We start from the raw sequence: 144,179 nt of genomic DNA, 5'->3' as shown, positions 1-144,179 counted from the left end.
AGTGCCACAGAGTATAAAGAAAGCAGGAAAACACCATGAAATGTTATTACAAAGTGGAGATCTAGACCCCATACAAATCTGCACAGCTATGTGTGATAGCAACTGAGATGGAGACATTTGGAGTAGGCCAAATGGGCCTGATGAGGCAGTAAGTGACTCAAGTTGCACCAAGGGAGGTTTAGATTGCATATTAGGAAAAAATTCTTCACTGAAAGAGTGGTCAAACATTGGAACAGGTTGCCCAGGGATGTGGTGGAATCATCATCCCTTGAAGTGTTCAAAAAACATGTAGATGTGGTACTTAGAGGCATGGTTTAGTGGCAGATTTGGCAGTCCTGTGTTAATAGTTGGACTTGATATCACAGGTCTTTCCCAACCTAAATGATTCTATGTACCAGCACACCCCCTGATTAAGCAAGAAATCACTACTGAGGACTCCCTTAGATACGCGCCATAGAGACAAGATACCACTAAATTTCATTATTTTAATACAGATGATCTGCAAAAAATTCAGATAATTTGTCAAGCTGGGGAATCAATAGTTAAATGGTTGTACCAACTTTGGTGTGATAGGACAGGAAGAGTGTCCATTTGCGAGAGAGGCGGAAGACTTATACCTAGGTCCTGGAATTTGTCTCACCCTCCAAGAAGGTTCTGCTCATACCTAATGGACTCTACCTATTAGAAGGGCAAGAGAAGTCCATTATCAAGACTGGAGCGATGAATCCATATTCTTTTGGCAGGGCACAGATGAATCGCATAGAGCGTTGTAACATGTAGCTGTTGTAATATTGCATTGAGCTGAATGAACCTAGTCCTCAGGATGCTCCTGATACATTCCCTGATTTGAGATCTGTTAGGAAGAGGGTCATAGGGACAGGAATATTAGGTATTATGCAGTTATATCAGGGGATATCTGTGGAAATCCCCTTTCTGCAAGTGCTCTGACAGACTGTTTTGCAAATGTAAGAACTAAACCCTGACAATTAAGATCCTGGTTGGCATCAGGGCTTAATCGTCTTGGCCTGACGCGGAAGTTGAACAAGTGCTCCATGAGACCAATGGACTAATCCAATCAAACGAGACTGTTGGTGGATTTACCAACCAAACCAAGAGTGAGCGAGCCATGCAAAATGACTGGTGGCATGCCTGTCTAGATCAATGGTACACTCACAGGTTACTTCAGGTTTATAAACAGTAGGATGAGAGGAAAAGACCTCAGGTTGCACCAGGGGAGGTTTAGATTGGGTATTAGGAAAAATTGCTTCACCAAAAGGGTTGTCATGCACTGGAACAGGCTGTCCAGGGAAGTGATTGAGTCACCATCCCTGGAAGTATTGAAAAGATGGGTAGATGTGGAATTTAGGGACATGGTTTAGTGGTGGACTTGGTAGTGTTAGGTTAACGGTTGGGCTCAATGATCTTAAGGGTCTTTTCCAACCTAAATGATTCCGTGACATGAATACAAGTACAGAGAGTCTTCAGGTCAAATTCTGGTTTTAATTTCATCTGTGTAAAACTGTTACTCACAAGCTTTGCCTGCAAGCTAACTGAATCAGAAGGTCATGTTTGGCCTGTGGGAACGGGAATTTACAGCCATGATCATTCCCCTGGAAGATCACTGTGAAGCCTGCTACAAGTTCTGCTGGTGCTTTTGCAGTCCCCAAGGGACTGCATTTTTTCTGGAGATTGATAGAGAATTGGCCTCTATCACCACTTTAATGAGCAGTCCTTTCCCATATGTAGTGACTCTCAGAACAGCTAGAACATAAATTCTGTTTGTTAACCACACACAAAAAAATTAAATAGCTTTATGAATTAACACAGCAAAAAGAATCTGTCATACCACTTCTATTCTGCACTTTCTCAGAATAGTGTTGCCCTTTACAAAGGGGGAAGGTCGGGGCAAAATACAAGGTACAGATCAGGTTTGCAAGTTGTCACAATTATCTGGAATTGTTCAAAGATGAGGTTTTCTTTCAGGCGCCTCTAGATAAGGAATTATCTTGTTTACTTTCATCACGCCAGATGTCACCAAAGTAATTTTGATGTTCAGTGGCTAACATGAAAGATTTATGGTGTAAAGCTGTGCCAACAAAACATTTGAAGAGCACAAGGGCTGCTTCAAAAATAGACACAGATCAATAGCAGCAGAGTTCATTAAGACAACAATTTCTTTATTATGTTAGGGAAAGGCATGATCGTTTCATTAGTGATGAAAGGAAGACTCCCTAAGAGTTTAAAGCTCAGTGTATTAATGTTTATATTACTTGTAAGGAATTGATATTTAGGCCTTTTTCTTGGCTTTATCCTAGTTGCTAGGTAACAGAGATGCCTGTGACATGCTAATCTTTCAGGATCGAGATGTAAGAAAATTATATCCAACAAAGATATGTGTGAATGATTGCTCTTTTTTCAACCCCACTCTAGGGAAAAAAGGGAGATGGGAGAATACACTTTTAACAGTCCTTGGAAGAACTTTGTCGAGGTTATAGAGAACTCCACCTGCTCTCCTCCGATGAAGTTTTACCATCACATGACTGGAATTATAAAGTTCTTTTCTCACATTCCCTGAAAGCAACTGAAACCAGCACAAAGGCAAATGACCACCCTGTTTGCTCCTCTGCAGTGGGCACTGGGCTCCTGGTATCCTGCCATTCTCCCTATTGCATTTCCAACTTGGAGCACCTTTTCCTGCCTGCCCACGGTGGTTCCAGCAGGCTCAGTCCCTCCACCCCCTTGACCATGGAGCAGAAAGGAGCACCAAGGTCAGGCAGCATCGCTGCAGTTTTGCTCCCTGGTACTTGGCTGCCAGAGTTCAGCTTTGAGAATTATAGGTGAGGCAGGCTGCAGTGGGTTTTTCTTTTCCCCCCATGCTCCAGTGGGCTGTCAGTCACCCGTCAAAGCAGACAAAACAGTGGCAGAAGCAGGTTTTAATGTCATCAAGCACAAGTCATTAGCCTTAACTAGACAAGAGGAACAGCCTTCAGGGATCCATTGTTATCTCTAAAGGAAACAGAGGAAATGAAAATGTGACATGTCTCTGTGGGGTCTGTAGAGCTTCATTTCTTTTAGCGCCTTAGGAAAGGCAAACAAAGATGGATTTCAGCTTTTAGTGCTTTCCTACTAAGATTAATGGTTTGTAGCGCTCATAACAACTATATTATTCTTGTAACAATAAGAATTATCATCTAATGGTTTTCGCATTGTGCTCCCCTTGTGCTCACAGCTTTGGTGTATCTGTCACACACCTGCTTGGTTGGAACAAGGATAATGAATATTTACTTCACAAATTCCAACTTTCTGCTGCCAAAGAGAAAATGCCTTTCTCAGGTAAACAGATCAGCACAGTATTTTGAGGGTTAGATCCTCTTTTGTTAATTGCTGGGGCCTGATTCTGCCCCTTGTTCAAGTTGTTTACAAAGATTTCCACAAAGAAAGGCTGATTTCAGTGGACACCACTTAACCGGCAAAGAGACATCAACAAAGGCACCAGACTAAGGCTGTTTCTGAACAGTTTCTTGAAAATACTGAAATGTGAACTCCGTTGTGTCCTTGTAATTGGTTACAGAAGCCATGTGTATCATTTTGTTCCACAGACATAGCAGTGTAACTCTAAGAATTACACTGCAGTTACAAAGATTCTTCTAATTCACATAAAAATAATTTGATCATTGTTTTTTAGAACATACTGCATGTGAGGATTCATGCCCATTGGCGAGTAAACAAAAGAAATGGGGCAAGGGGTACTGAAGCCAGATCTTTTATATTTGTATTTTTATAAGAGCTGCAGAGAACCTTAGCTAAATACCTAGAGGATGTAACTCATAAAGTGCCAAGGCACATTAAGTCGGGTATTGCAATGCCTGTGTCTGGTTCCTGGAGGGAAATCCCAAACCCTGAGTTAGGCATTTACCTCTCCTAAACAGCTGACATTCATTAAGATGAACCCCAGCTCTGATGCGGCAGTGACATAAATACAACCAATTAGAAATTGCACAGACATGTGTCTCAACTCACTCCCTTTTCAGAAGTTGAGTTCCCACTTCAGAGCTAACAGCAAACACCTCCAGCCCCTTGGGATCTGGAGCCCACATCTTTTCTCCTACAGTTCTCTTTTAAAGAGCTGTGGAAAAAATTACTCTTTTTGATTGTCTCCCTGCAGGAGTGTAAGATGAAGATCCCTCATCCCACAGGCTCTTGCCTAGGAAGTGGGCAGCTGGGACACAGACTCTACTACTCTGCCATGGCCAAAACCTCACCACTCGGCTTCTTTTTCCCCTCTATACCTCCAAAAAGTTCATTTAAAACACAGAAACAGCTGTGCTACTTTTGCTTTCAGGGAGACACAGACAGGGCATTGCTGGGGCCATATGTCCAAGGCTGGATGGCCCAGGTGCCTGGAGAAGACAGTGGGTATAGGGCTACTCCTGCCAAGGCTGCTGGAGACAGCCCTGTGGGGACCAAAGGACCTTTGAAGTCACAAAATCAGGGCTTTGCCCTGTAATGTTAAGTGTTAATCCAGGTCACTTGACCTCCTGACAGCAGGATGGCAATCTGAGCTTTTAATTAACATCTTACTACACTGTAACCTGTCAAAGGATAATCACTGGATTTGGCTCTTTGTTTTGCATCTAATAGGTACTACTAGCAGGTTTGGGAGGATTTATTTGTGTTGTCATAAAACCTAAGGAGTGCAAGAAATTAGGAATACATTTTATTGCTTCCAGATTGGGCTAAAAATACACAAAATCTTCCCAGTTTATAAAAAATTATTGCAGGTTCTTCATTTCTTCCTACCTTAACATAAAAGGAAACTCACTATAAAATCTGTTATGCACATAATTTTATACTGCATCATTAGAAAAGACAGAGCAGATTCTGCTCTGTTTGAATTATACTATATTTTTATGCACATATGCACATACTGTCCAAGCAGATCGATGAATAAATATTCACAGAGTGAATCACACATGTACAAGCTACTACTTTTTTCTAGTCATAAATATATCTCTTTTCTTGGATTCTTATTTTCTTTTATATAAAGCTAGTCCCCAAAAATACACAAATTTTCTTTAGGTAATCAGAATGGCATAGAGTAAAATCGTGAATGATTTAACTGCATAGAGCCATTCAGTCTGATTCTCCATTGTACACTGCAAACGATGGAAATGAAGGTGAATGAAATCATAGCCTGAGTTCTTCACGCTTGGCTTGCAGAAAATGCATGTTCAAAGTGAATAGTCAAAGACATTGGGCTTTCGGCAGAATAAGGAACTGGAAAGGATTTTGCCCGTTATGCCCATTATGATATTGATAAACAAATACAATTTCCATGTCTGCAGCTGCTGATTGGACAAAAGCTGCAATGAACAATAAAGATGTCATTTTGCATTATCTGGACCTGCAAGAAATTGCCCATTTAAGGGTCTGGGGTTTTTTTAAGTATAGAGTAGGAGAAGGAATACTCCTGTAACATGTTTCAAGAAATGACGTGATGCACTACATTTCTCCTGTTTCAATGATGATTTCCCATTTAGATCTACAATATGAGCAATACAGCCACTGTAATCCTTTAAATTTATAAATATGTACACTTAGCTATGTATCTGCCTAGTTATACAAATATGTTTGTCTATCTATCTATCAGGCAGATAGCCACAGCTTTTACAGGATGGCATGCACACATGTCTCTCACCAGGCAGGCCTGAACCACACACATCTTCTCAAACATTCAGAATAAACATCAGAAACCTTGTAGCCAGGAATCTGTGGGAATACTCATCATTTCAAGCTTACTATATCACCAAATCACTTTCCATTTTAAATTATTTTTATCACACAATATTTGCCACTTTCTAACAATAGATGTAATATGGTGGCTTTACTGTTATTAATAATTGTTCATACTGTCTGGTATGTATATGCAAATACACACAGTGATGCTAACCACAAATTGGCTTGCTTACATCTTACCTTCATCTTGCAGGAGACTGGACACTTTTTACCCTGATGAAGCTGTTATATAATTCTGTATTTCTCACAGATTTGTAGGAGTCCAGTAGTACCAGCTGATGGCATCATTCTAAGTAGTTCCTTCACTTCCATTCACAGTAGTTACTATCAAAAATGCAGTGATCCACCTTCTTTTTGCAATAATTAGGAAATTTTCTGCACTCTTTTTCCTGGGTCTGGATCTTGTTTTCCAGTTTTGCATTTTCATCAGCATTTTATATTTGTCCTCATTTTTCCTCCAGGCCAAAGAAAACAGTGATGAACTGGCTTTAAGTTTTGCTCTTAAAATCTTACATGTCCTTTTCCTGGGCCTAAGAGGGTCCTAGTGTAGTTAAGGCTGTCATAGAGGAGTTACAGTGGGGACCTGAGGGAAATAGTGTCATTTTTAGAAGGCAGTGGTTTTTGAAGCAGTGCAGCAGTTGGTTGGTGAATATCATGCTGACTGACATGCAGAGTGATGTTCATCACAGAGGGGCTCCCTTAGGCAGTTAGTTCCTGCATTGTAGATTGCTATGTAGATCATAGCAGGCATGGTAGGTGCTACACTCTAATTGCTGCTAATAATTTACCATTACCTGAAAGGACTAGATTCTTTCCTGAATTAATCAGGAAAGGCTTTTGTTTTGACTCGAAATGCTTTCATGCAACCATAAGCCACCTTCTTCATGACCTTGAAACAGCCTCTATCATACAGACTTTTCAGAAGATGAGGTCATTCACAATGTACTGTCAAAGGCACCAAGCCAGTCCTGAGTGGCCAGCTGCATGTCAAACATGAGCTGCACAGTGACTTGATTGTAACCTAGATTATGTTAATCATCATGGAGGTTCTTTGTTGATTACCACTGAAGAAACCTCAGTCACCTACTGCACCACACTCAGTTAAGCTGCTCTGTCAGCTCTCAGGTTGTCAGTTCAAATGGGAAAGGAAGGAGGGCAAAGGCAGTTAAACTTCATTCATGTAGCTGCAGCCAGAAGGACCAAAACCATTTTCATTTTACAGGCATCACTTGTAAGAGCCTGCCTCCTTGCCCCTTTGGTCTCAGAAGACAGGGCTGGAGTGGAGAGACATCAGGTGACTGTGTACTGTTACACCAAGGGCTCAGGGGAAATACACAATTGCTATGCAACATCCTCACGCCACCCCACCCCAAAAAAAACCTCCCCCAAAAGACCTTTGCAAGCACAGAACTTAGAGCTGCAATAGACACCATCACAAGGAAAACCACACCCACCATTCACTGCCACTGAATCAAAGCCAGGTCTATGCCTGCCAGACCTCATCTTTACAGATCTTCTTTCTCTTTGTACAACGCTTCTGTCCATTGTGTCCCTTCTCTGTACCTCCCTACTGTCTCCTTTTCCCAGTCTGGTTCTTGAAGGTTTTCCACCAATCTCTCAATTTCAACTTCATTGCAATTTTCTCTAATACTTCAGTTCCTTTCTTGGGTCACCTGATAATAGCAAACACAGAGGCACCAGACTTGTGAATCATTGTGGAGACGTGCAGAGTGCTATATACCTGCTCTGCTAATCTAGTTCTTTCTAAAAGCAGGCCGAGATAGTGATACTAATAAGCATTCAAACATCTGAATCATTTGAAGATTAGAAGCTCTACATAATTCAGTGTTCAGCTCTGAAGAAAGACAAAGGGAATTGCAGGGTTATGTCCTGACATGCAGATTCACATCCACACATCACACATTTCATTGGTCTAATTTCAGATTGAAGAGATTAAAAGGGCAGTCTTTAGCCTGAGACGTGCAAAATTGGCCTCCATTTCTAGTATCTGCAAAAGGTATTGCAAAAATGAGTAAGTGTAACTGGGATGGAGGAGATTTTCCTCTAAGAGAATATGCTTGTGTTGTTTTTCTATGATTAATGACGAATCCGTCAACTTGACTCCTTAAGCACCCAGTAATAACAAGTCAGCATTCATATGTGATACTGGACAAAATAAAATTCAGTAAGGAATCAGAGGGTTTTTCATGCTTCTAAGAGGAAACATTATTTTAAACATTCTGGAAAGTACATTTACCTTTTCCTTTTCATTTTCTTTGACTGATTTTGAGGCTTTCATTCCCTTAATGATGACCAGAGGCAAAAGCAGATGACAGAAGATTCTTCTGTCAGGCAGAGCAGGTTCTGCTGATTACAGAAGAGAGACTCAATTAAAGCCCGTCACTAGAATGGTGTGGTTATTTGTCACACAGGAGAGATTCCTTGACACAGAAATATTTGTACAGTCCATTGGTGGAAGGAAGTACAGGCACAAACACCCAGCTCTGCATCTGGAGGTGGTTTTCACAGCAAAGTGTTGATGTCAATTCAATGTGAAATTTGAATGCACCAATCAATGAAGTAACAAATTTAAGTCGGACTATTGTTCCCAGTGCAGAGAAATTTCTGGCTTGAAGGAACATATATATTATAAACCCAAGATAATATGATCCTGGAATTATTTTTATAACATGCCTGTGGATAAGTCAGGTTATCATTTTCTGATGAAGAATGAGATAGTTCCCACCATCTGAAATGTGCATTTTTAAATTTATTCTTGAAACTAAAAAATCCTGCAACTAGTTTTAACTCTTCTTTGGATTTAAAAAATTTATTCCCAGTAATGTATTTGACACCGGTTTTGAAAAGCCAGTTCGGAACCTGGAATAGTCAAAAGTTTCTGCCTTTGGAGCAGTGGAATACTACATTTATAAGAATTCATATGAAGCCTGTGTAATACATTGTTCTAGTTACCATGACTACCTCTAATAAATGTTTGTATACTTCAGCAGCGTCTACATCCAGTTAAAAACCCTTTATCGCCGTTCACTTCCTGCTGCATTTGGCACAATAAACTGAAGCCAGGAACAATTATGATTTTAAAGGAAACAGATATCGCATGTTCACACTTTCAGACCTGTTTTTTCAAAATCCCAGGTGGTTAGAGTAGCACATACACAATTAGAGCATGCACAGTGATTTCAGTCATTTATGGAGCAGCCAGTAGGAGAGCTGATGCCTGATTTGTGCATACACACACATGCTCAGGCGAGCTTTAGTACCTGGCTCAGTAGTGTTAATTGTGTTAAAGTACAGAATCCTATGCAAGCTGGAGCACAAAAGTTTTTATAAGTCCCACTTCATGTCTAATTATGTTGGCTGAAAATATCACAGGCAATCGTTACAAGTTGAGATTGGACTTTAGGAAAACCTTCTTCACAAGAAGGGCAGAGCAGCACTGGAACAAGGTTGCCCAGAGGAACATGGCTTTACAAAGTCACAGCTAACATGATCTAGTGGTGGCAACACACAACCATTTTGTATGGGAGGCAGTACACATTGACCACCAAAGTCTCTCCCAAGCAACATTTTAACGACTTCTGTCTATTTTTTTAAACTTGAGACCATATTATATGAACTGGATGCTGTGAGTTTAATATTCCCATACATTCACATAGCTGTATGCATGCACATATACTTACACATACAGAAATTGCAAGTAGATATACAACTAGTACTGTTAAGAACATGAAAAATGCGTGCATTTTCATTCATACATCTGCAGACCAGTAGGTTCCAAAACAGGACTTCTAAATATCTGCTTGACATATGTGTGTGTATCATTTTTGCTCAGATTGTGGTTGTGGCCTCCACTGGGGTTTGCAAGATGGTTCAGGAAAGGGAGGGTTGCAAAACGTAGAGTGCAGCTATCAGCAGCAGCTCAGGTCCTTCAGGGTGGAGGTATGAGCGTAACCAGCTAGCTGCTGCAGACATTTTTACTGGTTCTTAATCTCCTGCCCAGGCAGAACTGAACATCTGCTGGCTTAGGAGATGGCCCAAAGATAAGATAAAATTGTGTCACATTTGCTAGGGGTTTGAAAGGTACTGATGTTATCTGCCTCTTGCAGTGCAAAACTTCTGAGTTTTAAGGTTAGATGCATTGAATAGGTTTATTAGCACTGGACTCCAAGCCTCCATAAGGGTAGGCTGGTTTTGACAACTAGACCAGGCTGTGTGTAAGGCGTGTCCAAAGACGAGCAGCAATTTTGAGCAATCTCAATAAATCTTTGGGTATCTGGAATGCAATGAGAAGGGGAGTACACCTCTGTGGAACAAGACCAATATTCCATTAAGTGAATTTTGCTGTGCTGGACTGATGCTAATTCACAGTGCACATTTTGATGGGAAGAAGCTATTATTTTAATTGAAGAGTTGGTTTTGTTCTAAGTCTCTCAGGCACTGCAATGTCACTTGCAGAAAAATTACTTTTGGGCCACAACTCCTTGTTCTTTTGTCAAAAGCAAATACTTCTAGAAGTTTAAAGTCTACTTTAAGGAGTAAATGGAACAGGCATTTTGCCTCATTTCAGAAATATTTACTAGTCTCAAAAGACACTTAAATTGGAGATTTAATCACCTGTGTATAAAATTTACAGAAAAAGAAACAAATCCTGCAGATCTGATATGTTTAACACACTACCCACAAGACTGGTGGCCAATGTGTCTCTTTAAGGATCTGTTTTACGGCTTTGTTATGTAGAAATCTTCCAGCAGCCAAGTAAGCAGCAGTGGCAATCCAGCATAAAAATTGTTCAAACACTGTCTAGCTTTTACTCTTATGACTGAACTGCAGCACTGGTTAGAAATAGACTGTTAATATACCTGTAAAATTCAAAATTTACTTAATATTAGTGTCATTGTTCTAAATAACATTTGCTTCCATCTCTAAATTCTTCCTCACAAATCCTTCTGTTTCCTGTCCTCTATTCTCAGCCAATACACCCCTTGCAGAAGTGAACTTGGACTCTCTGGCGCACAGCAAATCACACACCTTTTCATTCACCTCTCACTGATCCCTGATATTCTGGCTTGGTGCAGTTCTTCCTCTTTCCCAGACCTCAGTTTTCCAATGCATTCCACCTACCTCAGCTGGTTTTTGGCAGAAGGGGAACAGTGGGAACTGGCAGCTGGCAGGCAGTAGCTCCCAGCAGATGGACAGTGCAGGAAAGGAAGGAAATTCTGCAGCAAATGGTGCAGATGGAGCCTGACCCTATTGTGTTCACTTGGCCCTGCCATTCAATGAACAAATCCTTTCCTTAGCCGTGAGTAGCTCTTTCTGTGGCTGCTGCAAACCCAAGGCTAGTCAACAAACTCATTACACAACTGGACAGTAAGAATTTTCTTTCTTAAGTGTCAGACTTGCCACAGGTTTAGTCTGTCATGAGGAACAATAGTTTCTGCACATATGAAGGAGTAACCCTTAGAAACAGTAAAATAATGGGAATTGTTAAGAGGTACTTTAACAATTTAGGTAGGAGGCATTCCAGATGAAAATGCCTAAACACCTTTTTTTTTTTTTTTTTTTTTTTTTATAAACACAGCTATCTTATTGCCACAGTTTCCTAGCAAGCAAGACACACAAGCATATATTACACGTAATATGCAACAAGCTGTGCTAGCAAGCAAAAAAACAAATCAAAAAGTCTAAAGTCTATCTTCAAAATACATCAGAAGAGAGCTTTTGTATTAAATTGTAGTGTTACAGCCTCATAAAATTCCCTCTAAGACAATTTATTAAATGCTGTTTTCTATTTAGCCTTAACCTACAACTTCCTGTTTACTTGGAATTTGTCCTATATTAATTTTTTTCAGTCTTGTGTTTCTTTTCTTTTCTTTTCCTTTTTTTTTACCAAACTATTTCAATGATTTGTAAAAGCTGATATGGAAGTTCATTCCAAGAAAGAAGTTAATAAAGGCAGCAGATCTTGATTCCTTACAGAATTAGAAAACTGTGTCTATGGAAACAAAAAAAGAAATAAAAACCTGAGATTCCCCTTTTCTTCTCTGCTGTATGGAGTGATGAGAAATAATCAGTATGGTGATATCTGAGGACAAATATTTTGTTGTAGCAACTCCCAAGACATGAAGTGCCAGGAAAGCAGCGTCAAACAAGCTCCAAATGATGACACATACTAAAAGGTAACACCTGCCATTACCCCAACTAGTGTGTCTTGGCATGCAGCTTTATGACAAGTATCCCTAACCTATCAGTCTGTAGGTTTGTGCTGGTTTTGTAGTTGTTGGTCCTGCGTAAAAACAGCAACTAGTGTTGGTACCAGCTCATAGAAATACATAACTATAACTCTTTTGACCATGACTTAATGCATTGCCGTAAGTTAAATGTTGCTAATGTCCCAAACATGGTTTGGGAGATTATCTCCCTCACACAGCTACTTACATTTTATTTGTTATTGTAATCTAGAGAGTTACAGAACATTTTGTGGTATGTCAGCAAGCTTGATCTGGGGTGGTGCTTTTCTTCAACTGTGTGTTTTGTCTTCCCAGATTTTTTTCATTTTCTGTTGAGGGCTGTGTACACATAGTAGTTCTCTTTCTCCAGAGAACGCTATATTTATAGTACATATTTTTTAAATCTTTGTTTAAAGAAACACCATCTTAACAAGATAACTCCCCTCTCTTATTTCCCTCTGACATGACTCCCAACAGTCTTCTAACATCTTCCTTACTCTTCATTTAGAAACACTGGCCTTCCATCCTCTTACTTTTCCCAGAGAATACAAACTTTCTTTCTCTACCTTTTTTTAATAGGTTATTTCTTCTGTATCGCTTTCAGAGCAGTCTAGTGAATCTACTGAATTGCCACAGATATAAGTTAACCACCTCTACTTTAATAACTTATGGTAGCCCTTTCACTTTAAATCTATGAAGGTTTATATCCATTGGGTAAATATGGAGGAACGATTCAGCAAATATAGTCACAGTTATGAAACATGAGTCACACTGAGGTAAAATACACACACCCCACATACATACATACACATGCATGCTGGTCACTAACAGAGCAGTTTGATTTAATTTTAGTGACCGAAAGGTAAGTCTCGTCACTTACTCCAGGTAGGGTTTTGCCCTCAAAACTTTCAGTTCTTCCAAATTGGGACTGCAGGGGCAAAAGGCCCAGCCTCTATTTTGACCAGTAGCAACAGACTAAATGCTCAGACTCCACAAGACTACTGCACAGCTACAGTTCTTCTCTTTACTTTTCCAGTCAGTCAATCCAGTCCAGCCATTCCTTTCTTCAACTGTCTTGGTAACTCCCATAACAGCAACCCCGCTTGTTTAAAATGCAGAGCCCATTTATCCAGCTCTACTCCCTGACTGCCACATTGGTAGTGATCTATCAATCAGAGCCTGACTCTGTCTCAGAATAATCTGGATAACTAGATGAAGTACAAATCCAGCAAATGGTCAGCACTAGAACATCAGCAAGATCCCTGATTTAAAAATCAGCCTTTTCTTACTCATCTGCCCAGCTGACTAGAACTGAGCGGGAGATACTGAGAAATAGCAAAAGTGATGGTAATTTTCCATTAAATTATGCTGGGTAGCTTGAGCTAACTTAGTTGGAAAAATGCCCTGTTACTTCGTCCTAGTCTGAAAAATTCCCTAAAGCTGAGTCTAGAATTGGCACGGCTTCAAAACTGTCTTCTAAGTGCACCAAAAAAAACCTGTCTACCCCACGGTAGTGATTAATTTCCTTTGCAAAGACTTCAACATACATCTTCTCCTGAAAGAAACAAATGAGACAGACACATATGCTGTAGCAAGAGCATATCTGGCTAAAAATGCTCCATAATCATACCTTTTTTCAGCTTTTAGCTACTTCATTTTTTACATCTTTGGAATATTTTCTACAGGAAGGCTGATATCTATCTAATGAGATTATCCAAACACTTCTTCACACTATTTGAAAGTATTTAATGTCTAACCTCAGAGGGTCATTGACTTCATTGCAGTGTCAGAGATATACAGAGTGGGTGCTTAACAACAGATCTCCCAATCTGGAAGCAGCATTATGCTGTTATGCTACTGTGATGCTCCCTTTGGGCTAATTAGCCCTGATACAGGGGCACAACGTTGTGCTAACAGCTGTGCTGCTGTCAGGATCCCATGATAACTCACATGCAGAGCTAGCTCATGTACCTGTGTTGTCTAGACAAATCTGTGATGTAATTTTTTTACTTGCGCTCCACAGAAAACTTTTTAGAAGTCCAGGATTATGAAGTCCTTGGCTTCCCTTTAAAATTCTTTCTGGCAATCTCCAATTACTCATGCATGACTTCATATTTAATAGCTATAATTAAGTTAGAATTTATCCAGTGCTTTAACTGCAATCTACATGAACAGCTTTGCTTTACCTAGATATGATAGTTACTCAAGTCAATAGTTTCCTGGCTGTTCCATAGAAGTGACTCACATGGTAAGAGCAATGTTAATTTCTGGAGAGTACTGAAACATCCCTCTTCCCAAAGGATGGTTGAAGTATTTGAACTCGTTTCTTTGCTGTGGGACAACAAGAAGTCTTCATGGCACAGGAGTTTTATTATTTCTCCTAGTTTCTTCTCTTTTCAACTTGCTTCTGGTAACATCACAATTTCTTTGAGTAATTCCACTTTCTATAGAGGAAAAAAACTTTCCTATATCTACTCCTTTACCTTATATGGCAAAAATTACTGTAATGTTTTAGCAATGTCTTTACAAACAAATTGTCACCTTTTGGAAGTCTGATAGCCTATTTCAGATGTTTCCTGATTTTCCTATAATAAAAATGACTGATGTGTTATTGATTTCTGTGCAGTCTTGCTTTCTGTTAGTACCACCTGTTTTTACAGCTATGCCACCATGTCACTGCTAAAGTGACACTCTGCTTAGGCTGACAGGAGAAGCTGGAAGTAAAGACTGGTCCTGCCTCAAGAAGTGCAAACAGACCACAGACATGGGGTACCAAAGGCCAAACACACTACAGACTTGACTGCGACTACTCAGGAAAGTCCACTCAAAGCATACCCAATACCTTAACACATAGATCGTGCTTTTGTTGTGCTATTGCTTTTCTTCCCATCGTTCTATCTTTAAGGTAATTCCACACAAGTTCCAATGTTTCCTTTTATCCTTCGACATTTGGGCCCTGAATTGTGATTACAACAATCTGAAAACCAGCTTTCAAATCTATCATTATTAATAATTGCAAAGGTAGCACACTCATAGAACATGGCGTAAAAACAAGAAAATATGAGTATTCTTGGGCTTTATTCTTGCTTCTTTTTTTTTCTTTTTTTTTTTCCCTTTTAAAATATTTATTTAATCTTGCTAGTTTTTTAAAATTCATCTCAAATTACTCATCCATTTCTCCCCTGGCTGCTGGAAATGTATCCTCTCCTAATTTTTTTCCCTTCCTGGTCAGTTTGGCTGCTTTTAGAATTCTGTTTCATTTTTGTTTTCCCACCCTTGAACAAAATAGTTAACACTATGAAGTTGGAGATTTTCTTAGGTGTAATTATCCACTGCAATCTCGGTTTACTGGGATACTCTTGATTAGGGTCCACATTTTAACTTTCCTGCTGACATCCCTAATTTCTCTTTATTTATCTAACTAGATAATTCAGCAACAATTCATCATGACATGAGTTCAAATGGCACTTATTTCCTAGTTTGTCATAAGTTACTTCTTTATTTTGAGACTGTACCTTTCACTTTTCAATCTATCATTTTTCTACATTTTCTTTGCTAGTTATAAAACTATTATCTGGTAGAAGTTGTTTCTTTAGCATACAAGGAGAAGAACATTAAAGTATGTGAACTGATGCACTTTCATTGATCAAAAGTCTATGCAGCCCTATCTACCAATCTTGATAAAGGCCAGCAAAAGTTGGTTAAGTAATAGCAGAAGCATATGAAATTAATTCAGTGATCTTTCACCGAGGTATCCAACCTGCTTTTGACAGTCAGCTTACAGACTTCCTGAGCTAGAGGTTCCATCCAAAATAGCTGGCAAGGGCTGCTCTTGTAATAATTTGTCTGATCCATTTTTGAACACATGCAAACTTTTGGCTTCCAGAATATCCTGTGGCAATAAGTTCCACTACGTATGTATGTGTTGTGTAAAAACAATTCCTTTTCTGTGTGTGTTTCAAACCCAGTCACTTAATTGGGTATGCTCTTGTTTCCAAAGCGTTACAAATAGAGAATTACGGATCCAAATTTTAATTCTTTTCACCACATATGATATTTGAACTTCTTCCATAGGCCCCAGCTCCTTTATAAACACAAATCCTCAAGTATTTAATCTTTCTGTATCTGAAAGGAGATGAATAATCATTTCCAAAAGGCATCCAGGAACACCTCAAGCAGACCCACAGATCTGGGGACCAGTGCTCAAGTTCCAAGCAGAGCCTCTCAGTTGTAAGACAGGTAGAGGTGCTCTGCATCATTTACCAGCCATTTGCGTGGCTCAGTTTTGGACTTACTACAGTGTCTTTAAAGTCTGAAAAGTGTGGGGTTGCTTTGCAGCTTACCCTGTTAGAAACAGCTTACAGCTGTAAGCTGTGCACCAGAGTCATTTAGCAAAAATTTGTAAAGGGAGAGCACAGCACAGCACGGCAAGATCCTTCAGATCTAGCCCATCTGGAACTGAACTGAGCTTTTGGGACATGCAGGTAAGCAGCCAGGCAAGCACCTACTTAGTACTCAGCCATCTCTCTGTTACCACATTGCTTAAGAAAAATGTGTAATTACTCCAGCAAGCAGTTCTACATGATATGTAGGCAGACTGTCTGTGCTACACTTTAACAGCCTCTAGCTATAAATAACATTATTAGGAAAGCACATTGCCTTAGATGGAGAGAAGAGAGATAATCACCTTTCTGACTGTCTAGAAACATATTTAGATTTCATGCTTAAAGATTAAAAATAGACTCAACAAATGCATTCAGTTTTAGACATTGGGTTAAGCTTCTTACCCAAATGATACAATTGACACAGTAATGCCAACAGTTTATTAAAAGCCTTAAAACTCATTAAAATGCTGGTCAAAAATCTGAAACCCTAAAAGGCTTTTTAATTAAAAGGTGAAAATTAAGGCCACAACAGATTCATTCCAGGAGGTAAAACACAGGTGGCTGCCACAGTTACTCCCCAGCTGTGTACACATACCACCCTCCCAATGGACACCACTGCCCTAAACCTGGGACAGCTAAACTACCACAGGTTTCAGCCTGAGTTTCCATCCAGTATTAGGACTGGTTTATATAAAATGTCAGCCTGCAAATTCTGGCTGATTTTAAGGCAGACATTCTGTATGACTCCCTGCCATGTCAGGGATATTATGGGCTAAATCTATGTCCCTGCTGTCTCTGTCCCAGGGTCAAATTGTGGGGGCTACTTGGTGTGTCCTGAACTGTTCTTTTTCTGGAGCAAAATAGAAAAGCAGTGGCTGCAGCCTACCGCTCACATCTTTTTTGCTCTTCTACCTTCATTTCTTCTTTCTTTACATGGTGGAAGGAAAGGCCCTGCTTCTGGTTTTGTGCCACTGTGCCCTTTCCCCCCATTCAAGCACCATTGGCCCATGGAAATGCTGGCCTGCTGAAAAGGCCAAGTATCCCACCTGGCAGAGCCTAACCTGGAAAACCTGAAAGCTGTTTGCTCAATGAGCGTCTCTCCAGGAAGCATGTGACTCCCTATGGGTGGGCACTTTAACATAATTTGTGACACAAGAAAGTTGATATAGCTTTGTGGTAAACTAAAAGAGCAAGTTTTCACTGAAGCCAGATTAACCCAACCATCTTGCCCTCTTGCAGTGCGTGGACGTTTGTGCCACAGCTTTCATGAACATTGTTAGGATGCACAGAAAGATCTGCACCCGGTCTCTGGGGTGTACAGCATTGGGACCATTACAGCCTTTTATGTTGTTTCTTTCTGTTTGGTCCATTGAAGATCCAAGCAGTCCCACAAACAGCAGCATTGCTTCAAAGCAGGCCAGCCTCACCCACAGCCAGTGGTAACCAGCAGCGTGTGGTCAAGTGGAATTTTGCCAAGTGGATATGCATAGCTCTGTGAAAAAAATTAGGTGGCTAGGCTTATTGAACTAGTGAACTACCTATCAAACTAGGCCAGCTAGATTGGACTTCCACTTTCTGTTTGTAGAGATGCAAAATAACTACATGCATACACTGAACCACAATGCCTTAACAAACAACAAGCAGAGGATGTCACTGGCCTGAAGCCCATACAGGATATTCATTCACACAGGATACCTGCTGTGAACACTCCTTGCTATGAATTTTCTTTTGGTTGTTTTCTTGACACAAGGGCAACCCCACACCCAGGCACTCCCCGTATGTTCTCAGCAAAGTTGTAAAACAAGCTTTCTGAGTCAGGAGTTACACATTTCGGGTAAATACACCTGATAATGACCCACAACCTCCCCAGTCGCAGGTGTGGGACTTCATTGGCATGCGTGGTCTGGTGTAAGTGCCAAATAATCCATACGAGGTCTCCCATGTGGGATAAATTATTTTTATAGTTTATGAAGAGTATAAAAGGCTAAAAAAATCTGTATTTTTGTCTTCATCATTTGGTTCATCTGAAATCAAATATTTGCACCTTTTGTTTGATTATCACATACTTGCCTCTGCTCATCATCTGCTCATCTAGCCAGAATGACTAGTCCTTAACATTCATGCCTTTCCAAACTTCATAGTAGCTGGCTTATTATCATTGTTCATCTCTATTTCTTGAGAAGGAGAGAAGTACCACAAATAGAGATGCGTCTAAACATAGAAACACTGAAGACATAGAAAACACCTTTATGTTAATGATTATAACACACATATACAATATTAACTGAGTAGCTGAGAACACAAGTAACATACAAGTTAAAAACAAACAGCTTCATTACAAGCCAGGCAGTAAACAGACAGCTGGCTTCTAAAAGATATACTACTTCCTGCTGCTTTCCACATACATCATGTTTATTTGAAATTTCAGTGGGCTTATGCAAACTGGACAGCTCTACAGAATTCTCATTAGGTCATTTAACTTTCTGGTGAATGAGTGGTACAAATTCCTCTTTGAGACAAAACCCAGAAGTAAACATGTTGCAGACTCTTGCCGTAGAGATTTGGCTTCTTAATTTGACCCGTAGCAGCTAGAGGTCCTGGTGTGATGGTGAGGAAAGAATCATCACCCTTGCTTCCACACAACATTCAGCCAGTGGATAATAGTTGATATATGCATTTTTTGCTTGTTTGATTCTCAAAACATCCACTTTGCAATTGCTAAACAGGAAAATTAGAAACTTCATAATAAGGTGTTTCTTTAGTTAAATCAATGTCTTCCTAGACAGCTGTTACCACACACTTTGATCAAACGCAGTGCCTCTAAAGCTAGATGAATTACAGAGTCTTTTTGCATGATCATCTTTATAGAATTTTTTAAATGTTAGTTTTAGTCCCTATTCATTCCAATGAATATTCCTGATCTAATCTCCTTTCGCACTAGTGGCATGACCCAGCTCTTGGCAAAATAGATGGGAACCTTTCCATTAATTTCAGTGGGCACTAAAGTGATCCCTGAAGATCAATTAGCAGATCATTGTTTAGTTATGTGCAAAGCTCTGCTAGGAATGGATTTTACACCTATTTTGTAAAGGAGCCATCCAGAAACTGGAAGTTTGTTTCCTGTAATTCATGGCCCCATTGGGTAATGCAGTAGAATACATTATGAGTGCTAATGTGAGCACCAGTATCTAGACAAATATTTTGTTTATTCACTGCCATCAGGGTTCTTGAAAAGAACATCCCATAAATTCTTAATGTTAAGTACCTAAAATAAGCATCACTGAGACACACTGAGTCAGAGCAGAAAACGAATAAGGTATCATATTCTGAGATCTTTTTAGTAGTGTTTAATTATTACACCTGAAAAGAGTACTGTTCTTCTTTTTGAAAGAAGTGTTTTTATAAAGGTGACATTTACATAGATCATAAAATAAAGTCTCCCAATTAGAGTACATGTGGGAAAGCCAATGCAGGAAAAAGATTGCCTCACTGTTTTGTACTGCCTCCCAGCTTAGAGACTTAAAAAGAGATTCCAATTTCCAGATAATCCACCTTTGTCCAGAACCAAATGCCAACACTTCTTGTGTTTTTTGTTAAATCAGTAATAGTATCTAAATAGCATTTTGAAGAAATATGAGTTAGAGATGTGGAAAAAATGAAAAAAATATCACAAAAAGTGCAATATGTGTTTACCATGCCAGATATCCAGATATCTTTCATGATAACTGTCTTTCAGGACAAATGGAAGGTTGGTAAATCATTTGAGAAGTGTCACTGGGAAATTGTTAATTCAACAAAGAGACAATGGGTAGTGTTGAAAGGGGAACTTCTGGTTAGAGGAAGACTAGCAAAGGGATTTCTAAAAGATCAGTCAGGGCCCATCTTTTTCAGTACTGTCATAAGAGAATTTGGCACAGAAATAGAAATGAGAGAAAGAAAGCTGGTGACAATTCTTACCTGAAAGTATTTATCATCACAGTGAGGGAGCAGGCTTTTTTAAAGGAAGAACCGGAGAACTTTGAGGTCTAAAGTAATAGAAATGGCATAAAATGCAACATTATAATTGCAAAGTCTTCCAATTACTAATAAAATTTTTTTGCTACAACACGCTACTTTGAAATAAATGAGAGGGAGAAATAACTGAGAGCATCAGTTACTCACAGGATGATTATATTCCATCAGTGTGATCTGACTGTGAAGCAGGCAAGTGCAATCCCCATAAATCCCTTTTCCAGGAGAGGTAAGAAACTATTAGCATCATTGTACCTGTGGAACCTCCTCTTATATATTCTGATTGCTTGTGTTCAAGAAAGATGAATGCAAGCTAAAAGAAATATGGTGAACAAAATAATGATGAGCAACTGAAAACACTTAACTTGTCTAGCAAAACAAGAACTGTGAGGTGGTATGTTTGCTGCACCTCAGGGGTAAAACAGAGGAGAGAGGAAAAAATAGTAGTGCTAGAGGACAATGTCAGGATAAGGCCAAGTATAAATGGTCCATGGGTGAACATAGCCTAGAATATACGAAAAGTTTTCTAACCATCAAAACATCATATGACCTGGAACAGTTTTCCTCCTGCAGGTGTGGGGCCATACTTTTGCAGTGGAGCTTCATGAATTTGTAAAGAGGAGAAAGAAAAAAGAGACAAAGATTTGCACGTCCATGCTGAAGTTTTATATACATTGATTTCAGTCTTCGCTTCTCTTAAAACCTCCTGGAGTGTTTTTGATGAGTAGATAGGTGAATCTGCGTCATTCAGGGGTTCAGCTGTAGGTTTGCCACCAGCCCTTGAGGCTGATGACTGGTTGCAGCAAGTTCAACAGATTAGCAATCGGACTGTGATCCAGAGGTGGGATGGATGTAATCTTTGCCAGAATATTTTTCCTTGCTGTGGCACCACACAGTATGAAGTGCATTGAAGAGAAGGAACAAATTCTTTTATCATTCCCTTCCCCTTTGCCCCATATTTACCTTCACAGATGTAGCCCATTACATTGACTGAAGTGTAAGTATTCCCAAAGGAGAGAAGCAGGGTAATTTGTGTTCCTGACTTATTCCTGCTAACAGTTGAACCTAGGATTATTTTCTGTGGACATTAAAAAAGCTTTCCACAGGTAGAAGCTACAGTGGTAACAGCATTTCTTCGATAAATACTTCTTGGTATTGCCAAGATTTCTCTTCAGATCTATAGCTCTGCTAGGCATCTGTGTGGCTGAATTGTAACAGCAAGAACTGTCATAGGTTGTTGGAAGGATTCATATACCAGCAGAAATGTCTGTATGTTTACTTCGATTAGCAGTCTTCCCTTTTGCCAAAGGAATGTCATGTGCTAACTTTCACAGTGTTGTGTGAAGCACTGTTACTTTTGTTTTACACATGGGAACCTGAGAGGCTATATATGACTTACTGAAAAAGAATTATAGAAATACTGTGAAGAGATCACAAGCAAGTTCTCCCAAAGCATTCCAGCCATTTGAATAACCCTTCTCTTTCATCCTAGAAAACTTCAGCTGAGGTTACCAAGGGTTCCTGCATGTGAAAGGCCAATGGGATTCATGCCTGGAATAGAAAGTACACAGTGAAGCCACATATATTTCTAGTCTGTGCAGCTGAAATGACAAACAAAAAGCCATCAGTACTTCCTACGACATAGAAGAGTTGTGGCTACAGAAGGACTTTTGGCACTCAAGCCCGTTAATTTTGGCTCTCTGAATAAAGGGTTGTGCTGTCCTGCAAAAAAAAGGCATTCTGTTTCTGTTGTAAAAGGGGCCATGTAAGAAAGGAGACAGGCAAATACACAAGAGAGCTTAAAGAAGGAAACCTCTGACGCACTATGTGTTTCAGATCTTTATCATTGATTTAACTTGTCCGTGGCAAGGAGCTGTTGTTTATAGACCTCATGTTCTTCTCTGATGAGTGATTTGGGCTGTGTTGATTTATAAAGTGAATGGTCTGACTATGGTTTTGAGTTTTCTGCTTTGCCTGCTTGCCCTGCAGAAGCCACCATGAAGTTTCTCTAGTGAGATATTCTCTGTGGCTTCTCAAATGTTGTCTTATGTCCTCTGTTCAGGCTTAAGCACTTATCAGAAATATGGGATAAAGTATTTCACATTGCTTTACTTTTATAGACATAAGTCTGTCAGACACCTGAACATCCAGTACCAGCTGTTAGAGTTACATACCCAGGTAATCTAAACAGCCTATTTACTGAGGCAGTCACTTAGAGTTACTCAATAAGAAACACCAAGATTCCGGTTGTGTTTGAAATCACTTTTTCATTGAGAGTTAAGGTCTCTGAGAGGCATTTGCAAGGAAAAGTCTTGCAATATCCTTGATGTCCAAACCCCCAGACTCTCACCTCTGGACAGGGCAAATCTGTGCTTTTTCCTTACATGGTATCCCTAGAGAAGGAGCCAGCCTTTTCTACTATGGCCTAGTGGTTGCAGTGTCTTTCTTTTCCTGCAGAGGATTATAGCCATATCTCCCCTGTAAAGTGGGATTACATGGATAGGCAGGTTATTGATTGGCCTGGAATGGAGGAGACTCTCCCTCTGCTAAAGTACAAAGCAAAGAGGTAAATATTGGTGAGAAAGAGAAGGAATGACTCCATGGTCCTAGTAGTCAGCCTGTCCCTTACAAGAGAGCTCTGCAAAGTGACTGCCACTAAGGCACTGCAGTTGTGGCCTCTTGCTGAACAGTGGCATCACCGTCAAAATAGATGGGTCTTTCTGCAAGTTGGGTTTGAAATCTTTCATGCTGAGAAGGGCTCCAGATCTTCTGGAGAAGAAATATAAGCCATTACAGAAAAGCTGGACTCCTAAATCTCTAACTTCCCAAAAGAAAGTGGCCAGCACTGCTTTTCTGGGAAGCTTTATGCTACCAGACTATATTAAGGATGCTCTGTACATGAGGTCTCACAAGAAACTTAAATGGCGGAACAGCTACTGCTGGTCTCAGCTGAGACCTGCATGTCCATTTGCTCAAAACAGATCTCTGTAACAAAGCACAGATGTATAACTCTAAGCATCAGAAAAAAAATTCAGGTTAAAGAGGTAAGCATATACTGAGATTAGCACCTTTTTCTACCAACAGGGTTTTCTAACATGATTTTCAGTTTAGGTTCCTCAGAAACATTTTGATCCTACTTCAGGATTAAAACCCTCTGTGGTATAAAGCCCTTTGTCCAGTCACATGCATTAGCTGTAAAGTCCAATATTAAAAATAAGCATGAATTATCAGTTTTGTCCACACAAAAATACTCCTCAAAAGTGCAAATACAAAAGGTCTCTGGAGGCTGTTACTTTGGGTAAGCATTGGCTCAGATTTTGGACCCTGCTGACTTCAGAGGCATGTGACTAAGAACAGATCTTCACCGTGTGCATCTAAATGGCTTTGGTTTATATGCATTATCATTTGTTAACTCACCTTAAGTACTGAGGTGTAAGTGAAGTTAAAGTGGTAAATAATGTGTAACACTGCATTGTTACATACCTAAAAAGCCTCTTGGCTTGTCTGAACTGTGCCTGTTGATATTGGCGATTCTGTGGTGTCAGTGTCTCCCAGACACTGCAGTGACATTCCTTGTGAATACACCAACCTGGACAGAAGACATAAAGAAACCACATTTAGAAGAACTTCTTCTTCACCCTGGTCACGCTATGTTTTGAGAAAAACTGGCAGAAACCAGCTTTGAGGAACAGCTTTGCCTTGCTTGGCAGCTGCGTTCTCTGTGTCGGCTGCCGGCAGAGCTCCAAGGTGATCTCACCATCACCTTCTCTTTAGCCTCATTTCCTGAGGAACTTGAGCTTCTTTCTCTATTCATGCTGTCTTTCCATTTGTATTTCAGTTTGTCATTTGCCTCCTACCCTGCTAGCTTTTAAATCTGACAGCTGCTGACAATCACGTCAGACAAGAACAGAATTTCCGATGGGAGATGAGTTCCTACAAGCCTTGTGAAAATCAACAGGTGGGTAGAGGAAAGCAACTAATGCAAATTAGAGAAAAGAAAAACAGAGAAAAGTTTCAATATGAGCTCCACAAGACCTTCTGGATGGACAATCACCATGCATGTGTCTGCTTTCTGAGCAGCATGCATATGGGCCACAGCATCTGCAGTACTCGTGCTACCTCAGCCTGTAGTTACAGGACATGGGGGTAAAATGAGGTGAAGAAAAAATAGGGAAATAGAGGAAACAGGAGTAAATTAGGATTAATGTGAGGATGTGTAGCAGACATGAGGGGACTAGGGAAGTCTTACAGACTTTTGAGAGAAACTGTGATTATCATGGGAAGGTCAGATGAAAATCCATAGGAAGTTGGGCTTCCTTGTTCTGCTTCACATGAGACAGGATATGTGACATATTTAGAACTGAACCAGCTCAAAGTATAGTGGAAAAAATGCAGACCTTCAGAGTAGAGCCAAGCTACAATTTCATTAGATACTGTCTTCATTCCAGATTAGGCCAGATTTGACAACAGATGTAGCTGCGCCTATGCAGTAACCGTATTCAGAGCGAAAAGGGACTTGCAGCTAAGCTTTCAATAAAGGCCCTTGCTAAGTAGCTCCATTGCTGAAAACTGAGTATCTGAGTTTAAACTAAGGAAACATTGGCTGCATCAAGTACTGAATGTGGGTTATTTTGAAGCATAAACTATACCCTTGCCATGGATGAAACAGGCCCCCATCAAAGATCAACAGACGTCTCCACTGTCAAATACTTCAGCTCCCTGTTTGCTGCCAGCATCTGATCCTCTCATCATTCATGCTGCATATATGCTCGCTCACTCCCAGGCTCCCTTCTGAAGTGAAATGACTAGTTTCCTTGGAGAGGAAGCCTGGATACAGTTGACAAAATAGTTTGCTCCAGGCTCGGCTCCAGACAGACAAAATGGACTTGGACTGTAGCAAGTTTAACTCCCTCAGCCTGTGATAGTTGTCTGATGTCATTCCAATAGGTCTTGTGTCCTCAAATCACCTACGTGCTGTCATGGCACACCACAAGCAGGCAATACATACTTTGAATTAGTAAATCATAAATATTTAATAATAATTTCTCAGGGCCATATGGGGCCAAAGAAGACCTGTGTCAAAGACCATCCAAAATCCAGCCATGCTGCCTAAAAAAGAGTAGTTACTCCTGAGCAACGTGGACGGGAGTCATCTTGCACCACTTGGCCTGGGGTCAGAGACTACCCTTTGAGCAGCTGCCCTGGTAGTGCAAATACGGCTCCAGAGAAGCCAGAGCAGACAGCAGAGATCCCAACAGAAGGACTTTGCTTCCAGGCTTACAGCTGGAATTTGAACTATTCACACCGATAGGTGCCACCCCTCTCCATCAGCTTTTACTTGGGAGACTTGGGCAGCCGCACCAGCCCTTCTCCTCAGAGGCTGGGTAAAATATTCCCTCAAAATAGATAAAGAGGTAATAATTTTATTTTCCTAGTTGCTTAAGGAGAGTGTTAGAAGAGTTAATCCGGGATCAAAGGTCTTTGTTAGCACAGAGTCTTTTGAATCCCATGTGTGCTAGACACAAAAATAACACAGAAAGTGTACAGATCTGAAAATGACAGCCAGGATGGAAACCAAATCAGCCACTACCTTCTAATGTCATTTAATGTCTTTTGAATGTTTGGGTCAAGTTTGATTTTGGTGGTTTATGTAATTTGTTGTAGATTTAGCCAGCTGCTGAATCCTTTCAAGTAAAACTTTCCAAAAGGGCCTTAAACTCCAGCGACAAGTATAGTTATTTGTATGTCAACTGCTGCTTCTATTTATAGGATGATAAAAATATCCCCCAATCAGTAACTCTCTAAGAGACAAGTATTTCATAAAAATAGATTACAAAAAAAAAAAAAAAAAAAACCAAACCAAAACACACACACACACAAAAAAACAACAAAGAAGCAGGCATGTTTTAGGTTAACAGAAACATTGACATTCCAAACTCCCCTCGTAACCCTTATATTTAAGATATCAGTAAATTGAGGTAGCAAAACCACTCAGACACAAACACACCAACTTCACATAGGAAAAGGAATATTAATATATCCTATGGTGAATGAACACAAAAATAAGTGGAAGTTTTTAATGACTCACATAAAATTAAATTAACCATTTTCTGTGATACCCAGTAGAGCTCACATGAAGGCATTTACCAGAGGTGTATGTGCTTTTAAAGGGTGTTGATTTAGGGCCTGATTTGTTTGAAGATTGACTTGAAAGAATTTCAAAGGATGTAGCTTAATTAAAAATATTCCAAACTTTGCATACCTTGCAAAACCTTTTGACCTTTCATGACATTTAATGCTTGAAGGTGAGGAGCTGACTGACTGCTTCTCACTTCACCAAAGGCACTTCTGATCCTTCCCCCCATGCAACAACAGTCATTAATTGTTGATAGGTGCTCATTACACCAACCTAAAACGGGTGTCTAGAGAAGTAGCAGGTTAGTATGTTGCAGGCATCTACTGCACTGGGGGTACTTTTTCCAGCTGTGCATCAGACGTGGCTCATCCTTTCAAAGATCCCAAGGACAGAGCATGCACGCAAAGGTCTGCCTGTTGCAGCCATTGCAAAGCCTGGCATTCCCACCGATGGAGGAATCAAATGGAGCTATCCATTAACAGGCCAGCGAGGCGTCATTAGAGGGACTCCTCCGACCCCTGCTGCCTCCCATGATGGATGGCCTGCTGTCACCCCCTCTAAGAGGGCCTCTCACCACGCAGGCTGTTTGCATTCAGTCAACACTTTGCTTTTATAGGCCTGCGGAGCCAAAGATTGCCAGACTTTTGAACCCCAGGCTAACTTCTGTCTGGCTGCAGCCTCATTTTCTGGAGCCAAAATCTTTTTTAACAACTACACAATAACAAGTAATTAGGGTAAAGTCTGCTAATCTTCTCCTTTGGGCCTGGAGGTTGTGTATCCAGAATCCGTTGGGGTGAAGGTAGAATTACTGCCATCAAAGCCTGAGGTTACTTTGTAAAAGGGGTTGAACTCTAGGTCAAGGAAATGTTAACTGGACAAAGAGAGATTGGGGCAGATAGCGTTAAAATTAAAACTGAGATAATGCAGAATTGACTGCTTTTCCTCTGGAAACTAGCTGAATGCAAGACATGAAGGGAAAGCTACAGCATTTCTTTTGAAAATAAAAGCACAGCAATAAAGGATCTATTGACTTACTTTCATTTGGGAATTTATTTTTAGTCTCTTTATTCCATAAGACAAAGCAAAATATCTTTCTTTTTTTTTCTTTTTTTTCTTTTTTTTTTTATGTCACCTTATATTTGGGCCACACTGTTTCCTAAAGCTGTTCATTGTACTAAATTAAATAAGCTATTTCTTAAACTCCTTCTCCCTCTCTCTCCCCTAAAAGCCCTAGCACAAAATTCATTAGAAATGGAGAGGTTTCTGCTCTTAAGAGTCCTGAGGACAAATGGGACTTTCTGGGTGGCCAGAAGGATAAACAAGCCCAGACTCACACATACGTGGAGGAAACGCGCTCCAGAAGAGAGCAGTTTTTGTGCAGTGTCCTGCACATAGCACAAGGCTGGGTTTTGTGACTCCACTGCTTGTACATAGCATAGGTCGAGGAGAGATTCCAGTTTTTCAAGGGATTAGAGCCCAACCACTGAAAATCTTTAAACTTTCAAAATAAGATGACAGATTTTGCCTGGAAATCCGTCACAGAGCAGGGAAGCCCTCATTCCACAGAATGGAGTCACTCCAAAATTAAATCCGCTTGCTGCCATCAAGGATAACAAATATGCTGCTACCCCCTTGCTGGTATCAAAGCTGACAGCTCCAACAGGATCGGCGGCACTTTGTTCTCCCCCGTTGCTGTGAGCAGGCCTTTGCCTGCTGCTGCCAGTGAATTTTGAGTCCCTATATGGGAGTGGAAGAGGGGAAATGTTGAGGCCAGCTATTTCCCATGCCAGGTCCTGCTGGGCTCTGTCACGGCACCCTGGCCACCTCTCTTGCTTTTGGAAAATGGGTGGAAATGCTTCAGCTGACACAGGCAAGGGGTATCTTTGGAAATCCTCAGTATGTGATGGCAATTAGCACAGCAGTGGAACTACCTCAGAGTTCAATTCTCAGGGCAAAGATGCATTTAATGGTGCTGCAATTGCCAGCTGGATTAAGCCAAGCACAGGAAAGCAGATACAGCTTTCCGCTTCCAAGTTGAGCTACCAGAATGATCCTCTTGTGGGTCCTCTGCAAAGCTGAAGGCTCCCAGAGTAGCTGGCACAGCTACCCTGTGCCACATCTACATTGTGTGCCACAGCTACATCGTGGCAGGAAAAGTGTTTTGCACAAGACCAATGGTAGCAAAAACAACTCTCAGCTCTGTGATGGGACACATGAGTCCACAGGGAAAGATGTATCCAGCCTCACATCTTCCTCCCAAGGAGGTGGCATCCTAGAGCTCTCCCCTGGGCAGTGGACAGAAGGACACTTTCCAGTCTTTCCAGTAAAAAAGGCAATAGCCAGTCTTCTTTCTTTCCCTGTCATTTTGTTGGCTTTTCCCAAGGGTTTTAGGAACCCCAGGCTGGTATTACCTTCATGAAAATGTAAATTTTCTCCATACATGAGCTAAATGAAACAGGTTTCATCAATAACAGCTTTCTTTTGTGATGGGTACGTTTTGCATATATTTTCTTTTAATTATATGAGAGTAAAAAAAATTAGTGGTGATGACTAATCATGGACACAAAGCACTTTTTTTTTTTTTCTTTTGAAGCGTTCTTCTGACATGGAGATAGAAAATGACAAGTGCATTTTTATGTTAATTATGGCCATGTGAATTACCCCAGATAGATGGCACAGCAATGCTAAAATGCACTGAAGTGGAGAGTGCCTTTTTTTCTGAAACCTAGCACAGGAGCAGTGTCCATGTTACCACAGACATTGTGATGTTTCTTTAAGATTCAGGTAAGAAGTAACTGCTCTCTGCTGCACTAGCAGCAACACCAAAACTAGTTAACTTTTGCCTGGTTTAAATGCCTCACAAATCAAATTAAACAGTATAACCGTGAAGCAATTCTGTATTTGTGTGAATATAACAAATTGGTCTTTAGTCAGACACCTTTCAGACTGAAATGCAAACCTGTCTCCTAATTCAAATGCCTCTGTCCATACGCTTTTCTGTGTTAACTATGTAAAATGGCATTTTGCAGCTACCAGTGAAAACTGCCCATCAAAATACTACACAATACTTCTTCAATTAGGACAGCTTTTAGTTTTAGAATACGATTTATAAGCACATTGTGGCTGTTACACAAAGTTCAGTTATAAATGGGAAGAAAAAGTAGACAGAAATTGATGCTGCAGAAAAAAAAACTAGCCTTCTTCTGTGAGGAACCTGTAGTTTCACACGTGGGTGTTACCCTGTTGTGCAGCTAGCAACCCAGTTTGGGGGTGTTGCAGGCTTGTTTCCTTTAGGAAAGAAATCAAGCGTATGGGTCCGGCGTGCCTTCTGGTAGCATCCCATTTTAATTCTTCTTTTTTTTTTCTATGAACCCAACAGAAGCAGACATAAGAAAGCACTTCCCTTGGCCAGAAGCCCTCCAGTTTGTCTTTCTAATTAATTCCATGCCCAGACACTGGGGCCATAGTTAGATTTTATAGCTAAACCAATCTCAGCTCAAGCTAACGTCAAAAGGTTCAGTTCTATCTGTCCCTCTATTGCCACTAATTGCATCCTCCTATTCCTGACATTGCACTGTCTGTTGTTTTTCTGACCTCATGGTGTGCTACATCAGGGCTGGATCACCAGAAAAAAATATTGGTAAGTTTTGCAGTGTTTTGCAGACAGGCAAGTGCTTATAACAGTAAAGGAAGAAACAAAAGGACACAACTGAAAACTGAGAAGGAGAAAGGGAATAGACTGCCTTTTCAGAGGCATCTGATCATCTGATTGCCTGGTCTAGCATCAGACTGTACCCTGCACCCTGACTGTCTGCTCCATCTCAGTGTGATGACCATGACTCTTTCCCTTATAATCTGGTGACTTTTTTCTTTTCTGTATAAACAACATCTTGCCCATCATATTCTTGTTCTTGCAGGCACAGACCAAGTATTTTAGTACTGCTCAACTTTGTCATCCGCTCCTTGCCTTGGGCTGTAACCCGTGTCTGCTTCCTACCATCGTTGTATAAAAGAGCATTTATTAAACTCTCTGGTACTGAGTCCAAAAGAAGCAAACCCACTGTCTTTAGCCAGGACTGTGATTACCAACAGATCAGACCTGCCTGACAAAAATTCTGACTTCCAGGCAGACAACCAAAAGACAAAAACAGCTAGAAACTTCTACAGGGAATGAATCAATCCTCATCATCACCATAGGTAGAAGGCGCAAGGAACAGAATCATCTGACATTCACTTTGGAACAATACAAGTTCCTTTCTGTGTTTCTTGAGTAACAGTAACTCACATTTACAAGAATACATTAGAAAATATATTTTTTCCTTTTTTTGCCCTAAGTAATGGCACTCACACGCACAGCTCCTGGGCCTGATTCATCACTGTATTACTTCAGCTTTATTTCAGAGACTCCATTTATAGTGCTGCAACAAGATGAACCATGAGTCCTGTTTGTGATGCTCTCAAAAGCAAAAGGGCAGGATGGACTTTTAAGTGGCTTGTCACTTAGGACTGAGTTGCTTAAGTTCCCTGTTTGATGCTCTTCTGTGGAACCAGCTCCCCAGGATGTGAGGGCTCTACACTTCCCAAACAAACTGCTTCTTCCTCCCTTATGCTCAGCAGCCAAAACACAACGGCATTTAGCTCGTTAGTTAATTCAAAAAATGCTAGTAACGTGAGAAATTGCCCTGCCCAAGAATTCTCAGATTCTTCAATCATTAGTCGATATTATCAATTATTATGTAGCCTGCAGCATGCCAAAAGGATGCCATAGTGTCTGATTTTGCCAATAGTTAAGCATGTGAATAACTTTACTGGCAGGAACAAGTTCATTGAACTCTGCAATAAGACTCAGCAATCCAAGGCTGTAGATAAGAATTATCATTCTGGAACATAGCAACAGGAACGTTATTTAAATCAAGCTACACACTGTAGCTGGCTGTGCAGGACTCAGGAAAAAGGGCAATTTTCTTTTGACCTCACATGATTATTGTATTTATTATTTATATCACAATAATGTCTGATAGCTTTAACTAGCTCTCATTAGCCAAGGTACTGTATAAACATACCAGGTGAATAAATCCATGCCAAAGGAAACTTACATATACTTTGAAGCATAAAAAGTGAGAACCCTGTTAATTTTATTCCACCATAATCAACAGGGTCATTTAAAACCTAATACTGTAATAACAAACTGAGGGCTTGAGTGTGATCTCTGCTACTCTTGTGTAAAGCCATAGGAATGCCATTCATTTAGACCTCAACAGAGAGGTTGAAATACGTATCGCTGGCAGGAAGTAAAAACACTATATTATTAAGGTGGCAATGATGTCAAGCACTTTGAAGCTTACAGAAGAACTTCTGCATCTAGCTGCCATCTGAGACACCTCAAAACATACAAAGTTTAACTTTTAACCAGAAACAGCTACATTTTCTCATCTCTCACCTTTCCAGCAACATCATCAAGGTACCCTGCTTTCTGTCAGCTGACGTGCATTTTCTCCTCTGCCTAACACCAAAGCTGTTTGTATATGACTGATCTCATCCATATTTTGCCCAGGGAAAACAGGGATGTAAAGAGCATTTATACTGCATAGTGCAGAGACACTTGAGACAAGTGCAATCAGTACTGCTCAGGTATAGAAAACAGTATAGCCATGCAATCAAACTTACCAATTTTGTGGCAGACTTACTGCATGATCTTCTACCGCACTGACACAACATCACACGTGTCCCCCCCGCCTCCCAGCACACTGTGCCATCACTGCTCACCGGGGCTGGCAGCTCAATGCCAGCAGCCGGCTCAGCTAAATTTTAACACTGCTAACTTATAAAGACAGTTCAAGATGCAGTTGCTTGGCATGTGCAAATCACCATCTTACAACTGCTCAAATCTTGGGCAAATGGAGCTTTTCAGGGAAGCAATGCCAAGCACATATCCAACACACCCTGCCAGATTCTGTGTCCCTTGCTCCAGGCACAGAGCACTGAAGATGTTTGAGGAAACAGTAACAGATTTTGTTACACAGACAAAAACCAAGGCATTTTCTTCAGAAAAAAGGGCCAAGTCTTTTAGGATGACATTTTCAGAGGGATATTCATTTCTTTTCATCTTTGTAGATCAGCCTGAGGCATTTATATTCAAGTCCAAACAAAGTCTAGCAAAGCTGTAAACATCTAAAAAATCCTCTAAGAGGAAGCATTGGTCTACCTTAATAATAGGTATTGTCTACTGTCTGCTTTGACGGTAATTTGCAAATATAAAAAAGCTTCTGTTCACATACAGTAGCCTGCAAAATTTCACTTACAACAAAAAAAACTGGGTGAGGGATTGTAAAAGTGTGTGTGAAAGACTAATTTGTTGTTCCTGTTTGTATTCCCAGAAATCAAACACATTTTGTCTTTATTTATAACAAAAACATCCTGCACAGAATCAAAGCATTACTCAGTTCCTAATGCTTAAATTCATTATCAGCTCAGTGCTGGGCTTCAGCATGGGCTGAATTTCAGCCAAGATGAGAGGTGTTGTACCACATTTCTTCACAGAGAGCAGGGTTGGCCTAGAACCCCTCAAACAAATGAATGTGGTAGAAATACGGACAGAGAAAGTGCAATTTTGATCACTGATAGCCCAGGAAATCCTAATCAGTCGAGCAATAGGTGAAGTCTCACTGATCCTGAATATTGTTTTTATATGTTAGTAGGTCCCTAGGACACTAAAATTATAATTTTTTAAGGTGAGACATTTTGACTTTCTAGCTCTTCATCTCTTTCAGAATCCTATAATGTATGCAGGGAAAAAAGGATCTACAAAAATTACTAATGTCCCTAATGGTCTCTACATAGAGGCAGATGATGTCTTCAAGGGGCTCAAGACTGTTACGACCACCAGTCTGTGGCAGAGTCTCCACTGGTAGTCTCTACCACTATGCTGATTTACATCATTTGAGTGTCCAGCCTACTAACTGAACAGCTAATGTGTTTTCACAGATACTAAAAACTAGTGCTTCCAGTCTGTTTTTGTAAGGACATAATTTCATAGCAAAGGGAAAGACCTCCATCTTTAAACTATAAAGAACTTTTGCCCCGAGTAAACCAAGTGTCAGCAACCAATGTTTTTCAGATGGCTTCACTTGCAAATGGGAATTTATTTCCTACAGAGTTGAGGTCAGCAAGAAAAAAAGATGAAGACAGAGACTTCCGCAATGCCACAAAACATGGCTTTAACAGAAAAACAGAGAAGTTCATTAAAATAAAAATCTTGGAGTTAAGCAAGAACATCACCCGTTTAGGAAGGTGGAAGATCTTGGTAGCAGGACCTTCCAAAACACTTGTGCCTTTGGCAAAATGACCGCAGTGCTTCACCATAGCCTTCACTACTCCCATGTAGTATCATTTTATGTCACTGGTATCTGCAGTGCTAGAACAGCCTAGGGATGGGAGAGCACCAGCATTTCTGCACGCTTCCTGCATCCTGGGGATTGCAGCTGTGAAGCAGAGCAGGGTGCACTTTCTATTGCATCTCTCAAATATAGTCTTGAATGCAACTTCTGTCATTAAGAAATATTTCCTAAACAGACTCCATACCCCCACTTTCCATCTGATAATCATCTCCTTGTGTTTGTGGTAAGTCAACATCCTTCATCTTTGCCTTATGAGGAAAAGCTATGGCTGTGAGCACTCAAAAATTCCCTCAGCGCTTGCAGATGCCTATGATAACAAACAACAGAAAGCATCTAACACGCTTTTTTCCTTTCCTTACAGAGACAAGCACTTCACTCAAAAGAGAGCGGGTCCCATACCAGCTTTCTGCCTGTGCTATTTACCAAGTTATAGCACATGCTTAGCTCTCAAATTTGGCAATGAAGAAAGGAGACACATGATGCAGCAGTATCCATTTCTGGCTGTTGGGGGCGGGGGGCAGGGGGCGGGGGGAAGGGCAGAGTTCATATACCCCAATGTCACCACACACCATGAGAAAACACTAGTGGGTAGCCTTTATTTCCCTTCAGCTATGAGGTGTTTGGAGCAAACTCAGCCACCTTGAATGCAGCATCTTGCTGGAGTCCCAGGAGTCACTCACATGCGCTGCTGTGTGATGGAGGGGTCTGGCCCCATACTTGTGTACCTGGGGTAACTGAGCAATGCTGAGCATGCACACACGATGTCTAGGGGGCCCACTGAACTGAGCTTAGCAATTTGTTCCACGATCTTCACTCAGGCAAAGCTTCTAGTGATTTATAGCGGTGTGGAGAGGGGGCCTAAGCTGTTGCCTTGTTTGAATGCTCACATGCAATTGTTTTTCCTGGAGCTCTGAATGAAGTGTCATCATGCTTTTCAACAGGGAAAGATTTTTGGATAAGCTTTTCAGAGAAGCTGAAGAAATGTTCTCCAGACATACGACTGTTAAGCCTTGCTTCAGTTTTTCTAGCAGAGCCACCTTTGGCAGCCACGTTTTTGGTCTCTCCCTGCTTTCCACACCAATCCCCACTCCTCAGAGGGGAGTCAGTGCCCCGTGATGCTGGGTGGGCCCGAGGAAAGGCTCCTTCCTCACGCCCGCCTTCCCTGTTAGCAGCAGCAGAGTGCTGGGTGCTATATACAGAGGACCCTGGGAAGCCATGTGGAGCCAAATCTACACAGCAACAGGGAATGGAGATGGGAAATAAAGCCATCTGCTACAAGTGGCAAGAGGACAGCAGTAGTATTTACTTACTTCTTGCTCATATACACCTTTCCTACAGCTCACGTACAACTGACCAAGTCCATGAGACTCATCCTGTTTTCCACTGTGAAAACAAAGAGAAGCAGGGAGGCTTAAGGCTGGGAGAAAATGGAGCTGATTTAGGAAACATGAGACAAACAGCAAGAGGGTAACAGGGGGAAAAGAGAGGGTAAGAAAATGAAAGAGAAGTAAGGAAGGACCATGGAGCTTAAGTAAAGATCTGTGGAACTACAGAAGGCACAGTGGGAAGAGCAGCATTAAAAAGGGTCAAGAAACAGGACAGGGAAAGAGAAAACAATGGCTACAACAACCACAAAAACCAGAAGGAGCTGGAAGACATTTTGAAGGTGGTCATAGAGTGGTTTGAAAGGGTGTGAGTGGGAAAGAGGAAATGCAAGAAGGGGAACAGCACAATGAACTACACGTTATTGCGCAGAAAATGGAAAGCAAAGTGCTAATGTGCACCCAAACACTGAGGGGAACCTTGGCCTTACCAGAGCAAAGGGGACATGGGTGTCCTGGGACACAATTACACCCTTTGTGTTAAAGGCACAGATGGGTCACATGAGAAAGCTCTGATCACTCCTGAGGGTACAGTTTTCCTTGCTAGTATCTCCATAGCTTCTGAAGGAATTCAGTGCCTCACACTCCTACGTTATAATATGAAGCAGGTTCTGAACTTTTTAGCTGCAAAGGGGCGATATTCCCCACCGCACCCCCCTTTCCCCTGTACACATCAGGCCTGTCCCTACAGACACAAAGGATTTATTCTTCCCTTTACAAATTACTTTACCAGCTGAGGAACCGCAATAGCTGCCAAACCCCCCAGAAGCCCGAGACCTCTGCCCCATCACAGCAAGGACTGAAATGCAGGAGGAGAAAGAGGAAGCAAGTTATTTTGAAACAAGTGCTGGGGGGTGGAGGGGTGGGAGGGACAGAGAAAGGCTGCAGGAGCAAGCAGAGCCCGCTCAGAAAAGCTGGCAGGTTCTCATGTAGCATGAGCTGCTCCCTCCGCCATGCTGGGGCAGGGTTACCCAGGAGCCTGGGGCAGGGGGTGTGTATGGTGGGTGTGAACTTTGTTGGCAAGAGCTCTCGCTGCTTTTCCCTCCAAACCACTTGTAATTAAGAGCCGGCATGTGAGTGAGCGTGAGCACCCCCAGCAAAATCAGAGGTCAAACAAGGTTTTGGGTTGGCTCCAGCTCCGGTTTGGGTTTGCCTGTGACCAAAGTTGTTCTCACCCCAGTGCTGGTTCAAGTTCAGCCAAGGTTTCTGACTAACAGCCCTGGTTCGGGCCTTGCTTTGAGGAAAAAATCTGGAACAAGTTTTTTGCCCGACTTTGCCGTATGTGTGTGTTTATGTGAGCAAAGCTTGTCTTGCTTGCTTGTCCTGAAAAATGATGAATTGCAGAAATACCCACTTGGTGTTAGTCATTCAGTGAAGCAGGAAGGAAGCAGGAAGCCCTTGTAAGCACTAACTTTTCAAAGCAGCTCACAGAGAAAGCCAAGGCCCTCCTCCCCTAGGCTACATGGCTGCATGCTGCTCTTTACCTCCTCACCTTGACGGGCACCCAGTCACAATTAACATTTGCAATTCATTCAGCTGGAAATATTTGCCTGGTGCAAACAGCTGAGGCATTTGGCTCCAGCCCTTTCTCCGGGCAGGGCGTATTAAAAAAGGGGGAGGGAGGACGAGCCCTACACTTGCTGAACAGGAGAGGCCCAATTGCGCTCAACAGGTTCAGTTCACGCTGTGACCCTGCCCGGCTTCCTGCTATTCAGATGTGTTACTTCCCCTTTGTGGTAATGGCCTGTGGCAGCCGGCCAGAAAACACTATTAATTTCAGAAGTGGCCTGACAACAAACCCACAGCGAAATGAGAGGAAGTGGCGGGGAGGCCATCTGTTGACTTCAGCAGAACAGTAGGGACACAGCTACGTAGGTTCTACAAGGAAAGCAGATTAATAATCCACAAAGAGGAAACTGGCTAAAATTATCTGCAGACCACATAAAAAAAAAAAAAAAAAAAAAGAAAAAAACCAAGGGAGTCACTTGAGCTGCAGCTGGACAGGAAATTGCTAGAGCTGCTTGCAAATCTCCACTTTGAACAGAGCAGCACAGGGAATGCCAAGAGCGGAAACCGTTCAAAACTGGATTAGCACAAGCCAAGTTTAACTACAACCCACTTCTACTTTCACAGTTTATGCACTCAATCTAGGCCACTACTGCATGAGACACTGACTCACTTTTTTCCCATGTTTTTGTTTGCTTTTCATTTCACACACTTGCAGTTTCTAAAATTACTTGAAACGTGCTCTGGCTGCCAGGAGTTCTGCAGAACCCCAGCCGACAGCCCCAGCTGCAACATCAGCCCATCAGCCTGGTACTGCACGCGCATTTTGGCACCACCCTACCTTGGGCCACTTCTCATCAGGAAGGATGTTAATGAAAATAAGTTGCAGCAGGAAGTTTTGCAATCCCCCTTTTTCCTTCTACAGAAACAGGGCTACTTGAAGGGTCCAAAGAGGAAATGAGGTGACTAAGGATATATAGAAACTTTTCCTCCCTGCCTTCACCTGCAGCATGGCTGAAAAGCAAGTGGAAAGGAAAAAAAAAAAATTACAGGCTACAGAATGCTGATGGATCTCTGTAAAATGAATTCCTGCCAGACAGATAAGGAGAGTGTGAACCCATCTCCTGGCACCTGTAATAGAGTGGACAAAAAATCCTTATGCCCTAGGGTCAGGTGCTTCCCTGGGGTAGCAGAGGGATGCTGGAATATTTTGCAATTAACCTAAAGGCCTTCAAAAGCATTCCCTTCACCAAAGCAAGACAAGAATCCAGCACATACACTGTTTATTCATTTAGGCACCAGTGGACCAAAGGGGAAATCAAAGCTTTATTGTCTTAGGGGCTGTACAAAAACTATTGAAAGCAATCATTACTTTTAAACATAACCATATGTGTATGTGCAATTAACCACACCCACACAGAAGGGAAAGGGGGAATAAACCAGCCAGGTTCTCAATAGCCAAAAATAGTTATTTATTTATTAATAATTTAAGGTTTTACATTCTTATAATAAATTCCATCTTAAAACTTTTACACCGTGAATTAGACTCTCCCTTATTGGCAACCATGTGCAGGTTCCCTGTGCGTACACACAGGTACAAATGCTCGCACATACTTCCAGTTTTATACAAAAAAAAAAAAAAAAAAGGACGCAAAATATTGCATTTGAGGTGAAGCTCCCTGAAGAATTTGTACAGAGGTAATGCACTGTTTAGCACATCTGAAAGTTTTAAAAAGTGATCAAAAAATCTTTCGCATTCAAAGACAAACCTCCTCCCAGATGATCTATTTACAAAAGATAAGGCAAAAAATTAATTTAATTTAAAAAATATATATATATCATGTGGAAACTACATCAAGAGAGTGAGAAAAAAAAAATCACCACAAGGAAGAGAAAGATATATGAAAAAAAAGACTGTACTTGCTCACAAAACATAATTTGCAAACTTCTCACCATTGCCATTTCTCCCTCACGGAAAGCTTGCTTCAGTTGAACAATAAAATTAAGCATGCTGCAAATATACTCTTTGCAATTTAAAAAACAAAACAAAAAAACCCCAAACAAATAAAGCAGAATTTATGAAGAGAACAAAAACACAAGCGTCCCTTGGATTGATTTCTTGAATACATGTGAATTCAAAAAAAATTGCAAATCAATTTAAGATTAAGTATTTACATTGATCAAGTAGAATACTACCAAGCTCCCGGCAAACAAGTACTCCAAATACACTAAGCTGAAATCTTTCTTTGGCTCCTCTAAATTAAAACAAACAAACAAACAAAAATAACCAGTCTTCACTGAAGACAAAGATGTGTGTCACAGATCCGAAAGCAGAGAAGGAAGCAGGACAGTTCCAGTCTAGAGAACACGTGCTCAGCCTGTCCAGCCTTCCCCTACCCCCCTGCAAGTCCTCGGACCCAAGCCACTGTGCAAGCAGGGATGAGCGTGTGCTGTCCACCTGCCGCCTGGTCACTGTGGTCCTTCCCAGAGAGCTCACCATGTTCCCTCCCTTCGCAATAGCTGATTCCATACTGTGTAACCTTTCCTAGCCTGCCCTGGCAGCTGCTTTTTGGTAGCAGAGGCCAGAAAAAGAGAAAGCTGCGTTTTCTGTATCACTGCCAAAGAGAAACCATTGAGGAGTGATCCCATGAAATGGACAGGAGAAGGGAGGTGGTGGGAGCTCACGTGGACTGCAGGGAATCCACCTGGAAGACGTTCTGGTTGGAAGGGGTGGTGAAGTACAGCTGCTGGTTCGGCACTCGATTGTCACAGGGGCTACTCAGCCCCAGAGTCCGCTCGAAGTCCAGCAGCTGACCCATGAAGTTGAAGTTGGGTGAAATGTTGGACTTCTTCATCTTTACAATATCATAGGCATCGTTCATAGACAAGTTGAGCTTCTGCATGAGGTAGGCCACTGTCACCGTGACCGAGCGGCTGATCCCTGCTAAGCAATGCACCAGGACACCGCAGTTCTTCCCCCGTGCTTCATCTGTACAAAGAGGCAGAGAAGGACACATAAGACTAGGGGTTGGTAACTGATCTCTCAACACAAGTGAGGTTAGTGTAAAGCAGGAAGAAAGGACGATTCTGATCCCAGTGGCCAGCAGTGCAATGCAAGAGTTAACTTCACCAGCTTAAAACCAGGACAAGAGAAGAATCCACCCCCCTACATATATGTACCTGAGTTCAAGACCTGAGAAAACTAAGAACGAGACAAAGGGAGTAGGATATGCTGCATGACACTGGTTTAAAAGTCAGTTTTAAAGGACACGCTTTCGCCTGGAGATTTGCCTTAAATTCTTCCAGTCCCCTTGCCCCGGCATGGAAATCCTGCAATATGTCACTGAATGCCTTTTATACAGACCAGCAGACTGCAAAGGTCTATTAAATTATTCTCCAACTGTTGTGCAGCTAACAATGGAGGTATTCAGGCATTTTAAAAGAATGAGGAAAGTCACAGGGGACAGCCCATTAGGAGGAACAGGATGTCAACATTGGTTGAAAATGGGTTCCTTTGTAATAGGAAATGCATTACAATGCCTGGAGATTAGTTTCTTTGTGGCTTCCAGCCCACATTTCTTCCTGCTGGGCTCAGATTACCTACATTCTCCACTATTACCGGTATCACTCAACTGGATTACAGCACAGCTTCCCAACAGATAATGTGATGCCGACCCCACCGCACCCCGATGGGGCGATTTCAGTCCTCCCCGAAACGAAGGAGAGTGCAGATTTTAACCAGAACTCCTTGAGCCCAAGGGGACGCGTTTCCAAAGCTGACGGATAATGTCTAAGGGCTGGCTAACCGAGGCACGGAGCCCGAGAGGTATATCATTATTACGAGATTTAATTAAAGCTCTGACTATACATTTGCCAGGGATACTGCCTATGAATAACTTGTATTTAAAAGCTAAAGTTAGCTTCCCAGATAGTTTCTTTTTATTATACTGCTCTTCAGTAGCCTCAAGAAGCAAAAAAAAAAAAAAACCCCAACAAAAACAAAAAACCCAAAAGCACACCAAACACTACCACCAAGAAAAGAACGAATAAGCCATCGACACGGGGCTCATCTGCTCATTTACCCCCCCTCCCTGCCCCGCCGGGAAAAGATTTAAACAGATCCCCCACCCCGCGCATCGCTCACTCCCCAGCTCCAGCAAACGGCTCGGGGAGGAATCCCCCAGCCAGCCAACCCAGACAGGCGTTTGCAACCTGCAAACGTCGCTTACAATTCACCGGGCTCCTCAATAACCTCCCAACCAGCCCCCCCGCCCCCCGACTTAGGCCGGCTTTAAAACCAGAGAGCGGGGCATGCCCCAGAGACCGCCAGCAAATCTGCTGCCGCTGCTCGCCCGCCCGAAATCTGAATTCTGCGGCAGAAACTGAGTTCTGCCGCTTGACATACAGCTGTTAGCAAATACCCGAATCTCACCTATAAAGGAGATGGCCTCAGGAAAGAACTGAGACAGATTTTGGCTCCAGTGGTCAGAGATTGGGATCTGTTTGTACTTGAATTCGCCGGCGTTTTCAAAGAGATTAGGCAGGTTGGGGGTAACATTCAAGATGTATTTAATGCCAAACTCTTCTAAAACGTCCAGGTTAGTGGAGTCCTTGGCACAGCCTAAGTAGAGGTAGGGTAAAATCTCCACCGGGAAGGAAGGCTGGTTGTTGGAGAGAGGGCTGCCATCGGAGTCCGTGGCACTGTTGGGGTCTCTGTCAATGTCAGATTCAATGTCTGATGAGGAATCGGAACTGATTCGGAGGCCTCCCAAGCCCAGGACAGGCAAAGGAGGAGAGCTGCTGCTACACGAACTGTCTAGGTTAGTTTCGCAGTGCAGGGCAAACTCGGCCTGGAACTTGCTGAAACCACCTGGGAAGAAAAGCAAAGGAGGGAGGCGGGGGGAAGGCAACCTGATATAAGATGGCAAGCCGGCATACTTCCCTGGTACAGCCCTGTCTGCAAAGGGGCATCCGCTTCCCACCCCTCGAGCCCCGGGAAAAAGAAAAAAAAATAATAATGTCACATCGCACTCTCATGCAGACGGACTAACCTAAAGGAGGTAAAATCCGCCCGCTGCGGCGGAGGGCTCAGCACAGTCAAGATTAAAGCTCTGTGCCGCGTCTCCCTGCGGGGACCTCCGAAGAGATGCCTCGGCGGCAGTGCCTCCTGCCCTCCCCGCCTCACGCCGGGATCCACATTAGCCCCGTGTTCCCCGCGCCGCTACAGCGATCCCAGCCCTCGAGGTCTCTTTAAACAAAGCGAGGACAGGGATGCTGCGGACAGAGAGGGCCGTGCGAAAAGCCCCCTGCCCAGGATGCTGTCCTCCCCGAGTGTCAGCGTGCAATGCCCGGGGGACGCTGCAGACACCCCCACCACCCCCCCCTTCCCCGGGCACAGAGCCGCACCGCCGAGCCGCGGGGCTCGCCGCCCCGCCAGCCGCAGCTCCGGCCCCCCCGGCAGGCAGGGACCTCTCCCCCAACCCCGGCAGCCCTTCTCACCTTCCAGATAAAACGCCTTGCAGCCTTCGTCTTTGAGGCGCTTGAGGAGCAGCCCCAGCACGGACTCGCCGCCCGTGTTCTCGTTCCAGTCGCGGCTGTGCTCGTCGTACAGCACCACCGTGTCGGTGCCGCACCGGCGGGCGAAGCGCTCCCGGTCCTCCTCGCTGCTGGCGACGAGGGACCGCAGGGGCAGGTTGCCCTTCTGCAGCCGCCGCAGCATGATGCCGGGGATGGCCACGTTGATGGCCGACTCGATGTGGGACGACTCGTACAACTCCTGCGGCCGACAGTCCATCAGCAGCAGCCGGTCGTTGCCCATCTCCAGCTGCTCGTTCAGCCACGCCACGGATTTACTAATCGCCATTTCCGACGCGAAAGGGACGGGTCTGAACGTATCTAGCATGAGGAAGGACGGGGGGAGCGGAGCGTGCTCTGGAAGCGCCCCTCTCTCTCACAGAGGCATGCGGCTGGCGCGGCGGCGGGCTGCACCCCTCCAACTCCGCACAACTTATCTCCCTCCGCCCCAGGAAAATGAATCACGCAGCCCCCCCGCGCCGCCTCCCCCACGCCGGGCGGCGGTGGAGTCACGGGGAGGGAGAAGCAGCCCCGGCCCCGGCGTGCGTGTGCGAGTGTGAGTGAGTGTGTGCGCGCGCGCGCGTGTGCCTGCTCGCGCCACGCGCGCGCAGCCAGCCTGCCCGGTCTCCTCTCTCCTTTTTTTTTTTTTTTGTCAATGAATCCCTGAATGAACCTGCCTAATCGCCGCAGCAGCCCGAGCCCTGAGGCTTTTCCTCCACCGCGAGTGAATGAAATCCAATTAACGTGCCGCCGAGCGGGGCTGCCCCGCTCAGCGCGGAAACACCGCGGCAGCGGCGCCGCCGCTGCCGCTCGCCGCTCCCCGCCCGCCGCCACCCGCGCCCCGCGGCCGCGGCCCCGCGCAGCCCGCCGGCTCCTCAATGGGTACAACCGCGGGACGCCTCAATGGATACATGCTCCGGCGCAGCCAATGGGGGCGCGCGGAAGGGGCTGTTGCCGCGGCGACGGGCCGGCTGGAACAGGTTGTGTTGATGAATCGTTAATGAGTTTGTCATTCACAAAAACGGAAAGGAATTTCCGCTCCGGATAAGCCGAGTGCAAACAAGCGGCAGCCGCGGCGCGGCGGGCGGGGGCGGCGGGGGCAGGTGAGGGGGCGCGGCGCCGCCCTCCCCTTCCCTCCCCTCCGCGGGCGCTGGCACCGGCGCCAGCCCCGGGACGGCCGCCGCCACCGGCGGAACAAAAGGCACCTTTCCTCTCCCTCCGCATTTCCTCTCCCTACATCCGACGCCCGCGGGGGGCCGGCTGCGTCGTACCCCCGCTAATTCCCCAGCGTTGCTCGCCGCCCGGTTTTTCATTAGGGCGTTCTAGGAATCCCATTTTTAAGGAGGCGGCAGCCTCTGTCCTCAGCTGATCTCTGCGCGGGTGAAGGGTAAACCCCGAGCTAATCTCTGCCTACGCGGCCCGGCTTTAATCGCTGCAGGCAGCGCAGCCGGCACCGCCTCGGGAGCAGCCTGCGGACACAGCCAGAGCCCGGGCGGGCCGCCCCAAAACGCGACCGGGAGGAGAGGAGCCCGCCTCGGTGCGGCCGGCCCCTGCTGGCAGCAGTCCCCGGGCACCGCTCACCGGGCTGGGGCGCGAGGCTGCCGCCAGCGCGGGGCTCGCAGCCACCCCTGGGGGCGCCCCGGCCCGGCCCGGCGGGGCCCCCCGCCCCTGGCAGCCCTCCCGCAGGCGGGCCCGGCCGCCGCACCGGCTCCTCCCGCCAGGCGGCCGGCGGGGGGTCCCGCCGCCGCCGTCCAGCGCCTTTCCCGGCCGGACGGAAGGACACCGCGGTCGCTCCCGCACCGGGGGGCGGGGGCTGCGGAGCGCGGCGCCGGGGGAGCGGGCGGAGGGGCGCCGGCGGGCCGGGGGCTGAGCCGGGCAGCGGTGTTCCAAGGTGCGGGGTAGCAAGCTGGTGAGCGTACTGCGGGAGCGAAAATAAATCGGCAGAAACCTGGCTGGCCTAAACGCTAATCCCGTCGCCAACATCTGTTTGGGAGTAAAATTGTTCTGGAGAGGCTAATCTCGTTCACACCGCTGCGTGTTTCAGGGCGCGTTGGTTTTAGCCCGGTTCCTTCGGTAGCGAGCGGCTGCAGAGCGTTGGCCCTGGGAACAGTGGCGTGGACAGTCCTGGGTGTTCTGCACAGAAAACACCTCTGATGTTAATTAAAGTTGGCACATCGGTTGCTGCGGTTTCAAGCAAGACTGACGCCCAGATGGCATGAACGACATCCTCCCCAGCAGGGATTTTGAGAGGATGCCTGCTTGCTACCTTTTTCAAGGGCTTGAAAGTGGGACTGAAGTAGCCCTAAGCAGGGGGGGCTTTGGCTACGCTGATGTGCCACTGGCTGGGCAACGCACCACATGCCTTGTCCCACCGCTCAGCGGAGGCAAATTGTCCAGTCCACCGTGCCCACTGGTCCTGCCCCCTCTCATTAGGGAGTTCCCAGGCTGTTCTTACCAGCTGCTCCACTTGCTGATCAGCTCTGTGTATTCAGGGTATGGCGTGTAACTGTTCAGAGAAGTGACAGATCAGAGCAGGAGCCTTTAATTTTTATTTATTTGTTCGTGTGTTTTAATTCCCTCCCTGTCTCTGTGTTATTTAAGTCTTCTGTTTTCACCCATGTCAGGGGTCAGGCAGGACAGCAAATTCTTTGAGGCTGGCACTGTTGGTCACTCTGCGTTAGTATGACAAATAGCACAGTCCTGGTAAAATGAATAATGAGGTCATAATTTAGGTACTACTTCCCCCTACACCCCGCATCCCCCCTTAAAATTGCCACCGTGTTTATTTTTTACCCTTCTTCTCAAGTGTATCAGATCAAGTTTTTGTTCAAATTTTACAAACTAATATAACCCGAACTTCAACCTTACGAACCATGGATTTCAGGCTCAAGAAATGGAAATTCTGCAAAGCACAAGCAACAGAAATAGAAATTCTCAAACCACCTCAGTTGTAGTTATGTCTTAAGGTGCAGTATAATGCAATGCTTGTCTTACAATGATCTCAAATATTCCTTATTACTCATTTATTCTAATAATAAGCTGTGTTTTCTCTGACAACCTTCATCCCAACAGGAGCCACAGCCAGAAAAATCCTCAAATGATCAATTGTCACCTAAAGGGTCAACTCAGAAAACAAGCAGGAGTCATATTAAACTGTAGAGAATGTGACCTGAAAGTGAAAGACAGGGGCAATTTCACTGTATCATGACAATTCCCAGCAAGTTTGACACAATGGTAAATACAATGTTTTCCTTGTAATCCATGTTATTATTAGCTAACATGGTTCTTTTGGGTTACATTGTACTTTGATTACATTTTTAAAAATGAAGAGGCACAGAAAACCATCAGCACGTTGCAGAGTTAGGATTCATAGAAAACAGAGCAAGCCCCAAATTACTTCCACCAAACACTTCTATATTCATATAAGGTAAACTTGCCTCCCTGATGACTAAAATATTTTAGGAAGAAAATATGTTCTGATTATCATCTTCAGGGCATTTTCAGTGACGTTTTATGGCAGTGGTTTAAAATAAAAATCTTAGTCATTCAGCATTTTAACTGAAAGCTACATATTATGCAAGCAGTTTATCAAGCTTATTGAGATACCTGCCTAGTAGTAATGCAACAATAAATAATGGTAGTATTTAAATAGGTTTTTATCATTAATACTGTCAGATCTGATTGATATGTTATGAGCATTAAAATTAAGTGTACGAAGGCAATAAAATGTTAGACGAAGCATGCTCAAGAGAGGTGTATTTCTCAAGAGGAGCTGGGGGCAGAGGCTTGTAGTGATGATGATGGATATAGCCACTTTATTGCATGGCAGCAGTCTGAGGGTGGCATTTGGCGAGCTGGGAGCCAGGCAGGAGATTTTGCACTGCAGCAGATTTAAACAAGTAAAATACAAAAACACTCTTTGAATTTGTAGTAGTACCTCCTTCGTCCCACACCAGCTGAAGAACTCTAAAGGAGAATGAAAACTACATGGCACGTTGATAATCTTTGTGTTTACATGTATGTATGCGCTCACTTTTCCTCTCTCAGTCTGAACCATGCTGTCCTGCCAGTTGCTGAGGGATGCAGGAGCAGGTTCAGTTAAGCACACTACCATTTGATGCTTTGTCAGAGACCAGATCTACAACCCAAGCCTCACCAGAAGTCACTTACCCTTCAACTTCTAGAAGTTTTTATAATATGTAGGCCGTAAGAAGAGCCTATTCCTGTAAAGCATGATCCTCTCAGTCATCCAGTCACTGACAAAGTTAGATTTTGAACCCTGAAATGTTTATTTCTCATAGGGTTTGCTTTGTTTTGGTTTGGTTTTATACTTCCCTGGCTGCAAATGAAACTTCTTCAGCCCAGTTCAAAAATTATTCATCACAAAAAGGTTATTTTGCTGGGGTTTGGAGCATAAACTTTTTGCTCATTCTTAGCATGTGTAGGGGCCCGAATAGATCTTCATGGGTGCATATAACCTGAGCTTGTCTTGGCCAGAAATGCAGAGGGCAAGATCCTCACATGAATGATGGAGATAAGAGTTCAGTGTTGCTTTACCCAATTCCTTCATGTCTGTCCCTGTAATAGAAGCCCTGGCCCTGAATTAGGCAGACAGGCTATCTACATAGTGTAATGGGAGAGAGAAGTACCAAAAAGGCAGGTATCTGTGACATCTTGAAACCAGGCCAGCTGGGCCACTGTGAGATGCTTCACAGCCTGGGATACTGAAGCAGTGATGCAGAGGCATCCTTAGGAAGCTTGATGTACTGATGAAGTTTCTTCTTGCACTAGACATCAGTGATGGGAAAGTTTTTTTCCTTACAGAAGTGCTTTCTTCTTCTAAAGATACAGGTTCACACCTCTCTTCTACTTAATTTGGAGCAGAATTCGATAGGATCCGGTCTTTGTATGAGAAGATGGGGCCTAAAATACAAAAGGTTTTTCTGTTTCTTTAGTCAGACCTTTTCTATGTTGCATCAATAAATATTTACGAAAGCAGGGACTCCAGCCTTCGTTTTCCATCTCCCGCTGATGACCTGAATGAAAGTGGCAGACACCTTCTGTCTCTGCACTGTTTAATGTTGGGTGAGTGAAGTATGCTTTGGGATTGCCTGCTGGAAAAGGCAGCATGAGACGTGCTGGCATCAAGATTTTTGTTGAGATGCCTACTCAACTCAACTCTGGAAATGCAAGAGCTTGGAAAATGTAGTGGAGACAGATTTTGCCAATGACAGGTCACACTTAGGCATGAATTTTGAGGATCTTTCTGTCAGCTTTGACTGAACCAGTAGATGCCTGTGGTTCAGCTAGGCAGGCATTTGGCTTTAGATATCAGAAGTTAGATGTTCACATTTTAGCTAGTTATTTCTCTTAATAATCACTTTCAGGGGGGGTCTTCAGAGAGGGTAAACTGCACTCTGGAACTGCTCAGTTCCTTTCACTGCCTCTATATGGTGTGTAGCATAACCAGCCCTTACTTTTAGGTGCTTACCTTACAGGCGGTGATTCTCACCTCTAGGGTTATCTGTAAGTCCCTCTCACAGTTGCTTTTAATTTCAGTAAAAGTGAGAATAAATGGTCTGTCTGTGTTGGTTGGTGTGAATGATCTATTTGAAAATAGAAATACACAAATCATCCTAAACCAAACTGGCCATAAAGTACAGTGCATTTGGTGCAAAACTGGTTAGTGTAGGCAGCCTCAAAGGAAAAATGAAAGTGCCTTGTAAAGCACTTTATTTGTTTTATGTAAAGCACAAACAATTTATGGAAATTACATTTAGCTGATTATTCAATGTCCAATTATTCACATCTAAAATAATTCCTGAAGTTGGAGAAATAAAACACCGAATGGCTCCATTTAGGAAATCCTTTTGACTCAAGTGCTTTCCTTGAAACAGCAAATAGCTGGATGACCTCAAGCACATATTTAATTGTGCTTTGTAATAAAGTAATGTAATTAGCAAATACTTAGGAATGATGCTTTGAAATACTTAATAGCTACTACAGACATGCATTTATTTAAGAGGTTTTGTTTTCTTTTGACTTTTTGTACTATAAACTAAGTTCCGTTCTGAATGTAGCTCATAGGCGAGTTCTCCAAATGGGTCCTCAGGATGTGCAAAGATGAGCAGTTTTGTTTGACAGCAGATCGCTAATGGCTGTAAGGTTCTTCTTCCTTAGAGGAAAGATTAAGCTTGCAGGAGGGCAGTGCAAGGCACACATTTAGCAAGGCTCACAGTGTATTGGCCAAGCACACAGGCCAGCCCTTTAATCTTGCCCCCCACCCCAGCCTTTTTTTTTTTTTTTTTCTACCAGGTACTACCATCTGTAGTGGCAGTTTTGGTGGCACTGACCTGTGCATGCCTTCACAGTGGTTTACATTCTGCTGGCAACAAAAACATAGTACAGGTGAGCAGCTCTGTCTTAAAAATAGTAGACATGAAGAGAACAGAAGGCTATGTGTGTGCGTATGTTTCCTATAATGCATGTTAATTTGAAAGCTTTCAAATAAAAAATGGACTACATAATAGAGGCAAAAAAGAGAAGCAGACTAAATTTTAAAAGTGGTACTGAGACTGTGATTGCATAAAAATACTGATATGCCCTTAAATTTGGTGGCAGTAATTAAATTAATAAATTAGCTTACTATTTGAAATCCAGATTCATATGGTTCTGTTACCTTAGCTGAGGAAAATACCAACTCCTATTCAAAAGTCCTGATCCATGGTGCAGGAATATCAAGCTATTTGTACAGGGACAACAAGGTCCTTATATTATTTCTTTGCCAATACCAAAGAGTTGAGTAGTGTCCAAAGTGTGTTCTTATGTTTTGCGTGCTGGTGTGTTTCTCTCAGCTGTTGCAGGCTCTTCAGGGACAGCCTGTATCATGCTATACTGGGCACATACATCACACTAGATGAGGCTGCTGAGGAAATGCTATAATCTCTTTAGTGCTGCCCATTTTGATGTGCTTAGAAGGGCTTACAAGGCACTAACATGTGGGCTTACCTGGGGAGGCATTAGTGCTATCTCTAGTTCCTTCAATAGCAGTGTCTGATTTTCATCCCTATGAGGAAGCAAACCTGACAGCAGCAAGCAAGTGTGGAAAGCAGCTCTCTCTTCCTAATGCTCAAGATTTATTTCCCTCTGTGTTTATGAGGTCCCCTGCTCCCAAATCTCTGTCTCGTTCTGGCCATGGGAATAAAGCCTGCCCCTGGGGTGATTGAAGGCTTGCTCTAGATGTGAAAAGAGTAAACAAGGACTTCGTTTGCACAGGGCAGGGTGAATCAGCTGTGCAGAGAGCAGAGCAGGGACAGCAAATTATGTAAGATAAAGATCTTTATCCTGGGACAGGCAGATTCAGGAAAAGAAATGCCATGCAGCTATCATATATTCTGGTTCCAAGGAGATGCAATTAGGAGTCCAACCCAGGCATGAACAATTCGGTTTCCGCTGTCTGTTTTTATATGGCCACTGGAATGTGTCCTGGGGACCTCATGGAGCCAAGCACACAGTTTGGCTCCAGGATATCGCAGGGGGAGAGGCGTGAACAGACATATGCCCTGGCACCTGCAACTCCCATTTAGCACATCTGCTTTACTTTTCACAGATGAAAATTCCTACGTGGGGACCTCTCCTGGGCCAGGCAGGACCTGTACTGAGTAGGGTAAATGCATTGACAGGGGCAAGAGTTTCCTTGTTATGGGGTCTGGGATGTTCCCTGGTGACCTGCTGCTGTCAAACACAGTTTGGCAAAAGCTTATCGAGGGGGAAGCACCGAACTGGGAGCCTGATCTAGGTGCTGAAGTGTCCTACGCTGAAAAAAAAGGGCTTGAATCACATGCTGAATTTGAAGCACCAGCAGCATCGCTGGCTCCCAGGGGACAGCATGTGATGTAAGCCTTCGTCTCCTGCAGTGCGAGGGCCTACCTTTCTGGTTTAGTTTGCTACATTTCACACACACACCACCCCCAAAAAAAGGACGTAAAAAGAAAGCTGCCAAACTACAGCGATCTCAAGGGATTGGTCACCACAACTCGGAAGTCCCACAGATCGGCCTATTAATTTCTTCCAATATGGAAGCTTGAGAGACTTCGGTTGGTGGGAGAGGGAAACCAGTGGAAAGAATTTGGTGTAAATAGAACAAATGGGGAAAGGATAATATCCTAACCATTGAGCAGTAACAAAAATGTCTGGGGCGGTATTGAGTTGTGCACGTTGCTAGGAAAGTATGTGTTTAAGGTGTAGAGTCCTTCTGAAAGGCATACATTTCAAGGTATAGCCACAAATGGGTATGGTAATTATTTCTTCATCTTTGATTCAGTATTCAAGAGCTTTGCAGTATACAACATCCCTTGAAGACTGGGTTTGTACAAGTATAATCTCTGCAAGTGTTGACAAGAGAATTACTGCTGTTGTTTATCCTAGCTTTAGTATGCTTAATTTACGAGGACTTAATGGTAGAACTGTCCCATCCAAACAGCAGACTACCACTTGATATACCAGAGCACCATGGCATGATGATTACAGTACCGTTCATGGTCACAGTTCGACTCATTTGGTACATTGGTGCCACCAGCATACTGCAAAGGTAAATTATATTAAATTATTGCTTTCTCTGAGCAGTTTTGTAGTGTAAAGTATGAACCATTTTCAGAACGTTTTCTATTCTGGCTAAACTGTGCACATAAATCTCTGTCCAAGTGTTCACAAGAGGTTGTTGTAGAGATGGCTACACCCCCGTGCTTTCTAGTAATACATTGGAGCCTCCCGGCTCTTAGAGACTTTCTCTGGTAGTTGTTATAACAATGTTGGTTTGTTATTTTGCTTCTAGCCCCATTTTGTACAATCTGCTTGATTTCATGTGGCAGTCCCATCAGATCAGGGAAATTAAGCAGTTCTGGATCACAATGGAATTTGAATGGGAATAAGACATCAGTGTGCAGGAAGCAAGGACCAGGATTAAGCAGTGCGCTGCTCCCTTTCCAGTCTGCACCAGGTCAGTGTCTCGGCACGAGGTTAGGATGAGCTGCATGGAGGGGAATGCTGTCCTGCAGATAAGAGGGCTCACGGCCAGCTGTATTAACTGTGAACGTTACACAGCATGGAGGTCAAAACTTAGTAGGTTGTAGGTACTATTGCTTTGATATCTTGTTTCAGCAAGGAGAATCCAGAAGACCATGGACAGCCACATCTAATCCCAGCCCTGCCCTTGTATGGGGCTCAGGCAGATTTTTGGAGAGCAGATACTCTCTGCAGCACTGCGATTTTTGGCTGTTTCCTTCGTGATGGGTAGGCAGGATCCCAAAGATACAGATTATCCTTTTTTTTTCCCTGAGTGAAGTGTAACTTTATTGAATCAGGGAAATCACATTAGAATTACGCTATGGATGATGTATCCTACATGGTTAGGTCTTGAGATACATAGAGGAACGCTCAGTGAGTCAGCCCTGCAATTTTTGGTAGAGTAGGTCTATTCCGGCGTGTGGGTGTTCACAGAACAATTACGTAAGTGTCAGGGTAGCGAGGAACTTTTGACATTTCTGGCAGCTTAACTGAATGCTTTTCAGTCAAAAATACACTAATTGTTGTTCTCTTGCATTAAACACACATCATTGCCTTAACTGGATTTGGGGGGTATTTTTTTAAGCATCAGTTGTCAGGGCAAGATATTGGAGCAGTTTTATTCTTGAGAAAAGAGGAGATTTTTCACAGTTACAGTGAGACGAACATTTGTGAGAACCATTTTAAACCATATAAGAGGGTGTGAAAGTTGCTATGCCATATGCCTGGAATTTACTATGGTAAAACTAATTACTGCCACTGAATGCAAGGGCTCGTCAGCATTTTCATCATCACACCCACCCTCAACACCTTTTCTCTTTTTTTTTTTTTTTTTTTGAGTTTTAGTTTGCCTGAATTTTTTGCCTATGTAGTTTTTGGGCTGCGGAATGATAATGCAGTCTCCAAACTAACACTTGAAATGCCTTATGGCTTATATTCAAGGTGAGTAGGTTCAGTATCCCACTGAAGTATGGTGGACTAAATTATGAGGCAGCTGCTTTTCTACGTGTATTATAGAGGGGAAGAAGGAAAACCGGTTTGTCTCCCAAGAGCAAGCTGCCCAAATTAGTCAGACTAGGTCAGTGTCCAAATGGCATTTTCAGAGATTTCTCTCTAAAGGTTAAATATGAAAGAAACAAAAACTGGTAACTGCTTGCTTGCTTTCTTATTTGATCCAAGTAGTGCCTTGGTACTAAAACCCAGTAAAACTGGCTAATTGATTATTGTTTTTTGTTTAATCTGGATAAATAAGCAATATTTCAAGTGATCATGACCTTGGTATACTGCCTCTTTTTCTACATGGTACAGTTAATGAGCCAGGTCACAACTCTGAATGGTGCTGGGCATCCAGCTGACCTGCCTGAGTGATTGATCATCTTGCAAAACAACATTTGTCCATGGATCTTGGAGAGTCAACAAATGGCTGTAGGATGTTTTTCACCTAAAAGAGTATATTTTCTGAAGCCAGTCAGAGAGGAGGGCTCTGTTACTTGCTCTGTGGGTTCAGAGGGAGAACGGAACCTACCAGCTGTTTGGGTGCTTGTCCATGCACAGACCATTGGCTGTGTTAGCAAGTCCTTACCAAGACTGGAAATATGTAAGATGAAGACTCTACCAGTGACAGTATGTGGTGAGGTATCACTGGGATAACCTGTGTTTTTTGTGCTCCAAAACCCATATTTTTGGCCAGGAATTTTCCTAATTAGTGAGGACAAATTCAGCCTGGATGTTCTGTCTTAATGTATGTACACTATGCCAACTCAGACTTTTAGCATAAGGGGGTACATTTTATTACTTGTCTCCAGAAATAGAAGACTCGAAGTTTGAATCTGAAGTTGCTGCAATCATCCAATTACTTCTCCAAAACTCAGAAAGATCTGCAGGATGAACCCATGGCCTTGTATCACTGACAGCCTGGTGGACTGAAGGGATTCATTGTTCTGATGTGTGCAGGAGGAATTGCTTAAATCCAATGAGCAAAAACAAAGGGACTCTCAGTGCCTCATATTTCCTCCCCAGGATTTATGCAATATGCAAATAAAGGAACCAAGTCTTCTGCACTGAGTGCTCGGGGTGAGAGCACTCTTTACTCTAGCCCAGCGCTTTCAACAGCCACCCGTGTTGATTCGTGTGGATACTCAGAGAAAACTGGAGGCAAATAAGCATGAGTTCTTGCATACCAAGAGCTCTCTGTGCTCACTGATAAAATTAATCTCTCTTAGATTCAGACACTGACTAATTATTTAAAAACAATTGCTCCCACTCCTTTGAGACTCATTAACAGCCCACGTGATGCCTCTGCTATGTCAGGTGGACAAGAACTGTTACACACACGTAGGGAGAGGTCACCTTCCCACATCATTCAGCTTCAGGGCAACTCAGAAATGTGCAATGGGGTATTTTCTTTGAAGGATTTTGTTATCTGGACTTTTTTTTAAAAAAAAAAAACAACTACAAAAGTAAATGTATGAATACTGCATTATAAGTTGGTAAAGCTAAGAGATATATTGCTATGGGAAAATAGTGATTACAATCTAATTGTCAGATGCATGCCTGTCCCTCTCTAATGAGGAGGTATCACTTGGTTCAATCACGTTGATACTATTATCTCATCTGAGTAAGATGATCAGTATTCTCAACCTAGAGACTGGACTGGAAACAAATAGAGCAGTAGGTATTTCTGGGTTTAGTGCTGAGGCAACTGTAGGTAAATTGACCCAATTCTCTTCATCAATATGTTCCATGACAAATAGCAACCGTGACATTAACATATTAGCAAGAAACAATAGGAAAATTCATAGCCATTGAGATAACAGCAGTCTGTGCCGTGCAAACCATTTCAGGTGTAGTGCCTCACCTCCCTGTGAGTGGCATTGCAGCAGTTTCTCAAGCTGGGTTAGCTGACATAGTAAGGCAAAAGCAGTGCCTGGAATAGGACCCGTGATGTTGATTGCCTTTTTGCTGTTATAAGCATAGCCCATATTGATTTTGCCACCGAGTCCCTGCAAAAATATATTGCATATTACTTTAGAAGGCAGATGAGGCCAAAATTGCAGAAAAATTAACCAAGGGCTTTTTATTCTCAGGGCTTGGAATTGATCAGTCACTTTGATGATCCATTAAGCTGGGTTCAGCACATTACCTTGAGAAAGAAGGGGTAAATGAACTTCTGACCACAAAGACAGTAGAGATGAGGTGGGAGAAACATGCCAGAGGGATCAGGTCCAGCTGTGGCAAGGCAAGCTCCAGACAGGGATTTCAAGTAAGGTGAAGATGACCCCAAAACTTCCCCTATGCCAACAGCTTCCCTGCGGATCTGTGCAGCTCCAGCCCTACGCCCCTTGTCTCCTTTCCTCCCAGATTCCAACCTGACCTTCATATACAGGCCTCCAAAAAAGTGTCACCTGCCTCCCGTTACTATGGGTTGAAGAGTTTACCTGCAAGCGATTCCTGGGCACCTGACATGTGTCCTACATGCTGCTGAAAGTGTTACATGGACTGGAAAGGAGGGAACCAAGCATTGGGTGAGGTTGTTTTTGCCTAAGACCACGTGTTAGAGACTTTTGCTTGGCTTGGGGTGGGGTTATGAACTGTGACTGAGGCCAGGGAGGAAACGGCAAGTTCTAGACAAAATGGGGCTACTGAACCTGAGATAACAGCCTCCCATGGAGTGTGGTCTCTCCCTCTTGAGAACAGGCTGCCCACCTGCTCTGGTCTCTGTCTTAGCTCTTTTTACTGGCATGGGCAGAAAATGCTTAGCCAACATATACTTCGGTAAAGACTGTTTTCCTTAGTTCTTCACAATGTGCCCAGCAAGGGCATTTGTTGAAACTCAAGGTGTCTATTTTAATTTCTGCTGCTGAGAGGCTGCCTCACACTTCTTTGTCAGCGTGGTCTAGTTCACTTTTGGAGGAAGTATGAAATGCTTCTTGAGAAGTGGCAGGGAGGACTTTGTTTTCTGACTCCTTTCCTTCCCTCAGGTCCAAAGAAGGGTTTCTAGGAAGCAATTTTGTGGGTTTTTTTAGAAGACATAGCACTTCTAGGAAGCTACAGTCACTGTATATTTGGAAGAGAGAAGATGAGTGTATCATTTCAGAGGAATCAAAATGAATTCCTAACATCTATATGTCAAAGATTTCCTCCAAGGATTTTCTTAGCACAAGGTCCATATTTTTCTGAAATTTCCCATACGTTTTCAGGACTTTCATAAGAACATGTGGGCTATATTTGCTACAGAGTGGCCCTTGGACCAGGGTGAATTTTTCCTTCCAAGCATCGAATTCAGCTGAAGCAACCCAAAGATCAAGTAAAAAATTTTGTTTTGCCCCACTGTCAGTGACATGTATGAATGACGGAAAACCATCCATGTGGCTAAACAGACTATCTCCACTCCCCCACAAGTAGTAACTTAATGGATGAAAGTAATATTCATCCTGATCATCTGTTTTGTAACAGGATATTTATCTCAAGCTTTCAAGAATGTCATTATTACTGGGGGAGGAGGGGAATGGGCAGTAAGACAGGATCTCTAATAGATTATTGATGCTGGGAAGCAGGTATATTGGAGGGAAGGAAATCTGCCTGAAACGCTTCAGCTGTGCTGTTGCCCAGAAAGAGGGACTGTGGGCCCATGGTAATACGAGGAGGAGGAGGAGGAGGAAGAGGAGGAAGCATTCTCATCATGGTCATTTAGGAGTCCAAGGAGACTAAGTAGGGTTTAAAAAATGATAGGACCCTGAAAGGGAGGGGGACGATGACACATCTAACACATGTGAAGAGAGGGCTGGTTAGGACGGGGACTAGGGACAAGGCTGTAAAACTGTTTCTGTGAGCACATCCTTAAAAGCTAATTGCATTGCGCTGCAGGGAGGCCAGCAGTGCAGGAGGCTGAATCTCACCTCTGGGACTCTGGTCCCGTTAAGCAAATGGCATGATTCTGACTGACACTGGCCCAGAGTATGGCTCAGTTGTTGTGGCCACCTAAAAATGATCTAATTTAAACTCTATTTCTGAACTAAGGAGCGTGAAAATTTCAAAGCTTTTTGCTTCTAGTCTGGACTTCCCGGGGTGGTATTAATAGCTTTGGTGAACTGTACTCCATTGATTTAAAGCACCTGTGCTTCTGAAAGTCAGGATTTTATCAATTTTTTATCACTTACACAGGAAGCAGTGCTGGGCTTAATGCTATTTATCCAGCTGGACATATTGACTTTGACTTAGGAGATCAAAGCATTTGGGTGAGGGATTGTGTAACATCTTCCTATAAGAATTGTCAGGGGTAAATTTACCGAGGTCTGAAACTTTGATTGATGATCATTTTGCATGAGTGTTCAGCATCAGGAAGCATACAATAGACCCTTTTTCTTAATGGAACTGCAGGCTGTGGCACCTTTAAACATACATATTTTTAAACATGTTTCATCACCTTCTGGAACATAGCAGTACATGAAACCCTGGAGGCGCACTTGAAAGTGAGCTTTGCCTTGGCTCCAAGGAGGTGACTCAAGACCCTTGAAGATACAGCTTGCAGTAGTGCAAGTTGGGAGCCAGTAAGGAGAGTAAGTTATAATAAGTCATTTGTCTTTTGTTGTTTGTTTATTTTTTTCTTTGGGTTTTTCATTGTAATAACAGCATTTCCCAGTAGGTAAGAGGCTGGAAGGTATCTTAGGAGCCCAGAGATTCAGGCCTGTGCTCCCATGAGTCCTCCTTGCAGGACTGCAGGCAACAGCACAGCCTGGCAGATAGATCCAGCCCTTCCTCCGAGGCTAGATAAAAGAGACCTGACTTCTTGTCCCAGATTAAGATGGGAGATATTACCTGTGAATCAACTTTCCCCACTTATTTATATGTGAAGGGTACTAGATGCTTGTTGTTAAGCACTTTGGTGTCTTATATCATCATGTACTAAGGGTTTATTCACATTCTCTAACTTTTAAAAGGCAGGACACTGCCCCCCTTCACTAGTGTAATGAGGAGAGACTGCACAGAGCAGAGCTTAGCAGGGGACTCTAGTTTAGGGGCATTATCTGCCCCCTGACAGAGAATACCTTCTACTGTTGGCTATAGAGGGTATGTACCATGGAGAATAATCTCCTGCCTCTGTCTCAAATAAAGTCATACAAAATACCTTTCCCAGCCTCAGTGGAACTAAAATGATAGTGGTCTCCTCATCACAGGAGGTGTTGTCGGCATGGATGTACTCTTTGGATGGTTGCCCTCACTGCAGTAGTAAGGGGCACATACAGAATTGAAATAGATGAAATATGATAGACGATTGTCTGAGTTCTTCTCTCAACAGAAAATTAAACCCCAATAAGCTCTATAGCATTATAATGGCCCTATTACTGTCCATCTCTGTGTTTGAAAGCCATGCAGAGCTTTGATCTGCTCCAAAAATTATTGCCATGTACAAGACAGTGTTACTTTTTTTTTTTCTTTTTTTTTTTTTTGGCTAGGTTCTTAACGTGCAGACCATGCCCAAAAGATGGACCAACACTACTCTGGCTTGTTCCATCCTCTAGCTGTGCCTTGTGGTTCGATCCCTAGGGCTGGCTGAGGCTGCAGGGAGCCGTGCTGGCCAGCACTTATCCAGGATTCAAGCGTGTGTGGCCAGCTTGCTGCTACCCAGGGCAGCACGGGCATTTTGAGTGGTGGTAAAGGGACCTGTTGCTGCTGCTGCTGTTTTGTCTGCAAGTTGTAGCCTTGGACCTGAGTGTGCAACATCCTGTGCACAGCTGTTACTGCAGTGTGCAGAGGTCTCCTGTCCTGCAGAAGGGTGGCAGTTTGAAAATGTTCTGTGGGCTTTTCCTTTCTTTTCCTTTTATTTTTTCCTTTTTTTTTTTTTTTTTTTTTTTAGCTACAAACAAACAAACAAAACCTAAATATTTGGAGTGCAGATTGCATGGCTCAAGGACTCAGGATGATTAAAAGCAGGAGCCACACAGAGACATCCAGAAATGATTGTTTTTAACAAGACAGGAACTTTGTCTGAAAACAGGATGACCTGCTGCAAAAGACGCCAACAAATCCCTGTAGAGCTTTAGAAAAAACAAGCAGGCGCCTGAGTGTGCTTAAAAAAAAAAAAAAAAAAATCCTGCCTTGTAATAAAAAGGGATGTGAGAGTAAACAGGAAAAGAGCACTCCACACTGCGAGCAGCCTGGAGGAGGAGAGGATGGGAAGAGCGCTGATCTGAAAACCTGATATGGAAACTGAAGGGAAAGATTTCTTAATGTTCCCCAGGACAAACTCCATGTGAAAACAGAGCCTCAACGCAGCTTTGAGTGGCAGTTGCCTTCTAGTTCCCGTGTGCCTTTGTACCAGTGGTGTGGACAGTTTGGGAGGGTAGCACAGGCTCCGCAGTTTTTGTTGGCTGGCTTCTGTGGCTGTAACGAAGTGTCATTTCTGACTTGTATGAAATACAGGCTTAAGAGATATTTCTGCTGCATAACTGTATTTCCTGGTGATGCAGTTACTGCAGTTCTGCACACCTGTACTGTAGTTATAGTGCACTATGGCTCACTCTCCCAATTTTAGTTGTGAATCCCATGACATATGTTTTTTTCCGCTAAGCCCTAGCTCCTCAGGTCTTGCAATTTCATGACTGTCTTCGTTTTCATGTATCTGAAACAAGTCTTTCTAGCCTTCATGCCTGAGAAAGAAGATCTTGAAATTGTAAATGAAATGGCAGTTTACCATAATGTGTAGACCAAAATTCTATTATTGATTTTTTTTTTTTTGATGGTTAATATTAACATCAAATGCTATTTTAAGCAATTAGGATATTTGGGCTTGATCACATTGGCATTGGCAGAATTTTCAGGCTCAAATACTAAGCAGGTTTCCCATTGCAACCCATGTACCATCGCTGAGACACCCGTAGCGATACATGTGGTGGGATATGTATGCAGCATCAGGCCCAGGCACAGCAGAAACTTTTAAAGCAGGTTTCTCCTCAGTGCTGCTCAAAAGTCTAACACTTCCTAGGAATTCACTTACTGCAGCTTGCGTTCACATGTGGCCAGAAACAGATTCAGCAAGCTGTAAAAACCACAGAGAGTAAAAGATTCAGCCTCTCAAATGTGGGGCCTGGTCCCCAGCAAAAGACAGGCGAGTGGTTTGGTTTGATGTCATTGGTTTGGCTTCGTGTCAGGGCTTTTGGCATGGAGGTTGCTCCCCGCTGGGCACCAGACAGCTCTGCACAGCCAGCCCCACCATGGCAGCGATGCTCCTGCTCTTGCCAAATGAGCACAGCTCTTCTGGTTTGGTGGCTCCTGTGGAAAATGCTGCAGTTCAGACAAACACCTATAGCCTTACAAGCATTGATGGGAGTTACAGAGAGGCTATTGGATCTTCTCCCCTGGATGCAGCCCTAAATCTCCAGTGATGCATGTGTCCTAGAGCTCCTTTAGCTCCCTGAGGGCGTTTACCAGCCCTGGCCTGGGAGTGTCTCCATGTCCCTCGGTACCAGGGCTGCCTTCCAGAGAGGCTCCAGCCTTTCTGAGTTGTACTGGGGGAGCAGGGAAGGAAGACTTGTTTGTGAGCTCTTCAGATAATGGAAAAGACATTTGTCTCCACCCTCTTCTGGGTATTGCTTTAAGGCTGACAAAGAACAGCTTCTCCTCGCCCAGGAGGAGGACGGGAGTGCTCAGTACAGGGGCTGCCCTGAAGCTGGGCATCTCAGACTGGGGGCCCAATTCTGCAGCTGTTCACAGGGGGGACAGCTACCCCTGCACGCCTTTTTGGCCCCTGCATTCTATGCAAAATGCTTCCCACTCAAGAGCTGTTGTGTTTTGATCTGTGCTTAGTTCACCTGCACCATTCCATTTTGCACCTGCTTTCTCGGGCAGCCCAGTACCTTAGGCATGGGTTTTTATTCATGCACTTTTTTTTATTACATAATGGACATGGGTTTTTTAGTTTGCTTTAGTATAAATGAAAAGTGATTTGCTGCTGTTAATGTATGTGACTGCCCATAGGTCAAATACTTATCCATGGCCTGCAGCACCCTTCAGCACTGCACTACTTGAGGTGAAGAATTACATAGTAGACACTATAATCAGAAAAATTTCCAATTTCCAAGAAATTAAATTGAAAATGAAGTAATTCTTTACCTCACCAAGATGGATAGAAATACCAGCTGCTTAGTCTGCCAGTTACCTTACTACCTGATCCTCACATGCAGGCTCACAGGAACACAAACAACTGCAGCGGCATGCTTTGGTTTGCCTTCATTCCTTCCAAACTCACTATGAACACAGAACACAAAAACCTACTCACAGGGTGTAGATAAGCATGTCTGTTGAAGTACCTTGAGGATTTTTTTCTTACAAGATGTTCTTGTCCTCCTCAGACAAGCAAAGACATGATATCATTTATATTGGTCTAAGAAAAATTAATTCTAAGTAGACATGTCAAGGTGGTGACAGCTTGATTTATAAAAGCTTGTAAAATAAGTGTGCAAGGTACTTAAATACATCATTGGGGGGGGAAAAGTTAATTCCTTCTCCATAAGCAAGACATGCTTTAAAGTCTGCCTTAAAATGAATACAGATTGGGTGAGATGTCCCAGGTCCCAGATTCATCTCACAAATTACCAAAGGAGCACAGCAGAAGCAGCATCACTGGAGACCTGACACAGGAAAAAATGTTTCATTTACATTAAAAAATGGTGAGTTCAGGGCAGCTGCTTAGATTTCTGCAAATATTTTTTTTTCCATAACTCTGTCTTAAGTAAGACATTGTGGCTTCTGTTCATCACTTTTTATTTGAACAGTGGCTCTTGTGAACCCTTGCATTTACATTTGAAGACATTTTAACTCTTGCAAATGACTTGTTGATCTCAGCTTCTTGGAAGGGAGTCATGGAGTACTGATGCCATTAGTGCAGGATAACTTTTAGGCCATTCTCTTTTTAATGGGCTATGCAGTAATTGGCTATTTTGGCACTGCCTGGCGGGGTCTCCAGCTTGGCCCAGTTTTGCTCTCTCAGTGGCTGCCATGCCTGTGCCCCATGAACGCCTGGAAGCACAGACCTTCTTCCCTGAGAAAAAAGGCCATTCAAACCAACCATTTTGCTGCAAAAAGCTCCCTGCTTTGGGCAGTGAGAACACAACCTCTTCACACCACTGCCCTCTCTCCAGGGGGACACTGCCATTTGCAAGGGCTAGCCAGGCAGCACAGAGGTCATGCTGGGCGTGGAGAGGTGCAGCCCAACGCCAGCGTCCCCAGCAGGGGACAGTCATGGCCACTGCCGTCCCTGAGCTGGCTGTGGGGAGGTGGCTCCTGGAGAAGACAGCAGGGAAGAGAGCAAAGGGGAGGCAGGCTGTGGTTAAGGTGTGAGGAGAAGGGGCTATTTAAGCAAGGGGCCAAGGCTGGCAGGGACCTCTGGAGACCGAGCCCCCTGCCCGGAGCAGGGTCAGCCAGAGCAGATTGCCCAAGATCAGATTCTGCACCTTTAGCTGTCAGCAGTGCAGAAGCAAGCCTTGAAGCCAGAGGTTTAGCATAGCACAGCTTATGCCAAACTCATGCGGAGAGGTTCCGAGCTGTGAGGGATGATGCTCTGAAAAGAAATTTCAACAAAGCTCTTTTTCTTTATATTCCAACTAGTCACAGATTATTTTTTCTTCTTGCTCCAGATATTATTTTGCATCATTCTGGCCATATGGAAGAAAGCAATGATGCCGTTCTGATCTGCTGCCTTAAAAATATGAAATGCTGTTTGTGTGATCTTCAGAGTAGATTAGATCTGGGAATTTCCACTTTGGGGAGGATTTTCAACACGTTGAAATTTGTTTTCAATCTAGACAAGCCACAGTAGTGTCAAGTTGTCCTACAAATCAGAAATCCTATCACAAATTGATTTTTAAAATATGTAAATGTTTTATTGATGTTTATAAACAGTGCTTCAAAGCAAGATGTTCCTTTTTTAACTTTTTATAAACTTTTTTCTTTTATAAACTTCCTTTTATTATTTTACATAATTTGATTTTTAAAAGATTTTTTTGATAAAAAGGTTAAAAAATATTCTTTTGGCCAACTAGAGTCTCAAAATATTCCATGAGGAAGGACTCTCAGAGACAGTCAGCAGTGGCATCGCTGCTCCCTCTGAAGTCATCACTGACTTCTGGGGACAGAACATGACAGAACCATGAGTGCTTTTAGCAAGCCCAATGTTGAAGAATGCTGTTCAGCACAAGGAGTTAAAAAAGAAATACTGTGAAGATGGGAGCTGTGGGTAAGCATCTCTCCAGTGGTACATGTCATCTATGATCAGTTATACCTAAGTTGTGAGGCTTGATGATAGACTGTGGTGTCTGTTTTCCTAATGTTATAAAATGACATAGGATTTCCCTTACTAGAGGTTGGCTACTCCTGGTAATGGAAATAATACAGCCAACGCAGGTACAACTGCTTCTAAGTCTCACAGAGGGTTTAGGTGTTGCTGCATTACCTTCCCAGCACTCTGGTTTCTGGAGAGATGCGAGCCGCTGGAGTGGCTGCGGTGGCAGTGAGCCAGTGCTCCCAAGGCAGGTTCTCCGCTCCAGCTAATAAATCCCCTGGGAGCTGGGCTGGTAGTGCAGTGCAGTGTGCTGGCGCTTCAGTGGCTTGAAGAAGAGCTGGCCCAGGTGCAATGTTCATGCTCCAGCAGTGCCCCACTGGAGACAGCCCGGGTCTCTGCCCCACATCCCAGCCACTTTTCCATGTTGGGAGGTGGTGCACTTGCATCCCAGCCAGCTCTGTGTAGAAATGATGGGTTTGGGTTTAGCGCAGTGGGGACACAGCCGTCCTGCTTCTTGCCTCATCTGCCCCTGGAAGCAGTATAGACATGCCTGCATGGTGCTTCCCCTGAGCCAGGAATCCTGGGTGGTTTCAGCCATCATCCTGATGGCACTGTTTGTCCCCCAGACAGCTCAGCCGCCCAGACACTGAGATAGAAACATACTTGGGGAGACCATCTGGCATCATTATACTTCTGTAAGAAGTAGGCGAGTTCATTACTCCTACAAGGGCACTTACAGTACAGGGGAGATTGGACTTCACATCGCTGAGTTTACATGGTGTGGCCTGGGTTGTGCCAGCTCAGCCCCACATGGGGATGGCTCCTTACCCTTCCCATCTTCATTCCTTAATCAGACATAAGTCATGCAATGCTGAAAGGTACAAAGCAAAATGTAAGAAGATTTATTAGGGTACATTATACCAGTACTCAAAAACAACACAGCAAAACAAAAAACAGCAACATAGAACTGTATCCACATGTACTTTGGATGAGTTTGCAGCAGCACAGAACCATTTTCTGAGGCATTTGACATGCAAAGTGCACCTATGGCCTTTCCTGGTATGAAATGCAGAACATTTTCAAAGTTTCTTGGCAGTGCAGACAGTGAGTTACTGTTGACTAGATGAAGTGATGCCACAAGTGGGAAGTGATAGATGAGGAGACAACGACAGCTCTTGGGGGCGCAGACAGATGTGTCTCCACTGCAGCACAGGGACAGATGTATCTTGTTCAGTCCAAAATTGCTTGTAAGTTGTCGTTGTCCAGTGTCACTGCTGAGTGAAATAAAGCCAAACTTGATTACTAACACAGAGTCTCTAGTCCTTTTCTCGTAGTCTGAGTCTATACATCATAACTCCAGGTTAAATTGCATATATTGGGGACGAACATAAAATAGCTACAGAGCCCAGAAGTGCAGATGACTGGGGAATCATGTTAATGAGATAAAAATCGTATTTTTCCTTGCAAATGCCAAGGGGCTATTTAAAGAGGAGAATTTTCCTTGGGGGAAAGCATTTCTGAGGGTTTTTTCCCATTGTTTTTCAGCATCATTCCAGCTGAGCCAAATAAGCCAAGCTACCAGAAACAGGGCAGTATCACCCGTGCGTGTTGCAAGAGCAGCTGCGGAAGGGGAGGAAGACAGAGACAAGCTGCTGGGGGAGATATGTGGGGCTTTGGCAAGTTGTTGAGCTATCTCCTGAAGAAACCAAGCAGAGTCCACCAAGAGCAGTCTAGAGCTGCTGCATGAGGAGGAAGAGGAGGCGGGGGTGGATTCTCTTTCCCCAAAATGATCCCGTGGTAAAAAAGAACCAGTAACTATAAGCAGAAAAGAAAGATAAGGGACAAGTGGAGAAAATGCTTAGTAAGGGATAGAAGATGCCAGACCTTCTCATGGTCCACTGACTCCCTTGCCAAGCAGCTGTGTCCTACAGCTGGTGGATAGTCCCAGCTGGTGGATAATCCTAGACAGGGAACAGCCAGCCAGGGAAGGCATTTCACGAGTGGGGTGTATACAAGGCTGTACTTCATCTGCAGGCCTCAGTGGAGGAAAAGGAGCAGAGATAATGCCCTGATGGGTAGTAGCAGGCATAGATGTGATGTTCTTTCATCATGCTTGTTTATGGTGTGGCAGCTGGGCTGAACATGCTCATTTATATTGCATTGCACAATGTGTGAGTGCTCAGCAGAGGCAGGTACCTGAAAACCAGGCATCAATGAAGGCTGCAGATCTACAGTGAACTAAACCTGACCACAAACAGGCTTTAATATTGCACTGCAGGACAGTAACTCCTGCACTAAAACAAAGAAGAGGTTTGAACATGTGGGTTGTTGGCTTCATGCACTCTGGCAAGGACCGCCATGCTGATGTTTATAAACCATCCTAGAGGGTGTCTGAGAACAGCGCAGGAACTCAGCAAGGGCAGCCAGTCTTCAACAACACACCGCAGTTGAATTTAGGGGGTGAGGTAACTGGACTGGGCTTGGGCCACCCAGCAGCAGTCCAAACCCGGCCAGTAGTGCCAGGCTATACACCTGTGTAGACATAGCTTGAGCAAAGTACTCCATGGGTGCTACCACAGCCTAGGCAGCTTTTGCTGGTGGGACTTTCTGAAGAGAGTAGAAGAAACCCAAGCTGGACAAACAGGGCAAGCAAGGAGGAGAGATTGCAGAATCTTTTGTAAAGAACCCAAACTATAGCAAAGCACATGGAAACGTACCACCTGAGAGCAAACTGTTGCATGTGAAATGCTATGCTGTGATAGGGAGTTGAAGAAAAAAAGATTAGTGACTTTGTAGATGAATGACCAAAGTGCTGGCATAAGAAAATGAGCTCTTGGTTTGCTGTAAAGGCGTTTGTTATGCTTTCAAGTGCTGAGCAACAGGAGTGTACAACCTGTTTCAATTTGGTGGGAAGAGGCAGCTGAGAAGTAGGGGTACTCCTCTGAATTAAAAACTGACTTTGCTAGAGTGGTGTTCCTGGCAGGTTACACCTGTTTCCCACCCCATGCCTTGCTGCCACTCTGTCTGGAGCAACGTGCTCTTAACAATAGCTGGTGGCTGGAAGGTACAGCGTGTGCTGCACTGCTCATTTCCCCTTCCTCCCAGCCTGATTGTTATTGCAGCAGTCAGGAGCAAGAAGGGCTCTTTAACTCCATTAAGCTGTGAGAAACTGCCGCTGTGACAGCGAGGGTCTGACTTCACGCAATACAAAGTTGAGGAAAAACATTTGAAGAGAGAAGATGCCTTCCTGTAAGTACTTAGTACTGTAAAGCATATACATATACACACACACTCACATGCCCATGCATCCGGGAGGAGGTGTGTGTCCATGGGGGAAATCCTGCCTGCACAAAAGTCAATAACAAAAATTCCCACCGACCTTGGCAGGGCAGGGCTTCAGCAACTGTCTGTGCATGTGGTGGGACATTGTACAAGCATTCAGGCACACTGTGAGCACTTTTACTCACTGTAAGGCTGGGGGATGGCAGTCTGAGCTGTGCTAGCAGGGCACTGGGATACGGCTGGGGAGTGAGAGCTCATCCTCAAGCCAAGCCCCATGTGCCAGCAGCGTCGCATCACCATGTTGTCATGGCTTCCTGCGTCATGTCTGAGCTGGAGCAGCTTTGCCTGCCTGTGAGTCGCGAGAGCAATCCCAGGCAGTGACCTTGCCTACCTCCAGGGACTGGCAAGGGTCTTTGGTTTCTTGTTTGGTTTTGGCTTGGGGACTTTTCCTTTGTTTGTTTGTCCCTTGTTTGTTTGTCTCTTTAACATTTGTTTGGATTAGTCTAAAAACTGGTAAACTGCCTTCATTTACTCTGCTCCCAGAACAGGTAGGATAGTTTTCAAGGGTCAATTGGAAGAGCCAGCAGGCACTTGGATAACTCTAATCCTACGTTCAGTGGTCTCATCCATCTTATTTCACCCTTGGCTCTGCCTTTGCTGAGGCAGAAATTCAAGAAGCCTACTGCTACAACTGACTTTAGTGGTTACTGTCTTGAATACAACTATTTTAAGTTTGATTGTAATTCTATTCCAGTGGGTTTTTTTCAACTGTTTTGAATTTGTGCAGCTCTAAGCATCTTTCAGTGATAATGTAGATAGAAATTTAAGATCCTAGCATAACAAATATAAATCTTGGATTTCCTTAGGTACCTTTTGGAGATCCATTAAAAGTAATGTAGGGGCCCAAGGTTTAAAGACCTGCTCTAGTATTTTCAGCTATAGTGTGCCAAAACTTAAGTGGCTATTTTCACATCAATCCCTGCATGCAGTGGGTCAGCCACCTGATTTTATTAGCATAAAATGCATATTGTATTTATGGATTCCTCCTGTTCATAACTATCATTTTGTAATAGCTGAATTGTCATTTTTTCTCTCCTTCTTTGGCACTGCAAGCATCACAAGCCAGCATCACCACGTGTGACAGGCACTTACCTGCCACCTTCATCCTGACCACCCACCTCCCAGCCAGGACTCCTCTGTGGGGCACAGAATTGGGTGACTCCCAGAATCAGAGCTGCGATTCCTACAGGAAAGCAGTATGTATCCGTGCCTGGGACCAGACTTGGGGCAGTATGCCAAGTGCTTTTGAGAACTTGACCCCAACTCTAATTACCATAGCTGATGGCTGTCCGCTTCTGAAAGTCTGCTGCAATGTTATGGGTGCTGAACATTCAGAAAAATCAGATAAAGAACAGGCAGTCAGTGGGGTGCTGCCTCAGTTTGGGCGTGACACAACGCAGAACAGGGGCCAGAGCTGCTAGTAAAGGAAAACAGAAATGTGTTCACAGTCATAGACAGTGTCTGGTCAAGATTCCAAATACCTGATGAAACCAACCAAAACAGTATTACTAGCAAACATCAAGCATACCTATTTCTGCGTAAGTATAAAATGCTAAATCACTTCCAGAACAAACAGTCAGAATCTCCTTTGTAAAATACTAGCATGTCCTCAGCTCCTGTGGAAGAGCTCTGAACTAAGAACCTGAATCCAGGGCCTTTCAGTTGCTCTGGGCGAACACATCCTCACTTCCATGCAGAGCCATGGCCCCTTGGCATGCTCTGCATTTCACTGGAACAGACGGTAAAATTGCAAGCTGCTGCAGAAGTAAAAGTGCTGAACTGTTTTGGAGCTCTGTCTGGGTGGGTGAAATTCATTACAATTTAATGATTTTTTTTTTCCCATTCATTTTAAAGATGTGTGTGAACTACTTTCAGAATGTCATTTTCGTCTGTGATTTCTTTTTCAGTGAATCTTTACACTGGCTATTTACATATTCTTTACACTCTTCCTTTGGCACATCTGTATGTGGAAGCCTGTGCGGGATAACACATACAGGATTGTGGTAACCACTCTATAAAGACGTAAAGTGCGGTCATTGCCAGAGTGCAAACCAGAGTCTATCAAATTTACCTTCAAACAGGGATCTCAGCTGCCCCCAAACATATCTGGATGACCCCCACATGTGTTTGCAATATGCTGCAATGACATACATGTGTTCCCACGCGGCCTATCGCCACACTGACAGCACAGGCTTCTTTGTTCAGAATCATATTATGCATGTGTTTGTTATTCATGTTTCTGCTTCCCCAACTTTCCTTTGATGTAAATTTAATAGAACTTTTTTCATCATTATTTGAAACAGAAACTCTGGGACAAAAGGAGCATCAAATATAGGACATACTGAATAACATTAGGCAATGTTTCATGCTTTTTCTGCAAGTCTAAGCCATAATAAAACATACACATTTCTCAGAAGAAAAAAAACCTCTCAACTTTTATTCAGGAGCTACAGACTTAGAGTTAGGGTAAGGCTGGGATGCCATGGTGCTGAGCTGACCGAAGTCTACCACAGAGGGCTTGTGTCGAGGGAGGCAAAAGACTGGCTTCAGCTGTGCTAGAGACATTTTATTTTAAGTGGGCATTAGCTTCTAAGTCCCCTGCAAGTCTTATAATGTGTCATATACACATTTGGAAAATAAATGGAAAGATGCTTATGTGAAGACCGGGAAAGATGTTTAATCTTAATCTTTGCATTCCTCTATAAATGTTTCTGAGCGACACCTTCACCTGTTGTTAGCTTGCACAGTGTGTGAAGATAATGCTACTCTGTGCTTAACCTTTAAACAAAACTTCTGTGATTACTGGCCCTGGTTCCCAAAGAGACTGTGAGAAATGCACAGGGCAGATGGGAGCAGGCTTTCCCAGTGGATGCTACAGAACATTTCTGTAATGATTTAAAGCCATGTTAAACAATAGCTTGTTCACATTCAAATGCAGAGCATCCCAAGATGCTGCATGAGGCAGGGGAGAGAACTGAAATTGCTTTTGCGGAGATGCTAGGCATAATTAAAGGCTTATGTCTGAATCTTACAGCTTACAAACTGCTGTACAACAAGGGAAACAGCTCCCTAAGTAGCTTTTTACTAAACACTAAATATGCTATCATAACTATAAAAGATAGCTATCCAGCTGCTGGTGAATCGTGTGCTTGTGGTACTGTGGACATCACGTCCCTGCTCTCCCCTGGAATCCATCCCTTTCTGCTGCTGGAAAATAGCAAAGGTCCTCCAAGGAGCAGCTGAAAAGTTTAATAAAAATAAGTCAGAGCTGTTTAATCTGCTTTTGCAATCTGGCTGCACTTTTTCTAAAAATCATGATTGTTCCTTTGACAAAGTTCAGGGTGAAGTGAGAGCTTTTAGCATGGCCCCCAAAGAGGGAGGAGGAAAAAGCTGCTTGCTGTCTCCCCTTTTGACATGACAAATAAAGGCAAATGTGTGAAGGTATTAGAGCCCCACTACAGAGCAGGAAGAGGAAAACAAATGGCACCACACCATATGCCTGTAATCCCAATTAAAATGCATTCAAATTCATTTGTCTTCTCCTCAGGTTCCCTTTTCCACACCAGTGAACAAGCATGTTTGACAACAGAGTGTGGGAATTTCTAGTTCACTGAGCAGGTTTCCTTTTTCTTTGCCCCTGCATCTACCTGAGGCTGCTGCCCCAAACCCTCACCATATACTCCGAAGCAAGACTTGTCTCCTCTTGCCATACAGCCAGGCATTGTACACCATGCCAGGGACTTCAGGAGAAAGCAAACTGGGAAGCAGCAGACATGGCTTGAGGTAAAGCACTCTCAGTGGCAGAGCTGGGCTTTGTAGGAAATCAAATCTTTTAGGCTCCCTGATGACACTATGCTTAACTTGCTGCCTTTCCCAGGCATACAGCTTCCCTCACTTGAGGAATACATGTGGGGAAACATCTAGCAGGTGAGCGGCTCCTTCTCCCTTCAACAGGCACAGAGTTGCAGGCACGGCCGCCAAGGTGATACCTACTCAGTGCCACTGGCAAGTAGGAGACGGGGAAAATGCTGCAGGGTACTTGGGAGGCTGGAAAATACCTTGGAGTCAGCGAGGTCATGAACACATGAGAGGAAGACTGTGTGGGATGTTCGTTAGAGGCTGAACAGATCGAGAGGGAGAGAATGTTAGTGTGGCAAATCAATCTGCAAGCATCAAATTGATTTTAAAAAATGCAAAAGGATGCACTCACCATCATAAAATCGAATAGGAAGAGCAACAAATAAACATGGTCTATGGTTCATAAAACCATGGTCAGATAGATAGCAGAACACTTTTCTCAGGCAGGATATCAGGCAACCTCATTTGCAGCTTTTCACATTTCTACTTTTCACAGTTCTAATACAGAACTAATTACATCCCTCTAAAGGGCCTCCTCTCTCCATCTTCCTACTGACATTAAACTTATTGACTGGACATCTGATCACAGCGTTGCTTTGCACTGTCTCTTCCTTCAGACTCTCTTGTTTTCTCGCTTGTACCATCTTTCAGTTCTCAACCAAGAATTCAAAACGCTTGCTTGTAACTTCGCAGTCTCCAGGTTTTGGGTTTTACATCCTCCTCCTTGCCAGCCTTTTCAGATCTCCATCCCACTGCTTCCCACACAGAGTACAGCTGCCAGGCTGATGATACAGATGCAGAGATAAAATTCAGTTCTCAAGAGCTGCCTTAGTAAAATGATTTTAACATACAATACCAGACAGTTTTCTCTGCATGCATTTTCTTCATGCTTTTAGGTTCACACCTTGACCTTTGCCTCTTGAGCAGGTGGGGCAACCAATGGCAGGAGCAGGGTGTTATCTGCTGTGCTCACTCGTGCCACAGGAAGGTGCGCAGCTGAGGAAGACACCAAGCAAGTGGCTCAGTAGATGTTTAGTTAAGCAAAGATCTGCTCTGCAGACTGGTAGGAAACGGGGTCTAATGGACCAGGGCCACTTCTTCCTGTTGCCCCAAGCCTGACTTCTGCCAACACTACAAATCTCCTTAGTCCTGCTTCAAACTCCTCAGTGTCTCATACTGTCCCCATCCACCCTTGCAGTTTTCGGATCTTCTGCCTCCTTTCCCCAGTCTTAGTCTTCATGCTGAGCTAGTCTTGGTCCCACTGTATCTACATTTTGTCTGGCCTGGGTCATTCTCTGTGACAGCTTCCAGTGAGCTGCCTGCCTGTGCCCTCAGAAGGAATGTCTCCTACACCAGTTTGCTCCCATCAGCTGTCCATATGCTTTCTGATGACAGAAGGCCTCCAGGGAAGATCCAAAGACAGGATCACATATTAACTCCTTCTTCAAAAAGGCTGAAAGTTTCTAGATAATTTAATCCTGAAAAGGATACCTAGCATGGAAAATCTCATTCAAACATTGGGAAATTTGTGGGAATGGCCTCTTACGAAGAGAAATGCAGTAAATGAGTGTTATTTGTGGCACTCCTGGTCTGTGGTTGAAATAATTATAAGGGCTCTTGCCCACCACTTTCCTAACCAGGAGTCAGGGCTCCCAAATCGGCTAAGTGAGTCTGTATGTCGAGCCATATTAGTGCTGTATGAACTGTAATATTTACTTCAAATCCTCTTGCAGACACTGTACTGATTCAAACTTGATCCCATAGCTGCTACAAACAATGTAATTGTTATACAGCTCGTTATCCCCCAACAGCTGGCAGAAATGAGCTTAGTAATTCACGCACAAGCTTGAAAATATGTCTGCACTTCTGTGTTACCCATCACGACTTCTTAATGGCCACTTGGACAGGCATCTACTGAACAGTATTGGAACTGATGCTTCAGACTGCTCAGAAGAAACGAGCGAACAGGAGGCAGATTCCTCCTGGTGTATGCTGAGGTTATGCCCATGGTCACTTTTTCCTGTGTGACTGTGGAGGCCATGGAGTCTCTGTTGTGTGAGGTAAGCCACGACAGAAATCTGTGAGGAGGCACAGCATTCTGAGGTTGCCTCACACTGCTCAGGGTTTGGCAGGCCCATTGTTTATATATACAACATTAATACAAAATTGATGCTTTTGGGAAACTCCACCCATGTGTGATCTAGAATACTTCCTGATATGCCCAACAAGACTTCAGCCAAGTGCACTAATTGTAGGCTGCAAAATATTTTTTCAGAGGAAAAGGATGGGAGAGAAGTAAGGGTGAAAACATAGAGAGGAAGAGATAAGGAAAGAACTGATGGGCTACAGCAGGATGGACAATATAGGCGGGACAAACAATGAATGCAGAAGGAGTCAGAGATTGTGGGTACGTTTGGGAAAGCTGTTCAACCTAATTATCAGAGGCTGGACTTAGGCAGAATGGGGTTCATATTTGTCTGCTCCCTATCTCTCTCTCTCTGCCCGCATTCAGCTTCTGCTGGCATTGCCTTTTCCACTCACTCCCCTAAAACCTGAACCCCCCTTCTTATTCTTGGAGGTTTCAGGGTCTGGCAGGGCTTACAGCACTGCCTAGGAATTTATACTGGGGCACAACCCTTTCTTTCCCCATTCTTTCTATAGCTCCTGGCCATGCTGTGACAGCAATACAGTCTAATCCTGCTGGTTGCACTAGCCTCTTGGACAATCCACTTTCAGATGTAATGGTTTTCCTGATTGAGAAAATATTAAAACTGAGAGGTATGGAAAAACCAAGATACTCTAATGCTTAAAGAGAATATTAAGATGATGCTTACAGCTATTGTTTGGTAACACCAAGACCAAATAAAATCCAGAGTTTAAATCTCCAGGTCTTCTCAATGTTGGCCAAATGCTTCTTCTCAGTCACATGCTTTTCAAAGCCAAGTTGACCCAAGTACACAGACACAATTAACATACTGATGAAACTGATGGGCTGAAGGAAAGAATCGTATATGAGAGCCTGGAGTACAGAGGCAGATAAAGCTGCTGCCCACAGCATGAGCCCTGAGGTGAAAGAAGTTATCTGCCTTCCCGACCTTGCTTCATCTATTGAGCCTCCAGGACCCTGGGCACACGCCTGTACATGGTCCTGCCCTCAGATAACCCCACATTTAAAGAGAAAAAAACGAAACAACTGGCACCCCGCAGCTGATTCAGACTGACGTGCAGAGAAATATCTCTGGCACCAAGGGAAGATGGAGCAGATAAACCAGGAAGCAGCATTCAAGGCACAAGCAGCTGGCCACTGAGGCAGATTTTTTAAAGTGTATCTCTGTGCCTAAGGTCCCAGGAAGCCACCTCACTTCCATGATTCCAGCAGCTATGAGTGCCCAGAAGATGCTAGAGAGGTTGATGCAGCCTCTGTACCAGAAACTGGCCTGGGAGGAGTGAGTGAAAGAGACAGAGCTGAAGGGCACTGCTAGTACAGAGAAACCACAGTGCAATTAGGCACTTAGAAAATAGGGAGGAGGAGACCAATATTGGCACTAGGTTTCCTGAAAATGCTCAGAAATGAAGCTCAATGTGGTATGAAAATGCTTTAGCTTCCAGGCAGTTTAACCTGAGCAGCTTGTCTGGAAGAGAGGATCTAGAAGAGACCCAGGATGCTCTGGGTCTCCCATGTAACAAACTGGGCTGTGCAAGCTCCTTATTATCAAAGTACTTAATTCTGAACAACCAGAAAAAGCCAGGCAGAGTCAATGTGTATTTCTCCCAAGACCTTTTCCCTCTAATTAAAAGAAAGAAAAAAATATCAAGAAAAGAAGTCAGGAAGAATCACAGGTTCAGTCCAGAGCTGTCCGGGAGCTGTGGAGCCTGGAGATCTGCCAGGCAAGCTGGCAGGAAATCAGGCGGGCTTGTGATGGAAACCTGCCTGTGTTTCATCGGAAGTTCATCCAAACAGAGATGCTGCTGCGAAACATTCTGCTTACAACAAATCAGCATTCTCTGACAAAAACCTGTGCTGTTGGAAACCTCCCAGCCAGTGTTTCTTGTGGCATAATCGTTCCTCAGATAATAAAAAAAGGGAAGAGAGGAACTGGGTGTGTCATAGCTAACATTAATGGGCTACATCATATATAGTTTTTTAAGTGACTCCTTACATGGGCCAAATCTTAAAAATGAGACCTTAGGCATTTCAGTCTGGTTTTTTTCAGCAAGTGCTGAAGGTTCAGCTTTGTTACCTTACAATGTACACAAATGTAAAAGTACTGGTAAGATGCTGGGCGAGGACAGAGCGATTTTATTGTATCCATCATTTTTTCATACTGAATAGCATTTTTCAGATATTACAGACTGTTAGTTTTGTATTCCTCCCTGTTCCTCCCAAATCCATTAGACAGGAAAATACGGATAATTCCCTCCCGATACTCAGATTATGTAACAAGAGCACAACTCTCTCACTTTGAAATTACTGACTCAAACATCTTAAGAGAGAAATGTGGAAAACACATACACAACTCAGAATAGCTAAGAACATTTTTCTTTACAAAAGAAAAACAGAAAAAAATGAGGGATATTTCCTCTTTAATGGTTTTGAAGGATACTGGAAACCTTTCTCATTCTAGCTTCTCTTCCAAAGGAGTACCCAAAAGGCTATAGGGTAACGTCTGTGTACAACCTGGGAACTTGGTCCCAAATACTCTTGATTTTCCTAAGTGCCAGAGCCAGAAGTGGGAGGTTCTAGTTCAGACATCTGTGAAATAAATAGCAAAGCACCCATTTAAACTAACCAGAAGCTCAAGTTATAATGGCTATATTTGTTTTCCAGGTACCTTTGAAAGAAAACAGCCATCAGCTGCTTTTAAAATTTTGTTTCTTTGCCCCCCGGTTATGTGAATACAGTGTGCAAGATAAGACATTTTCAGCATGTAACTTCAATCATGTGAGAAGTCCCACTGAGTTCAGGCAGCAACTTCCTATTGAGTCAGCAAGTACTTGTGCCTGTGTGTGATTTTAAGATGACTAATGTCCCTGGCTGTGTCTGCAGCGGTGGGTAGGTACCTTGGGCAGGATGTCCCGCGGCCCCAGCCCCCAGCACACGCCCTGGCTGCATCCTGGCTCTGGGTTGCGACAAGACTGGCGTGCCCACGAGCTTTTTTTTTTCTTGAAATGAAATCCCTGTGCCCAGAGCCAGCAAGAAGTGCAGTGTACTTTGTGAGAGTATGCAGCTGGGGTTATCGAGGGGATGACTGCAGGGGCATCTACTCTGTCGCATGGCCAAAAGCCCAGCTTCATGTGCAGTGTTACCCACATGCTGAAAACTCCTTGGTAACTTGGAGTGGTACTATATCAGCCCTGGCTCGAATGAGGCTATCGCAACTTCTCTAATGAACCTCTCACAGTCTTTCAATAATGCAGCTATTTATAGGCTAGGTCTATACTGAATAAATTGCAGAAGCTGCACAAAAGCTCGCAGTGTTTCAGCAATGAAGCTGTAGAGAGACATCAGCACAGACCGAAACCACTCAGTATGGTTACGTACAATCAAATATTATAATCTACTATGCTTTGCCTGATTACACTCACTGCTTAACTGAAAAGTTAATGGCATCTTATTACATTTATAAAATTTCCTTGAAGTGAAAGCTGGTCTTGTGAAGTACAAGAATTTTCAAGTCTCATAATTTAAGAGCTAAGCTCTGCTTTTTCGCAAGATCAATTTTTCGGTGTAGCATCATGTAATTTTAACAGAACACCCCCAGTAATCAGTGCAGAACTTGGACATAGACAGAAACCATCGCCAACCATCTCATCTTTCTCTTTCAAGTTGCTCTTTTTAGGCTCTAGCAAACATCCTGGGTCCTGTGCTCCCATCATGTATCATAGGGTGAGAATATTAATAAAAAGAATGATTAAAAAATGTACGATGTGCTCTCATGAGGAAGAACTGCTGACAGGAGCATTCTGTCCTTCTCAGCACCCAAGCCCATTCATCTTATAGGTTTCTTTTTGACATGCGGAAGTAGCATGAAGCAGCAGGATCCTTTGTGCGTGGCTCACCTGAATCTTTCTTAAAAGAAATCAGAAAGGATTTTACTGCTTTCACCCTTCCAGACTTCTGTCTCTATGACACTTGTTCATAAAGTCCCAATAAACAGCAGACTGCTGCAAACATGCTTCACTTATGAATCTTGTAAATCTTCTGAACCTTATGAAAGAATTGACATTCAATACAGGGTTTGGAGTAAGCACTGTAAGCCTTTGACTTCCACCGCTGTGGCCAGAAAAGGCTTCAGCAACACACTCTAGCACAGAGAGTGTCAGTTCCTGCTACTTTCTCCTAAGATTTTATCTTTCTAAAAGGAGCAGGGATTTCCTCTGGGGATAGGAGGAAGAAAAAACTTGAGACAGAGGTACTTTTTCATTACAATACAAAGCACAGAAGGATGAAAAAGAGAGCTAATGGCTGTCTTCTCTTACGGCAATTGCTTCCCCTTTAGCAGCTTTGAAGACAAATTGGATCCCTCTGTTTTATCCAGGTCTGTAAGGGCAGAGGCCATAAAGGGACTCACAAGCCTGACTGCTACTCTGAGCTGCAGAATCCTGTATTTAGATGGTACTGAGACCCTCAGCATTTCTTCTCAGCCCACTCCTGCCTCTGCAAGTGCACTGAGCCCACAGATGTCCGGGTCCCTGTTGCAGGTGTGGGGAAACCTCATGAGCCCAGTTGCCAGCAGCCTCAGTAACCCTGTTAATGCCAAAGCTCCTGGGGGATTCCTGAACTAGATGTTCCTGTGCTGGTCTAGACCATCGCTGCTTGCCAGCCGCCTGACTTTTAGATTCAGCCCTCCTCAGGTGAGGGAGTGACTTGAAGGATGAGGTTACGTTAGGCACATGGATCCAAACTGAAGTTCCTGCTCCAGCAGACTCATATGAGCAGCCTAGAAGTTTCCAGAGACCCTTGGATCAAACTACTAAACTATCAAACAGCAGCTCTTCTGACCCTAACACTCCCAGATATTTTTTTCCACTTGTTTTATTCATTTTTGCTTTTAAAGACAGGGAAAACAAAGCGAGGCAAAGTGAAGACCTCAATCTGATTGTGTAGCTTCATGGCAGGAAACATGTGAGTGAAAATAAGCAATTTTCCCACTTTAAGTTGCATTTACAAATACACTGGTGGTACCTTGTCTGGAACTGCTGGCTCTCTTACAGAAGTATTTTGAAAGGGATGACACATTTTGTCTCAGGTGAAGCTCATCAGTAAAGTTCTTTAATACCAATAAATAATCAGAGATCTTATTTTCACGTTATTAAGATGTTTAACTACAATACAAAGTTATAAATATGTTCTGTAACAGGTAATAAATGCAGCTTGTCAATCACTGACTAGTTTTAGAAACTCATTTTTTTCTGCTGGATTTAAAATTGCTGGTGAAATTGATGAGGAGTGTACTCAGCACATCCCTTCAGCTGAGTCAATTCAAATTGCACCTGTTCTTGGATGCAAGTCATAACAAGTGCAACCCATATACATTATAAAGAAAAGGACTTGTATGCATTTTTTCCAATTAACATCTGCCTTTTGGCAAGTCATTAACCTATTTTCTCACAAAGAAACGGCTTCAATTGTGTTACGCATCTGAAGCATGCAAAAGTCCCTGAGGGGGCATTCTGACAAAAACAGATCCTAGATCCAATGTGAACATACATATTCATTAATTGTTTGGGGCAAAGAGTACAGAATTTGATTTTTACAAGTCTTACAAGGTAAACAGGTTACATAAAGCTGTGTCCCTGGAAATACATACACATTGCAGCTACTGTTGCTCAGTAGAAAACTCAGGAGTGGTCTTGTACTGTGATACGGCAATGAAAATAATTCAGCAACACTGTAATGGCTTTGTGCTGGTTTTGGCTGGAATAGAGTTAATTGTCTTCACAGTAGCTACCAAGGGGCGATATTTTGGATTTGTGCTGAAAACAGTGTTGATAATACAGGGGTGTTTTTGTCACTGCTAAGCAGCGCTTATGCAGCATCACGGCCTCTCCTGCTTCTCCCACCGCCCCGCCAGCGAGTGGCTGGGGGTGCACCAGAAACTGGGAGGGGGCACAGCCAGGAAAGCTGGCCCCAGCTGACCAAAGAGATATTCCATAACATATGATGTTATGACACCACACTCAGCAATAAAGAGCTGGGGACAGAAGCAGGAAGGGGGGACACACAACACGTTTGGAGTGATGGCATTTGTCTTCCCAAGTAACCATTATGTGTGCTGGAGCCCTGAGCTCCCGGAGATGGCTGAACCTGCCTGCCCATGGGAAGTAGCAAGTGAATTCCTTCTGTTGCTTTGCTTGCATGCGTGGCTTTTGCTTTACCTGTTAAACTGCCTTTATCTCAGCCCACAGGTTTTCTCATTTTCACCCGTCTCTCTCCCTCACTCCACCGGGGGTGGGGGGGTGGGGGGAGTGAGCCCCCTCACTCCACCGGGGGGCGGGGGGGGGGGGGGGGGGGGGGGGCGGAGGGAGAGAGCAAGCAGCTGCATGGGTCTTAGTTGCTGGCTGGTGTTAAACCATGACAGACTTACAGGAAGAAAAAAACCCTGTTTCGCCTAAAAATAGTACAGCATATTTATTTATGGAAACAAATATAAATAAAGGCAGGAAGTTACATTTCTTGAATCCCTCATGCTACAGGGATCTGTTCAGCTCATCCTAAAATGGCGAGGAGAACCTATTCTACCACAATTTCTCCAATCAGATTAGTTTAATAAAAATTTTAAACTATGTTTTATATTTCTCACCATAAAGATAACCAAATAATGAATTATTATCTTACACATGCAAAAACAAGAAACAACAATCCCCCAAAGACAAGGGAGTTGTTCAGATACATTTGCCTCCAGGAACATTTTCCAAAACCGTAAGTTTATAAAAAATGTTTCAACAGTAGTAAAAAGCAAATACTGAAAATTTTTGGAGAATGTAATGAGTGTTTAAAAAAAACAAACAAAAAAACCCCCCCAAAACACACACCAAAAACACCCAACCTCCAAAAAATAAAAAAGAGAAAACCCAGAACCGAGTTTAGGTTGTCAGGCTGGTCCATAGAGCATAATGGACTATTGGCATAAACTGGCCCTAGTATTTGAAAACCTCTATGTTCAGATCAAAAGAAAAAGTAAAATGCCTTAAGATCCAACATTGCAACATTTAGCCATTCGGTGTCTACAATTGGGTGATAATTAGGAACCTCTAAACATGCTCCCAAAGGAAGTGCGTATTGCCATCCAAAATGAAAAACTGAGAAAAATACCTTTATTGCCTCAACATTGTGCTTTATGTATTACCCAAGATAAAAATTCCATTGAAATTCCACTAAACTTTGATGAGAGTTACAAATAAAATTTAAGACACAGGAGTAACTGGCAGCATTTCTTTCAATTTGTAAGAGCATTTTTGTTTCAAAATGTCTGCAGAAGCACATAAAATGAATTGCTGAGCTACCGCGTAACACTTTGACACATCAGAAATTTGAAGTTGGGTTCCTCCAGAGACAGTCCCCCAGTGATACTGGCAGGAGAGGTTATTCCTGCTGCTGCCTTCTCCCTCTCCCCAACAAACCTCAGGGATCTATTGCACGTCATTGAGACATTAGAGTTATTTTTTTATTATTATTAACAAGTAATTGAGCCATTTTTGCAGTAGCTGGCCTGGATGCTGGAAGCAGCCTTTCTCCAACAGGGTGGCCTATTTACATTTTGCTGTCAGAGGGATAACTTAGCTTGAAGAAAGCAGGACTGTATGAGGTACACGGTTCAGCTTGTTTAAAACAAGCATGGGTGATTTTCAGTATTTCACTGCCATCTGCAATACAGATATACTTTTCATAATAATTTAATAAGACCCATGCAATTATTTTTTCACGTGGTGCAGAAGCACAACTAAGGCTAAACAGCAGTCATTTCCCTCTAACTCTATAAGGTAATTCAAATTAGTCAAGTCACCATTTATTTACCAGAACACAAACCCTAAAGGCTTCAGATAGTTTAACCAGCCTCTTCACGTGCTTTTAAAGGAAGTTTTTCTATTCTATAGCTTTATTTGAAATTATACAGATCAAGAGAATGAGATAACTATCCCACATCAATGCTCCTTTAAAAGAAAGATCACATTATCTGGATATGTTTCAGGAGAGCCATAACAGCTTGAGGAAAATACCTCCATCATGTTCTCTAGTTATACAGGCATCCCAAGAGCCATGCATGTTGAGTTTTGATATCAACAGACCACCTGAAAGAGTGACAGGAACGTATCTTAATCTTGGAAATGTTACGTCACTTCACCAGATTCACAAACAGCAGAGGAATAAACTGGATTAAGTAGTAAATGCTCCAGATAATAGGTACTGAAAAGGAAGAAGGACTAGTGATAGAAACTAAGGCAGAAAGGAAAATTTCAACAGAATTTATTAAAAAATATGGAAAAGAAATTTCCAGATCTTGTTGATAAATACTCCTGAAAAGCTTAACAAAACCCCCAAAACAATATAGTTTTAGACCATACATATATTCCACTTAAAGAAAACAAGAAATAAGCAAAGGATTTTAATAACTACATGTTTTTGTGTCTTCCAATGGAGCCAAGAAAAGGCAAAAACCACAAGAATATTTGCAAATGCAGAAAGCAAAGTCCACCTGACCTAAAAGACAGTATTTACATAACTATGCATTATATAGCATTAAAACAGTTGCATAATCAAAGGTCAGGCTGTTTACATTGGAATATGTAAGAATCCTTTCACAAAAAAATCTGTGGCTAGGGTGTTGCATAGAAGTAGTTGCATCTAAAATTTTTATGGGACCACTTCTTTGTGATAAAAAGTACTACATAAGACTGAACTGAAATTACATTGAGGTTATTGGTAAAATTCAGAGTTTACCAAGCAAGCGTGGTGACATCTGGCTATCTGAAGGTGATTACTATGACAGAAAATGGAAAATTGTAAAAGAAAAACTGACTGCTCATTGCTTTGGCTTGAACTGCAATAGTATTTGCACAGTGAGCTTCTGTACTTAAGCTGAACTCTATTGATGTTAATGAGGTTCAGCCTGGGAAATGGGCTTTAGCTATATACAGTCAGTTACAGAATTGGATTAAAATGCTCCCCCTATTTCAAGTGTCCTACTTTTCAACATACTAAGTGTGAAGTTGCAGAAATGGATGACTACCTAGTTTTGACTGTGGATTTACAACAGGTCTTCTGCAATTGCAATTAAAAAATAATAGGTAGACATAAAGAAGCATAGACATTTTCTATTAAAAGACAAGACCTACAATTGCCTGTCTAAAAATTACATTTTTATTAGAACTAAACCAAAAGCATCATACATTTCAAGGTCTTTCTTGATTTATGGCTTCATTCATTAACTGATGGGGGACATTCCTAGCATGCAAAGCTTGAGCACCTGTACTCCTTGGAGGATGCAAATCTTTTGTATTTATGATACAGATTTTGCATAATTTTGTTTGGTTCAAATATATTCTTCAGAAGTATGAAGCTGACTTTTATTTTTCTAAATTTGAAAAATGAATTTTGATGGGGATGAGATCAGAAGAAGTGCTCAACTTCAGTCTTGCAGCTGAATTCACACAGGTGCAATCTTATTTTCAAAGTTTAAGTGACTTCATTTTCGTATTTATAACTAAAAGTTTTTACATTGTATCTTCCTGCAATCATCGCTAAAATGTTTAGAAGATAAAGAGTTACTGTTGCTACTTATTGGTAAAATATTTGAGGGTATGTAAGGGACAAAGAAAACCTCTGGCATTTTTAGAGTTAGGGCTAATTAGGTCTTATTTAATTTAGATGCTTGAGAAATGTTGCCTTAGCACAAAGACCATTATTTTCACAATCCTTACCTGAGTTAAGAAACCTCACAGTGCACTTCCATAATAACTGCTATTCACCTAAAATACGTAATTTGTTGCTTAGTCATATTCAAAGATCTTACATTGAAATAAGAATCCTGTAATGTTCAATGAGAATTATCCTACAAACTTAGTTTTGACTGGGCTATACATTATTAAACATATAACCAGAATACCTGCTTTCTACCAATGTTTAAAAACGTGGGGGTTTTTTCTTGTCTTCAGTTTTTATTACATTGCCTTGTTAAGAAAGGTGGATTTTTTATTATAGCAAAATTCAATGAAGTAACATTTATTTTTCCTCGTGAATATATGGAACATATTCATCAATACATATTGTTTTCATCTTTTATTCTTCCTGTCTTCCCTGAAGTAACATTTTTTGCTGATTTTCTAAGCATTCTTTCAATTTATCTTCAGTCAAAGTCAGACGTTGTTCCAGGATTGAAATAGTCTGTGTGAAAAGGACGGTAATTTCAATTTGGTTTTATATTACTCACACAGTATCATAAAAGTGTACAACACAGTAACATAAGAAAAATCACCTTAAATCAACAGGAAAAAATATCCTAAGGATGGCTTTTCCTTAGCTATTCCACTATTTATAACTGTATTTAAAAATAGTGGCTTTGCATCTATGGAGATTGTCTAAAGGTTTAAAATTGTTTTCACAAAATATTTTCTCTGAGAGAGAAATACATCCTTGCATATATAAATTACTCTGAAACACTATTTGAAAGCTGCATCCATATTTCAGTAGAAAAACAGCCATCACTGGTGACCCTAAATGATGTATTCCAAAATCCTAAAAGAAACTTCTAAGGCATAAAAAAAAAAAAAAAAAGGAAGTGAGAAAAAACCCCACTATTAAAAGGCATTCTCCAAGAGATTACCTTAATCAGAAAAGGTAGGTTTCTGGACACAGACTGGCAGTTTCTTTTTAATCCAATTTACAACACAAGTAATTTTCAACTGATGGCTTCACTCCATATTTCCCAAAACTTGTTTGAGTTAACATATTTATTGCAAAAGAGTGCAGAATAAAAACCTTAGCCACTCCCTTTTGATTTGGTTTAATGCAGATGTATTACAGACAGAGTAGTTTCTTAAAACATAGATCGGCTAAATCTGGATTACTAAAAAAGAAGTATTGAGCGTTTGCAAACAAGTGACTCAGCCACTGACGGAGACTACTAGTTTGCAGTTTCATTGACACTGGGAATTATTCCACTACGTAGATTCCTATCTAAGCCAGCCAACACCTTGAACACTAAGTCTGAAAAGGGATTTAATGGTACACTGCCAATTGACTTTGCTCATCCCCTCCTAATGGGTGACTATTCAAGCTGGAATCTGACAATGTCTGCTAAACAACTGGTTTCTGGCAAATCTATGCTGGATCCCACTATTGAAAAATGTTGAATTTTCCTCCAGAGTTAAAAATCCAACAATAATCTTTACGATTCTGTAGCTGGAAGCTTTCACTTTAGCAAACACAATACACGTGATCAATATTTACTGAAAGAAAAAAGTTGTAGAGTCACGTGACTATACAACTATTCAAAATAACCCATAGATTTTAACATTCCGATTTATGAACACAGTTCCTCAGTTTTTTGCCCATTGACTGCATTATCATTTTCTACTGCAAGTGTTATCTGTTATTGTACACTTACTAGAGTTAAAACATCCAGCTGCTCCACAATGTGCTCCAAAGCATTACCCAGGGAGGAGGAGATGCCTGTTTGCTTGTCTGCATTATACACAGCTGATTCGCTCGCATTCTCTGACTTCCTTTTTGAACTTGTTGCCAAGACAGAAGCAGAGGGATACCGCAGATCTCCACTGCTGACATCATCCTTGAATACAGAAACAGCGTTTGAAGACTCAGTTGCCTTTGTCTTCATTTAATTGGAACCATACAAGACGACAGGTAGAAAAGTGTGGCTTTTAATTTTTAAAAGTATCTATTTACACATATATGCACATACACAAGGGCCTTCAGATTTGCTTCTCGTAGCGGGTCTGATTCATAACACTTCTGACCTAAGAGAGAATTTCAGCTGTGATGGATAAGGCAATAAGAAAAAGTTCAACAGTCTTTAGGTACATTTTAGGTACATATGATGGAGGAACTACATGCTGTACTACTAGAGCTTGAACTAAGGCTTGAATTAATACTATGGCTGACGGGAGTCTTCTTCAAAAAGATAGCTCTGGTTCACAAAGGAATTCATTCACAGCAGTCATATGGATGAAAAACCCGTATGTGACTAGATGATCACAAGGGTTCCTTTCAGCTTCATAGCATGAAACCTTTGTTTATCATGAATTAAAATCTTCTTTCATAATAATAATAGAAAAGTAGGTTTTAGTTGTTTATTCAGTGGCATTACATTTTGAGAAACTGATTCCCTCAGAAAAATAGCAGAAGGAAACAACAGAAAAGACTCACATAATGCAAAGCTAAGGGAGAAATAACTTGGATATACAGACATTGCTCCAGGGTAAGCGAGAGAGCAAGATCTTCCCAGTCACTTCTGGTTTTGTCTGTGATGTTCTTAATGGCACTTTTGAGTCATGAAAGGTTAAATAATCACTAATTCATCAGAAGGTCCTTCACAACAACTTTACTTGACTTATTAATGAGTTTTTAAGATTTCTTTGAAAACCTCTTACACCTTCAGATAGTTTTAGTTTATTTTTACAATAAACTGTAGCAGTCAAGTTTTATGATCTCTAACTATATTTCCAATATCCACAACATTTAAAAAATAAAACTTTTAAATGGTTACAGTTTAATGGTTTCTCTGAAATTTATTGATAGCTAATGAAAATATCTATCAGCAATGCAAAGGAGAAATTTCAGTCTTACCTGATGTGTTTAATAAAATACACAATGTTTGTACCCACAACATATTGATGTTGTAAAGCCAAACAGATTTTTAAAAGAAATAGTCTTAAAATCCTTGTCAGCCATTAAAAAACAAATCTCCTAAGTCTATAAAATAATCTTGTAGGATGTAAATTGCTAGGCAGTATTAGTGGCAAACCTTTACAGGATTACCTAGGCATGTTGATGAGTTTCCATCAAAAATTATTTGTGTAGCTGACCCTGCCTTTGCATCTGGTAGGATCAGAGCCTGATGGATGAAATACTACTACTACTATGATAATGTCATAATTTTAAATATAAGCAATACTAAATCATATCAATATTATCAGAAACTTATACTGCTGCATTATCCACAATACTGTTTCTGTGTCTTCAGTGCCATCCTGCACAGTCCTGACCAGCTAACATGCTCTGTCTGTGGACTCACTGTTGCTGATTCTCCAAAACCTTTTCTTCCCTTAGTGCTGGCGTTGTGCTGTCTACATCAATGAGAGAACTAAACAAGAGACAGGTTGTGTTCACCATCTATCTGGAAGGGCTTTTCTTTTTACTAGCAAAGCACAAGAGCAAAACAGAAATGCCACACACAAAGTCAGTAGAAGGCTGTGGGTCTAGGCATGGGAACGGCCAAAAGCAGAGACTGTGGTGGGGTAAGAAGTTTTCGTACCTTAGGAAGAGGAGGGCAAAGAAGAAAGTCTCACCACCCTCTCTGGGTTAAAAGCTCCATCATACACTTAAGTTCTGCCAGGACATGTCTCAGCCCCCAAGCAAGAACCCATGAAGTGCAGAGCATGGGGCTGATAGGGATAGAGAGACATACCCATGCATATACATCAGACCTTAACTTACAACACTATTAAACCACATGGAACTCTCCTAAAGGTTTGATAGTAGCATCGTGTTTGGTGATATGTCACTTTCATTTATTTCATATGATGAAAGAAACAGATAAATAAATTAGAAGGTACCTCTAGTTCTCTTTCAGCCCTCTTTTCCGTGCTTGGTAACTGATTTATGCAAATGAACTAAGCATGTCAAGTAATAAAGGACAGATGCAAGTAATGCCGAAATCCAGTGATCTGTATTGATACTGGGATGTGTCAAAAAATAAAAATATGCTAGACATCAAACTACGGATTTCAAACATTAAACATCCAAGACTATTCCATGGAATGTTCTAATGGTTACATTTGCGTTGGACTATAGAGAACTGGCCTTCTCTGTTTAAGGCTTAAACAGCCTTAAACTCATGGCTCATAGCGCAATGCTTTGTCAGCCAGGCTGTTCCCTTTTAAAGGTATGAAACTGGAAGAAAGGGTACTCTTCCCAGCCATGCTGTTCAAGTTTTGTCACTGATCAGCAGAAAACAACTTTAGTTCAGTGGTTAGGATGCTCAGTCAGGAGCAGGTAGGTCCTGTTCCCATGAGAGACTTTGTATTTGATATATAAGGGGATGGAATGAAAAAAACCTCCATAGAGGAAAGAACTGGAACCCAGAACTTCCCCACTGCTAACTAGATGGTTAAATTACATCTTCCTTTCCAACACCATGAATTTCAATTTCTTCTCGATATAAAAATTCTGTGATGTCAACTTCAAATTATTCTAAAGAAGCGTACATTGTGATGGAGTCATTTGTTAGCACAAAATGAGAGAGAATACAAAAGGTTTGATCTTTGGACAAGGTAGGCAGAAAATGAATTTCCCATTTAATTTTATTTTGCTTTAGCTCCTTGCTCTTAAGTGTTAGAATTCCTCAAAAGAAAGCGTTCCAAGTATTTCGGAATATTCTGGCTCACAATGTATCCCACATACTTTTAGGTGAGCATGAAGTATACAGCATTACTGCACCTTAAGACCGCCCATATCTTCCCTTTGCAGATTTTGTTGTATGAGATACCAGTAACTCAGTCCTAGAAGAGCTCAGATTCACTGTGTTATTTCTGACTTACCAAGTTTTATCTGAGGTCCTTGGGAAACAGGATTAATGGAGGCTTTTTGGCACACTTACTAAATTACAAGATGGGGAGAGTCTCAAATGCTGATTAACATGGAAAAGATTAGGTTCAATTTGGCATTCAAGCGTTAAAGAAAAAATATTGCCATACATTAAAGAATTCCTGCTATACAACCAGTCATGCTATGAAGAACATCCTTGTATTTAACTACAACAGGAGTGTCAGAATAGACTTCTTAGTGGGACTTCTACAGACAGTGAGATTACAGAAACCTTGCTTCTGTCTGTAAATCTTGCCTGCTTGCCCAGAACCTTCCAAACCTCAACCACGATTACCTAAATTTGATAGAGAGGTAGAGGGCTCACTGATTAAGTTGCAATGAATTTCAGGAAAACTGGAGGCAGGGTAAGTCAGACACATTGCAGGAAGGACAGGTAGAACTCGAGCATTATATATTCTTCGTGGCAGCAGTAAACCTGCCTGGTTATCACATGCCCTGTGAAACCTAGGCAGCTGATGAAGGAAAAGTGTCAGTGAAAAACAGCAAGATAGTGCAGGAACAATTTGTAAAGCTTACGCAAATATTCTTTGTGACACATGTATGTTTCCTCTGAAAATTTTGGCACCTTTTGCTGATTTTAATCAAGCCTCATGAAGAGGTAGGGGTCTTAGAAGTAACTAAGTTCCTGAAAGCTTCAGGAAACCATTTGCCAGAGCTTCCTACCTGAGGTTAATGCAGCTCTACAAGTTCACAGTCCTTAGTTCTGAAGGAGAATAAGGCTGTGAATTCCAAAAGTGTGAGAAAGACCCAGGGGGGAACCCATGTCGTCCCAGACACCAGTATCAATAAGCTCATTGGAAATAAACCTAGTGTGATTTGTCTAATGTTAACAAAGCTACTTGTACTAATGTTTTGAGAAGTACATTCATTTTCTTGCTGTTTGAATGATACAAGTGATTAAATAACACAGCCAAAACAGATGTAACTGTAAACTCCAGCTGATATTCTTGCTTAAAGTCATGCTTTGCATGTTCAGTGTCCTAAGGATAAACTATGATTTCTCAAGTACTTAAAAATAATAAAAAATAGAATTAATATTCAATAGCACTCAAATTAAAAAAAACAAAACAAAACCGTCTATGATTTGAAGTATTAGGTTTTAAAATTCATTTAAATTAATGGAGCAGGAGAGAAAAACCATCTGAGGTTATTAGACATTGACAAGTTCTTCTACACCCAGTTCTCTGAGGTTGGTGTTTCTCAGTTTCTTTTCAAACAAGCCTACTGTACTTCAGACTGAAAATACGGATTTCAGTTTAAGTTCCCACAAAGTGATTACACATTTTGCTATTAAAGCCAAACTAAATAGATTCTTCTAACCCAAGGAGGAAAACTGTCAATCCAGGTAAACAGAGCAAATGTTAAGCTACTAAAAAGTCTCACCATTTTTTCCTTACAGTAAATTGATCCAAAACCCGATGTATCAGACAAATAGGCTGTGAAAAATGTTTTGTGGCTCAGTAAATTGCCACCAACATTGCCAAGTCAGAGTACTGGAAAAGTCTTCTTGTAAGTTAGTGGGTTAAGCAGGAAATTGAGATTCTTCTGTCATACCACAGGGATAATGAGACACAAAAGTGCTTATATAAATAAAGCAGGGGCCTTGATGGTTGTCAAATCTGAAAGGATTAAATACAGATAAGCAAATCATTGAACTTTCAAAATTAGTAAGAGAGAAATGAAACGAGACAGTTTCAAATTTTCAACATAAGTTGTGCCAAAATGGTTGTTATTTTTATCATGTTCTGGAAATTTGTAGCGATTTTTAAATGTTGGACAGCAAATATGCTGCTGTATCCTTAAGGTGCCTGCTTTATATTTTAACCTTTCCTGGTATCTAAATTTACAATCTCCTCCAGCTCAGTGAAGGCTCCAGAACTGTTTAAATCTAATGCAAAATTCAAATGCCAAAACCTTGTTATAAAGGAGTGAGACTAGTCTCAGTAGATTTCCTTTACTTTTTGATACCGATCAGTTCACGTCCACCACTTCCATTCTCCATAATCTTTTTAATAAAAGTTCTTTTTGAAGAAACTTGTTTTATTCAATAGCCTATTTTACATAGTGTTTCAAGAACTAGATGTTCCCTTTCCTTCAAATCAGCCCCTTTCTAAAGTTCTTTAAATACTACCAATTCGTAAACAATCCTACATGTTGCCAGCAATGTAGTAAAAGTGCCTCATAATTTAAAAAATCCCAAACTATTCTGAGAGACTTCAGAGCTATAGCTTATTCTGAGAAAATAAATTTGAATAAGCCAATCAATTTTAAATTGTTACTTCTGAGCAAAGCTAAAAAGAAAATTAAAATGTATACAGTGTTCACAGCCTGTTAGTAATAAAATGGACTTACATTTGCGCAACTTGATAGGAGTTACAAAGAAGGAGAAGGAACAGATTTAATAAATCAATAGGAAGCTATTACCATGACATTACCAAGCGGATGTTCAGTAGAAAATTAAATTTAGCTTATAAATGATGTCACAAACAGCAAACCATAATTGCTCATCTTAGTTTTCTGTCAAGCAAAATAACCAAAACTCTGTGGGTGGTACCTAACCAATTTGTGAAAAATCCTTACACATAACCTTATCACCTCTGCCTATTCCCAAATGTTTTCCCATTAAATATTCACAGATCAGATAGAAACAAACACTGTATCCCAGCGTCCCTTCGCTTCATGATGTATAAGGATAGAATCTGAGCAAAATGCATCCATATATAAAGATGCCTGAGTGGTTTTATTTATAGAGGAAAAAAAAATCCCTCAAGGAAAAAAATATGAAAACACACAAGTCTTTTTCACTTGATCATTAGCCTTCAATCTTCTAAGAGTTTCAAATTCAGAAAATATAGACAACAGCTTCCAAATGAATATCTTAATGATCTTATAATTAAGATGGGCTTATATGAAAAAGTGACATTGTTAAGCTTTCTAATGAGTCACAAAAATTGGCATGGTCTGCTTTTTAAAAATAATCCTTTAAATTTTGAACACATGGTACGTTTGCCTACTAATACTAAAACATTTCTGATACTGTGATTAAAACAACTACACACAATTAGTCATAAGTAGGGCATTAAGCTGAAGCAGACCAAAGAGCAAATGCATAACAGAGTAGTCTCCCACCTTACCAGACCTTGATTTCCTGTGTTTTTTGGTTATTCAAAATCATCGGAGGTTTCTCAGGAGAAGTAACAGTACTGTCATTATCAGTGCTTTTCCTTCCATCTTGTGAGCCTACCCTCGAATGGAAATGGTTCACTGTGCATATGCTAAATTGAACTGTTTGGGAGATGTTTTTTTCTGGTTTTTTGTTGTTTTTTTTAAGGCCATAATTATTCACAGATCACTTCTATTGCTTTGAGATAATTTTTTTTCAGTCAATAAGTGATCCACATAAAACAGAGCTCTCTGATCTATTAGGCCGACACTGAGTATGTTAAATTACAATCCGTTTTATCAGTTTCTACTGCAGAAAACTTCCCTGTAGTTTCAGCTGATGACAGCACTCTTCATTTCCTCTCCTCTCGCACGCATATGAATCAGGACAGAAAAAACCTGCCATGTGCCAAACTGCAGCTTTCTGCCCCTTGCTATCTGATGAGGTACTTCTGGTATAATTTATTTGCAAGCTTTAATCAAAGTTTTGCACTCAAGCAGCAAAATACAGATAAACTATGCAGCACACCTAAAAATAAAAGTTCTACTAAGCTTTTCTAGCTTGAACAGACTTCTTTCATAAAAAATCATAACAGAATTTCACACTTAATTCAAAGTCTTTCACGGCTTCTTACACATCTCAGTTGTCTTTAGCTCTTAAAAGAATGCCCAAGCTAAAACCCAAAATTGAAAGCACTTAATGTAAGTGCACTTCATCCAATCTGACAAGGAAACATTCAGTCTCCTCCTCTCTGACACAGGTATCATCACTGTAAGGTAGCACATCCTTCGGTACCGCCACAAGTAGTGGTATCAAGGCGCAAACACAGCTGACACACCAAGCCAGACTATGCGACTGTATTCCTTAGCAAAACAGGCATTTTCACCTAAAATGGAATAGCACTTTAAGTCCTGAAAACAACAAATTCAACCTGAAGCCAAGTTAATAGAAGTCACGAGGCCAGGATAGTACAATGAAAACTACTTGCTAATATAGTTTGTTTGTTTGTGGTTTTTTGTTGTTGTTGTTTTTTTAATATCAGTACAAAATTAGCTGAAATCCTGATGCACTTACAGCTATCATCTGTTTAATCAATCAGGATTACAGCTACGATAAATTTAGCATTGCCGTGATAGCATGAAATAATAAAACCCTTCTGTTCACAGGCACATCTCAAGATATCCTGAATAGATAGTTTTACATAAAGAAATTATATCATAATTTAAAAGTGTTCTTTCACACACATAATGAGAAACTGGTTACATGGTTTTGTAATGTCAGCTTTTCCCCAGATTGCTGCTGCTGGTCTCAGAAAACACTGTAAAACAGTGCACATTCAATGCACTGTTTTGCAATTTGATTTGTACAGAATCTAATACAGAACCAAAAAATTTTGTCTATATTCCACTCATATCAAGAGAACACAGAAAAAGAATGAAAAATAAGCTTTGTTTTCTCCAAGAAATATAAAAATTAATTATATTTCCCCAATTAAAATCTCAGAGAGGTCCACAAATATTTAAGTGCATCCAGATAGAAACAAATAATATTTCTGAAATATGTTTCTAAACTCTTAGATCAGTAATACCTATGCTTTACTTAAAACCAGATAAAAATAAAAACCTGGGGGTTTTAATTTGCTCATTGATATTAATTCCTACCATCAATAGTTCTCTACACAGAGTCTGATTCAGTAAAGGGATCCGCAAACCCCAAATACCTATGCTGTGTCTCCACTGGATTTAGATAAACCTAACCCTTAAAATGAAAAACAGTACCTAAATACAGTAGTTATACAGCTTGTAAAGGAAGAAAAAACCCACAGCACCCTCAAACATTTCTAATCAAATCACTACATTTTAAGAATTTAGAGAAAACCGAGGTTTTCCCGCCACAAAACAAGCAATACTGCTGAAAAGTTAATAAATAAAAAAATTAATGTCCTGAGCATGCAACATAAACTAGATAGAAATCAGCAGAGGTTCAATTTCCAAACATGAGAAATTCCTTCCCAGGAAGTCAATTCTAAATATAACACTTCAGAAAGACCACATTCAAACACTTTCATAAATTATAGAAATACTTGCACCACAGGCACTAAAAATAAAAATATGTACCGTATGGAAAAGGTAAAGGAAGGTAATAAATGATCTTCAGTATATCTTCAGCTTCAGCAAGAAGCTTTGTAAAGCTGAGGACAGATAAGGAGGAAAGCATAGAAACATCCCCACTATTTAAAATTACAGAATAAAGCAGGCAATTTTAATTTAGGCAAATTACTTTGGATTGCATGTGTGCACATCTATGGGAACATCTTATAGCTAAAATCAATGCTAAAGTTTCAAGTGATGACTTCTTTTTACCCATATAGAGGCCTAATAAAAATTGTACTACATACTCTGCTTGAGCTTCTTATCCATACTAGGGCAGAGAAAAGCTGAAGGCGGGCAGGAGGATTACTTGTAACAGAAACTGGAAACGTAATGAAACAGACACAAGAAACAAAATAGTAACAACAAGTAAATAATCCTACATGGACAAGGCCTCCTTTCTAATACTATAAATAGAATATTCTGCTATATTTGATACTACAAATGCTAATGAATAAAACCAGAAGTAAACAAAGCCCTAGGAATTCCCTAGCACGTGGGCAAACACCCTAAACTCCAAGTAGTAGATTGTGGAGTTTCACAGAAGGCATCAAATACCTGGAGGGAAGGAGGCAGGTTTACCTCGGAGCATGACTGAGAGCACAGCATCCTCACCAGGAACACATCTACTCAGAGAAATGACAGCCATTGCCCTGGATTGCCTGCTCATGACTTCTGTCCTCTTTCTGCTACTTAAGAAACTGACTGAAAGTCTCTGTTTTAGACCTGCTAGCTAAGTAAGTCTAACTGAATTTTACAAAGAAACAATACAGTATGATGTATTGTGCAGAATCTTAAGAAAAATATTATAGATATATATATATATATATAAAAGGGCTAGCACTTTCTTTATCTCATTCAAATGGCTGGCAAAGTCATTTAGTATGTTCATTGGTATTGTTCAAAATGAATTTACAAAGAAAAGAGATTGGTCGACAAACTCAAAAGAATTTCTCTTTCTTGAACGCATGTTTACCCCTAGGAAAACCAAACCAAAGCCATTTTTCCTAAGTTGAACTTTTAAAATTAAGCCATATACTTTACAATATGCAATTGATTTCTCTTAGATAAGTGTCACTTATACTTAACCCATTGTGGCAAAACTAATCTTGATCAAGTTATAGCATATGTAAATGAGAAGAGCTAAAGGAACACCTATCTTAAACCCCACCTCTCAATAAGAGTGAACAAAAAATTACTGAAAACAAAATCCTGAAAAGACAGACTCTGCCAGGACAAGAAGGACCGAAGAATGTGATTAACCTCTTCCTAAACACTGCAGAAAGCTGAGAAGAGCTGCAGTCCCTGTGCTGCAGACTCCACAGAGCAGGGGTCTGGTGCTTCACAAGGGTGGGAGGTGACTGCGCAGGAGAACCAGTGCAGAGCTGACTACGCTGCAGAGCCTGCCTTCACACACATATACACACACTACCTTAGCAGAGACCCCTGATGTAGAATGAGCACGTAAGATCTGTCTGTCAGCCCAGATACACGTAAGTATATACTCATATACTCACACATCCACGCACAACCTTCTTTCAAAGTTACAGGCAGAATCATCATCGTCAGAAGCTCCTTTCTGTCGGCACAGCTGCACCTGTACCAATGGTTTTTGTCAGGGTAACAGTGTCAGTGCTGTGGTATGAGTTTGGGGTTTTTTGGTGGTTGGGTTTTTTTGGGGTTTTGGTGGGGTTTTTCTGGTACTTCGTACCAGCATAACTCATGTCAACAAAAGATTCTTGAATAAACAAACGTAGCTTGCCTCCTGTTAGGGAATGCTAGGAGGTACAGGATGTCCATACAAAGATTTCACACAGAAATCTTCTCTTGTTAGCTGAGACCTGGTAGCTTTGACTTCCCTTCCAAGCAGGGTTAAAACCAGGAGAGTATACCACTTGACCACCCAGTTATCAACAACACCACTGGGTTTTTACTCCTACTTCTACTAAGTTAACAATCCAGCACAGCAGAGTGCAAAGTTAAATCCAACAGGGCCAGCACAAATGCTTGAAGGCTTTGCCAAAAAGCCAGATGCTAATATTGGGGGGGGGAAGAAAAAAAAAGTGCCCAGTATTCCACAGTTTGCAACTGAAATCCCGTGACTATAGCCAGGAAAAAAATATCTTGCTATGTAATAGAGGAACAGTGCTCCTCAGCATTTGACCAAGCCTTTTGTTAATAAAATGTTATACCTATAATGGATGATAAAGAAGTTTTGACAAGGATATTAAATACTTTAACAATAGGGTCACAGAAAACTCCCATAAGGATAAAATGAAGCCTCAAAATTTTCCTTGAAAAGCTGAACTTATATGCATTTGTTAGGTGTCATTTAATACCTGGAGAAAGAAGCAAAAGTCTACACTGAGCTGTTTCAGTGTTCAACGTTAGTAATAAGCTGAAGGTTTGGACAAGCTGTCCAATTTGTCCACATGAAAACAATACTCAGTGTTGCTGAGCTAAGTTCAGAGGTGGGATTTGCAAAAATTGCTTCAGCAGCACTAGCATAACTTTGTATTTAAGTCAGTTGAGTTCTACAGTTTACTGTGATAGGAATCAAATTAGGGTACTGCAGAAACTGAGAAATTTGAGAGTTGCATACAAATATCCAAGAAACATTTACTTTGGAGCGGTCTGACATGCCTGTTACACTCTTGAAAAATCATTTATTTTAATTAGTGTTCTATTACAAACTTCTGTCAAAATACACACATTATTCAGCACCAATTAAATGCTAAATGTGTTGGTACAGAAGACTGGTAGGTAGATAGGTTCTCCTTGGCTGTATTAAAAAAGGAATTCAACAACTACAAAAATTACAGTTAAAGCATTAAGGTTGCCAATAATAGGTTTATTTTGAAATGCTGCGTAATTTTCTCCCACTGTTGGGTTGTGACAGTTGGAACTTTGAGGAAACTAAAATAAACACCTTACTGATTTAAGAATATGTTCTGCAGTTCTGCCAGTTCATTAAAATCAGAATTCAATTAAAAAAACCCCAAACCTCTCTGTGGTAAGCTGAGAGAGTGGGTTTCATTGCTCAAGCAATTCATTAGGTAGCAGGCTCTAAAGATTTATCTTCTCCCTGTTTGACACTTGGTATTTGTATTTTAGCCAATTTCTTCCTACCTAAAGTCACAAAAATTAACAAACCATCTGAAGTGACTAACTGTCAGCATGGGATAAGCGGCAACACAACTCTGACTGAATCGGGGTGGTCATTACAGGGGGAAGGGTAGGAATGATGGCTGACTCTGTGAGTTACAAATCCAAGAACATTTGTTATTCTTACATTTCACAGGAACATACCACTAGAAAAGATCTTGACAACTGAATTCTGTCCTCAGGTATGAGGAGATTGCATCTACACTATTCTCATTAAATAGTCCCTTACTTTGGAACTGACAACATCTCCTATGGTGAATTTCTTTTATGACTATTTATTTAATTTTAAAAAGCATAAATATGGACAATGCTTAGTTTATACAGATTATTTTCTAGCGAAGTAAAAGCACAAAACTATCCCACTTCTGCCTCAACAGATGCTCTTTGTATCACAATGGTCACATCCAAAATCCTGTTGACTTTTGTTAAAATAAATATAGATAAATAAATTAAAAGAATAGCCAGCTAAAATGTAGGGGTTTGCTCTCCACTTCTGCAAATGATGCTGGGACAAAGCCCGCCTTTTCCTTAGTTCTTTGTGTGTGAATGTCTTACAGATTAAGATGCTGATTCACATTATTAGAGATGTGAGATGCCCATCTACATTGCAGTCAGCTTTTTCCTCCCGGCCAACCAAAAAGATGATGGGGGGAAAATAAAAATGTAGTACAAACTCCTGCCTCTCTCAGCAGCAAAATGCTGAGGCAACACCTTGAGAAAGCTCTCCCTCATGATTCTTAACAGGATTCCTTCACCACAAAGCTGCAGAGAGGCAGCTGGAGAACACAGCAGAAGGGAAGGAACATGGTCTAGTGTCCACAATTTACAGCTTCATGTTGCACATCCAGTTGCTGTCACACCTTATTACCCTTTCTAGGTACAAGAAAAAACCTCCACTTACAGTGTCCCCTGTAACAGTCCTCTGTTAGTGATGCTTACATGACCAGAAAAGCTGAGGTACAAGCCAATACACAACTCACAAGAAACAAAACCAGTGCTAACTCCTTCATTCAACAAGGTATAGCATCTTTTGCACAGAAGAGGTTCTGAAGAACAGGCTCACTGTGAATTGCCACCTCTTTCCATTTAATGTATGTAAGTAGAAAATTTTAATGTAATTTACGATTTTTTTAAAAAAATAGCATAACATCACATAGGCAGTAAAAAAAAATATAAAGAAATATCTCCTTAGAATATAAGGATATATACAAAAGACTATATATATATACACACACACACACACTTCTGTATCTGTATTTTATATATACAATATATAACATTTTTCATGGATATTCTCCATGTATACATGTATATACACACACATGTAAAACACCTTACAAACTCTTACTACCTTTAGAACAAAAATAAACTAAAGCTCTGTCCCCTATAACATACAAAGTTTTAAAAATGTGTGTATATATCTATATTAGGAAAATACATGGAAAACACTAAATAAAGCGTTTACCATTTGATGATAAACATTAAATTCCACTGGTTGCAGTGTATTATTTTATTCATACATCCAACCAGGTTTAATTAATTTGTTAAACACCCATGAAATTCTTCTGCATACATTCCATATCCACTTATGTTTGCTGCTATATTATTAGCACTTGTATTAGTACTTACGGTGTCTTTGGGGTTTTTTTGGTTTTTGTTTGTTTGTTTTGAACAGCCAAACTTAAAACATTGATTAACATTAATATTCTCTACATGTTCAAAATGGGGAAAAAACATAACACAATTATATATACTAAGTCATCATTTAACTGGCTCACCTTCCTATTGCTCTAGCATACAAAGAAGTGTCTTGGGATTACGTTTGTATTAGTGGCATCCAGATCAGAACCTTCACAGTCTAAAACAGTATTCAACAGATTGTTTTTACACTGTCTACACAATTTAGTATATTCTTGTATGATTGCTGTATCAAAGGCCTTACAAAAGAAAAAAAATCTACATTATGAATTATTTCTTTTTGGTGTAAAGAAATATCCTTTTAATGTGACTAAACACACTGGCAGCCAAAACAGGAGCATCAGTATGTCCCACAAGTAGGATGGAAAGCCATTTGTACATGTACAAATGGAGTTGAAGCGCAGGAGTAGAGCACACTCATGTCAGTATATCTCACATCTGTTCTGGAAAACTGGTTCTCTGGTTAGATCAGGACAAAGAGAAACAGGAAAATTTTTTCTCTTCCAGCTTGCCATTTCTGTGGCGCTGAGGTCTGATGCTTTACCAAGCAACAGAACAGAAATTTTGTTAAGAATCACCATGGATTCAAATTAAAGCCCTCTTGCTCTGTAATGATGACTAAATTGCAGTCTCTCTACAACTTCACTAGTTTTAGAAAAAAAACTCCCTTATCTGTACTAGTGCTATGATCTTTTAAAACTTCTGAAAGGAAGATTACTTTGCTAGTTTATTATCACCAGCAGCAGCCTGGTGATTGCAAGAATTTACAGAGCTATGTGTCCCTGCAAGGTACAAAAGGATGTATTGTTTCCCATACTCAAATGAAAACTCAGCATCACTGGTACTCCCTGTCATATATGTCCTTGAGTCTTAAGGAAAATAATTTCTAACAATAATAATGGACAATATTAACACAAATCTTTTCTAGAGATCAATCAAGTTAAGCACCTAACACATATAAAATACTTTTGCTAAGAACAGCAGCTCAGACTGAAATGTACTTGCGCTCACTTGTGCTCAAGGCCATGTAGCATTTTCTTTGAAAGCAAAGCACATTTCTCTAAACAGTTTTGTTGTTAGAGTTGTTTTGGGTTAGAGTTGGATTAGGGATGTAACTGAGTTGAAATAAAGATATATAAATAATATTTAAATACTTCACTAAATTAGCATTAATGAAAATCTGCATTAACTACTATCCACTGGGGTATAAATAAGAAAGATAAACACAACTATGTTAAAATGCACGTAAAACAGTATATCATACTGTTACATCCCCTTTATTAATTTCATTTAATTAAGGTTGACACTGTGCTTGCAACTGCATAGAAGAACTAAACAACACATACTCAACTGCACAAATTCAGTTACATCAGGCAGTGGTCTAGTCAAGATGTGGAGATGCCACACGCAGTGGGATATGGAAGAAGGCATGTCCCTACCCTGTGCCGCACTCCATACTTGATGTTAATATGACAATAAAAATGAAAGCAGTTGGCACTATAATCCCAGATCAACAGCTGGCATTCCAGTCCTAAATGCCAAATTCCTGTTGGGGATTTAGAGCCTTCACAGATAAAATATACTGTTGCTTTTTACAACTGTAAAAGGCAGAATAATACAAATGACCACAAATTAGAAGTGATAAAACACACTTGATCAGGATAATTGAAGGCCTCAGCAAAAATTCTACAGCCATTAGAATCAGGAGCAATAAAAAGGACATTTAAGCCCGCTTTCCTAAGGAAACAATGCTGAGACTATAATTTCTGTCTGCTTGTCCCTACACCTCACTTAATTTTTGAACTTGTTGCAGATTTAAGAAGGTCTGATGGAGGAAGAGATATCCTAGAGGGAGCTGATTTCATATAGTTTCCTGACAATAGATTACCAGCTAAAGGAGCGAAATCAGTAAGTACTCCCACTGGGAGAAATGCTCTGGCATAAGTTTATATATTATTGGAGACCAGAGAATGCATATGAGAGAAACAGAACTTATAATTGCCTCAAAGCAAGGGAAAAGCTTCAAATAAAACCTTACAGTCAGCTATGAAACACAGATTTGTAGGAAGCTAGGCTACACAATTTCTGTCATTCAAGGATTATTTGTACTTCACAAATACCAGGAACAGAAGTCCTAGCAATGGTATACTTATTAGCTAGAGGTGTTAAAGAGTGATGCAGAATTTTTTTTTTTAAGTGGTTAATGACCTATTTTTGTCTTCCATTTTGGAAGATGATAAATGCTGTAATTGTATTTCTGGCAAAATACTTTCTATTCCAACCACAGCAAAAAAGACTATTAAATTACACTGTATGTAAGTATTTTTAAATCCTGGGTTACATAGTTTGAACTCAATGGTTTTGAAAAAACTTAGTAAGTAAGGTACAAATGTTGAATTTCAATATATCCTGGAATAATGGAGAAGTACCAGGGAAGCAAGGAAGCTGACATTCCATCAGCAGTTGGAAAGAATAAACAGGATAACTGTGTGGTCACAGGTCAAAGTCAACTTGAAAACTGTATCAGGGAAAAACACCGAAAAGTTGATTTAGGACACACATAGCAAAGATTTAAGGCATAATGTCAAGCAAATCAATAGGGTTTGAGAAACAAAAGAAATGATCTGTCAAACTGAAGACCTCTGTAGTGAAATATTTAGTCAAACTGTTCCTGATAAAATTACTTTCTTTTTTAAACCCATAATATGCACACTACAGTTTTAATTAACACATTTTAGGTTGTAACGCAGTATCAAGTCAATTATCTAGTGCTTCTTCAAAAACAGTTAAATCAGAAGGTTACTACAGAATTATGCTGGTTTCAGTGATTCCACTTAAAGCTGTTCTTGTTTCAGTCCCATGCAAAACGTACCAGCAATCTGGAAGATCAAGCTTACAGATGACACAAAAAGGTATACTGGAAACTGCTAAAATACCGAGGGTTACTTGGCAATCTCAGATTCATTCAGCTGTCCAAATGCAACCTTATGTACACATGTAAGATCTCAGAGACGAAGACACTCTAGAGTAATAAACTATAGAAAACAGAGGTGTTGAAAATAAATACAATGACATAATACATAATTGAGGGAAATGATAAAACTTTGATAACGTTATTGAGTGAAGAATTACAGTAGCTTCTTACATGTACTTATAACTAGCTGAAAGTACTGAGCAAGAGGTAGTATTGTGCTGTTATACTACAACAGCAAAAATTGGGAGTATGGACACAGAACTCCTGTCCTAAGACATGTGGAAGAAAAGAGGAAACGCCTATAAGAATGAATCATAGCTTGGAAGACTAAACTTTTCAGTGAGGAACATTTGATACTGGTTTATCTAAGAATAGGTTAAGGATAAAGTAATTGATTTTCTTAAATGTCTATGTCAAGAAATGGGTCTTACTCTACAATAAAAATACTGCAATAGTCAACCTTGAGTTGCATTGCAATGTCTATGCTTCAGGTATCCGATGTGTGGTGTGGAATTGACATCTTAGCATTCAGGAATCTCTGCACAATTAGAACACACCAAAGGACAGCATATGTCTGTCCCTCCCTCCCTCGCACCAACCTAAGCTGGTACAACCAGAGAACCATAGTGTGAGGGGATTAAAAATAAAATAAAATAAAATAAAAAAATTACAGCATTTCACAAGTGATGCCATGTACCTCCACTTATGCTATTAGTCACACAGGTCCTACATTTTAGCCACCCCACCCCACCCCCCAACTTTATTGCAAAATGCATAAGGGCAGTGGAATCTAGTGTTTCACTTTCCGAACACCCTACTAACTAACCATGGAGTGGTTCTCACTTGCTTTCACCTGATGTCATACGCTTCCAGCTTTGACTATATAGTGCTTCAAATTCAAGCATAAAGGATGGAGCTGCCTCAGCTCAGCCTCTGTGTTGGTTACCTGCTGTTTAGGCTACAGCCATGCAGACAGAAGCAAGCAAGCTGAATCCTCTCAGGCTGAAAAAATAACTAAACCCACCACACCTACTGCCTGAACAAAAGGGAACCATAACTACCACCTCCTTTACTTTTATTTTTCCATTGCATCTTAAGAAAGGCGATGTTCAGATGTGTCACACATGTAACACACCTGTATATGTTACAGCACAACCACATTGGATACATGGCTCCATGGACGCCAGTCAACCTCAGTTAAGTTACAGCCAACAGTAATCTCCTACTCAATCCCAAACAATTTTTTTTTCATTATTTCCTTTGTGCTGGTATTAGTGTTTGGATAGCTGAGGTGATCAGGGAATTGACTTGTAGAGAATTAACCAGACAAAAAGCAGTTAAATTAAAATGACTGTGAAATCACCCTTTAGTGTTGTCCTAATTTCTGACCCCAAATACATTTTGGTGGAAGATACAAGCCAAGATTCTTTCAGAGTTTTTCTGTATCAAACATCTATCTGATGAAGAAAGATTTTTGCCCTTGGTGCTAAAATTTATTTGAAAAGTCTTGGCCACTCAGTCTCGTTTTAAGCAACCTATGTAACTTTTGGATCAGACTCAGTGTTTCCATTATCTCACATGAAGCAAGTAACTATATCTCTTACAGCAAACTAGACAGTAACACAGCATGGCTTGCAAGAAGAGACGTGTTGTATTAGAACAATTGATATATTTAGAAAACACTTAAACAAGCTTTTAGGCAGAAAGCAACCTCTGAGTTTAGATATCACTGTAATTTAAGTGAAAAATAGAATCTGCTAGCACTTGTTCAAGCACTGTCATTTAGGAAAAATATGAAAAAATTTAAACAGTAGTAAGGTGTTCGCTTTTGTAACAAACTTGCATTAACCATTTTGAATAACATATGGGTTATACATATGTATCCATATTTCATTTTATATTCAAGGTTCCACCACACAGTTGCAAGCATGCAGTGCTAAACTTGACTCCAATTGTATTTAAGAACAAAGGGTAATCCAACAGTATTTAAGAACAAAGGGTAATTCAAGGGCAGTGTTTTAGCTTTAGTATCTTTGTTTTCTGACATGCTTGATCTGTAGCTCAGCTTTATTATCCAACTTCAGGATAAACAAAACAAACAAAAAACTTGCAACCTTCTCTAAGAGAGTCACGTACTATGAAGGAATATAAAAATTTCCCTTGTTTCTCACCCACAAAATGTGTGATCTCAGAATTATTAAAGTTTCATGAATACTGAGAAGTTCAAGACTTAACTTGTGCTATTGCATGAAAATCAAAACAGGTGTTTACAGGGTAACAGAGCTACTGAATGCTAACTTCATTAACTGCCATTAAGCTAAATAGCTCACAAATGGCATTTAGATCAGTAGTAAATCATCATCTAGGTCAGCAGGAAGCTCATTACAGACTGACAATCCAAGTGACAGAAACACTTTTCTACAAGTGCTATAGTAGTAATTTCCTGTGTGAAAGGCTTGCTGCTGTTCCTGCATTCCCCAGGGGATGCTTCTTCTCAGAGGATGTTACTCTTCCCCAGGAAGAGGAAGGAACCAGTTGTTACTGGATGTGTGGGCTGATAGCTGTTGGGCATTTTCTGCATGCCACAGAATCAGCTGTGAGAACTGTGAATACAGCTTAGATTCCCAGCTGAAGTGGGGAAAAACACTGCTTGGGCAGACAAGGTCAGAGCATACACACACAGTATCTCAGGAAATTGAAAGAGAAATAATACCCCAAACTTCTATCCCAGAAATGTGCTGATTTGCTAAAGGAACAATATACAGACATGGATCAACTTGAAAAGCATTCCTGAAGCGTTGTACTGTTGCCATGAGTAAGACTGTATACAAAGTAAGATACTGCCAGTTCCAAGTCATGTACAGCAAGCCAGCTATCTTACAAAACACACCAATAGTCTAGCAATAGCATCTGTTAATAGTGTCACTATGGGCAAAGGCAACACAATTAAACAAACTGCCTTGTGAGGAAACTGAATATTGATGCTTGATCTTTTATATGACAGGTGCATGTGTGTAGATTTTTTTTTTTTTTTTCCTGTTAGGTCCTCCTCCTGAGCTTCCTGTCCTACAGTAACTCAAGCTCCCTCCATATATGCTGTGACACTTGCAGGGCAAGGCACCAGTACCTAGTCCCTGCCTAGCTGAGTATCAGTGAATTCAGTGTCACACCCCGCTGGCTTTTTCTTTAGTGCTGCACTAACATGTTTCCTTTTTCTACTAACTGTTTTCTGCCAAACTTATTTAAAAAAAAAAACCAACAACAAACCCAAAACCACAAACAACAAACCACCAACTATTTGATTCAAAAGTTATTAAGGAGCCTGGACGGAGACAGACAAATAAACAGTACAATCTCATAAGGTACATTTCCTTGGGAAAGCAGGCTAAAAATAGTAAGGGAAATATTACATTCTTGCACTCTCTAGTGCCCAAATTCAGAATTCTGTCTCCAGTGAAAACTTTACTTTCCCTCAAGCTTCAGCTCACTCACAGAATATAATGAAGCCTATTAAAGAACATCAAGACATATATTATTACCTAATTATGTAGCAGCACAACACATTTCCTGTTCTCTCCCTGTAAATCAGCAGTTACATGCTGTGTTAGAACAGCATCACTGCAAAACGCAAGGGCCATTCGGATCATACTCTTTTATTACAAATGCTGAGTTGACCTTCATGTATCTGATCTTTTAAGTGTTATTTCATGCTAGTGGTACCAAAGCATTTTGCTTAGATTAAGTACACAAATCTTTCTGAACATGCCTGCACCTCTACAGAGGCTCAAAATACAAGTTTAGAAATTCACTGTTCAATACGCCAGGTGCCTCATCCTTTTGGCACTTGTGACAGAAAATGAATGATTTTGTTCATATACACCATACCTTCCATGGAAGGCCCCTAGCTGGGCAACAGAAAAGGCTGTCACTATTGCCTCATGGTTGTTGCAGACAGCTTAGGTGTAACCTTTGGGAGGGATGGGAGACTTTCCTTCCCTGAGAGCAGCTGAACATGTTTAACTGCAGAGCAGTGGGGAGAAGGCAGCCTATCCTCTTCCCCCATCCCCACACACTGTACCTGCATAGTGCGCAAAGAGTGCAAAAGGTCTGTCTGGCGAGTGCTGTAAGACAAGATGACACTAAAAATTGCTTGTCTAAGAGCAAGGCTGGACAGAGAAAAGAATTAATTTGCAAAGACAAGACCAGAGTTTTACAATTTTTCATTCTGCTGCACTGAACATTTCTGAGTTCCTCTATATACAGCATTTATTCTATGTTTTTATAAGACCTAGCATCAGATTCAGAATCTGTTTGAGTGGTTTTGGTATGCTCATCTATGGAAAAGGTGCAGACAGTTTTACCACAAAACTCTGGAGAAACATGACCTCTTTAAGTTATTCCCTAATTTCATTCTGTGTTAGTGATTTGGAGCTCAGATTATAGAGTTGGCAGTTCATTCAAATATGCATTTACTAGTAAACAGAAGAATGGCAGTATATGAAAAAAAATCCATAGCTATTCATGGAGTGGCCTTTCTTATTTCTGTGTCTGGCAGCAAGGAAGATAAGGTGATGGGAGAGGCTGGGAATTGTCAATTACTATTAAAGCCCTTCTACTGGTGGGATCACTCCTCAATGCAGAGCTGAGTCTAATGGGCATCGGAGCTTTAGACAAGGAATACAAGCAGGACATTTTTCTCTCTTAAAGGACTCAGATGATTCCAGTCTTCCTTTCAAAGGGGCACCACCAGAAGTTTCCTTTGGTAAAGAAAAACATATGAATATCATGCAATGCTCAGTTTAACTGAAAAGCTAAATGTCTGAGGTCCCAAGAAAACTTGGTACGCATGAAATACAGAAAGCTGTTGTGTTTTCTGATGAGATATATACAAGAAGTAAGAGCAACCGCTATGCACAGTGAAGTGCCATATAAATTTTGCCCTACTGGCAGTTCCCTTGCAAATTGGACTTGGGCCCCAGAGGAGATGATCTATGTACATAATTCCTACTCTTTCCTTTCTTCCTTTTTGCCTCCTTTTAACCTCACTGAAGACAGTTGGTGTTTATTTCCATGTAGGGCTGGAGCCAGGAAAGGATGTAAATCAGAATAAATTTGAAGTTGCATGGTAAGGAAAATATGCAGTGTTTTTAGCTTTTAAGAAAAAAATTTCTTTTGTCATCCTCTTCTACAAGATTCTGGAGTACTGTTAAGCCATGCAAGGAAGAGATGTTACTCCAACATCTTTTCAAAATCAGTTCTTGTGAGGAAGAATAGTTGTGGAAGCCTTCATGTACACAGAGATGGAAGAATAGATACAAATTTTGCATTCATAATTGCTTATTTATAAAATATATGGGATGTTTTTTAGGTTGGTTTTTTTTTGGGTTGTACTCAAAATAAAGGCAGAAAAAATTGTGTCAAAGGTACCTAAATCCTGAAATACATACTGGGGAAGTGATGTGTATAGAATAAATTGAGAGTACATATACTACTACTTTTTGCATCGAGACTCCTACTACAAATGCAGTACAAATACGCTAACAATGTCTTAGCTTGAGGAATAAAAGTTGAACATACTTTTATTTTACAAGTTACAGGGGGAAATTTGTTTGGTCACTTTCTATTTTAAAACTTATGTTCCTTTTCCCCTAAACAAGAACAATCCTTATCTTTCTTTCTTTCCCCTTCAATCTTATCTTTCCCCTTCCCATAATTAATCCAGTCTTAACTTTGTAGAAATTGTACTGTAAATGAACAATAAACATGTCTTGTTTTCAGCGTTAATTTGCACTGGAAGAGAAAGAACAGCAAACACCACCAAGCCAGCACAGACATTCTGACTTCCAGATTACAGTACATTGCTTTGCTTCCTCCAAATCCTGTTTACATGAGCAAGGTCAGGGGATGGAACATTTAGAGAGCTTCTACAGTGATTTCCTGCTGCTGTCAGTAAAAACTACCACGACATCATCAACTTTCCCTTGTTCCCAACAGCTTATCAGGGACCAGAGGTTACCAATGTATTGCCTTACAAACTTGAAAAAAACCAAACTCCCTCAAAACAAAAAGTAAAATCGGAGGATGAAACAGGAGGAAATAGTTCCAAAGGGAAAAAAAAGACTTCCAATTTTCCTTTTCAATAGTTCAGAAAACAAAGGCAATATTAAGCTGCTTGACACAGAGAAGAAGGGGTGGGAAAGAGGCAGTAACGCTTTCAGAGCCTTCAGTGAGATAGGAAAAAGAAACACCACCCCCAGCCCCCAAACCTTGACACCAGCAAACATTTTCAGAGTAAAAGGCTAAAGCACGCCTCAATTTTAACAACTGCAACATATGAAAGCTCTTACCGTTGGAAGTCAGGGCATTACACAAACACCAGTTAGTTAGGCATAGCTTGGTTTTATACTGGTACACAGACAGGAATTCTTAATGTTTTTGTAATTATAGTCCAAAAGAAAGCAGCTTCATACTGAAGATTACACTGAAGTGTTTCTACTGACATGACCACATTCCCTTCACTAACTTCACAAAGGAAGTTGCATCAGTGTGAGTCTTACATTAAAAACAGGTTTTTCACCATGTTCAAAAAGAAGTGGCCTTACAGCTTTAGTGTTAGAACACAAGCTGAAAAGATAAGGTGGTTAAAGTTCAGAGAGTTTAATAATTTAAGTGTTTTCTAGCAAAATCTCTATGAGAACATTCAGACTTGCATATCTTGGCTTAATCCTTGCAGCAAGAAAATACAAGTACATTTAAAGAACCCACATAAGTAGGCATTTTAAGTGTGGAAGTTATTATGGATTGTTGGCTTTGATGAAGCAACAAATTAGAATTCCTTGAAAAGAAGAGGAGGAGTGGGTGGAAGAGATACCAGTATTTCCTCATACAGATAAAGCTCAAAATATAAATGCATTGCTAAGAAAAAATCCTAAGACATATATTAAATTCACAATAAAATATAAAAAGTGTTATTTTTTTAAATATTTGGTTTTCAAATCTTCTCCAGGCAGACTGTTGTCAAGAATAGATGACAGTGATACTTAGCTGCACGTTAGTTATCTGTAGTTGTGTGTCCTGTTCTGGGCTTCTCAATACAAGACAGACACTGACACCCTGGAGCAAGCCCAGCAGAGGGTGAGCAAGATAGTGAGGGGGCTGGAACACACGATATACAAGAAAAGGCTGAGAACTAGGTTTGCTCAGCCTTAGGAAGGAAGGATGTAGGGGAATCTTACTGCCATTCCATATATTCAATGGGTAGATAGAGAAAAAACAAAGCCAGACACTTACTAGAGGACCGCTGTGCTAGAATTAGAAGCCACAGACACAGGGAATTCTAGCTACATATTGTGGAAAAAAATATTTTCACCAGTCAAACGCTAGAGCAAACTGCCCAGAGACATGGTGGCATCTCCATCCTTACACATATTAACAAATGGACTGGACAAGGCCTTTAGGAATCTGATCCAAGTTGGCCTTTAGGGGGTAGGTTTACATGAAATGACTCAACATCCTTCTCAACCTATACTGCTCTAATATTTTTATTAACAAATATTTACAGAAGGGAAGAAAAGGAATACCTTTTGCTCTGCCAAAAGTTGTCTTAGGGGCAATAACAGCATATTTCCTATGACCAGTAAGACAGGACAGAGTTCCACTAGCTGAAGAGGAGATTCTCAGTTGGGAGAACACTTTCTCCTATTTCCTGGAGTAGCCTGCATCTATGGGAGTTTGCCCACTTACCATTAGGAATTCTGATAGCCATTCAATAAAACATTAAGAGGTTTTGTATAGGATTACAGTCTTCCTGAAGATATTTCAGGGAGCTTACCACAGATCCTACAAAAGCTTCAATACTGTTATTTGTCCCAGAGAAGTCAGTCTTTAAATACTTGAGACAATGGATCCAAGAAAAGCTGTATCTCCCTTCTTCAGCAGAAAAACTGAAGTAATTATGTCAATTAGCTACTTCCCACAGTCCAGGGATTTGCCAAGGTGTTTTGTAAATAACCCTTAGGGCCCCGCTGTGCTGCCTATATGATAAAGACATTGAACAAGAACCCTTAAAGGTATGTAAGTGCAGAGTGCATTTTTCTCTCTGTACATTTCAGAAGGGCAGAAGAACTGCTTAAGCTAGAGCAAAACATGTCAAAAAGAGTAAGTAGGTATAGACAGGTCATTTGTAAATTAACCTGGTGAGCTGATAAAAGATTTTAGTAACTTGAACAAAGTTCTTCCAGTAGAAGTAGGATCAAAAAGCCATACGCAGCCTTAAGATGGGTCTTGACAAGTTTACAGGGCAGGAGGGTTAAAGTGTACACTGATGTTTTCTTTCTAACCAGTAGAAAATGAGCAACTCAGGGGGGCTGGAATCAGGGAGAGGGACAGGGGAGGAGGATGAATTATACTAGAGGTTGTAACCTCTAGGTAAAGATAAATAAAACCACACAAAATGCATAAAGACAGTATCATTTCAGTGAGGACAAACACTATCAAGAGGAAATATGGCAGTGAAGGTGGCATGGGAAGAAATCCAGCATCTGCACTTGCCCCTTTGATTTTTTTGAAGAAAACATGAAGCCTCTATAGAAAGGGCCTCTATACATTAGGGAAGTTCAGCCAGCTTCAGATAAAAAGGTCCAAGTTGCTGAGATCCAGTACCCTTTGGAAACAAGACACAAAAAGACTGGATGGCTGGCCTGATTAAAAAACAGGTGATAATTCCACAAGCAACAGAAGCTGGTAATGCAGCAAACAGACACTGGACTGGATGATGACATGAAAAGATGAGTTGACATTAGAAAATAGGGAGGACCACACAGGCTGGCAAAGTTGGGGTGTTACTTACTATGGGTGAGGAAGGATACTAGTGCCAGAGAAAACATGCAAGTGGTTTCTGGATCTGTGTCAATAGTGTGTGTTGGACAGAGCAGTTGTTAAGGTTGTTGAGATGGAAAAAAAGATGCAGATGGTAAATGCCAAGATGCAGAAAGGTGAGAATCAATGGCAAACAGGAGATCAAGATAGCAGGAAAAAAGTAGTGATTACTACCACAGTGAAATGGCATGAATTTTGAAGCAACATTTTTGTAATGAAGAACACTGTAAAGCTATCCAGCCAGCCAGCCAGCAAAAGGGCTCTCTCTAGTAGGTCAACTTATTCCTACTATGAGTTCTGGGCATAAAGTTTTATAAACTGCTCTCATATCAGAAGAATGAATGAAGGAGATTAAATGACTGGCATATTTGTAGGTATGTAACAAAGAATTAGAGTGTAACCATACATTTGAATTCTGCGATCAGTATTAAGATCGGGAAGTAATGAACACAGAGTATTTTGAAGTAAGAAGTAGACAATAATTTATATCCACCACAATCCACTGTCGAGCCTACTAAAGAGATTTCTCTAAGTCTCCAAATTACTTTTGACAGAAATGATCTTAAAAGAACCATATTTCCATTGTGAAAAGAGAACACAACTGCTAAACCTTAAAATATATGAAATTACTATCTCTCAAATAAAAATTATTATATAATTGTTTTGAAGAAAAGGTTTCTCTTAGACATGAACTGCTGTATCATGATCTTCAATAAATGATCTTAAAGAATTTCATGAAGTACCTTCACAACATACCTTTTCATAAAGCATTCATGACAAAATAGAACAGCAGAAACTTCCCCTGCTGCCTATTCATATATATTAACCCTTCAGCCACACGAACTCTTGTTATGGTAACTAAAATTGCTCAAGATACAATTTATGCCTTCACAGGAACAGAGCTAAAAGAGAAATTCTCTTTTTAACCTAATTCTAGAACAGTACATCTTTTAGATTTCATATCAGGAGAGCATATTTCTCCTCCTACGAAACTAGCGTTAAAACACTGCCTTCCTTTCCTCCCACATGCCATACCAATGTCATATGAAAAGCTAACACTAGAAGGATCTAATCCTGTGATTCTGTCTTAAAATGTGGTGGCTTTTTTTTTTTTTTTTCCTCCTAGAGAGCTACCAGATGCCTTAAAAGTAGAAAAATTAAAACATCACTTCTGGAATTTTATCAATGGGGCAACTATTCTTCACGTTTCCCATTATTTGTAGATAAAGACAGTTAGAAAAAGTGGTTGAGAATAAGCCACAAATTTTAACAGTAATATTTAGAAATAATTAGCAGGGGCTTATAATTAGAATTTCTGGTTAGTATATTGGTAAAACTACTAGCCTAATGTGAAAGCTTTGCTATTACACCATCTTCTGGTTAGCCTTTGGAACTGTGAAAGAAAGCTAAAGTTGAGAATTTAGAATATTGAGCTCTGAGCAGAAAACAATTGTTAAAAAATATATTTTGTTCATACAGACAGAAAGAGCTCATTTCTGGTAACGTGTTAGTTTAAGCTACACCCTATCTCTCTTTTTTCCCCCACCCCCTGCAAAGGCAACTTACCGGAATAGTGAAAGATGAAGAGGAATTAATCTCTATGACAGGTGGGTCAAATGTTTGTGTATTAGTCACATCAAAGGTTGGGTTGACCTGTTTAAAATTAATTATAAAATTATTTCAGCACCAGCAGAGAAAGGGAAATAAGGCTGAAATAAAAAGGACCAGTTGCTACATTAAGGCACCATTATTCATTAAGGTCTGGAAACAAGCTTTAAAATTCATAGAAATAAAGGTAGGGTGTTACCCTTCAACCATGTAAAATTCAATCCTATAATACAGAAATAAAACCCAGATACACATTAATTACAGAAGTATGACTTATACTTCATAAATATCTATCACCCAAAACTAACTCAGGTGATTCGTACCACAAGAGGTGCAAGTATTAAGAAGTTCAGTTGTATGACAAGTCAATAAAAATGACTTGTTTGAAATGGGTTTACTAAGGCAGCTAACTCAAAACCTGCCCAAGGCTGAAGCTATGCAACTAACAGTGTGGCCAATGATACTGCTGAAATACCAAACAGCAGGAAGTATTCAAACAACTTCCTAACCCCGTAACTGTCAGCTTGCCTGTGAAAATTTTTGCATGTGCACAACTACAGGGGCTCCTAAAAGTCACTGAGTTTTACTTTGCAGCTCACTTGTGGGTGCAGTTGTAGGTTGTCATTCCTATCACTCCTTCCACCAGGAGAACTGTCCTTGCAGAAGCGGTGTAATGCCCTGGATAACTACGGACTTGTCAGCTGCTTTCTAGCAATGATGCTCAATTGGCTTGTTACAGTCCAAGGACTGCAGTAGCCCTCCACTTGTGGAGGTTTCTATATACAGCTATGCAGCACCCCATTTTTTTTATGTTACACTGCTCCCTTGCCTGTTGTAATTTACTTAGGATACATCCTCACTCACAGTCTCATACCACAGGTTATAAGTCCCACTACCATTAAGCCTGAGCTAGGATCACTGTGGTTGCAACCACTCTGGCTCAGCAATGCACAGGAAGATGTGTGCCAAGCCAGTCCCTAGGCCAGACCTGCCTTATTGATGTGGGTACATCATCAGCACCAAAGCTGCAAGTGAGCACACAGCCACCCAGATCGATCAGTTCTCAACTCACACTCAAGTTCAAGTCATCCATCACAACCAGTCACTTTTGACATGCTTGCTTCTTACATGCCAACTCTGATTGCCAAAATAACTTGAAAAACTGTTGTGGAAAACAGGCAGGAGCTAACACTGAAATCTGTGGTAAGTTAACCAGCCAAACACAAAACATGCTGTTCCTAAAACCACAGGAAAAACTGCTTTATACTGGGAATGTCAGAGGCTGATTGATACGTCATCACAACATCTGCGATTTTGATATCTTAATATCACAGATGGACTACTAACTTATTGTTGATTATAGCAGTTAATCTATAACTTTTGCAGTATTTTGCTAGTGCCCTTGCCTGAAAGTGAAGCATTAACAAATAACAAGAGAATATAAAGTCTGAGAAAGCTGCTGCTTTTATTTATCTTATGGTTTCACCTAAGGATCAGAATATCGTCCCTACAAAAATCTGTGTGCATGTTTTCTCCACCACTGTGTTACCTAGGTATATCACAGCCTAATTCCTTTGCCCTCTCAGCATGAGGTATGGAAGTACTTACTATTTTATGAACTGACAAAATTCACAAAAAGACTAGATGGCTTTCAAATCCCCAAGAAGTCTGGTGTAGTAAAGAAATTAACTTTCCTCTTCAAATTTTATCAGTAATCCAATAGCAGCCTTATCAGAGACAGCATTAATTCCAACCATCTTACTTGTAAGTGGAAAAAGTGAAATAAAGACAAACTCTGAATCTCACACTTCACTAGTGACAGGGTTATATTTTAGTTGCAAAGTTTATTAGATATAAGACTTATTCTATTTTGCCTTTTCAAGAAGAGCCTACCATTTCACCCGAAGACTGTAAAAACTCTGGCTCAGCCAGAGCTGCTCACTCAGTAACAGCTTCAGTGCTATTTCCATGAGCCAAAATACTCTGATGATACTAGGGTCCATACATTGGCACATTGACTTTTAGGTCAGCGACCCATTTGTTAAGTAGCTAGAATGAGATCTTAAAACTGGTATTAGTAGCCAGGGAAGGCAGGCAATAGCATCCTGTATTGCCTGAAGCCTTTTCATTCTGTTCATTTGGATTTTCCTTAACTTACATGCAGCAATCTAGGATAAAACTAACAGAACTAACATCTTCCTTGGTAAATGCTGGTAAAGGCAGAAGATGAACAAAGTTTACTAGCAAGCTAGAAGGTAAAAAGACATTTAAATACAAGTGTTACCTGACTATTCAAGCTGAAAGCGATCCTTACACTTCACAGCACTTACAAATCAGAGATGACAAGCCTTCCTTAAAGACAGATCTTAATTCTGGTTTTAAGCTAGTTCACCCTTCTGACTAGAAAGGCGACTAGCTCAGAAATCTTGGATTCAGTTGCAACAAGCCATTCTTCGCCCATGAGCTTTTTTCTGTAGACATTCTGTCTTTTAATTTAGACTACAGTTGCATCAATCGAGAATGAGTTACCCACAGACTATCAGGAAAACTCATCCTGCTACAGGGCTATCAGAGCTGATAACTTAAAATTCTCCACAATTTGTAGATATTAGGATCAAGTCTTGCTTTCTTCCAATTTTGTCAAATGGACTTGGAGGAAAGAAACAGAAAAAGGAGAACCAAAGCCAGGTAACATGGTCTAAGTAGTAACTTGCCATTTATCTGAAAGTTCTACCATTTTACCTGGACTTCTTTAGTTTCTTCTCTACAGACACATCGTTAATGAAAGTCTCCCCTGCATACAGTATGGCTTACGACTTTAACAGAATTAAGGTGAGGAAGAGGGGAACAGCCAGTTTTACTTTTTTCCCCTTTATACATATGCCATCTATTTGGATTAATCAGACAACAGTCCTAAAGATCTTACATTTGTTTAGTGCTCAGCGTAACCAGGGTCATTTGCTTCTGACCTTCAGTCAGTCCTGTAATAAATATAACTAACACATTATCTGAGTGTCAACCATCCTATGGGCAGCTAAGCCCAAAGTCTTTTTGTGACATGCATCATTTGGGCACTGAAAAGAAGAGAGGACAGAGCACCTGTAGGACTCTACAGAAGAGGGACAGCAGGTGCTTATCACCTATCAATACTCTAATGTAAAGAAGCTGCTGTAGTAGTATTACTAATAGCTCTTGAAACATCATCTTTGAGATAGCATCTCCTTGCTGTATACATCAGAGATATTGTAGAATGAGTTAAATGCTTTTCTTGATACAGGACTGTTAATTAAATACCTGGTATGATTAAGTTAAGAAAATGTGCTCTTTATGTGGAAGAGTCACATTCTGGAGCTGGAATGAAAGTCTCCTTTGCATATAGTTCTGCTTACTGCTTTATCAAAAATAAGGGGAGGATGAGAGGCATTGCAAACACTGACTAGGGGTGCAGGAACTGTCATAAGCTATACTAAAAGATATATCTGTACATAAAGATATATAAAATTGTTAAGCAACAAGTCAGAAATAGTGAAGTGTTTAAAGAAAAGAGCACAAAAACATGAAGGCTGTAGCTAAACCCTTCTTACAAATATTTGTGTTTAATACTGAACTAAAAATTAATGAAGTAATGGAATGAAGCTAAAAGTTCCACATGACTTGACATTTCCTGACACAGCAATGTAGTTAGCTGGCAAATAATCTCACCAAACACATTTTTAAGAAAATCTTATCTTTAAAAAAAAAAAAAAAAAGAAAAAACAGAACACTAAAAAGCAAGGTAGACAGAACAGACATGTATCAAAGGTTTTCAAAAAACACTCTTCCAAAGTTTTCCTTTAGTTACCTGGTAAACTGACATAGAAGTATTTTCATTGTCTTCTTCCAATATGATGGAAGTTATCACATTATCACATTTTGATCCATAGCACAGTATATTTGAAGGAAGGTTTCTACACAGCCTCTTATGTAAGGAATTACAGATTTCTAAAGACTGAAGTTGAGTGAAACTGAAATATATTATTTAAAGAAAGAGAAAGCCAGGAATTAGGATCTCTGCTTAGGACAGAGAACTAAGGGAGGAACAAAAGAAGCAGGTCCAAACTAAGTCCATGATTCTCGGCTATATGCTTCAGTTAAATGGTTATGCCCCTACAGATATCCCTCTGTTGATTTTAATAAAGTATATCCAATCTCAGAGAAAAAAACCACCCTTCATTTTTATAATGCATTCATAAGACACTGGTGTTATATCAAAACCTTAAAGGTTAATAAAATTAAAAGAGAAAGTTTTAAATGACTCACACAAAGTATTCCCTAGGAAAGTGATGGAGCTAGCTGTGAAATAGTGTCTCCAAATATACCAATAGAAATTTGGCTTTCAATTTGATTAAGCACCGCTCTTTGTGCTAGACAGGATCCCTTAAGCCAAACAAGCCGGATATTCTTATTTCTACTGCCACCTAGCGTACATTTGGATTTCCTTCATCTAAGAAGGTATTTACAATTGAAATTAAGACTGAAACTAAACCAACAGTAGTTTTTCATGCTCAAGATATAAACTCTACACATCTTAATATTTTCAAGCCTCAGCGTTATGTTTTTTAAGGAAATTCTGATTTCTACCTTCCATCCACTATAAAGAAGTCTCTATGAAAGATTGTGTACAAACACAGGAAATTTAGAAATACAACTGTCACCAAGTAGAATGCATTTCATTTACTATATTGCACTAAAATTGCATTACTGATTAAACATACTAATTTCAAATATCTCCAAAACCTCCTTATATCAAAAAGAGAAAGTGACTGGGATTTATCTCAGCTAAATTTAGACATACTGCATTTGAGCTGGTCACCGCAGTTTACCTCTACAGTCAATGGAAAATGTAGGTGCCTTCAGAGGACAAGTCATTTACTTACATTTCCAAATTGTCTGAATGATTGTAATGATTATAAGCTTTAAACCTCTACTTACTTGAATATTCAAGAATCACATTGCTTAGTGCAATTGGAGGACAGCTGTAAAGACTTATAAGACAAAAACATGAAACTCAACACTTAATATTCAGGCTACCGCTGGTCTGAAGAGGAGATACAAGTGAGGAATTTCTTGTGAAAGTTAATTATGCCTCAAAAAGCAGGCAGGGAAAGCGAAAAAACTAGAGGAAGTATCTTAAAATATTACTGGCTCTGTGTATCGCTTTGAAGAGTCAATAAGGAATAGTTCTGAGAAAAGACGATAGTACACTCAAGCTTCATGTTTCAGTCACTGTCCTGGAGGCAAAATACCAGGTGATACTTGCAATCGTTATGTCCTTGGGCAAGCTGTTTTGTTCAATCTGGAACAGAAGAGACCTTACCACATTCAGGCAAGCAGGCACAGAGAAGCAACAACTATCCAAAAGCAATAAAAAAACCTGGAGAGGCATGAAAAATTAGGAATTAAAAAAACATGGACAGAATTACTTCCCTCTTGAGTTCTACCTATCTGTTGAACTTCTGTTCTACCACTCTGAATTTTACCCTAAGGCAATCCATCTTCATCTGTGCTATAGAGGCAACTAAGCTTAACCCCCTCAGCATAACTCAGGATGATGTATTTAACACATCTCAAGAGTTTAGATGACATTGTAGCAGCTTGTAGCAAACCTTAAAAGGTCATCTATACTTTTAAATACCACATATCTGAAATGCCTCCTCTGCCTGCAACTCCTGCATGTTACCAAGTCTCTTAAAATATTGGTACTTCAATTTAGTTAAGATCAATCATCTTCACCTGTTCCTCATGAAAGAAAATAAACAAAGCAAATAGTTCTGTATTCTATCTGAGGCACAGATGAGATACTAGGAAAAACTGTGCCACTACAGTTGCTGAGCTGTAGTGGAATAGATCACCCAGAGAGACGGGGGAATCTCCATCCCTCTTCGAGATCCCCTAACTAGACACAGCCATGGCTGACTTGATGTACCATTGGTAACAAGACCAGATGACCTCCAAAAGCTCCCTCTGACACGTCTGCAATTCAATTCCTCTTTTCCCTGATACGCTAGACACGTGATAAGCCACAGAAAGATGAGGGTGGTGGTGTAGTGGAACTGCCTACTACTAGTTTTCTCTATTGTCTCTTGCTTAGAAAGAGATGAAGAAGTTAAAAAAGAAAAGTATGTGTTTTAACTGAAGAGGGACAGAAATATTTTTATTCTTTTTTATTTCTCCAGAGCACATAGCACGGCACAGTGAGGCTAGAAATGCTGCTATTTTTCCAGTTACAGGAGGAAATATTTAAGAAGATGCAACACTGAAAAAATGCAAGCATAGTTAGTACCACTAAAGCATGTTACTGCTGGTAGTAACCTGATACTAGTTTTGTGTGGATAAATTAAGTCTCTCTCCAGATGGTCAGGTCCATTCTTTCTTGCCACAACAGAAAATTTTTTGTTGAGACAGACAGGAGGGGCAGTAAAAAAAAGGAAAAGACATACGGAGCAACAAAACTTGATAACTTCACTTTAACGCTGTCTAAACTATTATATTATTACATTGATTTTAAAAATAAGCTGCAAAAGAGATCCTAATAATTATTACTATATTGTATAATTTATAAATATAAAAACATAGTACATTACAGTAGTATCAGATATATAGAAACTACCAGACACTGTTCTGTCTCCAGGGATATAATATTTCATGTTTATTTGAAAGCAAGATATTCTACAGATAATGTGATGCTAATAGAAAACTGAACACAGCAACACTTTTCTTAAAATCCTAAAATCAGGCCAGGAAATATACCACAAGAGTCTAGAACTTTGCTACAACAAATGACAAAAGCCACAGAACGCTTTCACTCTGCAGAACAGCTAACCCAGAAGCCTATGAGCTGCTACAAATGTTATAGCCATGAAGAAATGCAGACACTAAGTGAAATCTGTCAAAGCTAACTGAGGAATAAATTCTCGACATTCAACTATCAAATTTCCTCTATGTGCCCTTTCAGTATTGGTAATGAGGTGCTTCCTAGCCTTAGTTGAACTTTAGCCTGAACTCATTAATGCTTTTCCAGAGCTTCTCAATTACCTGGGACCAAGGACGAAAAAAAAAAAAAAATAATAGATCTGGAAAGTTGCTTTAAAGAATATTCATATCTTTGCCAGACACCTGATCAGCAGAGGTCTGGAAAAGCTGACCAGAAAAGAAAGCAACTGAAGCCTGCCGCTATAAGCTACTGTGGATTTTTTAGCATGTATTATAACTGGGTGCAATTGGAATGGGTCTTGAAGCAACCTGTTGATGCAGCAAGAGTGGCTAAATCTGGTGGCAAATGTTGTCACTGAGTTTGTTCCAGCACTGACCACCTATACTGAAGGATGCTACCAGTAAACTTAACTTCATTCATTGACCTTAAAATGAATATGACAATCTGGCACAGAAGTTTGCCTATGAAGCTTGTCCTACATGCGGTTGTCCTGCTCTTGTTCTGACCAAAATGCTAAGCATCAGAAAGCTTCACATCTAACTTGACAACAGAAGCAGACACATGAGAATACTTAGAGATGGATTCTACCAGGGTTTTCCTCCTCCACCAAAATATTTTCAATCTTTAACCTCCTCATATTACATAGATTTATATTGCATACACGCACATACAAGAAGCCCAGTATTGTCAAATTCAAATGTTTTAAAAATCTGAGCAGGAAACAAATGCCATAGCAGCAGTATCTGCACCGTACATGAACAAAAACAGGTAATGGTGAATTTCTATATTCCATTAGTATATGACAGCAGCCAAGACATTTCTAGATTTCTATCAGATACAGCTCTTGGACACCAGAGGCACATGGAGAATACCAAAGTGATAAAAGTATAGGTAACCACCATGTGGAAGCTAGCCAGATCTACCAAGGACAGTCACAAATCCCTGGGGTTTTAGCATAAACAAGGGTCTTGTCTAAGGCATAGTATTGTTTACCTATTTATCACAGCTCTCACACAACCTGAAAAACAGAGAATTTTCCAAATACTAACAAGGAATATTTGACATTTCACTTTGGTTCCCTAATTCCCAATATGTCCGGGGGTTGCTGGTAGAAGTTCTGACAGTAAAGTAGCTGAAGAATGAAATTATCAGGAAATCAGACTACATAGTGACATAAACCACACTGCTAGTCTAGAAAGGCTTTCTAAACTTTTAGACAGATATAGAGATCTTCTCACAATACCTAAAGGTCTTGGAAAGAGGGACAACTTGTGGCAAACAAGTATTTGCCTCTCAGTAATAATGCCACCTTGTCCTGCTTATCATGATATATTTTGAGTAGTATCCTAAAGCTCACTGAAAATTCAGATATCTTCTGCAACAGCTGCCATGCTACTTCAGAAACCAGACTATAACCTCTGTTTTGCTTACATCAGGCATACAGTGCAGACTTACACAAGAAGCGCAAAAGGAACTCACCAGGATAAAACTGACAGCATCAGCTAGCCTAGTAAACTTAATGTGGATTCATAAGTTATGGTTGCTTCCAAAGCACTAGACATTAAAACCAAAACAGATTTAACTATAAATGCTAGACAGACAGTGTTTACAGAAGCTTCTGGTTTCCTATATTAGAGTACCTGATGCACTCACCTCAACTGACTGAAGTTTTTCATCATGGAGATGAGGTGACCTTGGGTAAATATCAAGAAGATGAGGAGGCTCATCAATATGTGTTCTTCTAATGTGGTGTTCAAGAACTTCTTTATAATCAAATGAATCAAAGTTGGTTTTCCACAGTAATACCTGTAAGAAGCCATCATATCACCAACTACTTGAAGCCTATTCAGTGCCGAAAACAACTGTTCAGTGAAGTCTGTTATTACAAATAGATCATGACATCAGAATGAGCTTGCTGTCATCACTTAGCCTGATCTCCACTACAACACAGGCACTTCCCCAGAGTATCTTGTACTTCAAGTCTAATAGATGCGGTTCAATCTATTTACAAAAAAACAAAACCAACCTCTTAAAAGATGTCTCAATAATCATAAAAGAAAGCAAACTCCATCCCACTGGACTGTACTGTTATTTTTCTGCCAAATCAAGGGGTCATATACTATCAAATTTCTGTCCCCTATGAAGGCTTGCAGGTCAAACGAGAAAGTTTGAGGGGACAAGAGAAATTACAGAGCTCCACAGAACTCTAAAGCACCTGTTCCAGTTAGAGCAACAGGAATCTGTTTTCTTTGTCCTTGTCCAATTACATTCATGGTAGAAACAATACACAACCATCACACAATGATCAAATGCAGAAGTAAGGTAGCAGAATGCAGAAGTAAGACAGCAGAAAGTAGTCTATCCAGCCTTATGGATAGACCAGAATTATAAGAGACAATGTTTCTCTCTCGTGTCACAGAGCAATTGTACATTTAAGTAATTTAATTAAGTTTGCGTAAATTTAGATGATGTGTTGCCTTTGTTATTTTAAGCACTAAGGGAAAAAAGAAAATAAAAAAAGAAGTTCAAAACACTTAGAAGACGGCAGTTTCCGAAAGTCCTATGTTGATTTTTAGCTGCTCCTTAAATTAGATGCAATAAAGATGGAGACCATGATCTGAGTTAATATTACCTGCTTGTCCAGCCAAAATTATTTCTGACAAGTGTTAGAAGTATTTTTCAGAAATTTATATACTATACAGAAGCAGCACAAATCAGATTTGATCACAGAAATTCCAAGCAGACTGAGTAATATTTTTAATATATTCCTAAACAGCTGCATTATTACAACTTCATTTCAGGTTCAACATCTTCTGTGACTCTGTTGAATGGAAGACCCTAAATATGCACCGGGACACACAGTGCATCAATAAAGACAGACCCCAAACCAACTCAGACATTAGTAACAGTGAAAGTGGGATGCATGGATCTCAGTACAAACTATATAAACCTGCCTCAGAACCCGGCACTTGTGGGACAATTAGATGTTAGATTAATTGATTCACAGCAGCCCACTGTGTTGTAAGAGGGAGTTCCTGCTTTCTCTCCCTCCTCTTTTCAGCTGTGTAGTTCCATTACCGCCATCATCCAATCCAGCAAAAAGTTATTCACATTTTTCATGTGGCTTTTCCCCATGTGTTCAGGCTAATTTTCTGTTGGTTTAGCAATTCAGATTGTCTCAGCAGAGTGTAAACAAGGGTAGCAGGAGGCAGCAGAAGTAGGACTTGTCAACAGTGGTGAGCATTTGAGCTGCCTGAGCTCTAAATATGTTTTATTTTGCTTTAAAGTAGAAGGCCATGCCACTGCAGCTTCATCATTACAGACAACAAAGTTAATAAGAGTAAAACCAACATGGAAACATCCACACATGCCTTGAGTATCTCAACTGCAATGCAAACTGTGTAAAAGCAACTATGCGCTACCCAAGAAAAACAGTGATTTCCTAAGGAAGTATTTCCTTTTACATCAAGGCAGTCACCAGACACAACGTCTAATTTAAAATAACATTTTTGTTTTAAATGCTCAAACAACTCTTCCCTATATGAAGTCTAGTACTTTGCTGTTTCACCAATGTAAATTAGCGAAGTACAGTAGTAGTACAACTTAATTCTTACAATAATGAAGTAGTGACTTTAGAACAAGTGAAAACCTAATGGAGAGTGTAGGCATTAATACTAGTTGCGACACAACTACTTTGTTGACACCGAATTGACAATTAAAATATTTCTATTTAAAAGCATTCCTTTATTTTAATTCCTAACACAGAAGTGGCTAGTACTGTGGTCTTCATATCATGACATCCGATTGAAATTCTGTATAACACACAACTAGATAGAATGCATGTCAGCATACCGTAAGTAGTATGTAACAGTAATATGCTATATTTAACTCACATCCACTGTAACAAACATTAAGACATGTAGTTCGAAAAGACAATACCTGAGCATCTGCTCCACCTGAGGCAAATTTTTCACCACCTTTTGAAAAAGCTACAGAAAGTACAGGTCCCTGAAAGAAAAAAAATTAGCATACAGTAAAATTACACTACTACTGTAATAATGGTATTTTAATGCAAAGATAAACACACTTATGTTATCTAATATGAATAATTTTTCAATTTTAATAAAATAAAGATCTTAACTGTATTTAAATTTTTGCAAAACAACTTGATTGAAAAGCTTGTATTGCACATCTTCGTAAAATGCTGCATTACAATTACTACAATCAATACTAGGAAAATAATGGCATTTTCCTTAGAATTTATGCTTCAACTCTGCAATGAAAAATTATCAAATATCTATTACATTACTCAAGACAATGTGTTTGAGTGATTCATTATCAAAAGTAGGGTTTGTTTTGCATTAAGAGGAAAGGCAGTAAATGTCTGCTAATCTTCATGAAAGTTACCTTCTATAAGCTTCTCCCTCCTTCGAAAGCACTATTTTTCAATAGACAAAAAACCCTAATGTGCCAAATAATCGATTTTTACAATCAAGAGAGTGGAATTATTAATTAATTCATAGCTATCTATTACATTAAGCATGCCTACAATATTGACAGGTAACTGCATGGTCATAGGTAAAACTGATGCATTTCCTTATGCACTTGCGACAAGATGTATTAACAGAACACTTTGCTGTCCACTCAAGTTTATCTGCAAGTTGCAAGACACAAGACACAGTGGCATAAATGTTACTTTCCATTTGAAAAGACACTGAATAATCTATGAAGGTTTTCATTTAAATAGGATTATTGTGTATACCTTATGTCCATGAAGAGTGTAAATAAGTCTTCCTTCTAAGAGATCCAAAATCTTAAGAGTACCATCAGTAGAAGCAGTGATGAGATAGTTACCAGAAGGATGGAATGATACGCAATTAACGCCTGCTCTGTGAACTAAATTTACAGAAGACAATATCAAAAGACTGTAGATATCTACTAACAGAAGACGTACACTTTATGTCTTCACTCTTTCCTACTTCCCAAATAACAACCTACTTCGTTTAAGGCAAAAACAACCAAGGTACTGGAGCATAGCAGACTCTCCAAAGTATTTGCTTAGTTCTATTCTAAAAATTAAGAGAAGCATTGCAAAGAAATAAGCAGGATTCAAATTAGATTTTTAGGGCTGTTAGACTACAAAAAGATTACTTCCTAATTGCCAATATGACCTATTTGTCCGCTTTCCCCAGTAAAGAATGAAATCATATAATCTAAATAAATCACATTTTGTTGCAAAGAGCTCTGTTCTAAAGAAAATACAACTACTTTTTTTTTTTACCTTTGTAATGCTGCAGTAGCTTGTTCATTCGAATATCCCACAGTTTCACTGTATGATTGGAACCTGCAGAAGCTATACACGTACCACTTGGATTGAAATCCACAAAATTTGCAAATCTAAATATAATTAATGAAAATAGATTGATTATGTGTTTCCATAGAAATATTTGGGTATACATGTGTATACATAGATATATATATATATAAAGCCCACAATACTAATACTGAGTTCCCACAAACTTGTCTGGAATCCACAATTATGTATGCACTCAAATAAGGTATTTGAAACAACTGAAATAAGCATAAGAAAAGAAGATGTGCATGATAAAACAGACTGTATAATCCGGCTGTTGTTAAAAAGATACTATAATTGTCCTGACTCAAACCTTCAGTTAGTGTTGGAGGAAAAGTTCCCAGAAAGAAGTGTTGCAAAGAGTTTGAAAGCAGCAAGTAAAATAATTTTCTCTAAGAACATAGTATCTAGCTGTAACAATCTTTTAGCTTGGAAAAAGGACAGAGAAGGCAGCCATGAAATTAGCAAAGCACATATACAAGATTAATATTCCATTGCATTTGTTAATTAAAACTCTGGTTTCAAGATGTTTAATAAAACTGCAGATAAGTAAAAGCAAGTCTTTTCTAAACCTAAACAAGGCAGGTCACTGAAGCTAACAGACCATTGTTTTCATCAACAAGTAGAGAATTCTTAAACTTCTCTTCTTGTTGAAGCATCCAATATCAGATAGCATTGTCAAAACGGAGGGGAAACATGAAAATTATCAAAAATCCAAGAACAATCTCACTTTCCTCCGGCTTATTTCTTGACTGGTGAAAAACAGTTGGATAACTGCAGCCAGTTAACCTCTTTAGAAAAACATGATATGGATTATTTTCATTTACATAGGTGGTAGAAGTTTGATCTATTTTCAGATACAACATATATAGATGTTAATACCACAAAACATGAATATAATCTCATTAAAATTACAAATTTACATTTCTCCTTTTTTCTAGTAACACTTACCCTCCATAATCTAAGAAGCTATCAATACAAGTTTTATTTCTTGTATCCCAGATCTTAACAGATTTATCCTCACTGCAAGATGCTATTAGTCTTCCATCAGGTGAAAATCTGGAACATGCAAGTGTATATATTACCAAATAACTGATACTACGTAGCTTAGCATTAAAGACAGAAGTACCAAAACAACAGAACTGAGAAAGCCTGTTTCAAATTAAAATGTTTAACATTCAAAGGACATTTGAATTTATCATATTTTTTAGTGAATAATAAAATTGAAAAAATTTCCCCTCACTCCTCCCCCTTCCATTTCACAATCAACTACAATTAAAAACAGAGCCATAAGCAAGGTGGGAGGGGGAGGTAACAGCAGCCTAAGGCTGCCACTTCAGATGTCAAAGAGATTATTATAGAAAACTATAGGCAAAAAGACAAAGAGGGCACAGTAGAACTTTGTGTTCAATTTAACCTACATATATATTCTCCTGCGAATTCTCTCTAGACTTACCAACTGTCAGCAAAACATTCATGATTATTCCTAGACTTGCAGACTATGTTTTTAAACAGGAAAATTGATTTGTCTTTAGTATCACCAATCATTACTATTTCTCACATTGACCAACTTCACAAGGACATTAAAACACTGTTCAAGAACTATCACATACAATTTTCTAAAGCTTTTATTTTCCTTTTCAGCGATCAGATACTTTGGAACTTTATAGGGCTCTGCATTTCACCAGTGTTAAATTTCTTTCTCAGGAGGTTTAAACCAGGCCTCTCTTAGCTGCAGATTTTCCATTAATGTGGAGGGAAAAAAAAAAAAAGTCAGCAAAGAACAATCTTTTCTTGTCTTTGAAGAGCTGCCCTGCCTTTATAGAGTGCAAATCTTAACTTGCAGTACAAAGGCCGTTTCTTTTACCTTTTCCAATTACATAAGCCTAATTAATTTTGACTCATGACCATTATTTTCTGTCACTGTTGTTCCAAAAAAGGTTGAGAAACCCCCTACCATGTATAATAAATGTAGAAACAAGTGAATGCTGTGAAATATGTTAATACAGCACAACAACATACAAGACTGGGGAGAGACAGGATACTGACTGAAAATAAAGACCTTATTTGTCCTTCAAAGTAAAAAAATTAACTCCCAGCAACAGATTTAATATGTACACATATTGACACAGAGCAAGCTTTTCTATTAAAATTTAGTGATAGATCATGATTTATCCTTCACAGATTTTTCTTCTCTTAGTTCTGCCCTAGGAAATAAATAAAAAAACCCCAAACTTTGTTAGGCATTCTGCTTCTTTACAAAGAAAAGAAAAGGAACACTTACTTGGCACAGCGAACCCAATGAGTATGCTGGAATAGGGAAAACAAAAGGCGCGGACGGTGAACACTCCATATTTTTATTGATTTATCATTGGATGCTGAAACTAGAAAGTGGCCATCATGCGAGAAGTTCACGCTACGAACAGATGCTGTATGACCTTTCAGTATCGATGATTCTCCATGACTGAGGGCAGAGAAGGAACCAAACCCAAAAACCAAGATACAAAACATATTTATATTAATCAAAGTTTAAAACCCCATAAAACTCAAAGTTACCATATTTGGAATCTTATCCAAATGAAAAACCAAGGTATACAGGCTAAATCTCAGTGCTGCCAACATTTTTTGTCTTATTTGAATTATTAGAATAATAAACTTTAAAGCAACTGTATTTAATATGACCAAATTTACAGAACAGTGCAATTAACTAGCAGCATTAGCTTCCATACAGTATTTGAAAGAGGATTTATTCTAATTTTTGATACAGTAATCTACAAAATCTTCAAAAGTTAAAGTAAAACCAGTCTTTCTAAGATCATTTGGAATAGCTCATGATCACCACTACTTAAGAACAATCTAAAAAGGCAAGTCAATTAATTTTTTTTTAAAAAAAAAAGCTATTTTTTTGTTTCCTTCAGCACTGGTTTCATTAAAATGAAGTGCAGCCATGCAATCCTTATTAAAAGAAATATATCCTTTAAGCCACAGAAACACTACCAAGCTATAAAGTCCTACACACATGAAATTATGACCTTGAAATAGCTATATTTTTCTTTTGAAACTACAGAATATTCAGTAAAGAACAAAGTAACACAATAAAGAACCATGTTGTTTGTGCTCCCCAATCTCTGTTTCTATCAAAGCCCAGGGATATGGGAAGAAAAGAGAAAATTTCTTGGGTAAAGACTCCAATATTCACATTGCCAAACATCATCCAGTTGTACTCACATGCAAGGAATCCATAGTCTGACAGTACGATCTTGAGAAGCTGAAGCGAGTAGCTGCCCATCTGGACAGAACTGTACACTGGTCACAGCTTCCACATGGCCTATAAATTTGTAAGCTCTGCACTGTGTCTTCAGCTTCCACACCATAAGAAACCTATCCAAAGAAGAGGTAGCTGGCAAGAAATAAAAGATATTATGAGTCTGCTGGCTGTTACTAGAAAAATCAGAGCCAATGACTATGGATTTGGATTCACCAGTGAACTTACTGGGTATTAGTGGGAGGGAGCAGTTGTTGGGTTTTAATGGATACTCAGCCTGAGCACAACGTCTGGCAGCCAGCAATGCCAACACCAGGCTTTTGGAAGGACATCAGAAGACTGGGAGGAGTAAAGGATAATTCTTAACAGGTAGCTCTCCTACATATTAATCAAACTGGATTGCAAGAACTTTAAAGATATAGAATAAAAAATCCAAAGCCGAACATCATGCACATATCATTAAGTATGAATTCATAATTGGCATTACCAAATACTACGAACAAGAGACAAACTCTTCAGTGATCTCACTTTGACCTCCAAGATGGAATTTGTTTCAAGTATCAAATGCTTAGCTCTGAAAAGACAAGCCAACTTAAACTAAAGATATCAGTTGTACCATTTCAGATATCTATGCTAAAGTGAATAACCAAATATGATAGTTCTACAATCCTGAGTACCAATTTTTTAATACTAACATTTGTGTAGTTCAAAACACAACGTAAAGTTGCCAGCCTGATAACAGAAAGAGCATGGTTGGGTGTGGTTTTTTTGTTTGGGTTTGGTTTTTTAGTTTTTGGTTTTTTTACAGTCACTTTACAGGTGGACTATCTACATTTGAGAAGGCAAACATAGCTTTTACAAGAGCTTGATCATTTTCAGGAAGCTATAACCAGCAAAAGCAATGAGCAGTTGAATTAAACTGACAAGTGTGATATTCCTGTGCCCCTATTATCTTCATCTCTGTTAAGTGCTAGCATGCAGGACATAAATAAAAACAAGGGATTCACACTCCCACCTCTCAGTTATAAAATTCCAAGCCCTAGCACAGAAAGAGAGGAAGAGTTAAAACAGGGGCCTCCTGCAAGTTGAAGAGAGCATAAAAAGGATAGCTCTTTTCCCAACCTCTTTAAGGCACCAACATAGAACAAAGGAATGGTGTTTGTTCATTGGCATATGGGTCAAGACAAGCCTCCAACAAAATGTTAGATATTTAACTCTCCTTAGGGATTTGGCCAGAGATATCATTTTTACTCCCAGAAGTGTAGCTTCTGGTAAAAGATGTGGGACCAGACTACCCCTAAGCCTGTATCAATAGACCTAAATTTGACACAGAAGTACAGGCTGCTTTCCCCCCACCAGCTTTTCAGAACTCTATTTTACAGCAGGCTTTTTCTAATGGTACTTGAATGATTTCTTTTTCCCCTTTGATTCAGAAAAACATGACCTAGAGCAGCATAAAACAGCAAGGAAAAAGTGAAATGTAAGCTAAAATAGAATTTGAAGGCATCAGGCTGGAAATGTGGAACAGACAAGATTGATGGCTTCTGAAACAAATAATGCAGGAACTACCGAAGTACCTGTGGTACTTTATGAACTGCACAAAGGCTGTGTAATACCAGCCCTCTTGGCTTTCAGTTTTAAAACCTGAAGGAAATATTTTAAAAGATGACAGTACAATGAATTCGAAGCCTGGTTTCTTGTAGCTTGCTCTCTCACAGACGGGTTATCCCAAGGTTAATGAGACGCAAGCAGTGACCTGAAGTTCTCTTTCCCCTGGGACACCCACAAGCACCCCCTCTGGACTCCCTGTTGCCTATGCTCACACACCATTTTCTCTCCAACCTTAGGTAGTTTTCTCCCTTGAAGTCACCTGCTCATTACCATGACACTCAAAGGCTATTATTATCTCCAACACTGGAGCTCCAGCCCAGCTGACACCATCCCAGGGGTGACAGAGAGAACTTCAGGACCTGCACAGCAAAGGGTGAGTAATGACAGACCTACTGCAGAACCGTTTTCCCAAGGCACACAGGCTGATGTGACTCTATATTTGAACAGCACAAGACAGGCCTAGACAAAGGAACTCGAAGCCAAACCTCCAAATCTATATTCAACTTTAGAGTCTATCCTGCCAAGGAAACCAGGTCCCTTTACCATTGGCAAGCCTCAGTCAAGCCAAGCTATTCCCTGCTCAAGCAGGCTCAAATAAATTTTAGTGCATATGGCTAACACACAAGCCTTTTGCTGTAACACTAAATATTTTATCTCGGCTAACCACAGGCACTAAATAGAAGAGTCTATAGGGTAACAAGGTTGCCAGTAATAATTTCCATTATCAATACTAATCTTAAAAATAGTTTTATACATTAAAAACATACTATTAATATTATCAAATAAACTTCTCTATTTCTCCTTTTATTCCATTTTAAGGGATTTTGCCTACTTTATAACATTGCTTCTCGAATTTACTCAAGTACAGTATCTTAAGGATTGCTTCTTAATCCTTTATGCATTTTTCTCCCCTCAAGGTCATGTTATCCACACATTTAAGTGTTCAAAAGGAGGGGAGCAAGAACCTTGCAGGACAGATTACACATGAGGTCCTACAGCAACGCAGACCAGACCCACCTGATGCATTCTGTCAGCACTTGCTAAGTATTGCCAGCATCCTACAGTCTGACTTTCAACTACCAAACCACCAGTAAATGGCCCACAACAGATCTCCAAAGTATTGGAACTGAAACAAAAGAAACACAGAAGGTTCAGAAGAAGTCTTAAGGATGGGCTGTACCACAAACAGGTCTGTTGCATATGCTCCTCAGAGAAAACACAACATAACCAGAAGCATGTGTAGAGGTGAAGAACAAAATCTGTCCTTGCTGTAGTAATGAAATTGTTTGATCAACTGCAAAATATAACTAGAAAGAAGCTGAAAATTCACTCAGAGCTGATTCCAATATTTAATTTAGTCCAGTTTGTAAACTCAGTGCCTTTTTTTTTAAGCTTCACTGCTTTCTGTACACACCCAAGTACAACTGACCCATTACAAGGTAATTTGTTTTTCTAGTGATGAATCATACCAGAATTAAACACTCAAGAATAAAGGCCTTACACAAAGGCCAGATTTACAAACCACACTGCTACAGTCCTCTAAACCAGTATTTGGGTTTTACATATGCCACAAAAATTTTGTTATGGTATCTGCAATGGGAAAAAGTTCAATTTATATGCTGTGAATGTTGATGGTATTAATTTTCACATATACACACATATATATGAAGACACAAGTTGCCACAACATGGAAATACCATTACACTCCCGTTTCCCACAATACCACAGGCACCACTCTAAGAAAGCTGTGCCAAGATTAGAAGAGACATGCTCAGCCAGACTTCGACAACTAGATGCACCTCGTGGTCATCCTTTTCCCCTCCCAAAATACCAAAGCATCCCTAGCATTCACCTCAGTGCAAGAATTACAGGTCAGATGGGGTACAAGGCTGTGCGCATGATGTGCGTGAATATTCAACCACCACCACCAAACACACACACTTTACAGGAACCCTGCAAATCTCACTGAGATAAGGTGAACGTCACCATACAAACACATTTAACAGTGATTTGCAGGATCTCCTGCTTGAGCGAAAACAATTATTAATTGAACCTCTGTCAAGAGAGCCAATCTGGAATTCTAAGAACAATGGATAAATTACAAGGAACTTCTAACAACTCCTGTAAGTTCAAGCTCATGGCAGTTTTTATTGTATACTGTATGTACTTAAACAACAGGAAGAGAATTGGAAAGAGTCAGCACACTAGCCCACATTTAATTAACATTCTGGATTTTATTTTTTCAAAGAAACCCCGAAGCCCTCCCACATTTATTCAGTGTTAAGTTTACATTCAATTTCTTTTAAGTCACTTAAAATCAGTAGTTTAAAATATATATAGAAGTGTTCCCCAAATTTTCAGAGTCTAACAGGATAGAAAAATCATTCCAAATTTCAGATTTTCCAAAAATCTGTACACACTGAAAAACAACCAGATTGGAGTATTTCTGTAGAATTGCTGCAACTTACATCAAAACTAGTGGAACATTAAATGGCAAGGGTTTTTTGTTTTTGTTTCTTTCTCCTTCTCTAGTCCCTCCTCTTTCCTTCGCCTCCCCCCATTTTTTATTGCCATTGGGAAGAAATGTAAATATATTTTTTTAATGCCAGGTTACTCACATTTGCTTCCCCCCCCCCCCTTTTAATTTTTAAATAATCACAAAAATAGAATGGGAGGTGGTGGGGAGGAGGAAGGGTTGAAATACATACATACAGAATAACTTTTCCAACTTTAAGAGGCAGATTCACTTCGACTTATTGCTGAAGTAGATAAGGAACACTGTGAATGTCAGTTTTAACATGAAGGTAGTTCTTTATATGAAAGGCAGTTTTTGCCAAGTGTTAAAAAAGTTAATTGTATAAAAGTTGCATAGTCTATATTCACACCATTAAATTACTTTCATCTGAGGAAACATGCATTGCACACACAACTTATGCTCCTGCTTATGTAGGAGAACACAGGCCTTTTTCCTGTCATTTCTATTGAACGCAACAGTCTACAGCAAGCTTTTCAAAAAAGCACATATTTTATGTAATTTATTGCTCCAGCACATAATGACTGGCTATCTTTTAAAATTTGATAAATGGTTCATAACTTGTAGGTCCACAAAACAATTCCTTGCTGCAGAGTGGAATGGAATTTTTCAGGAATGTCTCCCTTATATAGTAAAGAAGTTCCCTTTGTTAAAAAAAATAAAGATTAAAAAATAGCCTAGGGAACATTAAAAAAAAAAAAAAAGAAAAAAGAGAAAAAATTCAAATTGCAAGTAACCTCCTAAAAATAAGTTAGACTTAAAACAACCCACGCCACACAGTGGCAAGCACTTTTAGCATGATTCAACACTACAACCCCAGCTCCAAATTTTTTTTTTCTGTTCCCCTTCTCTCTTAGCCTGCTTCCACCCAAACCTCTCAACGCTTTAAAATCACCAGGATTCAAGAATATACCTTAATTTACTTTTGCTTTATTTTTGGCAAATCTTCAGTTATTTCAGGGTCTCACTTGCTCCCTTTTAACCCTTCTACCTACTGCAGCAAATGCACACCTACCACATTCCTCAAGTGTCCAGATTCTTATTCCTCACTCACTAGCTCCAGTTCCTACCTACCAGCCCCACGTCAAGAATTACTACACTGTGGTTAATGAAGAACATTTATCACTTCAGTGAAAGTAATCAAAAAAGCTGGAATGCCTGAAACATTAAGATAAGTGTTCAACCTAAACCATATAAAGCTAAAAAACACAGATACTAAACACAAGATTTTTTTCAAGTACGCTACACATATCACATCTATTGTCTATAATCACGCTCAAAGCAGATTAATGACACACGTCAAGAATCAATACTCTTCAAAACTCAGCATAACAGGATACAGAAAACATTCTAAATTTGTCTGTGAACCACTTAACCAACAAATCTTGTTCTCCTCCAAACTGCCTTTTCAACTCACCTCACTTCAGGAACTGCAGCTTCACAGCCTTACCCGAGGTCTCCTGTGGTACTGTTGTGACTAGACAGAGGCAGAATACACTGCATTATTTAAACTCTGCCTAGGGCTGATGCATGCCAACCATTGCCAAAATGCAGAATGCAAAACAAAACAGCCCAAGTTTGCCTCTGTGTCTCCTTCCTCTACCCTGCTGACAGACCCCCTCCAAAAATGGATACATGGTATAGTCACATAAGGTATGTGTCCCTAGGATGCCAGGCTCAACATGGAAAAGCAACATAATATTAAATATATACCTAAGAAACAGCAGCAGATAATGCAGCTTTGCGCTTTCTCTCCTTCTTCATTATCTTTAAACAGAATTCTTACTTGTAGCCATCCCTATTTCTCCCCACTTGTGGCACCACCAGCATGTCCACTGCTACCATATTCTTCTCCAAATCCATGAAAGCTCCTGACTCAGCCTCATGAGGTAAGTTTTTCCAGAACAGGCACAAAAGTGCAAAGCAGTGCCAAAGCCTATCTACTAAAAAACCTTCCTTTTCTTCAATGTAAGAGAGCTGGCTGTCACCCTGAAACCTTTAAAAGCATGTAAATTCCAAAAAACCTGCAGAATATTACAAGGCTTAAGATTCAGCTTTCCCCATCAATGTTGACTCAATCACAAGTTACTGTAGCATTACTGAAAGGTGTTAGATACATATGTTATAATATAGCCGCAACATAGGTCAGTTAATTCTACTGAAAGAACCTTAACTTTCACTTCTGTAAGGAAAGACTCTTCACTTTCATGTAACATTAACCCTGGAAGATAATGTGTATAATTTTTCTTTTAAAGAAAAAACAAAAAAAAATCCCTCCTCAGTCCACTCAAAAGCCTTTGCTTTACCATAATCAAGACAGACCAAAGTCAGAAAACAATGGATCAAAATGTTACAAAAGTAAAAGGCATTAGATCTGTACTGAACATTTTAGAAACTAAACCCCATTATTTACTTTTGCTTTCCATACAGTTCACCACAGCAGATACAGTTTCTCCACCACTACAGACACATCAGAAGACATCCCAAGGTATACAATCCAACATTGCTATCTGCTCACACATTTAAAAACCTTGGAGATTACAGTCCATTCAATTTGTACTACCAGCAGTGATTATTTCTCAAATTTCCAAATCTGATTTTTATCTGCAGCATTACAAGTTCTCATTTGCACATCAGCACGCCCCTCAGTTGTACGATAAGCAGTAAGGCACTTTCCTGAATGAGGATGATAAATAGTCCCATCTTCTTTGAAATGCCATATAATAATTTCAGGGGTAGGAGATCCATCTTTTGGGCATCTCCTCATACCTATGAAGTCTTCATGCTCAGGGACTTCAGCACACAGCTCAGTCACTGAGTTAAATCTAATCTCTTTATTTGATGTGTATTCAAAAAATTGATTGCCTCCCTGACCATGACATCCAAAGAGAGAAAGGTGAGCCCCAGTAGGATGATGTTCTGGTAAGACATAGTCGAGGCATTCTGAAGCTATTCCTGCACTGCGGATAGCACCATGCCAGCCAGGACGATCTTCTGGTACATGCAACTCAGCAAATACGTTTTTTAAATACCAGTTAAAACTCTTGCATTTCAAACGCTCTCTTAGTATCTTCCTTTCAGAAATATCTCCATAGTTTTCTTTCCTTGCTGAAGGATTTCTGTTGTAAAAGTGCTCCTTGTACTCATCCATCCACACCTCAGCAGCACGTGCTGTGTTCTGAAGGAAATTTGGTCTGGCATAGGGTGCACGCTTTGGAAACACATGGCCTACATGGGAGCACGGATGAATTTCCAACATGCCTCCACACTGCCAAACCCTAAATGATAATTCTAAGTTCTCCCCGCCCCAAACATCCATTCCTGTATCGTAGGTGCCCAGGTACTCAAAATACTTCTTGCTGACAGCAAACAAGCCACCAGCCATAGTTGGGGATCTGATTGGGTCGGTTTCAGATTTGCGCCTGAGACGTTCATGTTTAGGCACCGAGTGCCACTGGAATGTCAGCCGCCAGTCAAACCCCCCAATCATGGGCTCTGCTGTTTGCATGTAGTATTCAAATGTTTTCCAGTCAATGGTGTCAATGACAGGACAAACAATAACAGTCTCATTCTCAGCAATCCTCTCGAGCAGTGGTTCCAGCCAGCCAGAAACACATTCACAGTGACAGTCTAGAAACGTGAGGACATCACCAGTAGCAAAGGTAGCGCCAATTAAGCGTGCACGGACCAATCCTTCTCGTTTGTTGGTTCTTATCAAACGAACTCTTTTCAGACTGCTTATGTATTTTTCAAGTTCAGCCTTCAAATACACTTTATCACTCAAGTCATCCACCAGTATAATTTCTTTTAGAAGTACTGAGGGTGATGTTTCAAGAACGCTATGTATTGTCCGCAGCAATGTCGACCAGGCTTCATTGTAAAAAGCAATTACAACAGACGTCGTGGGCAGCCTTCTGTAGTCATAAGATTTAGTTTTACAGCCACTCAGTCGATTATCTTCAATGTGCCGATGGAGAGAGATTTTATCACTCAAATAAATATTAATTGCATACTTCTCAATCAGCTCTTCTTCCTGTTTCTTTTCCTCAGGGCCCAGCTGCAGGCGAGAAGCCTTACCCCATTCTCCTGGGGCATAGGGATCAGGCGGGGATTTGTCATAAACTGGACGAGCCAAATCCACAGCTTCTTCTGCACTGTCAGAAAAGCGCCTCTCCCATTTCCCTTTGCTGATGCTCTCCCCGGCGAGGGAGGCACCGAAGGAAGAAACCGACAGCTCGACCGCAAAGTAAGCGATCATCAAGAAGCCGAGAAACACACAGCTTTTGCGGACCCACGTCCATCTTCTCGCCAGACGGATCCTCATCGCAGCCGACTAAAAGCAGCTACTGGCAGAGAGGAGCTCCGCGAGCCGCTACCGGCCGCCCGCCGCGCCGCCGGGACGGAGCGGGCTGCGGGCGCTGCCAGCTGCGGGCTCGGGAAGCGGCGGAGTTGCAGCCAGACCCTCCGTGGCGGGCCCGGCGGCTTCCCGGGGGCCGCGGGGGCAGCGGGGCGGCGGCGGCGGCACGGAGCAGCCCCCCGCCCCTCCGGCCTCGGCGCTCCCCTCACTTACTTCCTCCTCCTCCTCCTCCCCGCTCGCCGCGGGACAAACCCCTCCTCCCGCCTTGTGGTTTGCTCAAAAAGTTGTCGCTTAAGGAAGGGGCAGAGACTCCTCGGCCCGCCCGGCCGGCGCGGGGTCCCGCCCCGCCTCCGCGCCCGGCGGCTCCGCCGGCTGCCGGGGGAGCGGGGCGGGGAGCAGCCGCCCCGCCCGGAAAGCAAACGGCGCCCGGGCCCCCGCACTCACCCAGCCCAGCGGCGTCCGCGTTGAAGGCGACGCCCGTGACGGCCGCTCTGTGGCCTCGGAAAGGCCGGATCAGGACGGGGTCCTCCTGGGGGAGAGGGTGCGCACCGTCAGGGTCCGCCCGGGGCCCCCCACCCGCCCGCCCCCTCGGGAGCCGCTGACGTCCCGCACGCGGCGGGGTAACGGGGGCCGGAGGGCCCCGCACCCCCAGCGCTCCCACCGGCGGCTGCGGCAGCCGCACCGGCTGCGGCCGCGCAGCCCTTGGAGCCGGGCGACATCCGCCGGCCGCGGCACCCGCTCGCCGGCCGGCAGCCGCAGCTCGCCTTCCCGCCAGAGTGCCGCCCTGGCTGCCTGGGGTCGGGGCCAGGGCCGGGGCCGGCCCTTACCAGCGCGGAGGCCATGGGCGGAGCGGGGCGCCGCGGCAACGGCGGCTACCGGAGCGGCGCGGCGGCCCGTCAAACCCCCCGCGCTCCAGGCGCGGCCGGCCGAGCCCCGAGCCCATCCGCGGCGCCAACGTTGCGTGTTTCAATCGGCCCATTCGCCGGCTGCCCCGCGGGGGCGGGGCCGCAGAGCGGCCCATTGATCGTGTAGGTGCTCGACTCCCTCTTAAAGGCGCAGCGCCGCCCACGCCACCCGGCCAGCGATCCGGCGGGCCGCACCTTCCCCGCCCTGTGCGGGTGTTCCGTGGCGGGATCCGGGTCCGGGTTCGGCGGCCGGGGAGCGAAGCGCCCTGCCCCGTCCTGCTCGGTCGGGCCCGGCCCGGCCCGTTAAAGCTGCTGCCCGGTGTTTCCCAGTCCGCCCGTTGGCTGGGACGCGGCGGCTCGTGCTCGGAAGGGGCTGAGCTGCCGCGGGGGTCCGGCCCGGTGGGCCTGGTGCGGGCCGGGCGCCGCGGCCGGAGGCGGGAAACTCGACCTGGGGTTTATTCGTTAAAACAACCCCCAAACCATGGTCTCCCCCTGTCGGCCTGTGCGGGGCCCCCCGGTGCTGGGCTGGTGCCCCTGCCCGCTGCCAGCGCGGCGCTCTGCCCCTCAGGGCCGCCGGTGGCCGCGGGGGCGTGAGGCGCTGCCCGGCCGCGCAGCGCAGGGCGGGTGCCCGGAGCCGCCTCTAGCCGGGGCGCGTTCTTCCGGGTCGGCGGGCGCTGCCTCCTGACGGGTGTTCCAGGCCAGCCGACAGCAAAGCTGAGAAAGCAAAATCTTCAAAGCTAGCGGAAGGTCGGGCCCATGCTACCTCGAATCTGTGACCCATGAACTGGCGCAGGATAACTCTGTTTAGCGCCTCAGGCCGATTTTGTGTTAAGCTATCTTGGGCAGTTTGGCTTCTTTTTTCCCCAGTTGTTTCTTAGCCTGTTAATCTTTCTAGATTTCCAGGTCAATGGTTGTGTTTGTATGTTACAGAGTTGGCTTTAAACAGTCCCTTAATGCTCTAAAAAAGTACAGCTACTTTCTTTTTATTTTATTTTTTTATTTTTTAAGAAAAAGTTTACAAAAGCCCTACACAGAAATGTTGATGTTAGTGCTGTGAATGTTCGTGCAGCTTCATGGTGAGCTAGGCAAGGGAACCTATCTCCCTGGGAAAACACTGCTGCAATAGCCATGCTGGTAACAAGAGGATTGGCATCAATTAGAAAAAACGAGGGCTGCGACAGCAAAACTGTCATTCAATATGCAAGTCTTCATGAAGAAGTAACTTATACTGCAATTACCCTTCTTTAAAAATCCAGTCTGCATTTTACAGAGTTTCATCTGATACTGAACTTTTACATCTACAGAATCAGGTTAATAATTAGGCCAACTTGTAAGATTTGTCAGTTTTAGAATAGTTCCTAATCAATTGTGTTTAACCATGAAATGCACATTTAAAATAATAATTCAAAAATCCTGAAAAAAGCAGGATTATCACATGCATGTGGGGTTTCCATGAAAAGCTGCGAGCCACTCCTTAACACTGATGTTATTCAGGCTGATAACTTGCCTTTACAGCTTCACATAAAAGTTTTTAAAAAGAAGTGGTGGGACAGGACATGCTGACTTTAACTTCGACCTAATGAAAGCTGCAGTTTTATGTCATTATTTGTTCTTGCCTTGATTTAGGTTTTTGGGTTTGGTTTGGGTTGCGTTTGTTTTCTAAACAGCTGACTCACCCATCCCTTTGTGTTACCTTCCATGGTTTAGTTATCACAAAGTGAAATGTAACATTAAAAGAAGTTGGTAATGGTAAAGACTTAAATGTCCCACATTCTACCACTGTGCGGGAACAGTGAGTTAATTGGTTAAATTTACTTGGCCTCTGACACTATTGAAGGCTTCCAGCTGTTTCTCAACTGCTTTTCCAGCTATCCTCTTTCTCCTAGGGTTTATCAGCTGTGAATGATGCCTCCCAGCAGGAGACAGCCAAACTACGTTTAGGTCCTATCCCTCTGGGAAGCAGGTTTAGTACCAAACTTTGAGTGATCTGAAGTTATTCTGTGCTCTCTTTCCTTTTCTTTTGAATGAGAAACTACCCTCTGTGCTGCTGTAGTTGTGTATTATGATATCTCAGTGTTTCTGGTACCTTGTGTTCTCAGGTTCAAATGTATTCTGGAGGGTCCTTAAATCCCAGTGGACCAAAGCACATGTTATTTTATTTACAGGCTGAGCTAAATGACAATACCCAGTTATACCGAATCCTTTTCCTTTTGCCTTCTTCACAGCTGCTACACATCCAGTAGCTTGCTATCCTTTAGTCATTTTGGGGTGCTAGCAATGTACTGGAATCTGTACCTGCCTGAAAAATTCCTGAATTATAAAGTTCCAGGTGAGAGGCATAAAGCGAAGGAAGGCCTACGGTTACTGAGAGAAAGAGGGTGGCATCCCTCTTTCTAGAAATCGCTAGAGAAGTGTTTCTCAGATTGTAGGGCTTACAAAGTTAGTCTATTCCTTGCTGCTTCTCCTCACCTGAGGCCGTTTTGAAGACTCCCAAATGCTTACAGGAAGCAAAGTATTCCCTTGCCACAGACATATAATTAACTGTAATGACTGTAGTTATAAAGCTGGCAGGTAACAGGTTTTGTGCTGATTATTTTTTATCGTTAGCATGCATAGATTTTATTTTTAGAATTAGATTCTTGTAACTCCTAATAATTTAGTACAATTATGAGCTGGCATTGTTTTTTTAAGGTTGAGAATAACTGTTCTGCGATATAAAAGTGCAATCTACTGTATTAAGTTGTTGTGCACTGTGATGACAATGATAAATAGTGCATCAGAAAATATCTTCAATGTCATGTCTCACCAGGCTGTTGTTTCAGCAGCTGTTAATTTTTTATCAGGCACTGAGTTAAGGTAGTATATGTCCAAACAGAAATTGTGTATATGGAGGAACACTTTGAGACTGTAACTCAAGGTTCATGGCAGGCTGCATGGTCACTGTAGGAAAGGACCTAGTAAAAGTATCTGTAGAATTCAAGGACTCATAGACATACTTGGTACCCTTTGTGCATGTGTGTTGCAATGTACGTCTAAATTAAACTGATCACATATGGTTTCATAATAATTGAGGTAATAAAATGCATGTGCAGAACGGGCAAATATAATATACTAGCCCACCTAAAATTCTGTCATATCTAAAATGAGAACTTTCAACTGAATGTTAATCCTACTTTAAAATAAAACGGAGAACCCTGACTTTAGTTACACGGGATCATATTGGGAGCAGCTGTGTTAGAGGCAAAGCTGTTCAGACCCCCATAGAGGCCTTTGGCCCTCGGGCTCCTGGCAGAAGGGGGACATAAACAGGCAGTGGTGTGCTGTGGGAGCTAAAGGGGGGCGTGAGGTACGCTTTGCCAACGTGGTGTCTGTTATTCGTCCACCTACATGCAGGAGAAGAATGTAGTCTCAGGGCACAGAGGCTTAATTATAGACTGTCTTACAGTTGTAGAACCATTATGCCTTATGTTCCCAGCCTCTTTCCAACCTCTGATCCTACCTTTTTTTCTCCTACATCAAAACGGTTATGAAAATAAATATTAAGACTGTAAAGTAACTTGCGGAGTACTGTTGGGTTTTTTTTGGCTCTGCTGAAATTTTCTTATCAAAATCCCATTAAATTCTGCTTGTGAACAGCAATAAGAAAATGGAAAAGAAAAGGATATCAAGTAGGTACATACAGATTTGAAAAGCAAGGATGGTTTGGAATATATATGATACGTTTAGTCTAAGAAACATCCTGGGATCCTGAGAGAATTGGCAGGTGTAGTTGCTAAGCCATTCTCCGTCATATTTGAAAAGTCACAGCAGTCAGGCGATGTCCCCAGTGACTGGAGAAAAGGGAATATCACACCCAGAACTTGGGAACTACTGAGCAGTCAGCCTCACCTCTGTGCCTGGTAAGATCATGGAACAGATCCTCCTGGAAGTTGAGTTGAAGCTTATGGAAGATGAGGAGGTGATTAGAGAAAGCCAGCATGGCTTTACTGAGGGCAAATCATGCCTGACTAATCTAGTGGCCGCCTCTGATGGAGTGACAGCATCGGTAGACAAGGGAAGTATAACTGATGTCATCTACCTGGACTTCTGTAAAGTCTTTAATACAGTCCCCCACAACATTCTTGCCTCTAAATTGGAGTGATATGGATTTGAAGGACAGACTATTAGATGGATGAGGAATTGGATGGATGGCCACATCCAGAGTTATAGTCAATGGTTCAGTGTCTAAATAGAAACCAGTAATGAGAGGTATCCTGCAAGGGTCTGTTTTGGAACCAATACTATTTAACATCTTCATTAATGACATAGAAAGTGGGATTGAATGCACCTTCAGCAAGTTTGTGGGTGACACCAAACTGAGTGGTGCAGTTGATACAACGGAGGGAAGCGATGCCATCCAGGGGACCTTGACAGGCTTGAGAAATGGGCCTGTGCAAACCTCAAGGTTCAGCAAGGCCAAATGCAAGGTCTTGCACCTGGCTTTGGGCAATCCCCAGTACCAATATAGTGTGGGGGATGAATGATTTGGAAGCAGCCCTGTGGAGAACTTGGGACTACTGGTGAATGAAAAGCTGGACATAGGACAAGAGAAAACAGCTTCAAGTTGAACCAGGGGAGATTTAGGCTGGATAATAGGAAACATTTCTTCGCTGAAAGGGGTGTCAACCATTGGAACAGGCTGCCCAGGGAAGTGATTGAGTCACCAGCCCTGGAGGTATTTAAAAGATGTGTAGATGCGGTGCTTAGGGACATGGCTTAGCAGTAGAATTGTCAGTGCCAGTTTAACAACTGGATTCAATGGTCTTAAGGGTCTTTTCCAACCTGAATTATTCTACAATTTGATGATACTAGGAGACAGCAATGTGCACTTGCAGCCCAGAAAGCCAACCATACCTGGGCTGCATAAAAAGTAACATGGCCAGCAGGCAAGGGAGGTGAATCTCCTCCTCTACTTTGCTCTCATGAGACCCCACATGGAGTACTGCATCCAGCTCTGGGGTCTCCAGTAGAAGAAAGTCATGGACCTGCTGGAGTGGATCCAGAGGAGGGCCACGAAAATGTTCAGAGGGCTGTTGTAGCTGACAGATATTTGATAAGGATAAATAAGAGAATTTAAAGTGCCCAAAGGGAAACATGTAAAGGAAAACTGCATAATTTAAAACCAGCACTTTAAACCAAACAACCATCTCGGTTAGAAGCTGAGTGACAATTACTCTCCCAAAAGACTTGTCTTAAAGTCATCAGAATTTGTATAAAAGTGGGTGTGTTATCCAAAGGGGTTTTTTTTCTGTTTGTTCCTTTTAATTAGATGGTTTTGTATAAAAGATACATATCTTTCTAATGACTACAGGTTATTAAATTCCTTAATGTTTCTCCCTAAGTACTCAAACAACACAGTAAAACTACTGACGCAGTAATATGCAGCTGGAGCATGCACTGAGCTGCATGCAGACCTCTCTTAGTCTTACTTTCAATGTCAGGCTATAACTCACACTCTATAATGCATGTGCATTATTTGAATCTGAGAGTGTTTGCAGCCACTGATTGTTCTGATAAAGGGACTGGTTTGACTATGACATTTTCTGGGATAATCCTATTATGGTGTTTTGTAGCAGTGGCATCACTACTGGCTGGATACCTACATGCAATTCCAAATTTAAAGAACATCTTTCTCTCTCTCTCTCTTTTTTTCTTTTTTTTTTTTTTCTTTTTTTTTTCCTTGCTAATGTTGTTATGGATGATCAATAGCGATAATGTTTGTTGTGTTACCAGCAACAAGGGTATGTTGGTAAATATACTTTCATTTCAATGTATTTGCATCTAGCTTTTCTAAAAATATTTAAAGCAGTGTTTTTCTAAATAGATATGTAGTACGATGGCTCTTTGCCGTTGTGTAAAATACCTGAGAAAATGTCATGCTGCAAAATTCAATGTGTTGAAATAAAGTTACTTGAGCAAATTGTTTGGTAATGTGTGTTTAAAATCAAGAACAATTTGTGTGTCTTACCCAAGTCATGAGGGTTAGAACAGGTTTGGAAGAATTTAGTACAATGTAGCAAAGGTTATAACAAATATATTAATACTTCAGCAGATGCCGTATAGAATGGTGTTTATAAAATATCTTCCATTTAGCACTGCTTCACAACAGCATCACCTAGTATAATGTGGATATTAACTGCAAGAGTTCATGACAGTTGATGAACAGTGAACTGTTGTATGAAGATGCCTAGCTTGCTGAAGTATCTGCTTCTGTATGTATCACAAGGTATGTATCACTTCACCTGAAGAATCTGGTAAGAAGAATGAACTAAAGAATGGAATAAACAGGACCAAGAGAAACAAAAATAAGAAATTCAGCTAGAAAAATGACCTCTTGATACCGGAGCTTACTTAATTTTAGAAAAAAGTGTATCTTTTATTGAAGTCCAAACTCCATGAAACCAAATTATGGCTTGGCTGACAAATTTATGAATAAAAGGTGGCAGTAAATTTATTTGCTGAGTGTTAATGAGGAACTTGGTATTTGCACATAGCAGAATTCATATTAGTAGGTATTTTATAAATTCATATGGTTTGTTTTAAACCAGATTACATTAAAACTATGGGTAAGGTTTTCAACCAGTAAACTGAAGATATAGAGAATATAAGGCATGATAAAAAAGTAATACATCGTGCTTGACTCTGTTTTCAAAAGGAAAACTACTACACGCTTAACAGGCAGTCCAGTATCAGCAAGGTGTGTCAAGGTTTGTGCATTGACAGTATGTCCAAGTATGCTAGTTTAAGACTATCTTATTTCAGGTGCTTCTAATTGTGTTAATTTTGAATTTTCTTGCATTTCTGTACCATATTCATACTTAGTTGTAGTACCAAAACAGACGTAAATAAATGTGGTGGTTAGCTGCCGCCAAAAGGGGCATCATCAGTCCTTCTTTTCGTGGTGGCATTAGTGGTTGTCTAACCTAGGAGTGAAGTGGTTTAGAAAGCTAAATCAACTTGAATAGTAGTGTAGTGTAGTGATTGCTTATTTATAGTTGGTTTAGTGTTCTGCCAGTTTAGTGCATTCAACTGGTTCTTCTCAGGGTCAGATCAATGGTAACTGGCACACATTAAGCTGTTGGAGCTTGCTCTTGCTGCTGAGTATGGAACTGCTTCTTTTGACAATATTTAGCCAACACATTGTCTTAAAAGAAGTTGTCAAGCTATATACATACCCTTAGACAATTTTCCCAGTGTCATCAGCATACAGGTGCTACCTCATGCTCAACCAGTAACAACAATCTTCATGATTCCTGTGCTAATTTGCTTTTTCTGCTGCTGATAGGAGGGGGAAATGGAAATTACCTCACTTTCGGTCTTTCATAAACTTGCTTGTCTGCACTTATCCAAGGAGGACTAGGTGAAAAAACACCTAAAGATATCAAAAACAATGAACAGTGAAGGAACAACAGAAAAGCTAAAGCAAGCACTTGAAACAGATGACCAGAACTGCCACGTACAAAGTATGCAAAATGGTAACAAATGTTATTTCAGAAACAAGTGAGGAAAAACAATATGCCACTATTACTGGAAAACAAGGAACATAATGGTGCCTGACCCCCTGCAGCTACAAGTGGAGGAAAGGAGTATGTAGCTGTTAAAAAAATCACAGGGGGAGGTCAGTGGGCCAAATTGATCTTGTGGGTCCTCCACATGACTGCCAGTTTAACAAGCCTGTTTACAGTGGCAAAGAAGGGGGAACATGATATCCAGAGAGATGGAAAAGGAGGCAGAAGAGCACGTGCAGTGGAGCAGGGATGGTCTTCCACTCCACATCCTGGTGCACATAACCACGTTTTATCTGTGGCGTTAGTTTCTTCTGCTAAATGCTTGGTAGGGCCAGGGTCTGAGCCATCAGAGACTTCAGGGGCTTAGCACAGAGCGTGCTCTATGAATTCGCTTAGCAGTGTCACGGTGCTAGTCTTCCAGGTCCACGCACCCATGTATCTTCTAAAAGGGATCCTTGGCTCTGTATCTCATGACCGTTTCAGAGATGACTTGGGCACTGAATTAGAAATGTCATTGCTCTCTCCTCTGCTGCCCCTTTGTGGCATGTATCTAAGGTCTGAACCACCAGTTTATTTTACCAGGCCTGAACTAGATTTTTGTTAGTACAATTAAAAAACCTAAGAGAACGTGATTCCACGTTTCCCTTAGGTCGGTGTCCAGAGGCACAGGAATAAGGCAAGGTGATTCTGACCAGCAGTGGCAGCTGCTTCATTTTCGGGATTGTTGCAGAGAAGACTGGGTTACACACGAGAGAGAAAACTTTACAAACCTTACAGATCACATTTTTGCCACTTTACAGGCAGCCCTAAATTCTGATTATTCTGTGTTCATCATTGCTACACCAGGGCAGGGACTTCTTTGTCTGGAGAAGGAAAGCAGACATCTGTACTTTTTTTTTTTTTTTTTTTTTTTTCCCCCCTCCTCTTGCAGCACTGGCTGCTCGGGCAGGAAAAGCTTTCCAACATGACAGCTGGCAAACCCACGATATGACAAACTACCACAGATGCTTCCTGCTGCTACCATATAGATTTTCTCTTGAACATTACTTGTTTGGCAGATGCACACAGAAAGATAAAGGGGCTACTAGCAGTTTCAGACTCTCAGAAGGTTTTTCTTTTAAATTATTTTTTTAATTAATTAATTAATAATGAATAGATACACTGTTCCATCTGCATGC

At 41.2% G+C, this 144,179-nt stretch overlaps 3 protein-coding genes and 1 long non-coding RNA gene across 17 annotated transcripts; all 4 read right to left on the bottom strand.

Annotated features, from left to right (window-relative positions):
• Positions 1-18,710: 18,710 nt before the first annotated feature.
• On the bottom strand, positions 18,711-35,618 carry LOC114013660 (uncharacterized). The gene is made up of 3 exons (XR_003556772.2): positions 35,284-35,618; positions 23,924-24,029; positions 18,711-20,454 (listed from the first exon to the last, which is right to left on the bottom strand). It is a non-coding gene; the product is annotated as an uncharacterized LOC114013660 (long non-coding RNA).
• Positions 35,619-38,316: 2,698 nt separating this feature from the next.
• Positions 38,317-43,385, bottom strand: DUSP6 (dual specificity phosphatase 6). The gene is made up of 3 exons (XM_005242646.3): positions 42,361-43,385; positions 41,294-41,731; positions 38,317-39,850 (listed from the first exon to the last, which is right to left on the bottom strand). The coding sequence occupies exons 1-3, from the start codon at positions 42,761-42,763 to the stop codon at positions 39,543-39,545; spliced, it is 1,149 nt and encodes a 382-aa protein (XP_005242703.1). The 5' UTR covers positions 42,764-43,385; the 3' UTR covers positions 38,317-39,542.
• A 20,269-nt stretch (positions 43,386-63,654) lies between these two features.
• On the bottom strand, positions 63,655-135,918 carry POC1B (POC1 centriolar protein B). Of its 14 annotated transcripts, XR_008747702.1 has the most exons (14): positions 135,377-135,917; positions 134,994-135,078; positions 126,012-126,183; positions 125,068-125,247; positions 123,735-123,842; positions 122,712-122,827; positions 122,193-122,326; positions 121,370-121,438; positions 119,084-119,236; positions 110,416-110,502; positions 72,811-72,968; positions 70,329-70,758; positions 70,177-70,237; positions 64,060-67,532 (listed from the first exon to the last, which is right to left on the bottom strand). XR_008747702.1 is itself a non-coding variant. In XM_055807440.1 (12 exons), the coding sequence occupies exons 1-11, from the start codon at positions 135,389-135,391 to the stop codon at positions 72,813-72,815; spliced, it is 1,275 nt and encodes a 424-aa protein (XP_055663415.1). In that variant the 5' UTR covers positions 135,392-135,917; the 3' UTR covers positions 64,060-70,758; positions 72,811-72,812. The 14 variants fall into 14 exon arrangements, 9 of the variants coding, with proteins under 9 accessions (XP_055663419.1, XP_055663415.1, XP_055663418.1 ...); XR_008747698.1 differs by adding an exon at positions 63,655-64,050 and having other exon boundaries at positions 67,392-70,758; XR_008747700.1 differs by having other exon boundaries at positions 64,060-67,301; positions 67,392-70,758.
• Positions 129,784-134,962, bottom strand: GALNT4 (polypeptide N-acetylgalactosaminyltransferase 4). The gene has a single exon (XM_005242649.4). The coding sequence runs from the start codon at positions 134,514-134,516 to the stop codon at positions 132,765-132,767; it is 1,752 nt and encodes a 583-aa protein (XP_005242706.1). The 5' UTR covers positions 134,517-134,962; the 3' UTR covers positions 129,784-132,764.
• Positions 135,919-144,179: the final 8,261 nt, after the last annotated feature.

The sequence above is a fragment of the Falco peregrinus genome, chromosome 6 (assembly GCF_023634155.1).
Source record: "Falco peregrinus isolate bFalPer1 chromosome 6, bFalPer1.pri, whole genome shotgun sequence".
NCBI classification, from domain to species: Eukaryota; Metazoa; Chordata; class Aves; order Falconiformes; family Falconidae; genus Falco; species Falco peregrinus.
The sequence above is the reverse complement of the archived record's forward strand: the minus strand, read 5'-3'. Positions and strand labels throughout refer to the sequence as shown.

Coding starts and splice junctions, on each gene's coding strand:
- DUSP6 (XM_005242646.3), bottom strand. CDS start 42,763: ATGCTAGATACGTTCAGACCCGTCCCTTTCGCGTCGGAAATGGCGATT. Junction 41,732..42,360: donor CAAGGCGTTTTATCTGGAAG/GTGAGAAGGGCT, acceptor TTTTCTTCCCAG/GTGGTTTCAGCAAGTTCCAG. Junction 39,851..41,293: donor TGAGGCCATCTCCTTTATAG/GTGAGATTCGGG, acceptor CTCTTTGTACAG/ATGAAGCACGGGGGAAGAAC.
- GALNT4 (XM_005242649.4), bottom strand. CDS start 134,516: ATGAGGATCCGTCTGGCGAGAAGATGGACGTGGGTCCGCAAAAGCTGT.
- POC1B (XM_055807436.1), bottom strand. Junction 125,248..126,011: donor AGACTATGGATTCCTTGCAT/GTGAGTACAACT, acceptor CTCTGCCCTCAG/TCATGGAGAATCATCGATAC. Junction 110,503..119,083: donor AAAAACTTCAGTCAGTTGAG/GTGAGTGCATCA, acceptor AATTTTAAACAG/GTCAACCCAACCTTTGATGT.